Source organism: Dipodomys merriami, unplaced genomic scaffold (assembly GCF_024711535.1).
Source record: "Dipodomys merriami isolate MVZ:Mamm:240054 unplaced genomic scaffold, mDipMer1.0.p SCAF_1029, whole genome shotgun sequence".
In the NCBI taxonomy this organism is placed as follows: domain Eukaryota; kingdom Metazoa; phylum Chordata; class Mammalia; order Rodentia; family Heteromyidae; genus Dipodomys; species Dipodomys merriami.
Window position 1 is genome coordinate 73,376 of NW_027202304.1, and position 144,179 is coordinate 217,554.

At 37.5% G+C, this 144,179-nt stretch overlaps 1 long non-coding RNA gene and 2 pseudogenes across 1 annotated transcript; 2 read left to right on the top strand and 1 right to left on the bottom strand.

The window, feature by feature from the left end:
• Positions 1-26,405: 26,405 nt before the first annotated feature.
• On the bottom strand, positions 26,406-26,501 carry LOC138809367 (U6 spliceosomal RNA; annotated as a pseudogene).
• Positions 26,502-60,332: 33,831 nt separating this feature from the next.
• LOC138809347 (uncharacterized) lies at positions 60,333-109,017 on the top strand. The gene is made up of 2 exons (XR_011366816.1): positions 60,333-60,618; positions 108,875-109,017. It is a non-coding gene; the product is annotated as an uncharacterized lncRNA (long non-coding RNA).
• LOC138809374 (U6 spliceosomal RNA) lies at positions 77,972-78,071 on the top strand (annotated as a pseudogene).
• Positions 109,018-144,179: the final 35,162 nt, after the last annotated feature.

Sequence of the window (144,179 nt, forward strand, 5' to 3'; positions counted from 1 at the left end):
AGCCATCAAAGAAATTCAAATCAAAACAACCCTGATACATCACCTCACCCCAGTTAGAATGGCTATAATCAAGAGCTCTAATAACAACAGATGCTGGAGTGGATGTGGACCGAAGGGAACCTTACTGCACTGTTGGTGGGAGTGTAAACTTGTTCAACCACGTTGGAAAGTAATATGAAGGTTCCTCAAAAGACTCCACATAGAGCTCCCCTATGACCCAACAATCCCACTTTTGGGCATTTATCCAAATGTTTACAAACAAGACCACACTAAAGCTACCAGCACAGCTATGTTTATTGCAGTATTATTTACTATAGTTAAGATATGGAACCAACCCAGATGCCCCTTAGAAGATGAATGGATCCAGAGAATGTGGTATATATACACAATGGAATTCTATGCCTCCATCAGAAAGAATGACATTGCCCCATTTTTTAGGAAATATAAAGACTTCGAAAAAATTATATTAAGTGAAGTAAGCCAAGCCAAAGAAACATAGGTCCCATGGTTTCCCTTATTTGCAATATCTAGTATATATATGAGCCAAGCAGAAAAGGTCAGATAAGGTGATGTTAGGAAAATGAGCCCTAAGTTTTGTATTCAAATGTTTTTTTTTTCCTTTCATGCATTCGTTTGTAACACATTTATAAGATTATTTCTTTGTTGCTTTGTATGTCCCTCCCCCACAGTATAACCCCTACTTTCACTGTATTTGATGTCAGTATAATTTGTGGAGGGGAAGGGGAAAACCTAGTCGTTTAAATAAGAAAATATATTCCCTATTCTAAAACATATATCAATTTAGTAGATGTTAGTGTTATCAGTATAAATTATGCATGTATAATATATGTAATGTATTATATTACATAACATATAAATTATATATTTATAATGTATGTATAATTACTGATATTCTATAAATACTATAAATAATATATGTTTAAAACTGGTTTTAATATTATATTGTGAAGGATACAAAGAATGACAACTTTATTTGAATAAATATATTTGTATGCTTTAGTCACATTATTTTTTTCTGTGTCAGTACTGAGGCTTTAACTATGGTCTGGGTGTTGTCCTTGAGTCATTTAACTCAAACTGGCTTCATATAGCTATATGTAGATTTCAGCCCCTAAGTAGCTGGAATTACAATCATGAGTCATATTATGTTTTTTTAAAAATTCCATCCTTGGCATGTTCTTACATAATTATTTTTGAATGTTCAATTATATTATGATATTTCATTTCTAAACCAATTCAGAATAAATAACTACTTATTGGGTAAAGCTCTTTGTTGCAATAGAAATTGTAAGGACCCTATTTTACTATCAATTTTCAAAGATATTGCTAGTTTAATACATGGACAGACGAGTAGAAAAATTATATTAAGTGTTCATAATAAATGTACTATATTATATTACATAACATGTAAATGATATATTTATAATATATGCATAATTAAGGATATTCTATAATTACTATAAAAAGATATGTATAAAACTGGTTTTAATATTATACTGTAAAGGATACAAGGAAAGAAAACATTCCTATCTTAACTGTCTCATTTTCAATGGTAGACAAACTATGCTATAAAAATATATCTTCAAGAAAGCACACCTATGAAATCATGTGTTCATCTTCATCGCTATGAACATCTAACATTGGCTACACTTATCCACTAGCGTCAGCTTACAATCACAAACACTTTGTGATACTTTCTGGATAAAGTTTCTTGTCCTCATTCTCATGAACCTTTCAGTAACTTCAGTGCAGAACATTTTCTCCTGCTTAGCCTGTAGATGATATCATCCTTTGTTATTTCCCATCAAAAAATTGTGGCTAGCAGGCTTGAGTATTGGTATATTCAGAAGTTCTTTGGTTGTGAATTTTTCCTTTCCTTTCTTGGCAAGTGAGCTGGAATAATGAAAAACATTTAAGGCAATGTGTTTTACTGTAAATAAAAACATACTGATTTGAAAATACTACAAATATTCATTCTTTAAATGTATTTTTAATTCAAATATAATAGGGATGGTTTTAATGTTGCATGCCTTTAAATCTAGCTATTTAGATGGCTGAAAACAGAGGATCATGGTTTCAAGCTAGAATAGGTAAATAGACCATGAGTCACTTATCTTTAACTAAGAATCAAAAAGCTAAAAGTGGAGCTGTGGTTCAAATAGAAGACTGCAAGCCTGAACAAAAAGAAGAGTAAAAGAACCTAGGCCCCAAATTTAAGTCATAGTACAAGCACACATATACCATATAGATATATGGTTCCTAATATATTCGAAACCTGGTCATAGATTAAATATGAAGTGTGAAAAAGTATGTAAGTCTGAAATGACTCCGAGGTATTTTGACAAGACAATTGGAAGAGTTATCACTTAATCAAATAGCAATGAGGGATTGGTTTGTAGATAAAGATCAAAGCTCATTTTGGAAACTGTTGAGTTTGTTAAAATCAGTAGCTAGGAGTTGTCAGTAAACGGGATGCTATTAAGCACTGTAATTAAAGAAAGAACAAAGCTGGAGAAAAAACAGAAATAATTACATGTACTCAGTGGTAACAACCATGAGAAGGAATATTATAGAACTAAGATAGAAGTAAGCCCTGGAATACAAATATGTAAAACATGACAAATGAAGAAAACAGTAATAAGTATGCAATGCAGACTTATATGGATAGGTATTTTTAATGTTTAAGGCCTATGAAGTGATTGTGTGATGACCTAAAATTTAAGAAATTGGTAAGGTCAACTATCCCTTGTGCCAACCATAGCTGATAGTTTAAGTAAAACAGGGCCACAATAGTGTGTCTTGATTTACCAAAGTGAAAACAGGCCAATATTTGGAAAGCCAATTTTTGGACATGTGGTTGGAGTGACAATTACTGCAGTTTGTTCAAGTATCAGTAGAAGGGTACAGTTTTAGCACAATGATAGAAATCTTTCAGGGATCAGGTAGATTTCCCTCGGTCTTCAAATTTCCTTTTTTTTTCTGAGTACCAAAATATCATTACTGGAAGCCAGTCCCAAATTTTGCCTTTGGCAATTTATCAGATATTCAGTCTATCACTTGTCCAAATAATAGAGAATGTGAACAGGTCTACATTGAGCACTCACAGGAGACAGGTCTCTGGAATTTCTCACGAAGAACCTTCTGCAATCGTGGGCTGGATAGAGCTGGATTATATACAAAATAGACATCATAGATTGAAAGTATTCTGCTAAATTGACACTTGAGATATTGGATGTTTTAACTGCATTGTATTGATTTTTATGAATCAATTAATTAGATACTTCATACCACATGATATTTACTACACAATGAAATGCATGCTTATTGCATTTCCTTTGTATAACATATACTATGTTTTGAAATTTGGTAAAAATGATTCGTCTTTTTATTTTTTTTTAATAAGGATTACTCCTAGTTCTCAAGAGTGGGGAAATGCCCTGGAACATTGTAACTTCAAGTCATATGATGCCATGTGTCATATCCTATTTTCCTTGTACAGACTTGGTAATAAATTATATGTCATTTATTTTTTATTTTTATTTATTTTCTATTGCAGCACCTTGATATGTGTAATTAAAACTGTAGTTTTCTTCAAGTATTTCATCTTACACTCAAGTTTTTTTCTTCCAAGCTTTCTAATAAATATGTAATCTATTCAATTTTGAAAAGTACTGCTGTACCTCCCACTTATTTGTGGCATTTCTGAAACCCTGTGTGTCAGGGTAGATACCTTTGCCAGAAACAAGTATTGTTGAATACATAACATTTGGCTACTTAGAGAACAAAGGATGTGAAGCTACACTAGCCAGATAAAGATCTTCCAGGACAATTCAAGGGCAACTCATGTACTCTCTATGTAGGTGAATAGGGAGCATAGAAAAGAAATTCTTACACTTGAAAATGATTGAGTGTGTGTGCACATAGGTGTTCACTTATTTATCTATTGCTAGAGTTTTACACATTCACAGTTTCCAAAATCCAGAGAATCACATCTATGGGCATCGCTTTCCTATGTTGCTCTTTGGGTAATAAGAATGTAACGTGGTATTGTCCTGTAGTAGAGAAATTACTCAGATTCAAGTTTTTTTCTTTCAATATGTTGCTTGTTCCTACCTCTAAAATTAGGAAGTCTGTTAATACATAATATATTTTAAATTATTACATATTTAATACATAACACAATATATAATATATTATATATAATACCTGACAGTATTATATATTCATAAGGTTAAATATGGCAAACCTATCAATGTCCATACTTTCCTAGCCATGATTAGGTTCAGTAGAGTTATGTGCATTACATCTCCACAGGGAAAGTCTACTGAAGTTATGATGACCTTGACCTAGATAAGGAGAATTCCTGTAAAAAGAGCCTCTCCTCAATTATGAGAAAAGATAAGTTTGGAAGTTTTTTAGTTTTTTTTTGTTTGTTTTGATTTTGGCCAGTCAAATGGCCTGAACTTTGGGCCTGGGCACTGCCTTTCACCTCTTCAGCTCAAGGCTAGTGCTCTACCACTCAAGCCATAGTACCACTTCTGGCTTTTTGTACTTATGTGGCACTGAAGAATCGAACCCAGGGCCTCATGCATACAAGGCAAGCACTCTACCACTGAGCCACCTTCCCAGCCCAAGTATGGAAGTTTTTGAGAAGAGGGATTTGACATTTGCTTTGCAGCCTTGATTATTAATGAATAGGTATTATTTTACTCCAAATTTCGTCTCCTTTTATGTTCCATAAACAGTTACACATGATCATCATTCCATCGCATATCTTTTTTTTTTTTTTGTCGGTCGTGGGGCTTGAACTCTGGGCCTGGGTGCTGTCCCTCAGCTCTTCAGCTCAAGGCGAGTGCTGTACCACTTGAGCTACAGCGCCACTTCCATTTTTCTGGTGGTTTAATGGAGATAGGAGTCTCACGGTCTCTCCTGCCCGGGATGGCTTTGAACTGCGATCCTCAGAATTCAGCCTTCTGAGTTGCTAGGATTACAGGCATGAGCCACCAGCTCCCGGCTCCATCGCATATCTTTAAGTGCTTCATTTTTTTCTTTTATCATTATTATTTTGTTGTTGTAGTTTTGCTGATCCTGAAGCTTGAACTCAGGTCCTAGGCAGTGTCCCTGAACTCAAGGCTAGTACTCTGCCACTTGAGCCACAGCACAACTTTTGGGTTTTTCAGCCTTGGCTTGCTTTGAAGCATAATACTCAGATCTCAGCCTCCTGGGTAGCTAGCATTACAGCTGTGAGCCACCAGCGCCCAGCAAGTCCCTCTCTTTTAGATATTATTCTAAAAGCCTCCTGTCCAAGGTCACTCCTAAGATAGTAAATGGACCTATGCCAATAGTTCCTTCAAACTCTTATCTCCTGTTATGTCTATGGTGTGTCTTTTGCATCGTATCCTAGACCTAATTCACTGTTCTCTTTCTAATCCATGATTCTAGATGTGTTACTAATAATTACCTAAATTTTGTGGTTATAAACACTAAATCACTCAACTATTAATTTCATTTAATTTTTTTCAATATGATTGTTCTTCAGTACAAATCTGAGCTTATACTCACCTCTTCCATCTACCTCTTGGCATGAGCAGAGTCTGGGCCTATTCTACCTCAAATGCAAGAGGTTAGCCAAAGAATAGCCTAGAGTAATCCTGCCTAGGAGTCCGGACAATTAGTTGAGTGCCTGAAAGAAGCAATGCATTCCTGGCATGGGAAGGGGTGAGAGAGACAACAGCCTAGAGAGCAAACTGACAGTCACAACATTTAACAACTTCTCTTTTGGAGAAACTGACCTCCTGCAAAGTGGCAGTGAGATAACTCGCATAGCGAATTTTCGTATATGGAGGAACTTGTCATGTTTCACTACACAACTCACTTGTAGTCAAAGAGAGGGTCATTCTTTTGTGTCCTCCATAGGCCCAGTCTCATTTTATCTCCATCTTAGACTTTGCTCATAGTCTGTTCCTTCCAGAAGGTCCTTGATGAAGAAAGTGTGATCTTTTGGCTTCTGACTGGCCCTGTGGGAACTGACGCCACTTTTGGTTTTGAACCTGTTCTTTCTGACATTGGGAAAGCTCATTCTCTGAATTTTGCCTGAGGGAGTGAGTTTCTCCATTTCCAAAGAGGTCAATTAATATCTGATTCTAAGACCCAAGTGGAAGTCCTTCACCAGATCCTACAAGCTGGAGTGGATGTTAGCTCAGACTCCAGGCCATCCTCATATTTCTCCAGCTCTTTGTCATGAACCAAAAGGTTACAGGAGTTCAGTTCAGAAACAAAGATAAATGAAAATAACAGAAGAATCATTGACAGGGGGAGGAATTAGAAACATTGGGGGAAACAAGGGCTCAGAAAATCTAGGATCACTCACATCATTTGGGAATGACATCATAAGATTAGAAATAAAAGTAATATATTACTACCTAAATTAGTAACTCGTCTATTGTACATCACAACTGTTCTGTCAAAAGGTAGCTGTCCTAGTTGTATTTTGATGAGGGAAATGGAGCACATTCTTTCCTCACTGAGTTCTACTGAGTATTTTCATCCATACCCCAGGTTGTTCTCACTCTCTACTTCTCTGTTACTTTCCTTTGCTGGATTCAATCAATGACACTTGAAAGTGTGATAATCTTCAGACATGTAATTACATTTTCTTCTAATCCATTTGTTATCAAATAAAACAAATTATGTGGAAATATATGTCTATGGTAAATTTTCTCCATGGCATATTTATTTGATGATATTAGTATTATTTTTATAGTTTCAACTTTAAAACGTGAGGAAAATGTTTTGTTACTATTAGCACTAACTATTTGCACATTTTTTTGTATTTTTCCATGTCTGTGTATTTGGTATTAACCTTCTAACATTGTCTTTTTCCTCAGCTGTTGCCTTCTTAAAATTTCAAGTTACAAGCTATATATGATGGTCCTGTATGTGTGCAGTGATATATTTAAATTTTGATCTGATAGCCACATATTATAGGATATCATCAACCTATTGTAACTGCCCTGAAAATAAATAGGGAGGTCCTCAACTGCATGGATCAACTAGATTTAACAGACATCTACCAAATATTTCGGCCAGCACCATCAGAATACACGTTTTCCTCAGAAGCACATGGGATATTTTTCAAAATAGATCACATTTTAGGTCACAAAGCAAACTTCTCTAAATTCAGAAACATTGTACTTTTACCTTGTGTTCTCTCAGACAACAAGGGAATAAAATTACAACTCAACACCAAAAGCCACCAAAGAAAGTCCTGTAACACGTGAAGGCTGAACAACACACTGTTGAATTACCAGTGGGTCATGGAAATGATTAGAAAGGAAATTCTAATATTCATGATATTCAACAAAAATTAACACACAATTACCAGCTCCTCTGAGAAACATCAAATACAGTACTCAGAGGCAGTTTAGAGCTCTGAGTTCCTACACCAACAAATTGGAGAGATCTGAAACCAACAATTTAATGACACATCTGAACGTCCTAGAAAAAGAGCAAAAAGATAAATCCCAGTCCAGGAGACAGAAAGAAATAATTAAAATTACATCAGAATTAAACAAATTAGTTTTAAAAATGATAAAAATAATCAACAAAACAAATAGTTGGTTCTTTGAAAAAATTAACAAAACTGACAGACCTTTAGCAAATCTTATCAGAAAAAGGAGAGTACACAGCCAAGTAAATAAACTCAGAAATGAGACTGGAAACTTCACCACGGAAACAACCAAGATTCAGAAAATTATAAGGGAATACTTCTCAAAACTTTACGTTAATAAGTTTGAAAACGTGGCAGAAATGAACCTTTTCCTGGCAGATATCGACATGCCGAAAATCAACCACAATGAGTTAAACCAACTTAACAGGCTCATACCAACCACTGAAATAGAAACAGTAGTAAGAGATCTTCCATCTAAGAAAAGCCCAGGACTAGATGGATTTACAGTGGAATTCTACAAGGCCTTCAAAGCAGAGGCCACACCAATAGTCCCTCCAATTCTTCAATGAAATTGAAAGAGAATGTTACCTACCAAACTCATTCTATGACGCCATGATAACCCTCATCCCAAAACCAGGCAGGGACTCATCAAAGAACAAGAACTATAGGCCCATTTCTTTGATGAACATTGATGCAAAACTTCTCAACAAAATTTTCGCCAATCGATTTCAACAATTCATCCAAAAAATCATAAACTGCGATCAAACAATATTCATTTCAGGGATGGAAAGCTGGTTCAATATAGCAAATCAATTAACATGACTCGTCACATCAACAAACAGCAAGGATTAGAACCATATGATTATCTCAATAGATGCAGAGAAAGCATTTGACAAGATCCAACCAACCCTTTAGGATGAAGTTTCTGGAAAAATTAGGAATTTATGGAACATTCCTCAACACAATAAAGGCTGTATATGACAAACCTACAGCAAGCATTACAATTAATGGTGAAAAACTAAAGCCATTTCCTCTTATCTCAGGAATGAGACAAGGATGTCCACTCTCCACTTCAGTTCAATTTAGCATTAGAATGCCTAGCTACAGCAATACGACAAGATGCAAACATCAAAGGGATCCAAATTGGGAAAGATGAAGTAAAATTCTCCCTCTTTGTAGATGACATGATTTGCTATTTAAAGTATCCCACGGACTCCACTACCAAATTACTGAAGCTGATTCAAAATTTGGCAAAGTAGAAGGGTATAAAATTAACCCTCAATAATCAATGGCTTTTCTGTATGACAACATTGCTAATATCATGGGTGAAATCAGGAAGGCAACTCCATTCATAATAGCCCCACAACAAATAAAAAACCTAGGAATTAACTTAACCAAAAAAGTGAAGGACCTCTATGATGAAAACTTTAAAAACCTTGCAATCCCATTTGTCCAACCTTTCTTTGATTTGTTCTGTTTCCGGGTCTCTATTCAGAAAATTTCGGCCTGAGCCAAGGAGACCTAGGGTTTCTCCTATTCCATCCTGTAATGTTTTCAGAGTGTCTGCTTTGAGTTCAAGGTCTTTGATCCACTTGGAGTTGATTCTGGTGTACAAGTTGTCATGTCCAAAATGAGCTTTACAACGTCGGTGAGGGGGGGGGAAGGGGGGGAAGGAGAAGGATTGGGATTGGGATTGGGGGGAGGGGGGAGGCTGGGAAGGGATGTGAAGGGTAAACAAAGGAGGAGGCTGCAATGCTTGGTAAGAAATGTACGCATTATCCTGCCCATGTAATTGTAACTCCTCTGTACAGTATGTTCATAAATAAAATTAAATTAAATTAAAAAAAAGGAAACTTTAAAAACCTTAAAAAGGAAATCAAAAGAGAAATTTGGAAGCAGAAAAACCTCCCATGCTCCTGGATTGGAAGGATCAACATCGTGAAAATGGCAATACTTCCCAAAGCTATCTACAAATTTAATGTGATACTTATCAGTATTCCAACAATATTCGTCAAGGAAATAGAAGAGGCAATCCAAAAATTCATATAGAACAATAAAAACCCAAATAGGAAAAACAATCCTTCACAGTGCTGGAGGAATATCAATACCAAATTTCAAACTCCACTACAAAGCCATAGTAATCAAAACAGCCTGCTACTGGCACAAGAACAGACCTCAGGACCAATGGAATAGAATTGAAAACCCAGATATGAACCCACACCTAATCTTCGATAAGGGAGCTAAAAAATAGAATGGAAGAAAGACAGCCTCTTCTGTAAAGGGTGATGGCTAAATTGGTTGATCACTTGTAGAAAACTAAAGCTAGAGCCTTATATAGCATCCTGAACAAGAATCAACACCAAATGTATGAAAGAACTCAGAGTCAAAGCAGACAGCCTGAAAACAGTACAGAATGGAATACAAGATACCATAGATCTCCTTGGCACAGGCAGAAATTTTCTTAATAGAAACCCAGAAACACAACAAATCAAAGAAAGCTTGGACAAACGGGATTGCATGAAATCACAGAGCTTCTGCTGGCACAGAACATAGCTAGCCAGATCAATAGAAATCCCAAGGATTTGGAGAAGATCTTCACTAGCCATACAATGGACAAGTGTCTCACATCTAAAATATACCTGAAACGCAAATAATTAAAATGCCCAACAACAAACCCTCAAAGAAACAATTGCCCAATGAATAAGTGAGCTAAAGACTTAAAGAGAAACTTCTCTGAAGAGGAAAGAAGGGTGGCCAATAGACACATGAAGAAATGCAAAACCTCCATAGCCATAAAAGTAATGCAAATCAAAACACCATTGAGATACCACTCTCATTCCATTTAGAATGTATATATTCAAGAATTGTAATAAAAACAGATGCTGGAGGAGATGTGGACCAAAGGGAACCTTTCTGCATTGTTGGTGGGAGTGTAAACTTGTTCAACCACTTTGGAAGGTAGTATAGAGATTCCTCAAAAGACTCCACTTAAAGCTCCCCTATGACCCAGCAATCCCACTTTTGGGCATTTACCCAAATGATCACAAACAAAGCTATCAGCACAACTATGTTTATTGCAGCATTATTTGCTACAGCTAAGATGTGGAACCAACCCAGATACCCCTCAGCAAATGAATGGATCAATAAAATGTGGTATATATACACTATGGAATTCTATGCCTCCATCAGAAAAGATGGCATTGCCCCATTTGTTATGAAATGGAACGACTTGGAAAAAATTATATTAAGTGATGTAAACCAGGCCCAAAGAAACATAGGTCCCATGGTTTCCCTTATTTGCAATAACTAATATATGTCTGAGACAAGCAGAAACTGTCAGAGAAGTTGATGTTAGGAGAAATTAACTCCAAGATAAGGATTCAAATGTATTTTTTTTCTTGTGATTGTTTCTAACATACGTATAAGGTGATTTCTTTGTTTCTTTGTATGTCCTTCCCCTACGGTAAGGCCTTGATTTCACTGTATTTGATGTTTGTATAATTTCTGGAGGGGAGGGAAAAAACATATTGTTTAAATGGGGATACAGGTGGACCCATTCCAGCAATGAGATGTACAAGACTTTATGTCGAAAAACAAAATGTACAACTTTGGCTGGGAGGTGAGGTGGGGGAAGATGGGAAGGGATGGAAACGGGAAACAAACGAGGACGCAACAACGCTTGGTAAGAAATGAACTCATTACATTGCCCATGTAATTGTAGCCCCTCTGAAAGGTAAGTTCACAATTTTTAAAAAAGATGCAAAAAATCACCTCTATGGTTTCTTGTGAAAAGACAGAAGAATACAATCAGTTTCTCAAGGAAACTGACCCATAACTATAGTATTGTCAATTCCATAAATGATGTAAGAAGACAAGAACAAATTTCAACTCAAAGTGTATGATATAAAATTTACTTTGTCTCCTGTAAACAACCTTTCAATTCTATCTATGTCTTCTTCCCAAAGTGATTGGTATTTTATTCTAATCATATTTTTAAATTAACTTTAAGTAGCTGTATAGAAATTGCTGTTTGACAAAGCAGTTTATGTATAGTATTTAGTGTGTTTTTTTTCTTTTCTTTTTTCTTTCCTGAGGTTTGAAATCTGGGTCTGGGCGCTGTCCCTGAGCTCCTTTGAATGAACGCTAGAACTCTTTCACTTGAAGCACAGCAGTACTTTCAGATTTTTCTGAGATTTAATTGGAGATAAGAATCTCATGGATTTTCCTGCCAGGGCTGGCTTCAAAACTCAATCCTCAGCCTCCTGAGCATCTAGGACAACAGGCGTGAGCCTCTAGTGCCAGGCTTAATAAAATGCATCATGTTTATTTTTGCCTAGTCCTGGGGGTTGAACTCAGGGTCTTGGCAATGTTCTTGAGCTTCTTTTCCTCATGCTAGCACTCTATGACTTGTCATAGTGCCAATTACAGATTGTTTTGTTTATGTAGTACTGAGGAATCAAACCCATGCTTCACACATGCAAGGCAAACATTGCATGATCTAGAAGTCAGAGAAAAAAAAATGTGTTACCAGGATGAAACAGGTTTGGGATGGGAAAAAGAGAAGTAGTGTGTTTAATTATAAAAAGGAAGCATGAGACAGACTCATTTTTGGTAAAGAAACGTGTCTGTAAATATGGTATATTCATATAGAGTTGATAGAAATATGTTGGGCTTAATATGTGTGCAAAATAATTAAAACTACTGAAGTCTGCATAAAGTATTTGTGAAATATTAATGTCCTACTTGTGATGTCATGCTATAAATATTTAAAGAAACCAGGAAAATTATTCCAGGGATATTTCTGTGTTCTTCTGATAACTTCATAAAGATCCATACTAACCTCAATAGAATTTAATGATAACTAGAAAACAGAAGTCAATATGGAATGTTTACATTGAAAAATAGTCTGGGTCTAAGCTTGAGCTGAAATATATCCTGCTAATTAGAAGGCAGAGATTTAGAAGACATATCAGGGCCAGTTTTGACAAAAAAAAATAGTGAGAAATTACAAAACCAAAGTAAGTTAGACATAGTGTAATTTCCCTGTTATCTCACGTTTGTGGAAGTCATAGGGAATAGATCATTGCTCACGAGAGGCTTGGCCAGAAAAATAATCTAAAGTGGTTAGAGTCTTAGCAACTTCAAGCACCAGTAGTGCCAAAGGAAAAAAAAGAAAAAGAAGAAAACAGAAAAGGAAAGGAAAGGACAGAAAAGGAAACTATTTCCATTTCATTCTTAGTTTTATGTCAGTGGGTACAAGAATTGAAAATATTTTGTTTAGTTTTTGAGGATTCAGGCCTCTCTAATATGAAAGTATTTATTTCAAGTAACTATTGTATTACTACTATGTATGAAATTATTATTAGGCCTTCTTGGAGATTTAACCCATGGCTTTGTATATATTAGTCTGTTTCTACAACTGAACTGTACCCCAGCTCTCTTGTAAAGTTTAGAAACTGTTAATGAATTCTTGAATAGTTAGCTATTCTACTTTTCATCTTATCTTTTCTCTCCCACCTTTTCCACTGTGTATTTTAATTTGTGTTGAAAACTTTCCTCAATTTTATCTTCTAAACTTAGAATGTTGCTGTTGAGTTTATAGAGAAGTCGGTCTAGTTCAAAGCCTTGGCTTGGTGCCAGCTAAGTAAGGTATAGCTGCACAAAGGAAGAGGGATAAAATAGGAGTGGTTATAAACAAAAGCACTGGTCTGAAGCCTCAAAATAAGGACCCCAGTCTGTGTGGACCAGTCACTAACGAGGTTTTTAAAAAAATAACCATCACTATTTTAGATTTTTGCAGAGTGGGATAGTGCATAGTCACAGGCAATGTCTGCACTGTCAGGTAGTCCAGTCTGCTCTTTCACATGTTACCCAATAGCCAAGTTTCAACACAAATGACTATAATGAGAATGTACAAATCATACTGTGACTTTTCCCTCTCATGAATCAAAATTCTGTCAAATGATTTCTGTCTGCAAGATGTTTACACATTTCTCATTATCTTTCCTATTTTGTCTTCAATAATATTGATGCTCATACTACTTTTTTGTTGTTGTCTTGTGTGTACGTGCCATTTTAGGGCTTGAACTCAATGTTTAATGGTCTCCTTCATATTTATTGCTCATGGATGATGACACTCTATTCCTTGAGCCACATTCTCACCTTCTGCTTCTTGCTGGATAATTGGAGATAATTTTTCACATTTTTGTCTGTTTGCACTGACATTGAACTAAAATATTCAGGTCTTAGCCTCCTGAGTTTCTAGGATTCTACACATGAACAGCTAACACCAAGCTTTGCTATACTGTTATTTTAATTATGTGTTAGAAGAAAGTGGAAGTATATTTGTTTTAAGTGTGCAATTTTCAAATACAAGTTTGAATCAACTTGATATAATGTAACATCAATTTTAACAGTGAAATATATGAATGTTACACATTCTCAAAGAAATATAATTGAAAACAAAAGGCATAATTGTTTTCTTAGAACAAGTAATGGAACCATGAATTTCATTCATATTATAATTCATGTTTTATATAACTTTAATTAGCACCCTTCCATGACTAGGTTCAATTCCTCTGTACCACAGAAAAAGAAAAAGCCAAAAGTGACACTATGACTTAAGTGATAGAGTGCTAGCCTTGAGCAAAAGAAGCTCAGGAACATGCCCAGAACTTGAGTTCAAGCCCCAAGATTGGCAAAAAAAAAAAAAAATGAGCCTGATGAGACGTATTCTTCTGGGAATCAGAGGAGGGCTGAGTTTATAGGTAAGAGGTAGGGTAGAGGGTAGGTGATGGTGGTTAACCTCTGTAAGCTACTCAGGAGGCTGAGATCTGAGGATCCCAATTGCAAGCAGGAAAGTCTATATGAGACACTTTTCTCTAATTAAACACACAAAAAGCCAGAAGTAGAGCTGTGGTTTAAGTACTAGAGTGCTAGCCTTGAGCACAAAAGCTCAGGGATCAGGGACTGGGAAGGTGGCTCAGTGGTAGAGCGCTTGCCTTGCATGCCTGAGGCCCTGGGTTCGATTCCTCAGCACCACATAAGAAAAAAGAAAAAAGCCAGAATGGCGCTGTGATTCATATGGTAGGGTGCTAGCCATGAGCTGAAGAGCTGAGGGACAGCACCCAGGCCTAGAGTTCAGGCCCCACAACTGGACCCAAAAAAAAAAAAAAAGCTCAGGGATCAGATACCATCCAGGCCATGAAATCAAACCCCACAAGCACGCACATGCACACACACACACACACACACACACACACACACACACACACACACACACACACACACACACAAACCCAAGATAGAGCAGTTGCCAGTCAGCCTGCACAAGTTCCATCTCTAGCAACTCAATATTTTTAAAAAAAGAGGAAGAAGGGAAGGAAAGACTTGCTCCAGGAGGTGATATAAGCAGTGTCAAAATTCCACAGGAGTTCTAAGATGTGGATTCAGGGCACAGGGCCTCAGGAAGAAGGTACAGCATGGGCAAATGTCCTGAGGTGTGGTGTAGAACTGATGGTATGGGTGGAATGAAGGTTCTGTGGCTTCAGGCAAGTATGGCAGGACATTCAAGGCTGAGTCACAGGTAGGGCAGAGGGTCGGGTCCCAGAATGGGGCCCAGGGTGAAGATTAGGTCAGATTTTACCAGGGACCCCATCCATTTCCTGTGGCTGGGAGCTTATTTTTAACAGCTCCTGACCCTCAGACCTCCTTTGCATGTCGGATTCAGGGCAAATGCAGGGAATAATGCTTGCTTAAGAAAAGCTTCTAGCCCAATGCCACCAGTGGCTCAACCCCTGTAAATCTTAGCTACTCAGGAGACTGAAATAGATATCTTGTGTCAAGCCAGCTCAGGGGAGGAAAGTTAGTGAGACTCTTTTTGCCGATGACCTACCAAAAGCCAGAAATGGAGCTGTGGCTCAAGTGGTAAAGTGCTAACCTTGAGTGAAAAAGTTAAGAGACCAGAGCCCAGACCCTATGTTCAAGCCCCAGTACTGGCACAGAAAAATAAAGAAAAGCTTTCAGGAGCTCCTAGCTCACTGTGGTGAAAGGCCATATCAGCTGGGCACTGGTGGCTCACACCTGTCCTCCTAGTCCTCAGAAGACTGAGATGTGAGGATCACGGTTCAAAGCCAGCACAAGCAGGAAAATCAGGGAGACTCTGATCTCCAAGGACCCTCCATAAAACCGGATGTGGCTCTGTAGCTCAAGTGGTAAGCTAAAGAGTTTGGGGACAGCGCCCAGGCCCAGAGTTCAAGCCCCATGACCAACCCCTGGCCTACTTGTATCTCACTCTGTGGCTCTAGGCCCACTTTCCAGTGGGCCCATAAGGGTCTCCCAATTCTAGGTGTCCTACAAGTCTTGAGAGCAGCCTGTTTGGAGGCCATTCCCTACAGAGCAAGACACAGTACCAGAGAAGGGTGGAGCCTTGGGGCATGGAGATAACCAGAATGGCATCTGTCATGGATGTAATGTGGATCTGAACAGTAAATTGAAGTCTCAGACCACAGTTCTGAGCCAGGAGGGGAAGAAGCTGCAAGATGTCACACCAGGTAATGCCCACTCATGCGGGTATCACAAGAGTGTGAATTTGTCAGGCACACCTTGGGCAGGTGTTGAGTTGGGCTCATGAAAGACTTGTAGTCTGAGGAATCCACAGCCAGCTGGCTGTCCCTGTAGTCCCAGGGCTCAGAGGCCTCCTTTCCTCACTAGTGCTCAGGGGCACATGAAGGTCTGCAATCGTGGGCCGACTACAAATGAGCATCCATTTGGTCCTGTGGCCCAGTGCACAGATGGAGGGACAGGTTCCATGGAACTTACTGCCATGGCCCAGACCCCTTAGCCCAAGAAGGATTTAGGTAGAAACCACTTGATATGCCTGTAGAGTTTACTGTGACAATACCTCAGGACTGCCCCCAGTTCTAGCTCAGCTCATCATTACCACCTTCCTGTGTATGTGTTGTGTGTGTGTGTGTGTGTGTGTGTGTGTGTGTGTGTGTGTGTGTGTGTGTGTGTGTGTGTGTGTCTGCATGTCTGTGTGTCTGTGTGTGTCTGTGTGTGCATGCAGGGCCTGGGCTCTGGGCCTCACTTTTTTCATTCAGGGCTAGCACTCTACCACTTAAGCCACAGCTTTTCTTCCAGGTTTTGGGTGGTTATTTGCAGAAGAGAGTCTCACAGACTTTTCTATCTAGGCTGCCTCTGAATGGCACTCCTCAGATCTCAGACTCCTGAAGAGCTAGGAGTATGAGAGCATGAGCTATTAGCATCTGGCCACACTTCCTTTCTTGGCTAAAACATACTACCTCTACATAGCACCCATCTACAGCTACCCCTCCTACCCCAGGCTTCAGATGAAACATAACCTCCTCCCCTAAGGAAAAAGAATGGGATCAGGTTTGAGTTATACGTTCTTCACACAGTCAGGGGCTGGTGGAAGCTGATGTGGAGGTCAGAGATCTAGGCCAGGGCAAGTAGACAGCTGTTAGAACAGAAGAGATTCGGAAAAGACATCCATGCAGCTGGATGCCAGTGGCTCATGCCTATAATCCTAGCTACTCAAGGCTGAGACCTATGGATCAATCAAGATTCAAAGCTAGCCTGGGCAAACTCTTATCTCCAAAGAATCATGAAAATGATGGGAAGCGGAGCTACTGTAGTTCAAGTAGTACAGCACCAACCTTGTTCAAACAAGTTAAAGATACCTAGGATACCACCTAAGCTCTGAGTTTAAGCCCTGGTAAACACACACACACACACACACACACACACACACACACACACACACACACACACACACACACACATCCTTAGCAGTTGCCAGAGGCTCATACCAGAAATCCTAACTACTCAATTGGTTGAGCTCTTAGGGCAGCAACTTAAACCAGTCAAGGCAGGAAAGTATGTGAGACTCGTCTGTCTATTCAGCTACTAAAAAAGATGAAAGGTGAGCTGTGGTTCAAGTGTTAGAATGTTAGCTTCGAACAAAGGAAGCTCAGGGACAGTGCCAAGCTCTGAGTTCCAGCTCTAAGATTTTTTTAAAGACACCCTATACCCCATTCAGGCCATAAATCTTGATTTTGGTCATCCTAGATCTCACCTCTACTCCTACCACTTCCACAGCACAAGTGTCCGGTGTGTGGCTAGCACTGGGTTAAGAACTTACACAAGGGGGACATAGCCAGTTCAAGGATAATGCCCCAGAACATTGAGGCACTGGCCATACCAGTCTCTCATCCCCTAGTTCTCTGGCCCTGGAGCTCAAAGTCTTTGCCTCTGTATTCTGACATCTGGAATTGTCTAGAGGCCCTGCTAGGGTTGGAAGATAGACTTACCTGTGAAAACATATATTGACATTTCCTAGACATCGACCAATGCTTCCAAGCCAACTTGGACTCACCTCCCATGTAAACCCTGATCATCCTTGCTGCGTTAGCCTTCAGTCAGCTATCAAGCTCGAGTTGGTCAGAGCCACTGGCAACCACCCTTCCCCCACTCCACTGCCAGACTGCTGAGAGTGGGACGTACAGCCAGAGGCCCAGCTGAGGAAAATTACAGGACATCGCATGACTGACCCTGCCCCCCTAGAGGCAGGGGAGAACATATGCCAGCTGGCCCTGCTGACCCAGAATCCTCTGGAGGTGTACAAAGATATGGACAGCCGAATTTGGGCTCCAAAGAAAAAGTGGAATATTCAGGTCTCTGACAATTTAAGACTCATTACAGATCCTGATCGAGGCTAAAGGCAAGTATGCAATGGAGAAGGGGCACTATCCGAGATTAGGAATAGGCAGACAGGCACTCACAAAGTGGACAGGGGAAAATGAGGGAACCACACACACACACACACACACACACACACAAACACACACACACACACACACACACACACACACACTAACGGGTAGCTCAAGGCCTCAGGGAGTCCTTGAGCACATGAATATTCCAACCACCGAGAAGATGGCACTATTGTTATCAGAACAACTGTAGACAAAACTGAGAGCCTCTACACATCTGGAATGGCTCCTAACACAGCAGGTCATTTCCTACTGTACACATAGCTTTTTCCAGAATTTATTTTTTATTTCAGTTTTCTCAAGGCTAGCATTTTATTGCTTGTACCACAGCTCCATTTCTAGTGTTTGTTGGTTATTTTCAAATCAGAATCTAATGGACAGTTTTTTCTTGGTCTGCTTTCAAACACAATACTCACATTTCATCTTTCTGATTAACTATTATTAATGACATGAGCCACTAGTGTGGCTTCTACTTTTTTCTCTATAACTATCTAATGCACATACTTAGATAGTAATGTAAAACTGAGAGTATAGAAGCAAGATGTACAGTGATGATACTGTCCTGTCAGAAATTCAAGTTAGTTATGTAAATTTCTTAAGACCATAAACAAAAAATACCATGATACAGTGTAAGAGAACTCACTATTGAACATATGAGCTTTAAGAGCCTTCTAATAGATCCATTATTTATTGTTACCCAACATTATAAAAAATGTATGAGGCATTGGTAAAATAGAAGTCCTATGCATGACTACATAAATTCTTTGTTTTTTAAGACACTTGTTTTCATCTAAAAAAGTAGGCCTGTCTATTTTCTTCATGTGATTTTGATGATTGAAGGTGCTTAGTGAGAAGGTCAAAATGTATTAGTAGTCCTAAACTATCAATTCTCATTTTTTCTTCTTGGAGAATATAATGATCAAAGCAATAGTTCAGAATCAGCAAGCAATAGTTCAGAATCATGCTTCTAGTGCAAGTGGATCACCAGTGAGAAATCCTCAATACCATTTTCCACAAAGTTTTGTCACAGATAAAATCTTCCTGCCTTCTCTAGCTGCTTTAACTAACTTGGACCTATTTCTTCATTGTACAGGAAAAGTGTGATTCAACTGATTTCAGTGAAATTTTACTAGAATTACCAAGGATTTACTAGAATTACCAAGGATTTAGATTCTTGTCTGTAATTTGTTCAAAGCTATGTCTCTTTATGTAGGCTACTAAAATGTATTTACTAATTCCAAGTAAATATATAAATTCTATTTCCATCTTTTTTAAAAAATAAAATTTTGTTTGCTCTATCAGTTGATCAGAGGCATGAATTTTGTGGCTAGCTAGGTCATTGCATATCTGTATCTCTCTTCCTTTCTCTATTTCATGGTTCTCATAGATAATATGATTGTTCCATAATTATCCTAATTTATTTTGCTTTTATATTTTTGGTTGCATCATTTCACTTTTTGCTCTGCCATTTCCCAAATCATTTATGTAGAGGGCATTATTTCGTCTTTTCTCATTCCTAGAATAAACTGCACATGAAGACATCACTGGTCCTTATTTTCAGTCTGTACTTTTGAATACGGAGGAACATCTTTCCTCTGTTCTCCATCAATTCCCTACTCTCCAGTTAGAATAATTTTGAATAGTAAAATTGGAAAAAGGATATAAATCAGATATGCAGAAAATTCACTAGATTTTTCTGACCAGTTCAACCTATGTGAACTATTAGGGAAATACATGGAAACTTCATTCCCATTGGCACTCAAAGTCTCTGGTGAGGCAATTCTTAGGAAGCTGAGGAACAAGATGAAAAAATAAGGAATGTTATCAATTGCAAGACAAAAATTGGACAAGGATCCAAGTAAATTTCTTCATTGGGCTGCTGAAAATATTCAGCTTACTACAATGTGGAGACTACTTTCCAAAAAGGCCACTCATGTGAATACTAGGGATGATGATGAGTATACCCCTCTTCATCAGGAAGCCTACAGTGGACACTTAGACATTGTCCGTGAGTTGGTGGCTCAAGTGGCAAATGCAATAACTGTAGATGGCTGGACAACCCTGCACAGTGTATATATGCAGAATAATACCAGAGTGGCTTCTTTCTTACGTCATCATGATACAGATACCAATGCCCAAACTAAAGTCCTCTTGCTGCTGAGAATTGAGATAGCAAAGATACAATGGACCTCTGCCACTGACTGGCTCTGTTGGGACGATGGAGGACACCTAGTGGAGGAACTGGAACAGGTGGGGAGATGGCAAACAGACAACTCACACAGAAGAGGAGTGAATGCTGAGTGTGATTTATTGCAGAGGATAACATGCTTTTATAGCTAAAGTCTCCATGAGAAAGGGCAAAAAGTTACACAATCTTGCTGCAAGGCTTCATTTTTAGGTGTTCACCAGCTGGTCTCCTGATCTTGTTTTTTGGATTACGAGCTATGACAATAGGCACTTGTTTTCGGCTTTACCTCTATTTTTTAAGAAATACAATTGGTTTTGATGTTTATCACCTATTAACCATTAACCAGAGCACACGGGCAAGGTGCTGGACAGAAAGGCATGAACTCTAGTACTTTATAGTTACTTTTGTTTAGTTTTGTACTTTATATGTTTCAAATCTTTTTTAAGCAATTGTGCTTCTTTGACATTCTTTAGAGGGTCCCCAATTTGTGGCCAAAATGATGATATTTAGTATACTTAGTTAAATCTGGCCATATATCAAATTTAAGCTCATAGTGTCTTTTCTGTAACCCTTTCACATAATCATTTACTCTTCTCCATAGAGGCCTTAACTGTCTCATAAGATCTTTCTTGTTCCTTCTTTGATAGTAAGTACCAAGGAGACCTAGATCTAGCAAGTCTCTCAGTAAATGAAAGAGAGTAATAGGAAGTTTTTTCTTCTAAGTAGTTTTCCCAATGGTTGCCGTACTTATCATACACAACTGTAAAAGGCTATGGATTTGGTGGAAGTCTTTGGGGTCCTCTAGATAATGGAGGATCCCACCATTTTCCTCTGATAAGCCATTTCCACCTTCCATCTACCAACTTTTTAAGAATCTTATTTAGCTTTTGGTCTAAATATCCCTCTACATCTTTCTTATCTACAGGATATCTATATGAGTCTATTGTATATGCTTTAGGATTAAAGGGAAGTCTCCAGTAGCCATACACTCTTTTTGATCTAGCCGTGCCTACAGCTTCCTGTAAATCTCTTACAAACAATTGCTTCTGCTGAAGTGATGTCATGAAACCCCCAATACTTTTATATTTACTTATGACTTGTCTAATAGCTTCCACAAGAGGGGCTTTTATGGTAGCACTTAACTCTGGTGAGTTAGTCATATTCTCAGGACACTCATCGGATGTTGGAGTCATCAACACTTTTAAGAAAGAGCCTTGAATAAGGGAACATTGAGCATGAGTAAGTAGAACAAGCAGCAGGAACAGTAAAAGATTAATAGGCACTCCTATACAGCAAAGAAAAGCAAAACAGGAACAGAAACACATCTTTCCCAGGGGCTTGCCAGCCTTTCCAGGAGGTAGGCCTCTTTGAAGCCCCATTCTCTGAGGTAGACTTCAGTGAAGTCCCATTCTCAGAGATAGGCCTCTTTGAAGCCCCATTCTCTGAGGTAGACTTCGGTGAAGTCCCATTCTCAGAGATAGGCCTCTTTGAAGCCCCATTCTCTTAGGTAGACTTTGGTGAAGTCCCATTCTCAGAGATAGGCTTCTTTGAAGCCCCATTCTCAGGTCTGAATGCAGGTGTTCCATGCTAAGCAGACTCCACTGGAGTAGGCATGGCATTTGCCCCTTTTTTATATATTAGATGTGCCAGAGAAATTTCTTCTCATATAGAGAAGATGGAGCAGAAGACTAGTTTGAAGAGGACTGGAAAGACAACAAGAATACATATAACAATAAGTATTATGACTTCAAATGTAATCAAGTAGTGCCACCAATCTAAAGGATTAAGACTTTTTAATCCTCTCTGTAAGTCTGCTGCCAAAGAATTTATCCCCACGGTTTCCAAATGAGCTTGACTAAGGGCTGAGATATCTTCCTGTAGCTGTCCTATCTCATGAATTAAGCTATTGTCCTTCCAGAATTTTTGTAAATGCACTTTGGTAACTTCCCAATCTAAGCTCTCATTATAAGGTAATGGGGTAACACAAGTATATTTAAATGACTGATGACAGCTAGTTGTCAGCTGGGTTTTTAGATTATTGACTTCAGTCCTTAACTTTAAGACTACTTTTTCCAAAGCCTCTATTTTGTTTTTTTTTTTTTTTTTTAATTTTGGATCAATAATTTTTTGCTCTGTTAATGTTAGAGAAACATCCTTATTTAACTCATTAACAAAATGTGCCGGGCCTTTTCAACCAGCTTCTTGATCTTTCCCCATATAGGTGGTGTTGCGGTTTTTGTTAAATTAGCCTGTGGTGGTGATAGAGAGAGAGTCTTTATCTTCTGCTCCAGTTTTCTCTGCTGATGTATTTTCATTTTCTTCCTGTCTCTTTTTTGGGCCCAAGAAAGGCCTGATGAGTCTGTTTGGGACCCAAATGGGGGATTCTGCATTCTGTGGGAAAACATAAGCATAGCCTCTCCCGGATGTTAACAGGATGTCTGGCCCACGCCAGGTTCCAGTAAGTAGATCCTTCCATTTTAGTAAAGGAAAAGTTGTAGTTTTTCCCATGCCCCAATGTCTCATCATTGGGGTTATTCCTTGCTCATCAGCATTGAAATAATTAAGAACCAGTAAAGCATGGTTAAGAGTGTAATGGGGGAAGTATTGCTTCTCTCCTCCCTGTCTAATTCTTGTCAATTGACTTTTTAAGGTCTGATGAGCTCGTTTTATGATTGCTTGGCCTTGTGGATTATACAGAATCCCTGTTTTGTGCACGATTTTCCATTGTGCACAAAATTTAGCAAAAGCATTGGAGGTGTATGCTGGTCCATTGTGAGTTTTTATTTCCTTAGGAATTCCTAGGTCTACAAAGGCTTTAACCAAATGTTGAATAACATCTTTCACAGCCTCTCCAGAATGGGCTGTAGCAACCATAGCATGAGAATAAGTCTTTATAGTAACATGGACAAAGGAGAGTTTCCCAAATTTTGTTACATGGGTAAAATCCATTTGCCACAGAACTCTAGGCTTTAAGCCTCTAGGATTAACTCCCATTTTTTGTGGATGAAAAACTTCCAGGCATGCCTCACATTCCCTTACAATTTGTCTTGCCTGTTCTCAGGACACTTGAAACATCTTTCTTAAGGCATTAGCATTCAGATGGTGTAGTCTATGACTTTCCTGAGCTTCTTCTAAAGCTGACATTACGTGACTTTCCTTAGTTAATAAGTCTGCTAACTTGTTCCCTTGAGACAAAGGTACAGGGAGATTACTATGCCCCCTGATGTGTCCCACAAATGCCTTTGTCGTTCTTTGTTGTAATAGCTGTTGTAATTTTATTAATTAGTCTTTTACTTTAGAATGACCAGTAACTAGGGCTGTTTCAATGGCAGGAAACAAGGAAACCACATAGCGCGAATCTGTGTAAAGGTTAAACTCCTCTGAATAATTTTGAAAGGCTAGCAGAACTGCAATAATCTGTTGTGCAGGTACAGTTGGGTCAGAAGATATTAATGGTGGTTTTGTACTGCAATAAACCACAGACTTTCCGCTAGAAGATCCATCTGTAAAAATACTTAATGCCCCTCCCAAAGGTTCTGTAACCAAAACCTTTGGAAATATCACAGGGGTTTCAGTATAAAAGGATGTTGGGACATATGAAAGCTTATTTTACCTGTGTAAGTTAATACAGCAATTTTCCAATCATCATCAAATCGTATCAAATGATCTAATTGTTTCTTATAAGGGATAATAATGTTAGGTAATTCTTGGCCAAATAATTCTCTAGCTCTTAATCTAGCCTTTAAAATCAAATTAGCACAAAAAAAGGGATATGAAGCAACTATTTTTCCAGGGTTATGGGAATAATGGATCCATTCTAGTATCCCATCCTGCCAAAAATATCCTGTGGGAGTAAAGCTTGTAGCCAGAATTTTAAAGGACCATGTTTGTACAATATTAATTTTCTGTATTTTAGCTGTATTCAATGCTTTTTCTACCAATTTTATACAGGATAAGGCGGCAGGAGTTATTTTCCTGGTAGATTTAGGATTAGGGTCTCTGTCCAACATTTTCATCAAAGGATCTAATTGTCCTGTAGCTATTTTTAAACTAGGCCGAATCCAATTAATATTCCCTAATAATTTTTGGAAATCATTTAATGTTTTTCGTTTATCTGTTCTAATTTGTGTCTTTTGAGACATAATATAATCATGTCCAATCACTTTTCCCAGATAATTTAAAGGTCATTCATGTTGAACTTTATCAGGAGTTATTATTATCAAACCGAATTTTGTTAATTGTTCTACCATATCCTGTAATATTTTTTCTGTCTTTTCTCTAGTTTCATCGGCCATAAGTATATCATCCATATAATGAATAATATATGCCCCTGGATATTTTTCTCTAATTTGTTCTATAGCCCTTTTCACATATTGTTGACATAAGGTAGGGCTGTTTTTCATGCCCTGAGGTAGCACTTTCCATTGGTACCTATTATAAGTTTTTTTAAAATTAGCCGAAGGGACACTGAAAGCAAATCTCTTGGAATCTTCTGATTGTAATTTTATTGTAAAAAAGCAATCCTGTAAGTTTATTATTATTATGTATCTACCCTGTGGGACTGCAACAGGAGAGGGTAGACCTGGTTGAAGGGCTCCCATGTTATGCATGGTCTCATTAATTGCCCTCAGATCTTGTAATAATCTCCATTTTCCTGACTTCTTTTTTAATGACAAAAAATGGAGTATTCCATGAACTGGTAGTCTTTTCTATTCTTCCTTTGACTCAATTGTTCTTGAACTAAGTCCTGTGTGGCTTCAATCTTTTCTTGAGTTAGGGGCCACTGATTAATCCATACAGGATCAACACGTTTCCATATTATTTTGTCAGCATAAAGCTGTTCGTCAGTGGCCCCTATGAAAAATTTTGCTCCTTCGATGAGGAGTCTATTTGTCCTATTTTATTTTCATGTCTTGCATGATGTCACTGCCCCATAAAGAAAAGGGCAAGGTGGGAACAACGTAAGGTTTGAAGTGGCCTTACTGCCCTTCACATACCCATTTGAGTCTCTGAGCTGACTAAGCTACATTAGAAGCCATCCCTAATCCAATTAAGGAAGAAGAAGTCTCTTGCACTGGCCAGGCCATAGGACAATCTTTTCCAGCTATACAGGATCTGTCAGCTCCTGTGTCTAAGAGTCCTGTTATTTGTTTTCCATTGACTTTAATGGCCTTGTAAGGCCTTTTATCTGTAATTTCCTGAATCCAGGCTACAGTATCTGTGGTGCCAAACCCTCCTTTTCTGTTTTGAGTCAGTGTGGGATTAGGCAAGTTTAAATATGAGAGTAAAATATTTGGGCAATCCTCTGCCCTTTATTAACTTGAATAGTCTCTTTTAGAGACCTTATCATGACCTTTATAGTGGTAGGCCTGTCTGAGTCTATTACACCTGGTAATACCTCAAAATTCTTTTTATAGTTTGAGCCACCAGTGTCCGGCAACACCAATACTTACTGTAAAAAATTCATGAATTCCGTGGAATTCTTCCAAGTGAATTGCCTGCATTGGATGTCAAAATGTATTCAAGAGTTTTTGTATACATGTATAATGATTTCTGCAGAGTTTGTGAAATTTTAATCAGAAATAATTTTAACTTATCTATTTAAATGAATAGTACAGAAACTAAAGTATTTCTGGTGCTTGTCTGAAAAAGAATATTTTAAAATATTCTATGTTTGTATAATGTGTCCTTTCAGATTGTATTCCATATAGATAGTTTTAGATTCCTTTTTTTCCTAGGTCCTAATATTATTTTTCTTTGGGATAAAATGACAATGTTGTCTAATTTCAAAAGTTTTGTAAAGTTTATGGTATGTAAACGCCTTTCTGAGGTGAAGATTTAATACACTGATGTCAAACTAAATTTAATTATATGAATTACGTATGTTGTTACACTTGTTATTTTGTAATCAACTTTTTAATAAATGTTTTTCATTTCTTGCATCTGAAGAAAGAAAAATACGGAATACTTCACAAATTTTCATATCATCCTTGTGCAATTGCCATGTTAATCTCTGTATTGTAATTGGGAATACGTGCTGCTGAAGCATGTAGTATCTTCCAAATTTAAGCAGTTAATGATGCAATCTTTATACAGACTTATATCCACCGTTGCCTACTTGTAATAAGGAAACTATATTGTTCCTGACAATGCTACTGATCTTATTTCCCTAAAATTCTGTGAATAGTGGAAAAAAAATATATATTGTTCATCTTAATGCTCACATTTGCAATTTTTTTTTGTCAATGACAATTTTAAGTCTTTTTCATTTGGAATTTGATCATACTTTCAATAATTTATTGCTAGGTCCAAAGGTGATGGCTTTTTCATGTACTAATTGATCCAACTGAATTAGCTTTGTGGAGCTAATGGATTCAAAGTAAGCCTTGCTTAAGAGCTACTTCTAACCTTCTGCATTTGACATTTTCCCAAGTGAGGTCTTACTGGCACAAATGTCTACCTGACCCTTTATTCTTCTTCCATGTAGGAACAGACCAATCAGAATATCTTACCCTGACACCATAGATTGTTTTACTTGAACAACACTAATCTTACTTACAAGGGATCATAGAGAGATGAACAATTCAGTCATAACTGTTCAGACTAGAAGGTATTTTATCAAAATATAATTGTTTATTATATCTAACATTTCAAAAGTAACTAAAGCCAAGAAGGGGAAAAAATCGATCATATTCATGATTACTTAATATCCTGGCCTGTCTACCATCCTACCAGGTAGGAAGTTACACTACTGCATTACTATCACCAAATATTTTCATAGTTGCAGGAGAAGTCCAGATGTTTCTTCTCATTATTAGGCCTTAAATTGGTAATGTTTTCATCACAGTGTTTTCTCTTGCCTACAGGCTGTAAATCTACAAATAGTAAATCTTTAGGTGCAACTCTATCAAACACTGAGGTAGAGATAATGTAATAATACTTTAAAACAGAGTTGCCTTTGATACTGTAACCACAACAGAACAATGCAAAACATATGTCTTTTTTCTTATATTATATATAGTTATATATTTTATATTTATATGTGCTGATTTTATATTTCACACAATGAAACTTACTAGAATTAGTTGATAATTTCACAAATAAATTAAAATTTATTTATTGCAATAAATAGAATTGGAATACAAATAATTAGGTTTAAAATGTATATTAGAATATAAAAAGTATTAACGCAGTGTCTTTGGTATAAACTTGTGATACATTCAAACTGTTCTTGGTTTTCTGAATTCACATGGTAAAAAACCAATTTTGTTTTCCTCTAATCTATAAGGGATTTTACTCTGCTTCTCTGTTTATTGTTTTAATTCACTGATTCCAAACTGTTTTTCTCCATATTTCTGAAGCATTCCTACTGATTATGCTCAAATTTTTCTGATAAGATGTCAAACAAATATTATTCTTCTGCACGACCCAATGATTCCTATGATCCCAGGTACCAGTTACCTGCATCATCAGATAACAAGGGCAAGACTTCTCACATAGGCCCATGCAACATGCAACAAAGTAATTGAAGACCCATTTCAATTTCTCATTTCCTATATTTCAGGGCCCCAATTCCTTGAGATGCAGGATTTAGCAGTAAGCAATTGTGAAATGCAAGGCAACTTAAAATGAAAGATGAGATCACAAAATTTGAGAGTATGTACTATGATTCAAACATTCAACTTACAGATGGCCAGCCCATATCAGTGAGCAAGTTCAAAAAGTGTCATAAGATTATTTTTAATACCCCTCCGCTATGATTAATGAAAGATTTTAGTCCAGCATAAGTGGGCCAAAAAATAGTTCCTGGAAGGATAGATCCATAATTGGTCTACCAAGATCCAGAAAAATTTACTTAGAGTTCAAATGTAATTCAGAAAAACATTGAGAAGATCCTTAGTGCTGCAAAACACTGGGACTTCAGTACAACATGGTTCAGTGGTATAAAATGTCACTCTCAAACCAATGATAATCTACATTTAATCGACTGAAAGTTATTCCTTTACAAATTAACTTTTTAAAATCACATTCGCCAAAATAACATTTGACAAGTAGATGATACTTAGTGACATTACAAGTTTTTCATGTGTAGGGAGCAAGTTACAATAGAGTTGAAATATTTACCCAGCACTAATGCCAAACACGTTCAACCATTCATTGAAGTCTAGAAATAACCAACCACAATTTGTGTTTTTCAATAGGAGCCTTCCAGAAATGTGTTAAATAGATCAGCCTGCCAAATTTCAAACCAAAATGTTTGCTAATAAAGTAAATGTCATCATTTAATAAGGCACATTTTAAAATGTCACAAATAGTTGTCTTATCATATGTAATATTATGTTTTCCCTATCTGTGTAACATAGGGAGAAATATGACTTTAGGTCTTGATATGGGTACTCATCAGAGATATGACAAATATAAAATCTGTCTTCTATTTCTATCACATTCCTATATAGGAATAAATTTTAGTTTTCTTCTTTTTCCAAAACTTATAGGTAGTAAAAAATATTATACCATGTAAAATAAAACAATCACACCACTGTACAAAGCTATTTATAAAAATTGGTAGCTAGGAGTACATTCTATGCATTTTTTAACTTTCTTTTTGACTGAAGATTAATCTTCCAAATGGATGAGAATAAAATCATGTTTAAGTGCTTCACGTCTCCAGTCTTGCAAATTGTTACTGCAGATGAATGAATTATGGAAATATAAGCTGACATCAGTTCAAGCATATGCAGAATGGAAACTCCATGAAATGTATATAAACCTTTCAAAGTATTAATAGACAGTTTAACAGGATGACTATCAGGAAGTTGAAAACAGAAAGAAATTATAGTAAAGACATAGAATGAATGAAAAATGAACAAGGGGCAAGTACAGCTAGAATACTCAATGTACACATATGATAAAGGAAGTGGTAAATCTGAAATAAATATTGGAGAAGCATTTGGTTGAGAATGATGGAAGGAGTGACTCTGATCCAAGAGCAATGGACAATTAGATGGATATATTTAATTGTAACACACTTGCACAACATTTTGAAATTCAGTTTAAAAACACAACAAAAAACAAAAACACACAAAAATCACAACCAACCAGAAATATCTAGAGAGTATGAATATTTCTTCCCAAAATTTTAAGCAGTTAATGAAGGGTAGTCTTGGGAAAAGCAAACAACGCTGTCCAAAGAGAGAAGTTTGGGATAGGAAAGAATTTTGAACAGATTTAAATAGATTGTCTAAGGTTATAAATCACAATCACCTACATCTCCTGCAAATAGTATCTTTCTTCTAGGAGTTCTCTGTCTGAACTGGATAATCCAGTCGTGAGACACACTTGATAGCTTGTGAAGATAGAATGGAAGAAACAAGATCAAGAACGCATTACTCCACTGGAGAGAAAACAATCCTCCATATTTTCTCTAATCTTTCTTCACTACTCTTTCTTCATACTTTTAAGTCAATTGATTTTGAATTATATTTTTCCTTCTTTCCTCTGGCAAAGTAATTGGTCAAAGTAATTCATTAAATATTATTTGCCATTTTCTTCTTTCATGCTGATTAATTGGCCAAGCGAGTCTATGAAACTTCCCTCTTGCACTTGGTTGCCATGAAACAACATCTATGTCAATGAGAAGAAGTGTAATGTAAAACTTTGTCTCCAGAAAACAGTCCAAGAAGTTGTGATCACAAATATTTGGCTGTATTTTTTCTCTTACCTTGAAAGTCTTCTTGTGTCTAAAGTGCCCACAAACATAAGTACTCCATCACTTTTTGGTTCAATCAATTCTAACCTAAAAGATATATTTTGCTAAGAAGATGCTTAGAGGAAACTGAAAAATACTGCAGTTTTATCTTATATTGTAAGACTCTCCTTAGATACCATATCAGGAACAATGAAGTTATTCTATGCAAAATTATTTCAATAGATTATTTTTCTCTTTGTCTTGAATTTGTTCACCAAGATGTATGGAGGAGAGTAGAGTTAAATCACCTATACCTAGAAAGACAGTGTCTGTTACAAAAGGTCAATTCTTCTATGTCCTGCTTCTATGTCCTCCTCTTAGCTCTTGCCTGATTTCCAATTAATCACAGCATCTTGGCTTCAAGTCTAGTGAAGCTGAAGGACTATATGGGCTCCACCACTGTTAAATCTTCATGATTTGTCTTTGAAAACTCTTTAAGTTGCCTCATTTGGATGTGGAATGTATTTCCATGTCTCCATTCAATCTGTTCGGCATTGTAGTGAGCCAAATAGGCTCCGTAAAATCATTTTAGTTAGTAAAAATATTAACACAATTTAGGGCTGGGAAGTTGGCTCTTTGGTAGAATGCTTGCCTTGAATGCCTGAGACCCTGGGTTTGATTCCTCAGCACCACATAAGCAAAAAGAAAAAAAGCCGAAAGTGGTGCTGTGGCTCAAGTGGTAGAGCACTAGCCTTGACCTGAAGACCTGAGGGACCCAGGCCCAGAGTTCAGGCCCCACGACCGGAAGCTCCAAAAAATATTAATACAATTTATATAAAATTTTTGGACTCCCTTCACTGCTAAAGCCAATACGTTTAGCTAGGGCTTCTAAGAACTACGTTTTCTTACCTTTTCCATTTGCTCAATTCTTTTCTGAACCCAAAACATTTTGGCTTATGGAATAAGAGAAGTCTTCACTATCTCATGTTATTAAAGATATTATTTTTTGTGAGCCACTTAGAAATGTGAAATCATTGGTTTGAATTATATCATTATATAATTATATAATTACATAATTATATAATCAGATTTTTTTCTGTTTCACTGCTTCAAGTGCAAAGACATTGTGGAAAGTGTTACAAACAGAAATGTGTAAACCCAACACCTTCTTGCATTTTGGAGGGCACTTTCTCCCTAAATATTTTGACTCAAATTATCTTTTTCAGAGAATTACTGTTTGGTAATTAAAGGTAAATTCACAAATTTTGATGTCTTATTTTTTAAGAACTTGAATTTAAATTCCAATACAACCTTGTTTCACACAGTGAGAATATATTTCCTGGGTAAGGATGATTCCAAGGGAACCAACCGTATTTACAGCAATGTTTCTGAGGTTTGTTTAGTGTGAAATAGAGCCATCTTCACCCACATTGCTTCCTCTCTACTAAGTCTCCATGGATTTCTTTGCATGAAAGCCTATTCTCCCAGGAAATTTTAAATTTTCTTAATAGGCTAAGTTGTTAAAAATTTTGAACAATTCAAATTTACCTGTCATACTTTAAAACTCTTGAAATTTCTTTATCAGAACCGCGAATTCACCAATCCTAATTCCACCTTTAACATCCAAAAGTTAACATGCTCTTTTCATGATATAGTGTCCATGCAACTATTATTTTCCAGTAGCTTTGTACTGCGTATATATAGCCATATAAGCTGATGCTAAGCAAAATGAATTCCAAGATATGGAACCAGATTTTTTTATTTGTGGTTGTTGTTTTTGTTGAACTATGTGACTTGTTTTCTTTGGGTTTTTCCCCTATAGTTCATTCCTGCTGTATTTGATTTTGTATTGTGTATGCATTTACCTTAAATAGGGAAGGGAAGAGGAAAAGCAAAATGGTGAGACAAAAGACAAAGGGAAAACCCAATGCAATAGCAACACTCACAAGACAATATGTTGGAAATGTACCTTATAAACTTGTGAGGGGTGAAGGGGTGAAGGAAAACTGTGAGAAAAATGAAGGAGGGGTAACAAGTTTGAAATGTTTTTTATTCACTACCTTACAATTACTGTAACCTCACTGTACATCAATTTGATAATAAAATTGAAAAAATAAGCTGCGTACAATGTAATTTCACTGTATTGGCACAGTAAATATTATTCTTTAGGTAGCAATATTTTAAAAATCAATTCTATTTGACATCTAATTCAAATTGATTACCTCTTTTTTACCAGAGGGTCATCAACGTGATTGTTATCCAACTAGAAAATATTTTCATAATATACTTGCCGAATTTTTCAAAAAAGAATAAATTTATTACTTTCTTATTCTAAAACAGAAAAACACTTTAATGCTATGGAAACCCATAACTTTTAAAATTAAATAATTTGTTAAGAGGACAGATTATATATTTGCTTCAAAATTCATATGACAAATAACTACTCATAATTACTCCTTTTTAAATTCTCAACATTCCATATGTTAGAGATTCAAAACAGTACTTTTTTGCATGTTATAAAATTCTGCAATAGATGCAGTTTCCAATGGAGTGTACAGATAGAGAAGTCAATAGAAAAATAGCCACATTCTGGTAGAGGATAAAACTATGAAGCATCTGTAATAATTCATCAAGAGTAAGCATTTTTTTATCAGAGTAAGCTCTTATTTCTATGACTATCAATCCCAAGATTTATGCCATGAAGTCATCCTAGCCCAACAGTTTCCAACTTGTAAGGGGCACCCTAAAATTCCTTAATTCATATCATGAATAGCTTATCTCTATTGTGAAAAATACTACACCTCTGCTAATGTGATGCCCTCCGTGTTCTGGAAAGAATACCACAATAACCTGAGATGCATAATTTTTCCTCCACTGGTATTCTTGAGATCAGATCACTTGCAAATATTATTTATATTTATACTTTTTTAATTATCATAGATATTCAGGAAGCTAAGATTGGAAAATTATGGTTCAAAACCCACCCTGGCAGGAAGGTTTCTTAGAATCTTATCTCCAATATACTTCTCCACAAAAGCCAGACACAAGTGGCACTGAACTTGAAGTGGTAGGGCATGAGCCTTGAGCATAAACAGACTCAGAGGCACTGTCCAGGCCAAGAGTTCAAGCTCTAGGCAAACCAATAAAACAAAAACAATGTTGAGTACAAACCCCAAACCTAGCATTTTTCTCAATGTATACAGAGGCACGTAAATAAGGAAATGGCTTCCTGTGTTACTTAGAGGTTGAAAAAAGAAGATGTCACACAACTACTCTCTTCATACCATTTTAAACCAAACCCTCAAAAATTGCTGTTTTTCTTTTTTTTTTCAGGTAAGGGGTAGGTTTATTCAGTAGGCCTGCTGGGACCAGGCAAGGTTGGCACTCCACGTGGCTGGGAATTAGAAAGAGCTGGAAAAGAGAGGAAAGAGCTAGAGCAGAGAGAACTAGAAAAGAACAGAGAGAGAGAGGTAAGAACAGAGAGAGAGAGAGCTAGAATAGAACAGAGAGAGAGAGAGATCTAGAAATGAACAGAGAGAGCAGAGAGCTAGAAAGGAACAGAGAGAGCGCCTGGGCCTGTGGTAGGCCTTATCTAGGGTATGGGCGGGGAAAGGCGTGGCCACATCAAATTCAGATGTGACCTCTTCTAGGCATCCCAGTTGCCTAGGTAACGCAGGTACTGGGTGGAGACTTTGCTGTGAGGAGGGTGGAGTCTGCTAGCCATCTAGGGGTGGACCTTACATTCCAGCCTTTTAATAATCTTGAAATAGGGCAAGGATTCTCTCTGGCTACTTCCTGCTGACAAGGGGCATGGACAATAGGGGCAAAAGGCTGGAATTTAGTCCCCTCCCAGAAGGCAGTGAGCAGTAGCTGTCCCTTGGTGGATTGAGTCCTTGGGTGAAGTCTGGAGAAGTCTCATGAGCATTGAGCGGCTGGAAAAAAAATACTAAACGGCAAATAAATGGCAAGAGGAAGGACTTGGGGCTGAAAATGTTGGTAGAAATGTCCCTACCTACTTCTGACATCTGGCGACTAAGTAGAGAAGTCAGGTGACAAAGGCAAGAATATAAATTCCTGTTCAGTTAATATGTAGACAGGTATAACCATTGGCTGGATAGGCTTCTTACTTCCACTGACCTCCCGGCTCTGGTTAATTTTGAAAGTGCAGGCACAAAGTAGCTGATGTGATATTATCTTCTCTTAGTCCTCTCCATGTTTCCTTGTTCCCCAGACTGGCTGAGTCTAGGTGCTGGTTGCTCAGATGGCTTCTCCCAGTTGGTATTCAAGATTTGAACTCCATGTGTGGGCAGAGTCCCTGAGCACTTCTGCTCAAGGCTAGTGCTCTACCACGTTGAGTTACAATAACACTTCCAGTGTTCAAGGAGGTTTGAACTCAAGGCCTGGGCACTGTCCCTGAGCACTTCTGCTCAAGGCTAGCACTGAACCACTTTGAGTTATAGTATCACTTGCAGAGTTTAGCTGGAAGATGGAGTCTTAGGGATTTTTCAGCCCGAGCTGGCTTTGAACTGAAATCTTTGCCACAAAAGCCCTTTGTTATTTCCAATTAAAGCAACAAGGAGATCAAGTAGAATAAGTAGAGCTTACCTGCTCCTATCAAGAACTGACCAACAAATATTCTGCAATGACAAAACTCATTAGACGTGATGAGAATTTTAGCATAGATATGCCCAGTATTTTAGAACCATGTAGTCAGTAGTAGAATACACAACACAAAACAAAAAAAGGCAAATCTCAAAACCTAAAATTTTGACAACATTTAGACATCTTTGCTAACAAAGCACATCAGATGGTTGGGCCTCAGTTACCAGGGCCAGAGTAGAGAAGTGGTGTGGACATGGATGTGAAGGCCAGCAATGGTATTGATGCGCTGTTTCCGCCACAGACAGACTGGTTCGCAAAAGGCCGTCAGAACTGTGGGTATTCCTCAGAGCAAAAAAGGAAAAAGCAAACAAAAAAAGAAAAGAGAGGGAAAAAAAACAGAGAGAAATCCCAGCTATCCTGACTTTAAGCTCTTTATCCGAGTCACGGCACCATTTATGTTAGGTTTTTTAAAAAGAGGTAGCCGAGTAAGGACAGCACCAGCATGCACGTGGTATTCAGGTAAGGGGTAGGTTTATACAGTAGGCCTGCTGGGACCAGGCAAGGTTCGCACTCCACGTGGCTGGGAATGAGAGAGAGCTTGAAAAGATAGGAAAGAGCTAGAGCAGAGAGAGCTAGAAAAGAACAGAGAGAGAGAGAGGTAAGAACAGAGAGAGAGAGCTAGAATCGAACAGAGAGAGAGAGAGAGAGCTAGAAATGAACAGAGAGAGCAGAGAGCTAGAAACAAACAGAGAGGAAATTGCTGTTTTCCTAAATTTATAAATTGATATCATCCATTTGTTAGCAACTCTGTCTAGATTATTCACATTAACATGGTATACATGAACTATGGGAATTATCTATTAACTATGTTCTAATTATAACTCTCTTGAAAGAATATTCTAGGAAAATAGAATGCAAGAATCATTTGTGAATTTGTCCATTAATCCCTCTACTTAAAAATAATTTTTTAGTATCCTATAGAATATAAAATTACAAACAAAACAAAAATACATATTTTAAATCTAAATTCTAATTTAACAAAGTCTACAAAGTACTACATTAGATGAACTTTGCTATTTCTCCAGGCTTAAACTTTTGTAATCCTTCAACATTTCTTTGGAATCCAACAGAATGGTGCTTACTTAGTTTTGCAAATTTTTGGATGGAAATAATGAGCCATTCTGCATCTAGAATGTTCTGTAATAAGAGAGCATTTAAAACACAAATGAGGATATATATAAGGTGCATTTCAATAGGAAACTTGACTTCTCAAAACATAATGAGAAAATTAGCCCAAAATTCCAACTGTGTATTCCTTTTTTTTTTTTTTTGTTTGGTTTGTTTTATTGAGACAAAGTTTTTCTACCTGGTCCAGGGAAGGTATTGCAATGTAATTCCATTCTCTAATCTCCTGACGAAGTGCTAGAATTCCAGGCTTGTATCACATTGCCCTGCCATAGTTTGTTTATTTACTCTAGAAACAGACTCGCAATTTTGAACTTCTCCTAAGATCTTATCCACTAAACTGACTGCTCAGACTCTTTATGTACTATTTTCAAAGATGTTCTAACAATTCACACAAGATATGAACATTTTTATATGCACCTACAGGGTTCCCTGATTCATTCCTCCATGAATCCTATCCCGTTAATAATGTTGCTTGACTCTCTTACTATCACTGATTCCTAGCTATGTAATATTCTCAACTTTTTTGGGGAAAGTTCACTGGAGGGCTTTCTAATATTAAAAATTATCACTTGATTCTAGTCTTACTCAGGACATATTTTCTATTGTTTTCTAACTTTTCTACATATTCTGAGAGTTGTTTCATTTGTGTATTTTTGTGTGCACATATAAGTCCCTTTGTGTGTATGTGTATGTTAGTGTGTATGTATGCAAAAACCTCATGCTCTTATTCAGCAATCTTGCTCATGACTAGTATTCCAGCTTTTGGCTGTTTAATTTCAGGTAGTGTCTCAAAGCCTGTTCTGCCCAGGCTGGATACAAATTGAACTTCTCAGACTCCTTTACATTTTTAGGTTTTATTTTTCCAGGAGTATCAACTTTTAAACTACAAACACTTTTGTGAGTGTTAAGTATAACCTGTAGCCCAGATTTTTAACTCAAGAATTAATATAAAGATAAATGAACATATACATTACATATCTTGAGTATACAATGTTAGAAATGTGGTCCTTAGCTGGGTGTGGTGAGATCTGAGGACTGGGGTTTAAAGCCAGCCCAGGTAGGAAAGTCCTGGAGACTCTTTTCTCCAATAACTACCAGAAAATTGGGAGTGGCACTGTGGCTCAAGTGGAAGAGCACTAGCCTTGAGCAGAAGGACAGTGCCCAGTCCCATATTGTACCAAGACCAACAACTACAAAAAAGAATATAAGAAAAGGAAAAAAAAAAGAAATGTGATCTTAGCCACCAGATTCATTGCTAGTATAATTCCTATTTTTTCCAGTTAAGTCCATTCTATCATACGTGACTTGCATTGGAAACAATCATTCTTCCATTCTCCTTTTTACAAAATTACGTGTTTATAAAGCGTGATTTAGAAAGGATTTGGCTTCATCTTCCACATAGAAGTAATGCTTTCTCTATATCACTCCCATAAATCTACATACTGGACTTGGCTTTATTGTTTCAATGTTGTCCTATTTGTAGAGTGTTCTATATTTTACTGAAGCCTTTTAAATAAACACAGAACTTCTCTTTCGTATTATTGTTATTGTTTCTCTTACTGTTCACTCGTGTACACTTGGGAAATTAATGCACAGCGCATACACTCACAAAAAATGATTTGAGAACCTTCTCCCATTTAAAATTCACCATAATTTACAGAGCACTTAAGAACTTTGAACAAAATGTACTCATGAAAAAAGTATTCATAAACAATTTAAATTTCATATTTTCTCCTTACTAAGTTGTCTCTGAAACACGTGTTACCTTATGTCCAAAAGTGTCCTTGTGCTATTTCAATGAAGCCAGAAAACATTCATTTTTTTTTCTGGAGCAGCACCATAGATTGTTACTGGAAGTAAGCGGAAGTAACTGTTACTAGATGTGGAAATCGATCTCAGGAGACAAATTGAGCATAGAGGAATGACAAAGTTCAAGTTAACTTTTGATTTCCTTTTTACTGTACAAGAAAAGAATTCAAGGCTTGAAGGAAACTTTCTTCCTGACAATTTTGAGTGTGTTCTTTATTCATATAAAACTTGTCTGTAAACTTGTAGTTGAGAGTATTACAAAAGGAAACAATATGCCATTTGAAGGCCAGCATAACAAAAGGAAATAACTTTGTTTTAAAAGTGTTCTACTGCAAATAAACAAAGATATGGAGGTGCTGAAGTGTCTTATGGATGGATGTTTCACTCCTGAGATGATTCTCTTGTTGCAGGAGTCAGTTATCAATTCCTTTAGTCTGGTCCTGAGTTTTCCATAGCAATAAAGATTTCAACAAAGCAGGATCCAGAGAGTATGATCAGCAAAACCAGCCTCTTATCGGACCACTACTCCTTTAAGGAGAGTCCCAAAGAAATACCCAGGAATTGTGTTGTTTGCTTGTTTGTTTACTTTGTGCTATTTCTGGGGCTTGAACTCAGAGGCTGGAACCTGTCCCTGAACAGTTGTCTTTCTTTCCGACCTGCCCCCAAAGGTAGTACACAACTGCTTGAGCCAAAACTCCATTTCTGTTTTTTTGGTGTTTAATTTCAGATAAGAGTTTGACAGACTCTCCTGCCTGGTTGGCTTTGAACTAAGACAGTAAGAAAGCTAAGTGACAACAACTGTTTGGACTTCTCTTTTGAACCAAGAAATATTAGATGAAGTTTACGATAAAGCTAATCTTTGACCATTTTTAAAGAAGAGAATATGTTCATCAAAGAAACCATAACTTAAATAACTCAGCAAAAGTAGGTGCACTGAATCCTTTGGGAAGATTACTGTTGACTTAATCATTCCTTTGGGGGAAACTTAAAGCCATATTTGCACTTATTTTTGATTGTGTGGATTGAACACTGATCCTGGGCACTGTCTCTCAGCTCTTCAGCTCAACTTGAATGCTGTACCACTTTAGCTACAGCACCACTTCTGGGTTTCTGGTGGCTAATTGAAGATAAGTGTTTCATGGACTTTCCTGACCAGGCTGGATTTGAATCACAATCCTCTGCTTTTAGCTAGGATTACAGGCAAGAGCCACCAGTACCTGGCTCATATTTGCATTTATGTGCACTTAATGACACTATGTAGACAAAGAATGGAAATTTGAACCAAATGATGACATTGCAGCTTTCCAGAAAAATTGAGGTAGCAATAAATATCTCCTCCTTTTCCATTTTGTTACATTAATGACTCATGAGCTATGGGACCCTTACATTAGCATCCTGTGACATCTGTGTAGGTGTATTTAGTATTAGGAAATGTTCCTAGAGAAATATAGAAAGACAGATTTTCAAAAAGCAAAGGATATCAGATATGAAAGAACAGCATAGAAGGAGACAGATTTATCTAGCCTAAGAGATTTAGAATGCTAAAACAATGAGGAATAAGCCTAGTTGATAACTAGTTCTTCAATAACCAAAAATGGTTCCCTAGAACTGTTTCTGCTATACCTTAGCTACTATCATTTTTTCCTTCCATCTGTAGTTATTCCTTCTCTTCTGTCACGACTGTTAATTAGCCTCTGCATTTTTGGTGCTATGATTGGCCAAAATGATTTCCAAATCTCACTTAGACTACCCTTTTCATTTTGATTAGCAGTGACCCCTCTCAAAATCCTGGAATATGTGAATTTCCAGAATTAATCTACACCTGACATCTAAGCACATTCCTGGCATTAATTGCCCTGACCTAATGAGCAAAACTTTTTTTAACACAGTATCCTAATATAGGTAAAGTACATGAATTAGGGACTATTGTCAAGTATCAGTATGGAAGGAACAATTATATATTCCAAGTTTGGGTTCTTTATTTTGCATTTACTAACTATGTTCATTGTTGTTGTTGTTGCTCTTGTTGTTTTGGCAGTCCTGAGGCTGAAACTCAGCACTTGGGAATTATTCCTCAGCTTTTTTTCTTTTTTCTCAATTCTAACCCTCTACCACTTGAGGTACAGGACCACTTCCAGTGTTTCTTTTTCTGTTTATGTGTTACTGAGGAATTGAACCCACGGTTTCATGAATGCTAGGCAATCACTTTACCATGAAGCCACATTCCCAGAACACTAAATAACTCTCTTAAGATGGCATTAAATTTTCATTACATAACTATGTATCATAATTTTAGCCAGAAATTTTTGCTAGAAAAGGGCATTGATCACAGTACTGAATCCAGTATGGCTAGATAGACAATGAATAACTGTCACGGTCTAGCCAGGGCACAGAGGGACTTACCTCATGGAGCTGGTACAACAGACTGAGCGAGACAGCTCCTGACCCACAGCCCACCTCCAGAATGAGAGGGCCACCTTGGTTCCAACCACATTAGGGACGCTGGGCCAACTCCTCCAGCACCCATTCAATCAGTTCCTGAGAGAGAGAGAGAGAGAGAGAGAGAGAGAGAGAGAGAGAGAGAGAGAGAGAGAGAGAGAGAGAGAGAGAGAGAGAGAGAGAGAGACAGAGAGACAGAGAGACAGAGAGACAGAGAGACAGAGAGACAGAGAGACAGAGAGACAGAGAGAGACAGAGAGAGACAGAGAGAGACAGAGAGAGACAGAAAGAGAATGAGAGACAGAGACAGAGACAGAGACAGAGAGACAGAGAGAGAGAGAGAGAGAGAGAGAGAGAGAGAGAGAGAGAGAGAGAGAGAGAGAGAGAGAGAGAGAGAGAGAGAGAGAACGAAAGAAGGTCAGAATTACACTTAAGCCAGGTACCTGTTGCTCAGGCCTGTAATCCTAAGTACAGTGGAGGCAAAGATATGAGGATTGTGGTTTATAGCCAGCCCTGGCAGGAACACATGTGAGATTCTTATTTCCAAAGAACCACTAGAATACTGGAAGTGGTCCTGTGACTCAAGTGGTAGAGTGCTAGTTTTGAGCTGAGGAGCTCAGGGAGCTGCCCCAGGCCCAGAGTTCAAGCCCCATGACTGAAAAGAAGTGGACTTCCCACCACAAAAAGTAGACTGAATAACACCCATTGTCCTAGGGAACATGGCAGCGAAGTCAGGCCAAGCTTCCTGTCAGCTGGGAGTCATAAGTAGGTCACCCAACTTCTCTGTGCCTCAGTTTCCCCAGCTTCAAAACTGAACAAAGTGAAGGATCCCGTTCCTCATGGGGATTGGGTATTAAAGAAAGAGAATCCTGTTTTGATTTATAATCCCATACCTGTCACAACATTAATAACACAAAACCATCTGAGATCTTTCCGGGTATTTTCTGTCATATACTCACAGAACTGCCAAGAACCGTATCTGACGGCCCCCCCCTCTGTGTCTGGCCCTGCTCTAGAGATCACTCTGTATTAATCCCTTGTTTTCTCAAAACTGTCCCATGAGGAGATTGAAGTCCAATGGTTGAGGCCCAACCCAGAGCTTCACCTGTGGTCAAAAATGGGCTGGTGTGGACTGAGTTTGTGACAATCCATCTAATCCAATGACTGAGCGTGGCACTACATGTCTACCATCCCAACTAGAGGACCGACCCTGGTGGCTCATGCCTGTCACATACAGGAGGAATGTGATCCACCCCAGCCTGAGCATATATTAAGTCTCCATCTCAGAAATGCCCAAGACAGAAAACCTGGTAGATGACCTGACTGGCAAGCCTAAAGCCTTGAGGTCAAACCCTAATATACCAAAAAGAACCAGAGTCACAGTGCCAGAGGCTCATGCCAATAATCCTAGGTACTCAGGATGTTGAGATCTGAAGATCACAGCTCAAGATTTAAAATAGGGCTCGCCTCGCCCATCAGAGGTCATGATGAGAAGACCCAGAGTCTGACATATGCTGTTGCACTCCATACTAGCAGGACTCATATCTTTACTAAGTGTTGGACATGCTCTCTGTCCTCCGGGGAAGCCATCCCCTGCAGCTGCAATCCTAGGTCCTCCGAAGCTCCCAATCCCACCAACCAGGCCCAAGGTAGTACACAGTTCCAGGGCACACAGATCCCTTGTTCTTGTAATTCAACAGTGCTGTGTCCCGTTCAAGCATCTCACCCTTCCAGACTCCCAGACCTCAGCTATGAAGCCCATGCATGCCCGAAAGATAGCAGGTAGAAGTTACCAAAGCATTCAGTCTCCTTGTTACCACTCACTTCTACACACACACACACACACACACACACACACACACACACACACACACAAACACACACACACACACACACACACTCACACACACACACATCCAGACTGGTGACAGAAGACTCATCCATGCAGCACCTGCAATTTGCCAACTGATCACTCACCTGAGCACAGTCAGGCGGTACAAGGAGAAAGATGATCTCTCTCTCTGTCTCTCTCTGTCTCTCCGTCTTCAGGTGAAAGGATGATCAAGCACAGAAGACAAGGGTTCACACAGAAAGGGGGGTCTATCTTCTGCATCCAAAGCCTCCCATCCCCAGAAAAAGGGAAAAGACCCCAGAAGGCAGGTGTGGACATGCTGCTCCCCACCAGGTTCCCACCAGGGAAAGGAAGGGTGCAGATGTGTGGCTGTGTGTCTCCCACTGCTCCAGGTCAGGGGCTCTGTGGCGTCCACTCCTCACCCAACCCTGCATCTCCCCATTTCCTGGGACACTAGACACTAGATATGGGGATGGGATCCTCGGGTCAACACCCACCCCCACTCCTGGGGTACATTTATGTCAGGGCGTGGGCCAGACTGTGGGGCCCAGAGGAGGTGCAGGTCCTGGTCAGGAGGGGGGGTGATATGGGGTCGCAGGGAGTGGGCCTGTGTGGCCACCACTCACATGTGCTGCTGGCAAAATCTGTTGGCAGCTGCTCCAGGTGGGGCGAACAGCAATGGCAGTGATATGGTCGACATCAGGCCCAGGAGCAGAGGACAAGGTTGCCAGGACCAGGTCAGGGCAACAAGCTGGCTAGAGGTGCACCATTGCACCATTGTCTGAGGAATCCAAGAGGCAACATGGGTTTTAGCCAGCAGCACCAGGTTTGAAATGCTGTGCCACAGGGAAGGGGAGGAGGGGGTTGGAGCACATGCGGGCACATGTTGGGCCTCAGCAAGGCATCTCCTCCTAGGCCTCGAGTCTCTTGCTCATCACTCAGCTACCTCTACCTCAACTGCTGGTAGTGGTGTCAACCAACAGACAGAATCCCAGCGCTAGTGGGTAGTATGGAATATGGGCATGGCCACCATTCTTGTATCCCATTGGTCAGAAAGAACCATGAAAGAATGAGGGTGTGGCTGGAATCCTGTGATGCAGGCAGAATGGGTGGAGTCAAGATGATGGCAGCCCCTTTCCCAGGTTCAATCCACTTGGGGACAAGAAGGTTACCTGCTTTAGCCAGATGGCTGGACAAATTGTTGTGTATGTCTGTTTGTTCCCAGTCCCAGACCTTGAACTCAGGATCTGGACACAGTCTGTGAGCTGCTTTTGATCCAGGCTAGCCCTCTACCAATGGAGCTACATGGCTTTACTTCTGGTTTTGTTGGCACAATTTGGACAGGAGTCTCAAGGACTTTCCTGCCTAGGGTGACTTTGACCATGATCCTCCTATCACAGCCTTGGAACTATCAAAGAGGACTGCTGAGAGCATTTTTATATCATTAACATTTTGACAACTGAAACCTGTTAGGAACTTTAGCACTTTTGAAAAAAAATAGCCTTTGTGTCATCACAGTTCATTTGCATATGTCATTGTGATTTAATTCTCATATCCACACTATAAACTCATGGCAATTAAGATCTGACTTGCCACTGTGACATCACAAACCCTTTGTGACATCATCACCAATGTGACATCAGACTGTGGTTATGACACCTTCAGCTCATGGTGATATCACCAAGCTACACTGACATCATGGCATTATGACATTGCATTGCCATTTTGCTGTCATAGCCACATTGAGAATGTATATCCTATGATTTCATTCTATTTTAAATGTGGCATATCAGTTGATATCAGAAACATATTGTGACCTCATAACCATTGTAACATTATAAACCATGTGTGGTGTCATAACCAGTATGATATCACATTGTTGTTATGATATCTTTAGCTTATGGTGACATCACAAAATGACAATGACATTATAGCATTTGCCATTATGTCATTGTGACATCATAGTCACATTATGAATGCCTAATCTGTGATTTCATTGTATTTGAAATGTGGCATGTGGGTGGATATCAGAAACTCATTGTGATGTCATAACCTTTGTGACATTAATATCCCTTTGTGACATCAATTTGGCAATGTGACATCACAATGGCAATGTGATGCTACTAAGGCACCATGATATCACAATGGTGATGAACTCACAATGGGTTTCTGATATCAACCAACATGCCACATTAGATATAGAATCAAATAACATAAAGGGCAAACACAACGTGTCTATGATATCAGAATGACAATATAATGTTACAGTGCTATGATGTCATTGTAGTTTTACATGTCAAAATGAGCTGATGTTGTCATTATGGCAACATGATGTCACAATTATGATGATGTCAGAAAGAATTTTTTGGTATTTTAATGGTATGTCTGATGTCAGTTGTCATTAGTTCCCCATGAGGATATGGATACAAAAAATGTTCTGTGATGTCATAGAAGCCATGTGTGTTTTCAAAGGTGGTAAGAGGTCATAATAGCTTTGGATGGCACACTGTGATTCATAATATCACAATGGAAATGAGATGTCCCATTGGGTTTTTGATGAAGTCACAATGGTTTTGTGATGTCACAGTTTATAATATCAGAATGATATATCCAATTTCAATTACTCTTAATTCAATATGAGGATACCAGGTGATAAAAGAAGCTTCATAGTATGAGGTCATACTATTTGAAAACCCAATGGGACACTGATTTCACAATGACAATGTGATATCTCAACATCATGTTATAATAATGTTTTGATGTCACAATTGGTGACACCATACTGATGAAGAGGTCTCAATAGATTTGAGATGTCCCAAGGAGTTGGTGATGTCACAATGGCATGTGGGACCTCAGTTGTCCTACACCATGAGTATATGGGTTTGGGAAGGGATTCTGATGTCCCCAAAGTATATGTAGTCAAAAAGGTGAAGAACTAACAGTTCTGAGATGTCACAAAGTGACACAATTGTTATGATGTCCAGTGGTGTAATATCATGATGTTACACTGGATTTTAGATATCTCATGTCATATCTGAAATATGAAGTCAAACACAGATTTTCAACTCACAAAGGGCCTAAAATATCACAATGACAGGTCACAAATGTTGTGAGGACAGGAGAAGTATTTGATTTCACACTGGGTTAGTGATATAACAAAGGTAATGTGGTATGACAAAGAGATTTTGATGTCACAAAGGTAATGAGTTCACAATAGTTTCCTGATATCAACCCACATGGCACATTTGAAATAGATTGAAATCAAAGAATGGCATTCACAATGGGTCTATGACATCAAAGTGACAATGTAATGACAAGGCAGCAATGTTTGATAAGATATGTACTCATTACCTTACTCATGTAACTCTAATCCCTCTGTACAATATATTTACAATAAAAACATACAGAAGAAAAGAAAAGAAACAAATGGTATAGTGTCATTGGGGTTTGGTGTTATCACAATGAGATGATGGTGTCATGATGACAATGTGATTTCACAGCTGTAATTATTGCACAAAGTATTTGTGATGATACAATGCTATGTGTGATAAAAATTTTCACTATGAGAATATGGGTACACAAAGGGTCTGTGAGGCCACAGAGGTCATGTGTTTTTTTAAATGTGCTAAGACTTCACAATTGCTTTGTGATGTCACAATGTGATTGTGAAGGCACAACAATAATGTGATGTCACAATGTGTTCGTGATGTAACAGTGGTGATGAGATCACAATGAGTTTGTGATGTCACTATGAGTTTGTATTATTACAAAGACATGTCCAATTTCAATTTCTACTAGTTCACAATGAGGATACAATTTCAAAGTAAGAATCTTAAGATCCAAAGACCATGAGTTTTTAGTCATAACTTGTGTGATATGCTGCCCTTAGGATATTTTAGGCCATTAGTAAGCTTATATTCTGTTTTCAAACTCATAATAATTCAGGTATGATATATGATATCAGAAATTGACTCTGAAATTATGAATATTGTGACATCCCATTGATAGACATCCAGACCATGGTGTCACATTGTGAACTCACAAATCTGTTAGGATTTCATCACATTTGTGCCAACACATGACTTTGGTGACTACACAGTCCCTTTGTGAAATCATATCCTCATTGTGAATTAATGATATTTGAGAATCGACATGCCATTGTGACATTTCCAACCAATTGTGACAGAACAAACCTATTAGAGTAGAAACACATTGTGATCTATTAGCCATTGTGGTAGCACAATCTCTTTGTGACCCTACATTTCCATAGTAATATCACTAATCCACTGTGAAATTCCAATTCTCTCATACTCAATCCAGGTATGAAATGTGATACCCGAATCCAGTGTGACATTTAGATCATGGTGACATCACACTGATAGATGATATGAGTATTTGTCACATTCTGATAACACGCACATTAGGACTTCATCACTTTTGAGACAACGCATGCCTTTGGAGACATCACAGTCCCTTTGTGAGCACATATACTCATTGTGAGTTGACAATTGAGATCACATATTTGTCATTTTGATGTCACCAACCCATTGTGACATCACCTCTTATAAACTCATTACTAGTGTGGCATCACCAATTGTGGTATCAAAATATTTTTAAGTCATCATATTGCAACATCACATTGCCATAGTGATATCACTGTTTCATTGTGTTTTCAATAACCTAGTATGTCTTCATAGCATTTTAGAAAATTCAGGGCCTTTTATATTTGTCTTCTTCTGTGAACTCTTATCCTCATTGTGAAATAGTAGCAACTGAAATTGGGCATGTGATTGTGAGATGTGACTTCACAAAACTTTGATTTCATCACCAGTGTGACATCACAAACCCATTGTGAGCTTTCATAGATATTTGACATCACTATCACATTGTAGAATCCCAAACTTATTAGGACCTCTTAGCACCTTTGAAAAACAAATGGCCTTTTTGACATCACAGTCCCTTTGTGTAACTATACCCTCATTATGAACTGACAATTGATATCAGACATGCCATTTTAACATCATGAACACTTTGTGACAGCACCAGTGTGACATAACATTCTCATTATAACAACATCAACTACTTTTGACATCAGAAAACTATGACAAGATAGTATTATGAGATCACATTGTCATTGTGATGTTATAAACAGATTGTGAATGCCTGTTTTTATTCTTTTTTGTTGTTGTAGTTGGTCATGGGACTTGAACTCTGGGCTTGGGTGCTGTCCCTACTCTACAGCTCTAGGCGAGCACACTATCACTCAAGCAACAGCACCACTTCTCATTTTCTAGTGGTTTTTATTGGAGATAAGAGGCTCATGGACTTTCCAGCCTGAGGTGACTTTGAACTGCAATCCTCAGATCTCAGCCTCCTGAGTAGCTGGGATTACAGGCATGAGCCACCCGTGCCAGGCTTTGCATTCTATTTAAAATTTGACATGTGTGTTGATAGCAGAAACATAATGTGACCTCATAACCGTTGTAGCATCATAAATCAGCAGTGACATCAAATTGTCATTATGACACCATCAGCTCATTGTGACATCACCAAATGACAATGGCATCATAGCATGATAAATCACAGTGACATCGTTATGTCATAGACATAACAGTGTGAAGGCTTATTCTGTGAATTCATTCTATTTCAGAAACCCATTTGACGATATAACCATTGTGATATCACAATCCTTTGTGACATCACATTGCCATTGTGACATCATTAACCTGCTGTGCCATCACAAACCAGTCCTGTCCTTATAAGTTTTGTGACATTGTCATATGTTAGACCCTTTGTGAGCTCATAACCTGTTTTCAATCTCATATTTCTTATAGGACATGTGATATCAGAAATCCCCTGTGACATCATACTGCCAGATATCATGGCCATTGTGTCACATTGTGACATCACAAACCTGTGAGAACGGCATCACATTTGTGACAACACATGCCTTTGGAGACATTACAGTCCCTTTTTGAACTCATATATTCATTTCCAAATAATGACCATTGAGATCTGCCATCTGACATCATGAACCCAATGTGGCATCACAAACTTATTGTGACCTCATCACGAGAATGGCATCAAGAAATAATTCTAGTATCAAAGCATTATTTTGACATTGTATTGTCGTTGTGATATCACTGTCCCATTGTGTTTTTACAAACCTATATGGCCACATCACATCTTAGAATATTCATGGCCTTTGAGACTTCAAGCTCTTTCTGTGAACTTGTGTACTTATGACCTCTAAGACAAGGAGAAAAACCATGTAGTCACATTTAATATAATAAAACAATTTACAATAGCAAGAGGACTGTGATTACCTTATGCCGGCCTGGATAGCCAGGTCCAAAAGCAGCCTTGACCACCAAACCTGAGACCTCCAATGGGCAGCCCCACCCTTTCTTAATTGGTCTGCAAACCACCGGCCAAAAAATTATGATCTCCGAATCTCCAAACCTCAATGGGCAAGGCTTTTTACTTTTTCATTCCTTCCTCCTTCACTACAGACCTGTCCTTCCTTCCTGGTCGTTCCCTTTTTCCCTTCCACCATTTCCTTATTCTCTTTAGGTCTCTCCAGTCTCCACAGGCCTGCTCTACTCTGACCCAGTGACCACTTGCCAAACTTCTGCTCTCCTTCATCTTCCTCTCTTCTCAGGTTTTTTCCTTCCTGTTGTCTCATCACTTTCTTCCATCCAGGTAGCTCCTATTTTATCCCCACTTCCAATGCTCTGAAAATGCAACCTATATATAGCTTGTACCCCTCCTCACTCTAACGGGTCTCCTGCCTAACAATTTTTAATCGTCTCTTCCCAATCTGCCCAATGCTCAATCACTTCTTGACAGCTCACCATGTGAGGCCTGACACCTCCACCTTTGGCGGCATTCACCACATTCTCCTGTGGGCCAGGCCAAGAATTTACAATGATTATAGGCTCCCACAGATAATTCTGGCAACACTGGTTATTACAGTATCCTAATAATGAATTAGAAGAAATTGAAGTTGTATATGTCATTGTTATATTAAAACTTGATGAGATATCATTAATGCATTGTGACCTCATCACAGCGGTGACATCACAAACTCATTGTGATATCACATTGCCATTGTGCCACCATGATCATATTGTGACATCCCAAACCTATTATGACCTCAGAATCTTTGAAAACATGGCCTTTGTGTCATCACAGGCCCTTTGTGTACCCATATCCTCATTTTGAGCTGAGATCAGACATGCCATTTTAACATCGCAAAACTTTTGTGACATCATCACCAGTGTAACATTACATTGTCATTATGACACCATCAGACCATTGTGACATCATAAAACAACAATGACTTCATAGCATTATGACATCACATACTCATTGTGATGTCACAGATACATTGGAATGCCTATTCTGTGATTTCATTCTATTGCAAATGTGGCAGGTGGGTTGATATCAGAAATAGATTGTGACAACCTAACCATTATGACATCACAATACCTTGATGACACCACATTGCCATTATGATATCACTAACCCACTGTGACATCACAAAACTGTCCTATCCTCATAAATGTTTTGACATGCTGCCAGTGTGATCTCTGGCCTCCCTGAGCTAATAATTGTTTAATTCATAATATATCAGGTATGACATGTGATATCAGAAATCCAGTGTGACATCACAACTACTGTGACAACACATTGCCAGATGTCATGAACATTGAGTCACATTGTGACATCATAAACCTGTTAAGACTCATTACACTTGTGCCAACATATGCCTTCGAATACATCATTATCCCTTGTGAACTTATATATTCATTGTCAATTAGAGACCTAGCATGAGATTATGACATCACCATCCCATTGTGAAATCACAAATCTATATGACCTCATCACCTATATGGCATTACCAACTATTTGTGACTTCAAAACAATACTATCTCATGTAATGGTAACTTTATATTGCCAATGGGATATCTCTGTCCCAACGCATTTCCACCAATCTATTATGTACTCATAATATTTTACAAAATTCATGGCCTTTCTGACTTCTAGCTCCTTATGTGAACAACTATCTTCATTGTGACATCACTATCGAAGTGTGACCTTATCCCCACTGTGACATCACAAACCCATTGTGGCATCATAGTTCCACAGTGATATCACGATCACCTTGTGATATACCAAACCTGTTGTGACCTATTAGCACCTTTGAAAAAGCAAATACTGTCTGTGACATCACAGTCCCTTTGGGTAATTATATCCTCATTGCGAGCAAAGGACAACTGATATCAGACAGGCCGTTTTACCATTACAAATGCTTTGTGACATCATCTCCAGAGTGAGATCACATTGTTGTTAGGATAACATCAGCCCATTGTGATATCCCAAAATGACAATGACATCATAACATTATGACATCACATTTTCATTGTGAGGTCATAGAGACAATGTGCTTGCCTGTTCTGTGATTTCATTCTATCTCAAATGTGGCATATATTTTGATTTCAGAAACCCATTGCGACCACATCACCATTGTGACAATACAATCCCTTTGAGACCTCATATTGACATTGTGATATCATTAATGCAATGTAACATCACAAACCTGCCTTGTCCTCATAAATTTTGTAACAAGCGACTACCTTGACCTGGGCTGGATGCACAGAGCTAAATTCAGCCTCAACCATAAAACCTCAGAACTCCAAACAGAAGCCCCGCCATTTGTTAACTGGTCTGCAAACAACCATCCCCCAAAATAATGATCTCCAAAACTCCACACTTCAAAGGACAAGGCTTTTTCTGTGCTCTTCATCCTCCTTCTCTCCAGACTTGTCCTACATTTCAGGTCTTTTCATTTTCTCCTTCCACCATTCCCTTCTTCTCTTCAGGCTGCTCTACTCTTGACAGTCCTGCCCTGCCATATCCAGGTGGCCAGCTGCCATCCTTCACCTCCTGCTCTCCCTCAAATTCCTCTACTCCCAGGTCTTTACCTTCCTACTGGCTCATCACTTCTTTCCTTCCAGTCCTTTCCCCTTTTTCTCTCCCCTTCTGTTGCTCTGAACCTGCAGCCTATATATAGGCTGGGCCCTTCCCCCACTGTGATGTTTTCTGCATAACAGTTTTCAATCATCACTTCCCAAATGTTGATGCCCAATGACTTCTTGGTAGCTCACCATGTGGGGCTTGACATCCTATCTCCTTTAGCAGCATGTCCTGCCCCCTCCAGTGGCATGAAGCCACCCTCTCTGGTGGTCGAGACCAAGAGGCCATGATGAATATCTGTTCCCGTGGATTATAAGGACACTGCTGGTTTTTACCGTGTCCTCATGGTGGTCTAGTAGCAATTGAAATTGGACAAATAATTGTGATATTAAAAGTCGTGGCATAAGTAATCCATTATGATCTCATCACCAGTGTGACATCACAAACCCATTGTGTCATCACATTGCTGCTTTGACACCAGGATCACATTGTGTCATCTCAAATCTATTATGACCTCCTTTATCCTTTGATAAAATACATAGCTTTGTGACATCACATTCCCTTTGTGTACTCAAATCCCCACTGTGAAATATTGACAATTGAGAATCAGACAAGACATTTTAACATCAAAAACAGTTTGTGAGTTCATCACAATTGTGACATCACTTTGTCATTTTGACAACATCTGCTCATTGGGGAATCACAAAACTAAAATGATATGATAGATTTAGAACTTCACATCGTCCCTGTGACATCATAGACACATTATGAATGCCTTTTCTGTGATTTCATACTATTTAAAATGCGGCCTGTAGGTTGATATCATAAAGAAATAGTAAACTCATAACCATTGTGACATTACAATCCCTTTTTACATCACGTTGCCACTGTAATATCACAATAACCACATATCACAATATCACATAACACCCCGTGATATCACAAACCTATCCTGTCATCATAACTTTGTGTTATGCTGCAATTGTAATTCTAAGGCCGTTTTGTCCCCATAATCTTTTGTTGACCTCATTAAATTTCACATATGACATTTTTAAAAATTAATTTTAATATTTATTTTTTGTGAACATATTGTACAGAGGGGTTACAAATACATGGGCAAGATAATGAGTACATTTCGTATCAAGCATTGCAGCCTCCTCCTTTGTTTACCCGTCACATCCCTTCCCAACCTCTCCTCACACCCCACCCAATCCGCCCCCCCCCCAAAAAAAAATTGTAAAGTTCGTTTTTGGCATGACAACTTGTACTTATACCTGCATCGGGTTCACCTGTATCCTTAAACGACTTGTTTTTCCCCATCTCCTCCACAAATTATACCGACATCAAAAATAGTGAAAGCAGGGGTTGTACTGTGGGGTGGGACATACAAAGCTACCAGGAAATAATCTTATAAATGAGTTAGAAACAAATGCATGAAAAAAAACATTTAAATACTTATATAAGAGTTCATTTTCCAAACATCACATTATCTGACCTTTTCTGCTTGACTGATACATATACTAGATATTGCAAATAAGGGAAACCATGGAGCTTTGTTTCTTTAGGCTTGGCTTACTTCATTTAATATAACTTTTTCCAAGCCTTTCCATTTCCTAACAAGTGGGGAAATGTCATTCTTACTGATGGAGGCATAGAATTCCATTGTGTATATATACCACATTTTCTTTATCCATTCATATACTGAGGGGCATCAGGGTTGGTTCCAGATCTTAGCTATGGTAAATAATGCTGCAATAAACATAGTTGTGCTGGTAGCTTTAGTGTGGTCTTGTTTGAAAACATTTGGGTAAATGCCCAAAAGTGGGATTGCAGGGTCATTAGGACAGCTCGATGTGAAGTCTTTTCAGGAAACTCCATACTGCTTTACAAAGTGGTTGAACAAGTTTACACTCCCACCAACAATGAAGTAAGGTTCTCTTCTGTCCACATCACCTCCAGCATCTGTTGTTGTTAGAGTTCTTGATTATAGACATTCTAGCTAGCGTGAGGTGGTACCTCAAGGTTGTTTTGATTTGCATTTCTTTTATGGCTAGCGAGGTCGAGCAATTCTTCATGTGTCTGTTGGATATCCTTCTTTCTTCTTCAAAGAAGTTTCTCTTCAAGTCTTTAGCCCACTTATTTATTGGGCAGTTGTTTCTTTGAGGATTTGTTGTTGGGGGATTTAGTTTTTTGAGCTCCAAGTATATTTTAGATATGAGACCCTTGTTCGTTGTATGGCTAGTGAAGATCTTTTCCCATTCTGTGAGCTTTCTATTGATATTGCTAGCTATGTCCTTTGTCATGCAGAAGTTCTGCAATATCATGCAATTCCATTTGTCAAACCTTTCTTTGATTTCTTGTGTTTCTGGGTCTCTATTAAGAAATTTTCATCCTCAGCCAACGAGGCCTGGGGTTTCTCCTATTCCATCCTGTAAAGTTTTCAGACTGTCTGCTTTGACTCCGAGGTCTTTGATCCTTTTGGAGTTAATTTCGGTGTGGGGTGATATATAAGGATCTAGTTTTAGTTTTCTATAAGTAGATAACCAATTTTCCAGCACCATTTACTGAAGAGGCTGTCTTCCTTCCATTCTATTATTTTAGCTCCCTTATCGAAGATTAGTTGGCTAGAGGTCTGTAGGTTCATTTCTGGGTTTTCAATTCTATTCCATTGGTCCTGAGGTCTGTTCTTATGCCAGTACCAAGCTGTTTTGATTACTATGGCTTTATAGTAAAGTTTGAAATTTGGTATTGATATTCCTCCAGCACAGTTTTTTCTGTTGAGCATCGTTTTGCTATTCGGGGTCTTTTATTGTTCCATATGAATTCTTGGATTGCCTCTTCTATTTCCTTGAAGAATGAGGGTGGAATTTTGATAGGTCTCACGTTGAATTTGTAGATAGCCTTGGGAAGTATTGCCATTTTCACGATGTTTATCTTTCCAATCCAGGAGCATGAAAGGTTTTGCCATTTTCTAAGTTCTGTTTTGATTTCCTTTTTCAAGATTTTAACGTTTTCATCATAGAGGTCCTTCACTTCTTTGGTTAAGTTAATTCCGAGGTATTTTATTTTTTGAGGGGCTATTACAAATGGAGTTACTTTCCTAATTTCAGCCACACTTTTTTCATTGTTGGCATACAGAAAAGCCATGGATTTTTGAGGGTTTATTTTATACCCTGCTACTTTGCCAAAGTTTTGAATCAGCTTGAGTAATTTGGGAGTGGAGTCTATTGGATTCTTTAAATACAAGATCATGACATCTGCAAAGAGGGAGAGTTTTATTTCTTCTTTCCCTATTTGGATCCCCTTTATGTTTGCATCTTGTCTTATTGCTGTAGCAAGGCTTTCTAATACTAGATTGAAGAGAAGTGGAGAGAGTGGACATCCTTGTCTTGTTCTTGAGTTAAGATGAAATGGCTTTAGTTTTTCACCATTAATATAATGCTGGCTGTAGGTTTGTCATATAAGGCCTTTATTGTATTGAGAAATGTTCCATGGATTCCTAATTTTTCCAAAACCTTCATCATAAAGGGGTGTTGGATCTTGTCGAATGCTTTTTCTGCATCTATTGAGATAACCATGTGCTTCTTATTCTTGCTGCCCTTGATGTGATGAATTATATTAATTGATTTGCATATATTGGACCAGCTTTGCATCCCTGAAATGAATCCTGTTTGATCGTGGTGTATGATTTTTTGGATGAATTGTTGAAGTCAATTGGCCAATATTTTGTTGAGAAGTTTTGCATCAGTGTTCATCAAAGAAATGGGTTTATAGTTCTCTTTCTTGGATGAGTCCCTGCCTGGTTTTGGGATGAGGGTTATGATGGCTTCACAGAATGTGTTCGGTAGTGAAATTTCTCTTTCAATTTCATTGAACAGTTGGAGGAATATTGGTGTGTGCTCTGCTTTGTAGGCCTTGTATTATTCCGCTGTAAAACCATCTGGTCCTGGACTTTTCTTAGCTGGGAGGCCTCTTATTGCTTTTTGTATTTCAATGCTTGATATGGGCTTGTTAAGATAGTTTAACGCATCTTGGTTTAGTTTTGGCATATCAATATTTGCTAGGAAAAGGTCCATTTCTGTCAAGTTCTCAAACTAATGAGCATAAAGTTTTGAGAAGTATTCCCTTATAATGTTCTGAATCTTGGTTGTTTCCGTGGTGATGTTTCCATTCTCATCTCTGAGTTTATTAATTTGGGTGTGTTCTCTTCTTTTTCTGATAAGATTTGGTAGGGGTCTGTCAATTTTGTTAATTTTCTCGATGAACCAACTCTTTGTTTTGTTGATTCTTTTTATAGTTTTTTTTGGATTCTAATTCATTTAATTCTGATTTAATTTTAATCATTTCTTTCTGTCTACTGGATTGGGGTTTATCTAACTGCTCTTTCCAAGGAGGTTTAGATGTGTCATTAAATTGTTGGTTTCAGATCTCTCCAATTTGTTGATGTAGGAGCTCAGAGGTATAAACTTGACTCTGAGTACTACCTTTGCTATGTCTCAGTGGAGCTGGTAATTTGTGTGTTCATTTTTGTTGAATAGTATGAGCATTTGAATTTCCTTTCTAATCTCTTCCATGACCCACCCGTGATTCAGCAGTGTATTGTTAATGCATTCCATGAATGCCTTTAGTGATCTTTTTGTATTCTTTTTCTGCTCTCTCAATTCCTGTATTACTCTTTGATTAGCTTCCTCCCATTCGTGGGATTCCTGTAGTTCTCTTTGAGTGTTCTCAGCCTGCTCACGCCATTCCTCCCTTTCTCTTTGAGTATTCTCAAGCTGCTCAGACAAATCCTGTATCAGTTTTTGAGTAGCTTCCTCACACTTATGATATTCCTGTATAAACTTTTGGATTGCCTCCTCTCTCTCCTTATCATGCTCATACAGAGTCCTTTGTAAGTTTTCAATCTTTTCATTTATCATGTTTGCCAACAGTGTTTGTAGAGCTATTTGGGAACTCTCCTCTTGATTATTCATTACCTGTTCTATCCCCTCATTATCAAGATTGGGAATTGAGATACTCGGACTTGCCATTTTTCTTGTGTTTTTCTGGCTTACTCTGCCCATTTGAGATGAAAATAGCACCAGTTTTGTGCTAGAACACTCTCTTAAGGCAAGCATCAACCAAATTCTGAATTTGCACAGTCAATAGTCTACAGATACAATAGTTCAACAGATACAATCTAGTTCAACAGATAAATCTATTCAATATCAAACAACTATATGTTAATGGGCTATGAACCGCAAAGAAGAATTTGGAAAACCAGAAATTATTAGGGTTAGGGAGCGATGTGGGTAAAAAATAGGAATAGATTGATGTCGGAAATCACAGGGAGTGTTAACTAAGTCCTAATCTCAAAGCAGGAAATAGGTTGGGTAGGATGAAAGTGGAGAGAGAGCAAAAATGAAGAAAGGGAAATGGAAAAGAAAAGAAACCAGAAAAAATAGAAAAATAAAACTTAATAATATTATGCAGGAATTCGACAAGAATCTATTTAAAGAAGACTGTGAATATAATGAGAGAAGGGGAGGGATATAAAGGAGATGTGAAAACTTAAAAATAAAATGCTTAAAATATTATATAGGTATAAAGAAGTATTACTGCTATTAAGGAATTTATGTCTCATAGGTATTGAATTGAGTAATAAATTTGTGGATTAAATGTGTACACAATGGAGGATAGGGTCTAATATTCAACTCCAGGTTTATCTGAGGATGTGCAGGACAAGAGGTACATTCCATAAAGAAGAACGAAAGAGAGGAAAAGATGAAAAGGATAAGAAAGGAAGAAAAAAAGATCCGAAGTTCAGTAGAGCTAAACAAAAAACAAAAAGATAAGTAAAAAAGAGAAAGACATCAAAAAAGAAGGAAAAATGCACACATGTATCCCTAAAATAAAAATTGTAAGAGGGAAAAAAAAGTTACTGGAAAACATTTTTTTTTCAATCAAGACAAAAATTAATGATTAAAAACAGTTTTAGAAATGAAAATTTTTTTAATATAAGGTACCAAAAAAAAAAAAAAAAAAAAAAAAGGAAGAAGAAGAAGAAAAAAAAATCTTTGATTTTTTGCAGAGGGGTGGGAAAAAATCCTGGATCTCCCTTGTGTCCCTAACCAGCCTCTTGTTGGAGTCTCTTGTCTGCTTTTGGTCCTTTGGCTTGGTTGGTTTCTTAAGTCAGTTTATTCTAACAGGCAGAAAAATGCTCTGCTTTACCCAGGATTTTGTGATTCTCCTCCCAGGCTAGTTCAATGGGAGTCAGATCTGCTTTGAGTATCACAAAAGTGGGAGATGCAGTGATGAGGCTAGGTTCTGGGTAGAGTTGAGGCCTTTCAACAAGCAGTAGCTTTTTCCTGGTGGCTAGTTTGTGAAAGACTCACAAAGCCCAGCCTGGAGCCATTCTCGGGTTTCTGTTTACTGAATTTCAATTGATTGTCGAGGCTTCTGTAGGGAGGGCCAGCCTCTGGCTCTGATTACCCAGTGAAGAATGCCACTACTAGGGCTGGCACCCAAGCTGGGTGACTTTTCCCTGGGTGGAGCTGAGTCTGGCAGGTCACAATGCCGTTAAGTTCTTGTGACCTGCTAAATGATTCATTTTATTCCAAGGCTTGAGTTGGAGCTCTTTGTCAGTATCCAAGATGGAGATCTCCAGTAGGGGGGAAGGGGTGGCATTCCCTCCTCTTCTCCCTGAGAAGGAGTGAGGACATCAGGCTTCTACTCACGCTGAGTCTTGGTTCCTGGGTCGTCTCTGGTCTGTGAACTGCAGGATGAAGATATCTGCTCCTTGTCGGTTCTTGCTGGTTTTGAGTAGAATCCGCTCACCTGCTGCATCTGGCTCCTTTGTCCCGGACTTTGTGTGGCTCAGGTATGGCGCCTGCAGTTGCAGCTGCCACTGCTGCCGCCACTGTGGCAGCTGCTCACAAGAGCTCAGATCTGTCTCCTTGCCTGGATTTTCCCTCTCTAGCCTGACTCTCTGTCCTGTGATGGCACAATTGGTGTGATTCTCTGGCTTAGGACTGTTCACTGGAACTCTAAAAGTGCTTTCTTTGTGAGAGCTCGTTTAGACTCCAGCTTCTCCACCATCTTCCCAGGTCTGACTTTCTTATATTCAATACAGTGATCTTCTCCTTCATCCACATTGCTGCAGATTTACCCAGATCCTGAGTTCAAATTTAAAGCTTGGAAGATTAAACATCACGAATTGCAAGCCAGTGAGTTAATTTTTTATTTTACTTTTCTCAGTATGGGCTTGAAGTCAGTTTGTGGCAACTCTGCCTCAACTTGGATCACCCTAGGCTGGGGTGCAGCGACTAGACCTACAGCTGCTTCTGGGATCCTAGACCCTCAGGTCTTGCAGGGAAAGCAATGCACAGAAAAATGTGGCCTTTTTATATTTCCTTCCTTTGCAAGGTGACCCTCATGGGTCTGAATGACACTGTTGCAAAGGGTACTTTACCTTGCATTGCTGAAGGCTGCCAGACTATCTGGGAACCCATAGGCCCACTTGGCAACATAGGCCCTGATTTCGAATCCCCCTCCTAACACCAACCAATGGCAGGATATACTAAGAAAATTGTTCCCAACCATAGGAAGAACAATGGAATGTTATCAATGTCAATGTTCAATGAGTTGATCATGAATGATGCTACTATAAATTTAGGCAGCATCATTTCAGGAGGCTAATTGATTTTTATTTAGTATTTATGAAGCATAAAAAGAATATTATTACTTACAGGAATGCAATAATTTCAGGACACTGATTGATTTCATTAATAGTATAAGGATGAAAACAATAACATTAATGACATGGACGCATTATTAATACCCAGGAATTGGTAGGAATGTATTATATATAACTGAGTAATATATAGACATCTTTAACACTCTATATAAATACATAGAAATATATATATAAATACATATAAATACTTCCATCTGCAGGTCAATCTGTTCTTATTTTGCTAACACCTGGGGCTTGATCTCAGGTCCTGGTTATAGCCTTTCAGCTCAATTTGCCCCAGGATGGCGTGCTGACACTCACCCATTCATGAATTGGGCCTAATAGGCTTGTGGCTGTGAGATCAGTTGCCAGCATTCCCTAAAAATGAATTGTGGAGTAAGAAGTTGATGGCGACGCATGTTTTCCTTTTCTGTGAAAGTCCTGAGTGTCGGGTATGAAGTGGAATACATATGCTGACCTATATCTTATGTAATCAATGTTTTATGTGCCATAATAATCAAAATAAATTGTCAATACATGAATAAAACAAATAAAATAATTGCACTGAATGCAATATGGAGTCAACATATGTATGTAAATATGAATCATATATGTAAATTGTACATGAATAGGATGTTTTCTAGTGGTGGGGATCTATTTCAGGCCTAAAGAACCGACATGTATTTCTTGACTTCAAGGAGGCCAGCTTCCCCTTCCCACACAGTGCAACAGAGTTACCAAGACCATAGGTTCCAATCCCAGTCCTGGCAGAAAAATGTCACCTTTATATTATGTAATAGTATAGTAATTCTTAGGTATTTCATTATGCCTCCATTTTATGAATGTGATTGTTTAAATGCTTCATAAAGCATTAACTAACATCGATCAGTGTCCTATAAAATAATTCTATATAAATTTATCCTAGAATCATTCAAGGACTGCTCTTTCAATCATGACATACATCATATTCTATTGGTAATCATATGGACAAGAATAAGTTTCTTAGGATCTCCTTCCATTTTGAGGTGGCTGGACCAGGATTCCAACTGTGGGCTATAGCTCCTGCCACTTAAACAGGAGGATAGGGAACTTATCAGTCTGTCCAAGAACATCAGTAAGATCAATGATTAGGCAGGCACCAGTGGCCCTCAACAGTCTTCCTTGATACTTACAAGGCTGTGATGGGTGGATCATGGTCGAAGTCACACTAGGCAGGAAAGTCCAACTTCAGTGCCAATAAAGCCAGAATCCCTTCCCTGTGGCTCTAGTGTGGATGGCCAGCCTTGAGCAAAAGCAGCTCACAGACTGTGCCCATATCCTCAGTTCATGGTCTGGGACTGGGAACAAACAGCCATACACAATGATCTGTGCAGCCATGCCGCTAAAGCAGGTCACCCTATTGTCTCCAACTGAATTGGACATTGTTCCCTGGGAAAAGGGCTGGGGGAGCTGCTATCTTCTTGACTCCGCCCATGCTGTTTGCATCACAGGATTCTGGCCACACCCCCATTCTTTCATTGTTCTTTCTGACCAATGAGATACAAGAATGGCGGCCACGCCCACATTCCATGCTGCCTGGTAGCACCAGGATTCCCTCTGTTAGTTTACAACACTACCAGCAGTTGAGGAAGGTATAGATGGTTGAGTGGTGAGAAGAGCCTCAAGGCGACTGGAATAGAGAAGGAAATTGAGATGCCTGCCTAGTCCCCAGCCCCCCGCCCCCCGCCTTCCCAAGGTTCAGAATTTCAAACCAGGCAATGGTACCCTGCCAGGCTGTGTAAAGCCCCAACTTGGTCAAAGGCCTTGGTTCTCTGAGGACATGTGTCTGCAATGCCACTGCCATTCCCATTCGCCCCACCTGGAGCAGCCTCAAGCAACTTCCCCCAGGAGCACATGTGAGTGGCTGCCCCAAAACCACCCCTACACTGGGTCAGACACCCCTCTGAGGGCACCAAGACCCGCTACTTGTTTCCTCTCCCTGGCTCTGAGGAGCCACCTTTCTGTTTTGGGCATTTCTAAAACAGAGCCTCTATATGCTCTGGCTGGGCTGGATTGATGTCCTCCTATCTGTGACAGGTATGCTCCACCGGGCCTGGTCATCTGTAGTTGGGGTGGTAGACATGTAGCAACATGCACAGTCATCAATTTAGATGGATTATCTCAAACATTTACTCCACAGCAGCCGAGTTTTTTTTTTTAATTGTGAAAATACTGTCCAGAGGGGTTAAAATTACATGGGCAAGTTATGAGGACATATCTTATCAAGCATTGTAGCCTCCTCCTTTGTTTCCCCTTCCCATCCCATGCTTCCCCCACCCCCTATCCGATCCTCCCCCTCCCCCTACCAGAGTTGTCAAGTTCATTTTCTACATACCACTTCTACGTCTCATTGTTGCAATGGGTCCAACTTTAATCCCTATTTCAAAGATTTGTTTTTTCCCTTCCCCTCCATAAATTATAACAACATCAAATACAGTGAAAGCAGGGATTATACCGTGGGGGAGGGATATAAAAAGCAACAAATAAATAAATCTTATGAATGTACTAGAAACAATCGTATGAAAGAAAAAAAATTGAATAGATATCTTAGGGTTCTTTTCACTAATATGTATTTATCTGAACTTTTATGCTTGACTCAGATATATACTAGTTATTGCAAATAAGGGAAACCATGGGACCTATCTTTCTGTGGTTCTGGCTTACTTCACTTAATATAATATTTTCCAAGTCTTTCCATGTCCTAACAAATAGAGCAATGTCATTCATTCTGATGGAAGCTTAGAATTCCATTGTGTATATATAACCCAATTTTTTGATCCATTCATCTACCGAAGGGCATCTGGGTTGCTTCCATATCTTAGCTATGGTAAAAAAGGCTGCAATAAACATAGTTGTGCTGGTAGCTTTAGTGTGGTCTTCTTTGTAAATATTTGGGTAAGTGCCCAAAAGTGGGATTGCTGGATCATAGGGGAGCTCTATGTTGAGTGCTTTGAGGAACCTCCATAGAGCTTTCAAAAGAGGTTGAACAAATTTACACTCTCACCAACAATGAAGTAAGCTTCCCTTCTTTCCACATCCCCTCCAGAATCTGTTATCAGAGTTCTTCATTATAGCCATTCTAACTGGGGTGAGGTGGTATCTCGATGTTGTTTTCATTTGCATTTCTTTTATGGCTAGAGAGGTTGAGCATTTCTTCATTTGTCTATTGTCCATCCTTCTTTCCTCTTCAGAGAAGTTTCTCTTTAAGGCTTTAGCCTTATTTATTGGGCAGTTGTTTCTTTGAGGATTTGTTGTTGGGGGATTTAATTTTTTGAGTTCCAAGTATATTTTAGATATGAGACCCTTGTCTCTAGTATGGCTAGTGAAGATTTTCTCCCAATCCGTGGGCTTTCTATTGATCTTGCTAACTATGTCCTTTGCCATGCAGAAGCTCTGCAACTTTGTGCAATCCCATTTGTCCAACCTTTCTTTGATTTCTTGTGTTTCTGGGTCTCTATTAAAAAAATTCAACCTGTGCCAAGGAGACCTAGGATTTCTCCTATTCCATCCTGCAATGTTTTCAGAGTGTCTGATTTGTCTCCGAGGTTTTTGATCTATTTGGAGTTGATTCTGGTGCAGGGTGATATATTCGGATCTAACTTTAGTTTTCTATAAGTAGTTAACCAAATTTTCCAGCACCCTGTACTGAAGAGGCTGTCTTTCTTCCATTCTATTATTTTAGCTCCCTTATTGAAGGGTAGTTGGCTATATGTCTGTAGGTTCATTTCGGGGTTTTCAATTGTATTCCATTGGTCCTGAGGTCTGTTCTTAAGTCAGTACCAAGCTGTTTTGATTACAATTGCTTTGTAGTAGAGTTTGAAATTTGGTATGATATTCCTCAAGCACAGTTTTTTCTGTTGAGGATCGTTTTGCTATTCGGGGTCTTTTATTATCCTCTATGAATTATTAGATTGCCTCTTTTCTTTCTTTGAAGAATGAGGTTGGAATATTGATAGGTATCGCACTGAATTTGTAGAGAGCCTTAGGAAGGATTGCAGTTTTCACGATGTTTATCTTTCCAATCCATGAGCATGGGAGTTTTTGCCACTTTTTAAGATCTCTTTTGATTTCCTTTTTCAGGTTTTTAAAATTTTCATCATTGAGTTCCTTCACTTCTTTGGTTAAGTTAATTCCCAGGTATTTTATTTTTTGTGGGGATATTACGAATGTAGATGCTTTCCTAATTTCAGCCACACTTTTCTCATTGTTGGTATACAGAAAAGCCATTGATTTTGAGGGGTTAATTTTATACCCTGATACTTTGCCAAAGTTTTGAATCAGCTTGAGTAATTTGGGAGTGGAGTATATTGGATTCTTTAAATACAAGATCATGACATCTGCAAAGAGGGAGAGTTTCACTTCTTCTTTCCCTATTTGGATCCCTTTATGTTTGCATCTCGTCTTATTCCTGTAGCTAGGCATTCTAATATTAGATTGAAGAGAAGTGGTGAGAGTGGACCTTCTTGTCTCGTTCCTGAGTTAAGAGGAAATGGCTTTAGTTTTTCACCATTAAGTATAATGCTGGCTGTAGGTTTGTCATATATAGTCTTTATTGCATTGAGGAAAGTTCCATGGATTCCTAATTTTTCCATAACCATCATCATAAAGGGGCGTTGGATCTTGTCAAATGCTTTTCCTGCATCTATTGAGATAACCAGGTGGTTGTTATCTTTGCTCCTGTTGATGTGATGAATTATATTAATTGATTTGCGTATATTGACCCAGCTTTGCATCCCTGAAATGAATCCTGTTTGATCAAGGTGTAGAATTTTTTGGATGAATTGTTGAATTTGATTGGCCAACATTTTGTTGAGAAGTTTTGTATCAATGTTCATCAAATAAATGGGTCAATAGTTATCTTTCTGTGATGTGTCCCTGCCTGGTTTGGGCATGAGGGTTATTATGGCTTCATAGAATGAGTTCAGTAGTGAACTTTCTCTTTCAATTTCATTGAAGATTTGGAGGAGTATTGGTATGAGCTGTGTTTTCAAGGGCTTATAGAATTATGCTGTAAAGCCACCTGGTCCTGGGCTTTTTTTAGATGGAAGGTGTGTTATTGATGTTTCTATTTCAATGCTTGATATGGGCCTGTTAGGATGGTATAACTCATCTTGGTTTAGTTTTGGCATGTCAATATTTGCTAGGAAAAGGTCCATTTCTGCCAAGTTCTCAAACTTATTAGCATAAAGTTTTGAGAAGTATTCCCTTATAATATTCAGAATCTTGGTTGTTTCTGTGGTAATGTTTCCATTCTCATCTCTGAGTTTATTTATTTGGGTGTGTTCTCTTCTTTTTCTTATAAGATTTTCTAAGAGTCTTTCAATTTTGTTAATTTTTTGGAAGTAACAAATCTTTGTTTTGTTGATTCTTTCTATGATTTTTTTTGGATTCTAATTCATTTAATTATGATTTAATTTTAATTATTTCTTACCATCTACTGGATTGGGGATCATCTTGCTGCTCTTTTTCAAGGAGACTCAGATGTCATATTAAATGGTTGGTTTCAGATCTCTCCAATTCGTTGATGTATGAACTCACAGCTATAAAGTTGCCTGTGAGTACTGCCTTTGCTGTGTCCCAAAGGAGCTGGTAATTTGTGTTTTCATCAACATTTGAATTTCTTTTCTAATCTCTTCAATGACCCACTCGTGATTCAGCAGTGTGTTGTTCCAGTGTGTTACAGGATTTTCTCTGGTGGCTTTTCCTTTTGAGTTTTAATTTTTTTCCCTTGTGGCCTGAGAGAATGCAAGGTATTACTTCAATGTTTCTGAAAAGTGATAAAATTATGAGAGGAAGAAAAAAATTAATAGAAAAAAATTAAAGTAAAAAATTAAAAATTAAAAAAAAAACTTTTAGAAAAAAATTGTAAAAGGTACAAAAAAAGAGTTCTTTGATTTTTTTGTGGGGGATGGGAAGATCCTGTATCTCCCTTGTGTTCTTAACCTGTCTCTTGTTGGAGACTCTGGTCTACTTGTGTTTGATTTTCCTGTGGTTTAATGATTTCTTAAGTCAGTTTGAGCAAGCAGAAAAATCACAGCAGACGATTCTTGAACCACTGGTGAAGGTCTGGGTCGGTTCGTAACAATCAGACCTCATTCTCCTCACAGGACAGTTGTGAGGAAACAAGGGATTTATACAGAGGGATCTCTGGAGCATGGCTAGGAACAGAGGGAGTAGTCTTCAGATAAGGTTCTCGGCAATTCTGTGAGGAAATGACAGGAAGATAGCCAGAAAGGGCTCAGGCAGGGCCTGTTATTAATTGTGCAACAGATGTGGGATTATGAAACAAAACATGGCTCTCTCTCATCATTACCCTATCCCCATGAGGAAGAGGATCCTTCACTGTGTTGAGTTTTGCAGCTGGAGATACCAAGGCAGAGAGAAGCCAGGTGACCTACTTATGACTTCAACTTCAGAGGAAGCTCTGCCTGACTTTGCTAAAATGCTCCCTAGGACAATGGGTGCTATTCAGTCCGCTTCTTGTGGTAGGAAGTCCACTTCTTGTCAGTCGTGGGGCTAGAACTCTAGGCATGGGCCATGTTCCCAAAAGCCTCAGCAAAAGGCTAGTGTTCTACCACTTGTGCCCACAACACTACTTTTGATTTTCTGGTGGTTCTTTGGAGATAAGTGTCTCACAGACGTTCCTGCCTGGGCTGGTTATGAACCATGATCCTCATATCTCAGCGTCCTGTGTAGTTAGGATTAGAATTCTGAGCCACTGGCACCAGACTTAATTGTAATTCTGACTTTTTTTCTCTCTCTCTTTCACAAGAACTGGTCAAATGGGTGCTGGAGGAGGGGTCCCAGCATCCCCATGTGGCTGGAACCCAAGGTTGGCCCTCTCATTCTGGAGGTTGGCTGTGGGTCAGGAGCTGTCTCCTCAGCTTGTTGAAACAGCTCCATGAGATAAGCCCTTCTGTTACCTGGATAGACGGTAACAGTTATTCATTGTCCATCCAGCCTTACTAGACTTATTGTATTGCATTGCTTTCTACATCATTTTCTAGCACCTGGCCAAAATTATGATATGTATTTACAGAATGAAAATGTAATGCCATCTTAAGAAAGTTATTTAGGGCTCCGGGAATGTGGCTTCATGGTACGGTGTTTGCCTAGCATCCATGAAACCCTGGGTTCAATTCCTTAGTAACACATACACACACACAAAACCACTGGAAGTGGTGCTGTGCCTCAAATGATAGAGAGCTAGCATTGAGCAAGAGAAAAAAAGCTCAGGAAAATTCCCTACCCCTGAGTTTATGCCCCTCTACTGGCAAAAAGAACAAAAACAAATCAAATCAAAAGAACACAAAAACATTCAGTTAGTAAATGCAAAATAAATAACCCACACTTGGAATATATAATTGCTCCTTCCATACTGACCCCTGACAACAGTCCCTAATTCATGTACTTTACTTATATGAGGATACTGTGTTGAAAAAATCTTGTTCATTAAGTCACAGCAATTAATGCCAGGGATGTGCTTAGATGTCAGGTAACGTTTAATTCTGGAAATTTAACCATTCCAGGATTTGTGTCGTCACTGTTAATCACAAAGGGAATGGTAGGCTATGTGTGACTTTGAAATCTTTTTGGACAGTTATGGCACCAAAAATGCAGAGGTTAATTAATAGTTGTGAAAGAAAATAAGGAATAACTCCAGATAGAAGGAATAAATGATAGTAATTAAGGTATACCAGAAACTGTTCTTGAGAACCATTTTTGGTTATTGTAGAACTAATTGTTAGCTAGGCTGTTCCTCATTGCCTTTAGCATTCTAAATCTCTTAGGCTAGCTCTTAATCTCTGTGTGATAAATGTATCTCCTTCTAAGCTATTCTTTCATACCTTATCTCCTTTGCTTTCTAAAAATCTTATTCTTTCTATATTTCTCTATGAACATTTCCTGATACTAAATACACCTATACAGATGGCACAGGATGCTAATGTAAGGGTCCCATAGCTCATCAGTCATTAATGTAACAAAATGGAAAGGAGGACATATTTTTTGCTACTTCAATTTTTCTGAATTGCTGCAATATCATTTGGTTAAAATTTCCATTCTTTTTCTACACAGTGTCATTCAGTGCACATAAATGCAACTATCAGCCAGGTGCTGGTGGTTTACTCCTGTAATCCTAGCTACTCAGGAGGTTGAGTCCAGAGGATTGTGGTTCAAAGCCAGCCTGGTCAGGAAAGTCCACGAGACCCTAACCTTCACTTAACCACCAGAAACACGGAGGTCATGTTCTAGCTTAGCACCCAGGATCAGAGTTCAAGCCCCACAACCAACAAAAAGGTGAAATATGACTTTAAGTTTCCCCAAAAGGAATGACAAGTTCAATAATCTTCCCAAACAAAAAAATTCCAAAATGATTCAGTGCACCTACTTTTGCTGAGTTATGTTATGGATTCTTTTCTGGACATATGCTCTAAAAACAAATCATTTAACTAGGGATACAGGTGGACCCATTTCAACAATGAGATTTACAAGTCATTATGTCGAAAAACGAACTTTACAACATTGGTGGGGGGGAGGATCGGGTTTGGGGAGGGGGGAATATGGGAAGGGATGGGAAGAGGAAACAAAGAGGAGGCAACAATGATTGATAAGAAATGTACTCGTTATCTTGCCCATGTAATTGTAACTCCTCTATACGTTATGCTCACAATAATAAAGAAAGAAAAAAACTTGTAAAATATTAGCTTTACAATAAACTTCATCTAATATTTCTCGTTTAAAAAGAGAAGTCTATACAGTTGATGTCACTTGGCTTTCTTACTATCTTAGTTTAAAGCCAAACCAGGCAGGAGAGGCTGTCAAACTCTTATTTGTAATTACACAGCAAAAAAGCCAGAAGTGGAGTTTTGGTTCAAGCAGTAGAGTACTAGCTTTGGGGGTAGGTGAGCAGGAAAGAAAACTGTTCAGGGACAGGGTTCAGCCTCTGGGTTCAAGCCCCAGAACCAACACAAGCTAAACACAAAAGCAAACAAAAAAACAGATATTTCATTGGACCCTCCTTAAAGGAGTATTGGTCTGAGAAATGGCTCCTTTTGCTGATCATACGCACTGGATGCTTTTTTGGAATCCTTATTGCTCTGGAGAACTCAGGACCAAACTAAAGTAATTGATAACTGACTTCTGCAACAAAAGAATCATCTCGGGGTGAAATATCCATCCAAAAAACACTATAAAACATCCATGTCTTTGTTTCATTGCAGTAGAATTTTTTTGGGGGGGATCCAGTCTTGGGCCTGAACTCTGGGCCTGGGCGCTTTACCTCAGCTCTTCAACTCAAGGCTAGCGCTCTACTACTTGAGCCACAGCACCACTTCTGGCTTATTTTTGCTTATGTGGTGCTGAGGAAGTTTACCCAGGGCCTCAGGCATGCAAGGCAAGTGCACTACCACAGAGCCAACTTCCCAGCCCCTGAAGAAGAACATATTTAAAACAACGTTCTTTCTTTTTGTTCTATGCTGGCCATCAAATGGCACATTATATCTTTTTGTAATACTCTCAACTAGAAGTTTACAGAAAAATTATATATAAGTAAAAACACACTAGAAAAATTCAGGGACAAAGTTTCCTTCAAGCCTTCAGATTCTCTTCGTTTACAGTATAAAGGAAAGCACATGTTAACTTGAACTTTGTCAATACTCTATGTTCCATTCCTCTACTGGGATCAGTTTCCATATCCAGTAACAGTTACTTCCAGGAACAACCTATGGTGCTGCTTGAGGTATAATGAATGATTTCTGGCTTCACCGAAATAACACAAGAACACATTTGGACCTGATGTAACACGTATTTCAGAGACAACTTAGTAAAGAGAAAATATGAAATTTATATTTCTTATAAATACATTATTCATGAGTATATTGAATTCAAAATTTGTAAATTCTCTGTAAATTAAGGCGAATTTTAAAGAGGAAGAAGGTTCCTAGATCATTTTTTTTGTGAGTATATGTGCTGCACATTATTTCCCAAGTGTACATGAATTTGTTAACTCGTGTTAACTATAGCAATAATAAGAGAAAGAGAAATTCTGTGTTTAAGTATAAAGGTTCAATACACTATAGAAGACTCTACAAATAAGACCACATTGAAACAATAAAGCCAAGTCCAATATGTAGATTTATGAGAGTGATATAGAGAAAGCATTACTCCTACGTGGAACCCGAAGTATGAGGCCACTCCCTTCCTAATCACGCTTGCTAATGACACAACTTTGTAGAAATTAGAATGGAAGAATAATTCTGTTTCCAATGCAAGTCAGATATGGATTTAATAAGGAAAAAATTCCATCTTGAGAGAGCAGGGATTATACTAGCCATCAACTGGTGGATAAGATCACATTTTTTTCTTTCCTTTACTTATATATTTTTTGTTGGTGGTGGTCTTGGCACTTGAATTCTGGGCCTGGGCACTGTCCCTCTGCTATTCCGCTCAAGGCTAATGCTCTACCACTTTATCCACAGTGCGGCTTCCAGTTTTCTTGCAGTAAATTGGAGAAAAGAGTCTCCTGGACTTTCCTACCTGGGCTGGCTTTGAACCCCAATCCTCAGATCTCACCACCACCCAGCTTAAGATCACATTTCTAACCGTGTACATTCAACATATGTAATGTGTATGTTCATCTATCTTTATATGAATTCTTGAGTTAAAAATCTGGGTTACAGCTTAGACTTTACACTCACAAAAATGTTTGTAGTTTAAAAGTTGTTTCTACTGGATAAATGAAACCTAAGTATGTAAAGGAGTCTGGGAAGTTCAGATTGCATCCAGCCTGGGCAGAACAGTGTTTGAGACACTATCTGTAATTAACCAGCCAAAAGCTAGATTGGAAGAATGGCTCAGGTGATGGAATAACAGTCATGAGCAAGAATGATGAATAAGAGCTTGAGGCTTTTGCATACATACATATAAACATACACATACACACAGAGGCACTTATATGTGCACACACATATACACAAATGAAGCAACTCTCAGAATATGTAGAAAAGTTAGAAAATAATAGAAAGTATGTCCTGAGTGAGACTAGAATCAAGTGGTAATTTTTAAAATTAGAAATTAATTTTTAAAATTAAAATACTAAAGTGAACTTTCTTCAAAAAAGTTTGAGAATGTTACATAAGTAGGGACCAGAGATAGTAAGAGAGTCAAGTAATCAATATTAAAGGGATAGGATCCATGGAGGAATGAATCAGAGACCCGGCAGGTGCATTTGAAAATGTTCATACCCTGTGTCAAATGTTAGAACATCTTTGAAAATAGTGCATGAACAGTCTGAGAAGTCTAGTGGATAATATCACTGGAAAAGTTCAGAATTGATAGTCTGTATCTAGATTAAATAAACCAAGAAGGGGCTGGGAAGGTGGCTCAGTGGTAGAGTGCTTGCCTTGCATGCATGAAGCCCTGGGTTTGATTGCTCAGCACCACATAAGCAAAAAGAAAAAAGCCAGAAGTGGCTCTGTGGCTCAAGTAGTAGAGCACTAGCCTTGAGCTGAAGAGCTGAGGGACAGCATTCAGGCCCAAATTTCAGGCCCCATTACTGGACCCCAAAATAAATAAACAAACAAACAAACAGATAAAGAAATAAACCAAGAAACTATGGTGGGGCAATGTGATGTAAGCCTTGAATTCTAGCACCCAAACTGACAGGAGATTAGAGACTGGAATTACTACTGAGAACTTCGCTGGACCAGGTAGTATAATTTTGTCTTAATGAAACAAACAAAACAAGAAAGGAATACACAGTTGGAAATTTGGGCTAATTTTTTCATTATGTTTTGAGAAGCCAAGTTTTCTATTGAAATACAACTAATCCTCAGTTTTGTTTTATTTTATTTTTTATTTTTTTACTCTTTTTTTTTTTTTGGTTCCGGTTGTGGGGCCTGAACTCTGGGCCTGGGCACTGTCCCTCATCTCTAGAGCTCAAGGCTAGCACTCTACCACTTGAGCCACAGCGCCACTTCCAGCTTTTTTTTCTTTTTCCTTATGTTGTGCTGAGGAATTGAACCCAGGGCTTCATGCATTCGAGGCAAGTGCTCTACCACTAAGCCACCTTCCCAGCCCCTCCTCAGTTGTGTTTTAAATGCGCTCTTCATTACAGAACATTCCTAGATGCAAAGTGGTTCATGATTCCCATCCAAAATTTGAAAAAGTAAGTAATCATCATTCTGTTAGATTCCAAGGAAAGGATGAAGGATTACAAAAGCTTAAGCCTGGAGGAATAGCAAAGATTACCTAATGTAGGTCTTTATAGATCTTGCTAAATTGGAGTTTAGACTTCAAAAAATATTTTGGTTTCATTTGTAATTTCATATTCTATAGGATACTACAAAATTCTTTTTAGGTAGAGGGTTTAATTGACAAATTTACAGATGTTTCTTGCATTCTATTTACCTAGCATATTGTTTCAAGCGAGTTATAATTAGAACCCAGTTAATAGATAATTCTAACTTCATGTAGAAAATGATAATGTGAATAATTTAGACAGAGTTGCCAAGAAATTGATGTTATTAATTTATAAATTTAGAAAAAGCAATTTTTGAGGCTTTAATATAACATGGTATGAAGAGAATAATTGTGTGACATCTTCTTTCTTCTACCTGTATGTAACCCAGGAAGCAATTTCCTTAATTACGTGCCTCTGTATACAGTGAGAAAAATGCTAGGATTTGGGTTTGTTTTTATTTTTGTTTTTGTTTTATTGCTTTGTCACAGGGCTTGAACTCTGGACCTGGACACTGTGTCTGAGCCTGTTAAGCTCAAGGCTTGTGCCCTACCACTTCAACCTCAGTACCACTTGTGTCTGGCTTTTGCTGAGAAGTTTATTGGAGATAAGAATCTAGGGAACCTTCCTGCCTGGGTGGGCTTTGAACTGTAATCTTCCAATCTTTAGCATCCTGAATATCTATGATAGTAAAAAAGTATAAATATAAATAATATTTGCAAGAATATCAGTGGAGGAAAAATGATGCAACCTAGTATGTTGTGGTGTTCTTTCTGGAACACGGAGGGCACCACATTAGCAAGGTGTAATATTTTTCCCAATACAGATAATCTATTTGTGATGTGAATTAAGGGAATTTTGAGGTGCACCCTACAAGTTGGAAACTGTTGGTCTAGGATGACTTTATGGCATAAATTTTGGGATTGATGTTCATAGAAATAATAGCTTAATCTGATAAAAAAATTGCTTACTCTTGAAGAATTAATTATAACCGGTGCTTTATAGTTTTATCCTATACCAGAATGTGGCTATTTTTCTGTTCACTTCTCAATCTGTAACACCCCATTGGAAAATGCATCTATTGCAGAATTACATAACACGGAAACAGAAACTATTTTGAATCTCTCAGGTATGGAATGTTGAGAATTTGAAAGTGAGTAGTTATTAGTCATAGGAATTTTGAAGAACACACATATTCTGTCCTCTTAACAACTTATTTACTTTTAAAAGTTATGGGTTTCCATAGAATTAAATGTTTTCCGGTTTTAGTATGAGAAAGTACTAATTTATTCTTTTTTGAAAATATTGGCAAGTATATTGTGAAAAAATTTTCTAGTTGGATAACATTCAAGTTGATGGCCTCTGATAAAGAAGGGGTAATTAATTCAAATTATATGCCAAATAGCACTGAATTTTTAAAAAGTTACTACATAAAGAATAATATTTACTATACCAATACAGTGAAATTTTATTTCATGCAGCTTATTTTTTAAATTTAATTTTAATGTGAAAGTGATGTGGGTTAGCAATTGTAAGGCAGTGAATACATAACTTTTCAAACTTGTTATGCCCTCTCTCATTTTTTCTCACGTTTTTCCTTCACACCCAAACCCCTCACACGTTGTAATGTACATTTCCAACATATTGTCTTTTGAGTATTGCTATTGCATTGGTTTGCTTTTTGTCCTTTATCTCGCCATTTTGTTGTTTCTCTTCCCTTCCCTAATTAAGGTAAATGTATACACAATACACAGGGTACCAAAATCAAACACAGTAGGAGTTATACCATAGGGGAAAAACCCAAGGAAAATAGAAATCACATAGTACATTAAAAACAACAACTGCAAATAAATATCTCTTTCCATATCTTGGAGTTCATTTTGCTCCGCATCAGCTTATACCTTCATATATATGCATAACAAAGCCACTGGAAAATAATAGTTTCATGGATACTATATCATGAAAACAACATGTTAACTGTTTTTGATGATAAACGTGGAATTAGGATTGGTAAATTTGAGATTCTGATAAAGGAATTTCAAAAGTGTTTTAAAATTATGACAGGTAAATTTTAATTGTTCTAACTTTTAACTTAGCCTATTCAGAAAATTTAAAATTTCCTGGGAAAATAGGCTTTCATGCAAAGAAATCCATGGAGACTTAGCTGAGAGGGAGCAATGTGGGTAAGGTGGCTCATTTTCACAGTAAACAAAGAAACCTCTCAAACCTTGCTGTAAATCCTGTATAGGTTCCCATGAGAATTGTCCTTACCCAGGAAATATACTCTTACTGTGTGAAACAAGGTTGTAGTGGAATTTAAATTCAAAGTTTTTTTTAAAATAAGACATCAAAATTTGTGAATTGACCTTTAATTACTAAACAGTAATTCTCTTAAAAAGCTTATTTGGGTCAAAATATTTAGGGAGAAAGTGTCCTGCACAATGAAAGAACGTATTGAGTTTACACTTCTCTGTTTTAATACTTTCCACAATGTCTTTGCACGTGAAGCACTGAAACACAGAAAAAATTCTGATTGGATACTTCAATGATTTCACATTTCTAAGTAGCTCAAAAATATAATATCCTTATTAACATGAGATAGTGAAAACTTCTCCTATTTCATAAGCCCAAAAGATCGGGGATCAGAAAAGATTCGAGCAAATAGAAAAGGTAAGAAAACACGATATTAGAAGACCTAGCTAAGCGTTTTGGTTTCAGCAATGGAGGGGGCCAAAACTATTCTATATAGTGATATAGATTGTGTTAATCTTTTTGCTACCTAAAGTAATTTTACAGAGCTTATTTGGTTCAGTATAATGCAGAATAAATTGAATGAAGACATGAAAATAAATTCCACCTCCAAATAAAAGAGTTTTCAAAGAGAAACCATGAAGATGTAGCAGTGGGGGAAGCCTTATGGTGCTTCAGCTTCTCTAGAATTGAAGCCAAGAACCTGTGATTAATTGGAAATCAGGCAAGAGCTAAGAAGAGGACATAGAAGTAGGACATAGAAGTATTGTCCTTTGTAACAGACAATATCATCCAAGGAATTGGTGATTTAACTCTATTCTTCTCATACATCTTGTTGAGCAAATACAAGACCAAGAGGAAAATAACCTATTGAAATAATTTTGCAAAGAATAATTTCACTGTTCCTGATATGGTACCTAAGGAGATTCTTACGAGAGAAGATAAAAGTTTTAAGAGAGAAGATAAAAGTGGAGTATTCTTAGGATTCCTCTAAGCATCTTGTTAGCAAAATATCTTTGAGGTTAGAAGTGATTGAACCAAAAAGTGGTGGAATACTTATTTTTGTGGGCACTTTAGACACAAGAAGATTTCAAGGTAAAAAAAAAAGAAAAATTATAGCTAAATATTTGTGATTATAGGTTCTTGGACTGGATTTTTGGAGACAAAGTTTTGCATTAGCGTTGGTCCGCATTAACATAGTTGTTGGATTTTCGTGGCAACCAAATGAAAAGGGGAAGTTTAATGGACTCGCTTGAACAAGTAAACAGCATGATAGAAAATAATGGCAAATAATATTTAATGAATTATTTTGAACAATTACTTTGTGAGAACAAAGAAGGAAAGATATAATTCAAAATTACTTGACGTTGTTAAAAGTATGAAAATGGAGTAGTGAGGAGATTGAGAGAAAACAGAGAGGACTGTTTTCTCTCCAGTGGAGAAATAGGTTCTTGATCTTGTTTCTTCCATTCTGTCTTCACAAGCTATCAAGTGTGACTCAGGACTGGAGTATCCAGTTCAGACAAAGAGCACTCGCAGAAGAAAATATTTGCAGAAGATATAGGTGATTTATAACCTTAGACAATCTTTCTAAATCTGGTCAAAATTCTCCCCTACCCCAAACTGCCCTCTTTGAACAGATTGTTTGCTTTTCCAAAGACTGCCCTTCATTAACTGCTTAAAATTTTGAGAGGTCATATTCATACTCTCTAGAGATTGCTGTTTGGTTGTCATTTTTGTGTGTTGTTTTTTTTAACTGAATTTCAAAAGGTTGTACAAGTGTTTTACAATTAAATATGTCCATCTGATTGTCTAATGCTCCTGGATCAGAGTCACTCCTTCTATCAATGTCAACCAACTCTTTCTCCAAGATTGAATTCAGATTTAGCACTTCCTTCATTACATATGTACATTGAGTATTCTAGCTGTACTTGCCCCGTGTTCCATTTTTCATTCATTCTATTTCTTTATTATTGTTCCTCTCTGGTTTCAATTTCCTGATAGTCATTCTGTTAAACTGCCTGTTAATACTTTGAAACGTTTATATACATTCCATGGAGTTTCACTCCCACATATACTTGAACTGATGTCAGCTTATATTTCCATAATTCATTCATCTGCAATAACAACTAGCAAGACTGGAGATGTGAAGCACTTAGACATGATTTTATATCTTTAGTCAACAAGAAAATTTAAAAATGGCTTAGAATTTATTTCTAACTACCAGTTTTTATAAATTGCTTTGTAAAATGGTGTATGATTATTTTATTTTACATAGGATAATTTTTTCTACTACCTATAAGTTTTGGAAAAAGAAGAAAACTAAAATTTACTACTTAGAGGAATATGATACAAATAAAAGACAGATTTTATTTTTGTCACATTTCTCATTAGTACCCATATTCAAAACTTAAAGTCATATTTCTTACTATGTTAGACAGATAGGGAAAATATAAAACAACACATGATAAGGCAACTATTAGTGACTTTTTAAAATGTACCTTCTTATGTGATAAAATTTACTTTATTAGCTAATATTTGGGTTTGAAATATGGGAGGCTGATCTATTTAACACATTTCTGGAAGGCACCTACTGAACAACACAAATGGTGGGGAGTACTATTTCTACACTTCGATGAATGGTTGAACTTGTTTGCTATTGGTGCTGGGTATGTAAATCAACTCTATTGTAACTAGCTCCCTACACTTGAAATCCTGGTAATGTCACTATCATCTACTTGTCAAGTGCTATTTTGGCAAATGTGATTTTAAATAGTTTATTTGAAAATGAATATACTTTCAGGAGATTAAATATAGGTTATCTTTGGTTTGAGAATGACAACATTTTTTTATACTACAGAACCTCATTTTACTGAAGTACCAGTGTTTTGAAGCACTAAGGATCTTCTCAATTAATGTTTTTCTAAATTATATTTGACCTCTAAATCAAGTATTCCTAGCCTTGTTAGGCCACTTATGGATCTATCATTACAGAATCTATTTTTTGGCTGCACTAAAATCTTTCATTAATCATTAGGAGAGGGGTATTAAAAATAATCTTGTTCATTTGTAATTTTGTTGACTCATATGGGCTGATCATCTGTAAATTGAAAGTTTGAATTATAGTACTTTCTCTCAGATTTTGTGATCTCATATTTCATTTTAACTTGCCTTGCATTTCACAATTGAATTCTGCTAATTCTTGTAAGGAAGTGGGGTCCTGAAATATTATAGGAAATGAGAAATTGAGATGTCTTCAATTATTTTCTGTTGGCATGTTGCATGGGCCTATGTGAGAAGTCTTGCCCTTGTTATCTGATGATACAGATAACTAGGAACTGGTATCCTCGGATCCGTGGGTCCTTCAGAAAAATAATAGATTTTAGACATCATATCAGCAAAATTTGGGTATAATCTGTAAGAATGCTTCAGAAATATGGAGAAAAACACTTTGGGACCAGCGAGTTAAAACAATAAACAGAGCATCAGAGTAAAATCCGTTATAGATTAGCAGAAAACAATATTGTTATTTTACCATGTGATTTCAGAAGATCACGAACACATAGAACGTATCACAAGTTTATACCGAAGATATTGCATTGATACTTTTTATATTCTAATATATATCCTAAATCTAATTATTTATATTCCATTCTATTTATCAGAATAAGTGTCAATATATTTGTCAAATTATCAATTCTAGTAATATTCATTGTGTGAAATTTAAAATCAGCACATACTTTATATTTATAAATATAAAATATATAAGTATATATAATATAAAAATTGTTTTGCATTGTTGTGTTGTGGTTAGGGAATCAAAGGCAACTCTATTTTAAAGTTTTCTTCCATTATCTCCACCTCAGTGTTTGGTAGAGTTAGACTTAAAGCTTTACCATTTGTAGATTTACAGCCTAGAGGCAAGAGGAAACACTGTGATTAAAACATTACCAATTTAAGGGCTAATTTCAAGGAGAAACATATGGACTTTTCCAGGAGCTATGGAAATATTTGGTGATAGAGAGTCAGTAGTGTAAGTTCCTGCCTGGTTGGATGATAGACAGGCCAGGACACTAGGTAATCATGCATATGAAAATTTTTTCACCTTCTTGGCTTTAGCTACTTTTGAAATGATAAGTATAATAAACAATTATATTTTGATAAAATACCTTCTATTCTGAACAATTCTGTCTGAACTGTTCATCTCTCTATGATCCCTTGTAACTAAGATTAATTTTGTTCCAGTAAGACAATCTATGCTGTCAGGGTGAGATATTCTGGTTGGTCTGTTCCTACAAGGAAGAAGGGTAAAGGTTCAGGTAGACATTTGTCCCAGCAAGACCTAATTTGGGAAATTTTAAGCTGCAAAAGTTTAGAAGTAGCTCTCAAGCAAGGCTTACTTTGAATCAATTAGCTCTACAAAGCTAACTCAGTTGATAAATAAGTACTTGAAAAGCCATCACCTTTGGACTTAGCTTTAAAGGCTTCAAAGTATGATCAAATTTAAAATGAAAACGACAAAATAGTCATTGACAAAAAAATTGTAAATATGAGCAATCGACCAAATGATATAAGCTTTTCCACTATACACAGAATTTTAGAGAAATAAGATCAATCGCAATTTAAGGAACAATAAGTGTTCCTTGTTACAAATAGGCAACCATGGATATATGCCTGTATAAAGATTGCATCATTAAGTATTTAAATTTAGAGGGTACTTCATGCTTCAGCAGCAGGTCTACCCAAATTACAATAACACAGAGATGAACATGGCACTTGCACAAGGATTATATGAAAATTTGTGAAGTATTCTATAGTTGTCATTCTTCTGATGCAAGAAATATAAAAACAGTTATTAAAAAGTTGATTACAAAAATACAAGTGTAACAATACATGTAATTCATAGAATTAAAGGTTAGTTTGACATCAGTATATTAAATCTTCACCTTAGAAAGGCCTTTACATTGCAAAACCATTACAAAACTGAAATTAGACAACATTGTCATGTTATCCCAAAGAAATAAAATAATATAAGGACCTAGGATAAAAAGGAATTTTAAACTTCTTCTATATGGAATGCAATCTGAAAGGACACATTTATTAATGAAACTATACATTATATAAAAATGTGGAATTCAAAGTATTATATCTAGGAGCGAATGAAATAGATTATGGATATTGTACAAACATAGATATACTTGTTTCCCAAAAGCACCATTTCAACAGATAAGTTAAAATTATTTCTGATAAAAAAATCACAATCTCTGCAGAAATCATTATAGATGTATACAAAAAACTCTTGAATGCATTTTGACATCAGAGTCAGGCAATTCACTTGGAAGAATACCATGGAATCCATGAATTTTAAAAGTAAGATATTGCTGTTGCTTTTTATTGTGAAAAAATGTGTAGGGCCACAGAGGATGGACTGGCATTTTTGAAATTTAATAAACTTAACCAAACCATTACGACTTATGAGAACAATTTGTACAGCCTTCCACAACTTCAAAGAGGTAGTGATACATACTTTTCCTTTTGGCAATATTAAATGCAGTTTCTTCCAAGCTATTCTTCAAACCTGGTTTGATATAATGGTTCAACAGAGTATCATTTCGATTTATATTCCCAGCAGCAACATGCAAGGAGGACCAGAGGCCTTTAATTTGGGGATTGGTATCTGCCACTCTGGTATTATTCCACATATAAGCACTGTGCAGGGGTGTCAGCCATTCAGAGTTATTGCATGAATATCTGCCTTGAGCTACCAACTCATGGACAATGTCTAAATGTCCACTCTAGGCTTCCATATGAAGAGGGCTATGCTCATCCTCATCCCTAGTATTCATCTGGGTGGCCTTTTTGGAAAGTAGTCTTCACACCATAGTAAGAAATTTGCTTGGATCCTACTCCATTTTTTTTCTTGAAATTGATACCATTCCTCACTTTTTCATCTTGTTCCTTGTCTGAACATGAGGACCCTTGGTGTCTTCATGTGCAGCTTATTCTAGGAATGAGAAAATAGGAAACAATGCCTTCTTTGTAAATGATTTGGGAAATATCATGTTATAGTGTAAGAGAACTCACTATTCAACATATGGGCTTTAAGAGCTTTCTAGTGGCTTTCTAATGTTGGTATCCAACATTAGAAAAAATGTATAATGCAGTAGTAAAATAGAAGTCCTTGGTATGACTACCTAAATTCTTGTTTTTTTATGTTTTTTTATTTTTATTTTTTTAATTTAATTTTATTTTATTTGAGAACATACTGTACAGAGGGGCTACAATTACATGGGCAGGATAATGCATACATTTCTTACCAAGCATTGCAGCCTCCTGCTTTGTTTACCCTTCACCTCCCTTCCCAGCCTCCCCCCTCCCCCCACCCAATTATACCCCCCTCCCCCCCCACACCGACATTGTAAAGTTGGTTTTGACATGACATTTTGTACTTCTCATTGTTGCAACAGGTCCACCTGAATCCTTAAACGACTTGTTTGTCCCCATCTCCTCCACATGTTATACTGACATCAAATATAGTGAAAGCGGGGGTTACACTGTGGGGGAGGGACATACAAAGCAACAAAGAAATAATCTTATAAAAGACAGTTGTTTTCATCTAAAAATAGGCCTGTCTATTGCATTCAAGTTATTTTGATTATTGAAGATGCTTAATGAGAAGTCAAAATGTATTAATAGTCCTTTACTATCAATTAAATTTCACTTTTTCTTCTTGGAAAATATAATGATCAAAGCAATAGTTCAGAATCAGCAAGCAATAGTTCTGATTCATGCTTCAAGTGCAAGTGAATCACCAGTAAGTAGTCCTCGATTCCATTTTCCACAAAGTTTTGTCACAGATACATTCTGCCTGCCTTCTGTAGCTGCTTTCCTAGCCTGGACCTATTCCTTCATTGTACAGGAAAAATGTGATTCAACTGATTTCAGTCAGATCTGTTAGTAGAATTATCAAGTATTTAGATTCTTTTTTTAAATTAGTTGTGGGGCCTGAGCTCGGCCTTGGCACTCTCCTTTAGCTCTTCAAATCAAGGCAAGCGCTCTACAACTTGAGCCACAGAACCACTTCTGGATTTTTCTGTTTATGTGGTGCTGTTCTGGGAAATGGCAGAGCAGAAAGTGAAATGATGAAACTAAAAATATAAAAGCAAAATAAATTAGGATAATTATGGAGCAACCATATTGTCTATGAGAACCATGAAAGAGAAAGAGGAAAAGAGATACATATGTGAAATGACATAGCTAGCCACAAAATCCATGCATCTAATCAATTTACAGAGCAAACAATTTTTTTTTATTTTTTAAAAGAGATGGAAATAGAATTTATGTATTTACTTGAAATTAGTAAATACATTTTTAGTCGCCTATGTAAAGAGACATAGCTTTGACCAAATTACAGGCAAGAACCTTAATCCTTGGGCTGGGAAGGTGGCTCAGTGGTAGAGTGCTTATCTTACAGCTTACTACAGTGTGGAGAGTACTTTCCAAAAGGGCCACTTATATGAATACTAGGGATGAGGATGAGTATACCCCTCTTCATCATGAAGCCTAGAGTGGACACCTAGACATTGCCCATGAGTTGGTATCTCAAGGCAGATATTCATGTAATAACTGTGAATGGCTGGACACCACTGCACAGTGCTTATATGTGGAACATATTGCAACAGCACACACACACACACACACAAACACACACACACACACACACACACACATGCACATATACACACACAACATCAGGTTTCTTCTTAAGTATTTTTTGTGTATGGTCTTAAGAAGAAATTTACATTACTAACTTGAATTTCTGACAGGACAATATCATCACTGTACATCTTGCTTCTATGCTCTCAGTTTTAAATTACTATCTAAGTATGTGCATTACATATGTACAGGAAAAATTAAGATCCACACGGGTGGTTCAGGTCTTTAATCCTACCTAATCAGAAAGACGAAATCTGATGACTGTGCTTTGAAACCAGACAAAAAAGTTCATTAGATTCTGGTTTGAAAGTAACCAGCAAAAGCTAGAAATGGACCTGTAGTATAAGCAGTAAAATGCTAGCATTGAGAAAACTAAAACAAAAACATAACAAATTCTGGGACAGAGCCAAGCCTTGAGTTCAAGCTCCAGTATTGGCACCAAACTAGTGAATGATGAATAAATGAATGATCTAAAAATAAATTAAGTGGTCACATGTGGAGAGACAGGTAAAATGTAACAACCGTGGTGATTAGATTATGTATTATTTTGTAATAAGTCAAATTATCATTTTTCTAATCACTAATATTTTAATTGAACTTTTATGTACAATAAACCCTGAATTTGGCATTCATGTATATGTGTGTGTACATGTGCACACATGTGTGTGTGTGTGTGTGTGTGTGTGTGTGTGTGTGTGTGTGTGCGGTTGCAATGTTGCTTGCCAATGTGGACAGTGAGGCTGAAAAGAGCTATGTTGCAATATTGTTATTTATCAGTGTTCCATCCTGTCATTTCAGTGGAACCACCTTCTGTACATTTTATTTGTAAAATAATAACATCATCATAATCAAAGCATTTACACCATTAAGTTAGATAAAAGAGATCACTTTAAGCTCTTAGTATATGCTAGGAAAGAAAATACACATATAATTATGTAGTAAGTCATTGCTGTAATATGACTCTCAGTACAAAATATGTATTTGACCTCTTAAATTGGATATACTTTTAAGATATACTCATAGCGTAATTTTGACCAACTTGACCAAACAGTTATTACTCTCCAGTTATTCCTGTGAAACTCAAGGTGGATAAACTCTTTCCGGATTTCTGTTGAAAATAACTTTCTTTGTAAGTTTGAATCTATTCACACTAAGATAATAAACCCCGTATTTTTTAGGTTTGAATATCCCATCATATTTACTGAAAATCAGTATTGTGGATATGTTTGTTAGATATACATTGCAAAAACAAACAAAAAGCATGTGTCACCTCCAGATTGTGGATGCATTTGAAGTTGTATTATACATACAAAGGTTTCTTCATTAATAGTACTTTTGTGGGAGTAACTATCACAACTTTAACAAATAAGGCTTTTTGAATATCCTTTCCAATATAAATAACATCACAGAGCGAGTCTTGCAATTTCTGAAAACCCTTTGAATATTTTAGTGTTATTTCAGTTCATTGACTATACAGCTAAAGACATTTCTGAAATAAACATTGTTAAAATCTGAAAATGTAAGTGGGTATATAGGCTTTTTATGCATCATTTTATGAAAAGCCAGTTTTTATGAAAATAAAAGATATAGAATAAAAGAATGGAAGTGAATTGGCTGAGATAATTATTAGTATAAATTTATTTTCTATTAGCAAAGTCCTTTGAATGTATATGATGAAGTTAAATTATGTCTTTCGTTACACTATGCTTCAGTTATTTTTAGAATCTTTGTAGTTACGAGAGTGAATTTGTAGTATAAATAAATGTCTTTGAATATGATTAGGATTAACCTTGTGTTTTGTTTCCTACTCCCAAGAAAATGAATTATTTTCAAGTGTTAACAGTTTACAATTGAATCTTCAGTATCATAAGAAATTTTGAACAAATATAGTAGTATTGATATCTTTTTTTCGGGGGTGGGGGAGTCTGGTAGTGGGGCCTGAACTCTGGGCCTGGGCGCTGTTCCTCAGCTCTTCAGTTCAAGGCTAGCGGTCTTCCACTTGAGCCACAGCACCACTTGCGTTTTTTTTCTTTTTGCTTATGTGGTGCTGCGGAATCGAACCCAGGGCTTCATGCATGCAAGGCAAGCACTCTACCACTGAGCCACCTTCCCAGCCCTTAATGTCTTTTTAAACCAATTGTATTCACAAGTTGGAGAGGCTTTAATTCATGCTTAGGCCTTCTTGTCTATGATTTTTTATCCCCTCATTCCTAACATTAATAATAGGTCAGACTGCATTTTTGGGTACATGAAAGGCAAATTATTTATCTGGGGTCAAAGGTGATTTTTATATCAGTGTTGCTTTAATAGCATTTTAAAGTAGTACCTTTGTCTCAAAATGTTGGGTATAAAAAACTATCAAAATACTTCTAATGGTAAACAACTTACTTGAGCTACAATGTGGAAATGATTGGTCCAGAAGACCTGCAGTCTGTTTCCATCAGGAATTGGGGAGGTCATTCTTTCAGTAAGACAGTGTTAAACAGAGTTAGGCTCCCCAGGCAGTGCAGTGTTGAGTGAAGGGATAGAATATGATTTCTGCTATTTTGACCTAGAAATCAAGAATGTTATATTTTAGCAGTTCCTTTCACCAGGGAGGTATACATTGATTCTGAACTTCAAGTTTTCATATTACAGTTCCCTATTTTCTAACAAAGATAAAATGTAATATTATGAGTGTACACAAAAATTCTAGGAATTTTTCCTAGAATTTTAGTCATAAAATAGAATGAGGTTAATTGATACAGTCGGGGATGGACCTCAGGCTAACACTTACATGTGTGCAATGTTGTACTAGTAATTACAACTCTGAAGACTTCAATATCATCATCAGAGAATTAAAAATGTAAGTAGTTCCACTTTATGGAATTATTCTGAGGATTAAATTAGATACCATAGGTAAAGTACTTGGAAAAATAATCAATTAGCATTTGGCACATTCTACCTGTTATTTTATCATGTGGTGAATTCTAACATTTTTACTGTGATTTTTATTGTGTCTCTTTCTGATGTGCAATGTGATGTATTGATATTCATTGCATTGATCATTTTTCTGTCACTATGAGGAAAATACCTGCAAAGAAAATTTCTGAGGAGGAAACTATTATATTGACTCATGGTTTAAGAGAACACAGTTTAAGATCAGATGTCTCCATTCTTTTTAATTATATTTTCATTATGTTAACTAGTTGTACAAGGGAATTTCCATTAAATAAATCATGATTTAAGTGTAATGGATCTTTATATAACCTTTCCCTATACTTTTTTCTTTTTTATTTCTTTTTTATTTTATTTTATTTTTTTGTGAACATACTGTACAGAGGAGTTACAATTACATGGGCAAGATAAGGAGTACATTTCTTATCAAGCATTGCAGCCTCCTCCTTTGTTTACCTTTCACATCCGTTCCCAGCCACCCCCCGCCCCCTCATCCAATACTCCCCCCCACCAAAGTTGATTGAAATTAATAGCAATTATCCATTTTGTTAAAGTAGAGATGGTTTTCCCAAACTGATTCTCACAATTCATCTTCCATTCAACAAGTAGTAACGTGTAAAAATTCCCTTTGTTTTGCTCCTTATTAAATTTGTTTCCATTTTATTTTATAATGAAGGATGATTTCATAAATCTACTGTAGATGCAAAAATATGTCAATGTATTTCTAACTGTATGCATTGATCTATATATACACATATATTACACAGGTTACAATGATAATTTATAACTTCTGTAACTATACAATTTACTGAATTATTAAAAACGTCAACGGCTCATGCCTGGAATCCTGGTTACTCAGGAGGCTAAGATCATGGTTTGAAGCCATCCTGGGCAGGAAAGTCCATGAGCCTCTTATCTCAAAACAACCAACAGAAAATCAGAATTGGAACTGTGGCTCAAAGTATTAGAGAAGTATCCTTGAGAGAAAAAGCTCAAGGACATCACCCAGGCTCTTAGTTCAAGAACTACAATCTACCCAAAAATTCTAATTTACACCTCTGTAAGTAGAGTATTTCCATCACCCAAATGTACATCCATGCTCATTTGCAAGGTAACTCTGTTTTGTCTCAAGTACCACAAAATATTATCACTAAAGTAGATTGGAACATGGGTTCATTCTATCTCTCTAATGGATTTTTCTCCACTCAAATACTCAAGTATTACAATTGTTCTAATTATTTAAATCATAGCTTTTTTTACCCCTAATACTAGAGTTTGATTGAGTGTTTTGTGCCCCTTAAATGGATGTTCTTACCATTTTGTCATGCCCCCAGCCCTAAGTTATCCTGATTATTTTTCAGCTAGAAACTTGCTTCCTACTTGTGTATGAACTTGGTCTCAGTGCACTTCATGTTATTCTTCCTGGAATTTAGAATAACAGGTGCATGGCATTGTGTACAGAACTTTCTGTTCAGTCTGGGCTTTAGCCACTATCCTCCCAACTGCACTCCCATGTAGTCACGAATTTCATAAGCTTGTCATAGCTGATTTTTTTAAATCTTTCATTTCCTGCAGGTTCTTGAGTACTGAATTAATTTTTGTTTTCTTGGGTTGTTTTGTTTCATTTGAATCTATGTGTTGAGTTGTTCCTCACTTTTCCTTTTGTTTCTTTCCCTCAAGTTCTTACTTAAAGTGCTAAGAAACCAATGCTTCTTTTTCAAGATAGTCAGGGTGAACATTATTTATTCCAAAGCAATTTCAGTATCTATGAATGGTATACACATGCTAAGCGCAGACTTTGGCATACACAGAGAGATCATGAAATATATGAAGAAAATAAAACTACAGATGAATGCCAGGAGGAGAATAAGCTATTATTAATTGTTTGACAGAGGTTTCTGTTCTAGTAAAAGAAATATATTGCTTGATGCAGAATTTCAAAAAACCATATTGCTAGGAGGAACCTAAACAATCATCTAATACTATAGACTTGAGAGTGATGAATTGACTTCCTGAATAATTTACTTTTGGGACAAATAAAAGCAGGCTTCCAAAAAGAGAGTAGATTTTAGAGAAACATGATGAATTTTATGTAAATAGGTCCTTAGCTGATTTTGTTAATTTGTGAACTAATACAGGGAAATAAAGTACAGCAAGGTAAAAAAATAAATAACTTCACATTGAAATATTCATTTGTGTTTGTATATGTGTGCATGCATGTACAAGTACACACACGAACATGTGCATATGCTCATGCTTGCATTCATCATTCTTGAGGCTTGATAGTCCCTGGGAACTATTCCTCACATTTTGTGCCCAAGGATAGTGGTCTACTACTTCAGCCACTGCTACAATTCTGTTGTGTGTTTTTTTTTTTTAGATAATCGCTTGTATTTTCATGATTGAACAGTGGTCTTCAGATCTCAGACTCCCGAGTAGGTAGCTAAGCTTATTCAGCCTCTGAGTAGCTAGTTAAAATTCTACCTATCCTCTGTGCTTCACTGCTCTTTTATTCTTTTCCTGAGGTATTCACAAGCCTAAGTTATATATATATATATATGTCTACTTGCTTTAAAAATATTCTTACTGCTTGGCACCAGGGTATCACATGTGTACTCTTAACTACTTAGGTGGCTTGAGGACAGAACCCAGGCCAAAATTTAGTGGACTTATTTCTCAATCTATAGCTGGGTGAATTGGATCATTTCCATCATCCTGCGCTATCTAGAAACTAAGATTGGAAGGACTGAGGATCCAGGCCAGGCAAAGTAGCAAGCTAGAAAAGTTGGTGTGCAACTCTGATGCCATTGATGATGGGAAGGCTAAAAGGACAGATCAGGTGCATGTTCTTGTGGAAAGGGAACTACTATCCTAAAATTAACCACAGATATGATGCCGGCCTGCAAGAACAATATACCCCAAGTTGAAATCCCCACATTTTCCACAACCAAAATAAGTATATACATTAACATCCAAAATCTTAATAAATCTGTTCTTTGTTCTAATATCAGCTTTGATTATCATATGATGTGACAGAATAATTTCTTCATTAAACTTATGATAATTTTAAAAGACCTAGAAAATTCTTTTCACTTATTAAGTGCAAATGAATGGCAAATTGCCTCATTTCTTACATACTTGACTACCACTATAAATTCATCATATGATTATTATTAATGGTAATATATTCTGATTTATTACTTTACTTTGTAACAGTTTTTAAACTTTTTGCTTTTCTGCTGAAGTTGAAGCGTTTAAATAGTATCATCAAAGTATATTTCTTGGATATTTAGGGAATTTTTTACAATGTTTTTCACCAATGGCTTCTAAGAATTCTTAATTGGTATATTATTTGGTTTATTTTTAATTTCAAATTAATTTTATTGTAATGGTAATGTACTCAGTGGTTACAGTTACATAAATGAGGTAATGAGTACATTTCTTCGGGAAGGAACATTGTTATATATTCCAACAATATTTTTTTACACTCAAAACAAGAACTATTGATGCTTTTGCTGTTGCCATTGATCAATGGGTACTTTTGCTGTTTTTGTTCATTTTTATTATAAAATTGATATACAGAGAATTTACACTTAATTAATTCAACTAAAGAGTATACTTCATTTTCTTTACTTTTTTTGGGGGGGGCGGGGTCCGGTTGTGGGGCCTGAAGTCTGGGCCTGGGCCCTGTCCCTCAGCTCTTCAGCTCAAGGCTAGCGCTTGAGCCACTTGAGCCACATCACCACTTCCGGCTTTTTTCTTTTTTCTTTTGTGGTGCTGAGGAATCGAACCCAGGGCCTCATGCTTGCAAGGCAAGGGCTCTACAACTGAGCTACCTTCCCAGCCCCTACTTCATTTTATTTTCTAAATTTCAAATTTTGAGCTTAAATATTTCTTTTTCTTTCTTTAGAGTAATTCTTTTTTCAAAGTTTAGGATCAGTTAATTTAATTTTGCATGATTTTTACCCATGTAAATTATTCAGACACATATATTTTGCTTTTATAATATTTAACATGTGGCTATTTAAAAATTAATTTCTTAATTTTACATGGTTAGTGAATCTAAATACATTTATTTTCTTATAGTATAAAAATATTTGTGCAGGTAACAAATACTTACAGTATTTTCAAGAAGCACATACTTTACTAAGAAAGGCTTCATTACTTGGTCACTTTTTGGAAGTACGTTTACTTTGAATTAAAAAAAAAAAGCTTTGAGCTCGGCATGGTGATTTGTGACATCCATTTTCCAGCTATGGTGGGATGTGTAAATAGAGTTTGTAATTCGGGAGAGACTGGTAAACTATGAGGCCTTAGAATAAAAATATTCAGAGTGAAATAATTATGGATATAACCATCCCTAGCGTTATATACAGCACCTCGCTATCATATTCTAAATCTTGAGTTAAAACACCAGTAATATCAATCATTTGTTAAAATAAAAGGACACATGTTTCAAATGTTTATTGTTTAAAACTTATTTGCAAAAGTTCTCATGTCTTCTATTAATTCTCAATTTACTTAATCTATTAAAATCCAAGTATATTGTGACTATTTTCTTTCTACCAAACTTTTAAATACTACGAGCAATATTATTATTTCATATATTAACATACTTTTACTGTTTGTGATAATTTCCTCCGTTTAATATGATAATATCAATATTGCAAATATGTGTAGGTGGTGTGTGTGTGTGTGTGTTTATGTGGTTTTTGTGTGTTTGTGTGTGTGCTTTCTGTGTACTTTGTAATGCTTGGGAGTTCACACGGTTGCTTCACATATGCAAAGCCAATGGTTTACCACTGAGCTATACTGTCTAGTTATAATCCAAATAGTGTTTTAAACCATGACTTTCATTCCTAGTATGCTTTTTCAAAATTATATATAATAACATGTCATCCATATTCTATCCACGCTAGCAATTTTTATTGTAATTTAGAATATTTCCACTTCCAAACTGTTGTGTGTGTTATTGATAAAGGTTTAACTTTGCTTCTTTTCTCTCTTCATTCCTTCTCCCTTTAGAGTTTAACTATTCTCTCTCTTATTTCTTTGAAAATTATCATATTCCTATTACAACATGTATATACAATGCTTTAATTTCTATTTTAATTTTTCCCATTTCCACTGATTTTAGTACAAGCTATTAGATGGATTGAAAAGAAACTTGTCTCAGGACACTTTATTTTTCTCCTTCTCTACTCTGAAGTCTTTCTAGTTTTTGAAACACAATAGCAATCACATATAGCTCCTACGTGGTCCATCATTTTTTCCCCTCTCACTTTCCTCTGTTGTACAGCTCAAGTTGTTATCATTCAGCTTTGTTATGCTACAGTTTTATCTAAATCTTAACTAATTCCTGAGTTAATTTTAGTTGTTTCAAGTATACTCTGAAGACATTTTTCTATATATAATATCTGGGATCTTGTGTTTTTTGAAGGTACAAAATATGAGTGACTATCAAACATCTAGATATCTCTGTAGAATATTGGTCCACCTGCTCAATAAACTCCTATGTAAATTCAAGGAATACAGGTCAGTCAGAACAATCTTGTAAAATGGTGTAGCTTCACCCTGCATACTAGCTTTGAATCTTTTTATCATGTTTAGTAGTGGAGGCAACATAGTTCTACTACAACAGCAGACACATAGAAGAATGTAACAGATATGTTAAAAATAAATTCTCAGTTGTATGGTCAATAGATTTTGAAAACTATCCTATGACTTTATGAAATAAAAATAGAATCTTAAATGGGTATATTGGCACTATTGTCTTTCGGGATTTACAGAATGATCTTAGACTACTACCTCAATCCTTTTTTTTTTTTGTTTCTTTTTTTTTTTTTTTGTCACTCATGGGGCTGGAACTCTGGGATCAGGAGCTGTCTTTGTGCTCTTCAGCTCAATGTGAGCACCCTACTACTTGAGCCACTGCACCACTTCTGGATTTCTATTGGTTTATTACAGATAAGAGTCTCATGGACTTTCCTGCCCAGGCTGGCTTTAAACCGTGGTCCTTAGATCTCAGACTCCTGCCTAGCTAGGATTACAGGAGTAACCTACAGGTGGCTGGCCTACCTCAATCCTTATACAAAAATTTATAATAAAAAAAGATTATCAAACTAAATGTGAGATGTAAAAACCTATAAGAGATAAACGTAAAAATTCATGACATTGTATCAATAAAGGTATCTAATGGAAATCATTAGTGGCTAAAGAAAGGCAAGAATATACTGGATTATATCAAGTGATAGTATTTCATAATTCAAAGGACACTGTACTCATAATTCAAAGGACACTATAACCGAAGTGAAACATATCCAACAGATAGAGGGAACATATTTGTTAATGCTACAATGTGAATGCTACAATGATTCCGAATCTTAAGTATTATTCTTCCATTCTTGTTTTTACAAATTTGCATGATTAGCTACCATGATTTAGAGCTAGTAGAAGAAAGGGAGTGGCCTCATCCTTCATGTTCCATTTAGGAGTAATGCTTTCTCTATGTCACTCCCATAGGTCTAAATACTGGCCTTGGCTTTATTGTTTCAAAGTTGTCTTATTTGCAGAGTCTTCTACAGTGTATTGAACCATTATACTTAAACATAGAACTTCTCTTTCTCCTATTCCTATTGTTTATCCTTCTGTTAATTTATGTACACTTGGGTAATAATGCACAACACAAACACTGACAAAAAAATGTTTCTGAGAACCTACTTCCCACTTAAAATTGGTCTTAATTTACAGAGCATTTAGGAAATTTGAACTTAATGTACTCCAGGATAATTTTTTTTCATGTTTTTTTTAATTGTGAAAATGGTAGACAGAGGGATTAGAGTTACATAAGTAAGTTAGTGAGTACATTATCTAACGAACATTGTTACCTCCTCTTTTGTTTTTCCCTGCCATCCCTTTTCTCCCCACCGCCCCAACTCTCACCTTTCATTCCCAACTAGTAAAGTTCATTTTCAACATAGTGTCTTGTTCATCTCATTGTAACAATGGGTCATACTGTGTACTTCTTTCAGCATTTTATTTCCCTTCCCCTCCCCACATTAGAAATTTGTATATGCAAGTTGGAGCTCACAGACCTCAAATACAGTGGAAACGGGTTATACCATGGAGGAAGAAAATAGAAGAGAAACAAAAAATCACATAATATATGGTAGATTGGCAGTTAGGGTGGCTTTGCTAGGGCATGTTAGCTTGGTGAGGAGAGGAAGAAGTCTCGAGTCCCACCCAAACAGAAAATGAAAAATGAGACAACCAATGGCTGAAGAATTTCAAGAACAAAGGCAGGGACTTATAGGTAACCTCTAGGGGCAGTGAGGGCAGCAAGGCTGGGCCTGTGGTTGTCATGCCTCTCTCGATGCCTTTGGAAGTGAGGGCCAGCTCTGCTGTGGGCTAGGCCTGGCTCTTGCCTTGAAGCAGGCACCAGGCAGGAATTGTCAGCACAGCTTCAGCCTGCCCCAAGGAGGTGGCCTGTTGTGGGTGCTGTAGCCTGGGCAGCTGCTAGGATGCTATACTCAGCAGGGCAGAGGAAGCATGGCTGGTAGGCTCTGCTCCAGCCCAGCCAAGCTCAGGGCCACTTTGGAAGTTCCAGCTCTGGATCAGGACCAGGAACTGCTCCCCAGACAAGTAGGGCCTCTGGGGACCTGTGCAGTGGCCACTACGTGTGGGTTGTGAACCTCCTTAGAATGACCGAGGAGTTTCAATGGAGAGGTGCATTTGCTTCTGTGCCTCTCACATCTTCTGGATTCCTGCTCTCCTCCTGCCTCCTGCCATGTGCAACTAAAGGAGTCAATTTCTCCAAGCCACTGAGAGGCCATCCCGGAGATGTTCACAGGGCTTTCCAGGCTGCTTCACCATGCATGCAGGGCTCACAGGGTGCCACCCTCCAGGCAAAGTTTACCACCATTTCAGCTTGGCTACCCCTGCCTAGAGGATCACAAACTGCTTTCTTACACATAAATCCAGGGGTACACAAGGCTGTCCTGCAGTCTAAGGCATCCTTTCCTTCCTCCTGCTCAGGTGTGGAGCAACTGTGGAGCCAACTGCAACATCATGATTGATTATCTAAAAAGAAGAGGAAAAAAGCTTCATTTTTCCAGATACAGCTGCCCCTGGGGTTCTCTGTGTACACTAGCCTTGTGCTTAGATAAGGATCCCCAAAGACCACCATGGAGCCAGTTCTCATGTGACCACATTAGAGTCATTTATTGCAAGGTCGAGCCTGGACTCACAACTGTCACCATTGCAGTGGGTCAGAGTTGAGATCCCCGACCCTTCTGTTAACTGGGTAATCATATAAAAATCTTATGGGCTAGCGAGTGCAGGCTAAGCAAAAAGAAATAATTTGTGGAGGAGAAGGGGAAAAAAAACAAATCGTTTAAATAAGGATACAGGTGGACCCATTGCAACAATGAGATGTACAAGTTCTTATGGAGAAAAACGAACTTTACAACTTTGGTGAGGGGAAGTGGGGAGCAGGATTTGATGGGGGGGCGGGGGGGACAATGGGAAGGGATGGGAGGGGGAAACAAAGGAGGAGGTTACAATGCTTGATAAGAAATGTACTCATTATCTTGCCCATGTAACTGTAGCTCCTCTGTACAGTATTTTCACAATAAAAAAGTAAAAAAAAAAAAAACATTAAAAATTAAAAATAATCTGTAGCTTTAGGTACTTCCTGTCATCCGCTGATGGCTGTTGCTAGGGGAGTTATAGGCAGAACTTTATTGTGACATTTCACGGTTTTTCCAGGAACCTGAGTTCTAACTTTCAGTAAATGTCTACTTACAATGGGTACTTTCAGTAAAGGCCCTCACAGTGGATAGTTTCGGCGTATTCGGTGTCTAAGTCCAGAATGCCTGTCCTTTGGCAAAGATTTCTCACTAGGTGTGTGTGTGTGTGTGTGTGTGTGTGTGTGTGTGTTTGTGTGTGTGTGTGCCTGTGTGTCTGTGTGTGTCTGTGTGTGTGTCTGTGTGTGTTGTGTGAGAGAGTCAGACACAGCTGAGGTTTGCGGTAAAATTCTCCTTCCCTTCAGCATTGAGCTTTGGTATCTATTGTTTGTCCCACCTCCCCAATTTTGAGTTCTAATGTTGTCCTTCTAAATACTTTTATCCTTTGATCTTCTTGATATTCAGTTTCCTAAGGTATGCTTGTGAACTTCAACATTTGCTTCATGAAGGGGATGCCTTTCTTCGATCTTTTATGAAGCTCTTTGCTCTCTTTAAATGCAGTTTATACTTTGTTAGTGGTTTTACTTAGGCCAGACTGTGGTGGCCCAGGCTCTGACTGTTAATTCTGAGATTAGTTTAGGCCAATATGAGATACTATACTTTCAGTATATCAATGAAAGAAGTTCAGCATCTTTATTGAAACAATTTCCTGGCTGTAAATACAAACAAAACATCCAGTGATATAAATGTACAATCTGTTGTTTTTAGTTAATTGTGCACCACTGTAATGAAAAAAAAATCATTTTACTAACTGAAATGAGTATTTGTAATGGGAAAAAATCAAATGTTATAAATCTTAAAAATTGATCAAATACCAAAGAAAAAGAAAGACACTAATCAGGAATGAAGTATAAATGTAAGTATTTAATAAATAAATGAAATTTTTGAGATTCATATCCACATAGCAAATACGAAGGAAAATAAAGAGGAAAGTCACTGAGATCCTATCTTACACACCAGAATAGCTACCACCACTCAAATAAATAAACTGCTGGAGAGGTAAATAAATCAGGAACTATATTTGGTTTTGTGGCATTGTAAACTAGTGCAACCCATAGGGATATCTTAATGGAAGTTTACACAATACCAAAAAGACAGATATGTTGATGACCTTTACTGCAATTCGATACATATTGAAGGAATATAAATCAACATGAACATACATGTTCATGGCATCAATATTCTATAGCAACCAAGCTGTGTAATCAACCTAGATGCACCAGAAAGAGGGAATGAAGAAAATGTGCTATTCATAGCTATAAACATGTTCTGGTATATGAGAAGTGAATGTTTCTACTGTATCATTGCTAAATATTTTGAATATATACCTAATCCTACTTTCACTAAATTTTGTGGCATTGTGTTTTTGCTTTAATGAGGAACATCCATATTGATTTTCAGACCAATTACAATAGGTTGAGATTTCCTATAATATGTAGATATTAGATCAAAATTTAAATATATCAATGAACACATAGAGGACCATCATATATAGTTTATAATTTGAAGCAATTTTAAGAAGGCAACTGTTGGGGGAAAAGACGATGTTAGAAGCTTAAAAAATACACAGACATGGAAAAATACCAAAAAAATGTGCAACTAATTACTGGTAATAGTAAAATATTTTTCTCAAGTATTAACAATGAAACTATTAAAATAATACTTAATAACATCAAATAAATATGCCATAGAAGAAAATGTACCATAGATATACGTTTCCCCATAATTTGTTTTCCTTTATAGCAAATGGATTAGAAGATGATAACACATTCAAGTGTCATTGATTGCATGCAGCAAAGGAAAGTAACAGAGAAGTAGAGAGTAAGAACAACCTGGGGTATGGATAAAGATACTCAGTAGAACTTTGTTAGGAAAGAATGTGCTCTGTTTTCCTGATCAAAATAGAGCTAGGACAGCTAACTTTTGACAGAACACTTGTAATGTAGAGTAGTGGAATTAGTAATTTCGGTAGTAATTTATTACATTTATTCCCTAATCTTATGATGTGATTCCCTAATGATGTGAGTGATCTTAGATTTTCTTTTTTGGGGGGAGGGGTGTCCGGTCCTGGGGCCTGAACTCTGGCCTGGGCACTGTCCCTCAGCTTTTCAGCTCAAAGCTAGCGCTCTACCACTTGAGCCACAGCGCCACTTCCAGCTTTTTTCTTTTTGCTTATGTGGTGCTGAGGAATCGAACCCAGGGCCTCAGGCATGCAAGGCAAGCTCTCTACCACTGAGCAACCTTCCCAGCCCCTTGATTCTAGATTTTCTGAGCCCTATTTTTCACCCAAAATCTCTAAATTCCTCACCCTGCCAATGGTTCTTCTGCTTCTCTCATTTCTCCTTGTTTCTGAACTAAACTCCTGTAACCTTTTGGTTCATGAGAAAGAGCTAGAGAAATATGAGGATGGCTTGGAGTCTGAGCTAACATCCACTCCAGCTTGGAGGATCTGGTAAAGGACTTTCACCTGGGTCTCAGAATCAGATATTAATTGACCTCTTTGGAAATGGAGAAACTCACTCACTCAGACAGAATCTGTCATTCCTTGACATTCTTTGAAGAGATTCGATACTAGGGCACAATGAAGAGAATGAGCTTTCCCATTGTCAGAAGGAACAGGTTGAAAACTAAAAGTGGCCTCAGGTCCCAAAGGGCCAGTCAGAAGCCAAGAGATCACACTTTCCTCCTCATCAGGGACCTTCTAGTAGGAATAGAGTCTGAGCAAAGTCTGACATAAACTGAGACTGGGCCTAAGGTGGAAACAAAAGGATGACCCTCTCTTTGATTACAAGGGAGTTATGTAGTGAGACATGACAACTTCCTTCATATAAGAAAATTAATGTTATCTCATTGCCATTTTGCAGGAAGTCAGTTTCCCCAAAGGAGAAGTTGTTAAATGTTGTGACTGCCAGTTTGCTCTGTAGGCTGTTGTCTCTCTCACCCCTTCTCATGTCAGGAATGCATTGCTTCTTTCAGGCACTCAACTACCTGTACTGACTCCTAGGCAGGAATACTGTAGGCTGTTCTTTGGCTAACCTCTTGCATTTAAAGTAGATTAGGCCCAGGCTCTGCTCATGCCAAGAGGTAGATGCAAGAGGTTAATATAATCTCAGATTTGTACAGAACCACGATCATACTGAAAAAAATTAAATGAAATTAATAGTTGAGTAATTTAGGGTTTATAGCCACAAAATTTAGGTAATTATTAGTAATACATCTAGAATCATGGATTAGGAAGAGAACTGTGAAGTAGGTTCAGAATACAATGAAAAGACACACAATAGCCATAACAGGAGATAAGAGTATGAAGGAACTATTGGCATATGTCCATTTATTATCTTAGGAGTGACCTTGGATAGGAGGCTTTTAGAATAATATCTAAAAGAGAGGGACTTGCTGGGCGCTGGTGGCTCACAACTGTAATCCTAGCTACCCGGGAGGCTGAGATCTGAGTATTATGATTCAAAGCAATCCCAGGCAGAAAAAGCCAGAAGTGGTGCTGTGGTTTAAGTGGTAGAGCACGAGCCTTGAGCTCAGGGACAATGCCTAGGGTTCGATTCTTCAGTGCCACATAAGCCAAAAAAAGCCAGAAGTGCTGTTATGGCTTGAGTGGTAGGGAACTAGCCTTGAATTGAAGAGGTGACAGAGAGTACTCAGGCCCAGAGTTCAGGCTCCTTGTCTGGTCTAAATAAAAACAAAAAAATAAAACAAAAAAACTTCCAAACTTATCTTTTCTCATGATTGAAGAGAGGCTGTTTTTACAGAAATTCTCCTTATCTAGCTCAAGGTCATCAAAACTTCAATAGAACTTTCCTGTTGAGATGTAATGCACCTAACTCTACTGAACTTAATCATGGCTGGGAAAGTGTGGACATAGATACTTTTGTTGTATTTTTCCTTATTAATATATAATACTCAGTTATTATATATAATATATATTATAATATAGAATATATTATACATTGTATAAATATATTAAATAGATTATAACATGTATTATGTATTAACAGACTTCCTCATTTTAGATGTAGGAACAGGCAACATATTAAAAGAAAAATGTTCTAATCTCCGAGTTATTTCTCTACCAGAGAACAATACCAGGTTTCATTCTTTTTTTTTTTAATTTAATTTTATTTTATTTGTGAACATACGGTACAGAGGGGTTACAATTGCATGGGCAGGATAATGCGTACATTTCTTACCAAGCACTGCAGCCTCCTCCTTTGTTTACCCTTCACATCACTTCCCAGCCTCCCCCCTCCCCGCCAATTCCCAGCCTTCTGCTTCCCCCCCTCCTCCCCTCCTGCACCAACCTTGTAAAGCTCATTTTGGACATGACAACTTGTAATTCTCATTGTTGCAACAGGTCCACCTGCATGCTTAAACAACTGGTTTTTCCCCATCTCCTCCACAAGTTATACTGACATCAAATATAGCAAAGAGATAATCTTATAAATGCATTAGAAACACATGCATAAAAGAAAAAAACATTAAAATACACATCTAAGTGTTCATTTTCCTGACATCACATTATCTGACCTTTTCCGCTTGACTCATACATATACTAGATATTACAAATAAGGGAAACCATGGGACCAATGTTTCTTTGGGCCTGGCTTACTTCACTTAATATATTTTTTTCCAATTTTTTCCATTTCCTAACAAATGGTGCAATGTCATTCTTTCTGACGGAGGCATAGAATTCCATTGTGTATATATACCACATTTTCTTGATCCATTCATCTACTGAGGGGCATCTGGGTTGGTTCCATATCTTAGCTATGGTAAATAATGCTGCAATAAACATAGTTGTGCTGGTAGCTTTAGTGTGGTCTTGTTTGTAAACATTTCGGTAAATGCCCAAAAGTGGGATTGCTGGGTCATAGGGGAATTCTATGTGAAGTCGTTTGAGGAACCTCTATACTGCTTTCCAAAGTGTTGAACAAGTTTACATTCCCACCAACAATGAAGTAAAGTTCCTATCTGTCCACATCCCCTCAAGCATCTGTTGTTGTTAGACTTTTTGATTCTTGTCATTCTAACTAGAGTGAGGTGATATCTCAATGTTGTTTTGATTTGCATTTCTTTTTTTTTTAATTTTATTTTATTTTATTTGTGAACATACTGTACAGAGGGGTTAGAATTGCATGGGCAGCATAATGCGTACATTTCTTACCAAGCACTGCAGCCTCATCTTTGTTTACCCTTCACATCACTTCCCAGCCTCCACCCTCCCCTCACAATACCCAGCCTTATCCTTCCCCCACCCCCACCACACCAACATTGTAAAGCTCATTTTGGACATGACAACTTGTAATTCTCATTGTTGCAACAGGTCCACCTGCATGCTTAAACAACTGGTTTTTCCCCATCTCCTCCACAAGTTATACTGACATCAAATATAGCAAAGAGATAATCTTATAAATGCATTAGAAACACATGCATGAAAGAAAAAAACATTAAAATATACATCTAAGTGTTCATTTTCCTGACATCACATTATCCGACCTTTTCCGCTTGACTCATACGTATACTAGATATTACAAATAAGGAAAACCATGGGACGTATGTTACTTTGGGCCTGGCTTACTCACTTAATATAATTTTTTCCAAGTTTTTCCATTTCCTAAAAAATGGGGCAATGTCATTCTTTCTGATGGAGGCATAGAATTCCATTGTGTATATATACCACATTTTCTTGATCCATTCATCTACTGAGGGGCATCTGGGTTGGTTCCATATCATAGCTATGTTAAATAAAGCTGCAATAAACATATTTGTGCTGGTAGCTTTAGTGTGGTCTTCTTTGTAAACATTTCGGTAAATGCCCAAAAGTGGGATTGCTGGGTCATAGGGGAGTTCTACGTGAAGTCTTTTGAGGAACCTCCATCCTGCTTTCCAAAGTGGTTGAACAAGTTTACATTCCCACCAACAATGAAGTAAAGTTCCTTTCTGTCCACATACCATCCAGCATCTGTTGTTGTTAGAGTTCTTGATTTTTGCCATTCTAACTGGAGTGTGGTGATATCTCAATGTTGTTTTGATTTGCATTTCTTTTATGGCTAGCAATGTTGAACATTTCTTCATGTGTCTATTGCCCATCCTTCTTTCTTCTTCAGAGAAGTTTCTCTTCAAGTCTTTCTCCCACTTATTTATTGGGCAGTTGTTTCTTTGAGGATTTGTTGTTGGGGGGTTTAATATTTTGAATTCCAAGTATATTTTAGATATGATACCCTTGTCCGTTGTATGGCTAGTAAAGATCTTCTCCCAATCCGTGGGTTTTCTATTGATCTTTCTAGCTATGACATTTGCCCTGCAGAAGCTCTGCAACTTTATGCAATCCCATTTGTCCAACCTTTCTTTGATTTGTTGTGTTTCCGGGTCTCTATTCAGAAAATTTCGGCCTGAGCCAAGGAGACCTAGGGTTTCTCCTATTCCATCCTGTAATGTTTTCAGAGTGTCTGCTTTGACTTCAAGGTCTTTGATCCATTTGGAGTTGATTCTGGTGCAGGGTGATATATAAGGATCTAGCTTAAGTTTTCTACATGTAGTTAACCAATTTTGCCAGCACCATTTACTGAAGAGGTTGTCTTTCTTCCATTCTATTGTTTTAGCTCCCTTATCGAAGATTAGATTGCTGTAGGTCTGTAGGTTCATTTCTGGGTTTTCAATTCTATTCCACTGGTCCTGAGGTCTGTTCTTATGCCAATACCAAGCTGTTTTGATTACTATGGCTTTATAGTAGAGTTTGAAATTTGGTATTGATAGTCCTCCAGCAGTGTTTTTCCGTTGAGGAGCGTTTTTGCTATTCGGGGTCTTTTATTTTTCCATATGAATTTTTGGATAGCCTCTTCTATTTCCTTGAAGAATGAGGGTGGAATTTTGATAGGTCTCAGGTTGAATTTGTAGATACCCTTGGGAAGAATTGCCATTTTCACAATGTTAATCTTTCCAATCCAGGAGCATGGGAGATTTTGCCATTTTTTAAGTTCTGTGTTGATTTCCTTTTTTAAGATTTTAAATTTTTCATCATAGAGGTCCTTCACTTCTTTAGTTAAGTTAATTGCTAGATATTTTATTTTTTGTGGGGCTATTACGAATGTGGATGTTTTCCTAATTTCAGCCACACTTTTCTCATTGTTGGCATACAGAAAAGCCATTGATTTTGGGGGGTTAATTTTATAACCTGCTACTTTGCCAAGGTTTTGAATCAGCTTGAAAAATTTGGGAGTGGAGTCTATGGGATTCTTAAATACAATATAATGTCATCTGCAAAGAGTGAGAGTTTTATTTCTTCTTTCCCTATTTGGATCCCCTTTATGTCTGCATCTTGTCTTATTGCTGTAGCTAGATATTCTAATATTAGATTGAAGAGAAGTGGAGAGAGTGGGCATCCTTGTCTTGTTCCTGAGTTAAGAAGAAATGGCTTTAATTTTTCAACATTGAGTATAATGCTAGCTGTAGGTTTGTCATATAGAGCCTTTATTGTGTTGAGGAATGTTCCAGGGATTCCTAATTTTTCCAAAACCTTCATCATAAAGGTGTGTTGGATCTTGTCGAATGCTTTTTCTGCATCTATTGAAATAACCATGTGGTTCTTATTCTTGCTCCTGTTGATGTGATGAATAATATTAATTGATTTGCGTATATTGAACCTGATTTGTATCCCTGAAATGAATCCTGTTTGATCATGGTGTATGATTTTTTGGATGAATTGTTGAAGTCGATTGGACAAAATTTTGCTGAGAAGTTTTGCATCAATGTTCATCAATGAAATGGGTCTATAGTTCTCTTTTTTTGATGATTCCCTGCCTGGTTTTAGGATGAGTGTTATGATGGCTTCATAGAATGTGTTCGGTATTGAGCTTTCTCTTTGAATTTCATTGAAGAGTTGGAGGAGTATTGGTGTGAGCTCTGCTTTGAAGGCCTTGTAAAATTCCACTATAAAAACATCTGGTCCTGGATTTTTCTTAGCTGGGAGGTCTCTTATTGCTGTTTCTATTTCAATGCTTGATATGGGCCTGTTGAGCTGGTATAACTCATCTTGGTTTAGTTTTGGCATGTCAGTATTTGCTAGGAAAAGTTCCATTTCTGTAAAGTTCCCATACTTATTAACATAAAGTTTTGAGAAGTATTCCCTTATAATGTTCTAAATCTTGGTTGTTTCCGTGGTGATGTTTCCATTCTCATCTCTGAGTTTAATAATTTGAGTGTGTTCTCTCCTTTTTCTGATAAGATTTGCTAAGGATCTGTCAATTTTGTTAATTTTTTCGAAGAACGAACTCTTTGTTTTGTTGATTGTTTCTATAGTTTTTTTGGATTCTAATTCATTTAATTCTGATTTAATTTTGATTATTTCTTTCTGTCTACTGGATTGAGGTTTATCTTGCTGCTCTTTTTCAAGGAGGTTTAGTTGTGTCATTAAATTGCTAGTTTCAGATCTATCCAATTTGTTGATGTAGGAGCTCAGAGCTATAAACTTACCTCTGAGTACTGCCTTTGCTATGTCCCAGAGGAGCTGGTAATTTGTGTGTTCATTTTTGTTGAAAAGCATGAACATTTGAATTTCCTTTTTAATCTCTTCCAAGACCCACTCTTGATTCAGCAGTGTGTTGTTCAGCCTCTATGATATACCGGACTTTCTTTGGTGGCTTTTGGTGTTGAGTTCTAATTTTATTCCCTTGTGGTCAGAGAGAATGCAAGGTATAACTTCAATGTTTCTGAATTTAGACAAGATTGGTTTGTGGCCTAAATTGTGGTGCATTTTGGAAAACGTTCCATGTACTGCTGAGAAAAACGTGTATTCTGATGCTGCTGGGTGAAATGTTCGGTAGATGTCTGTTAAGTCTAGTTGATCTATGCAGCTGTTTAGATCTGCGGTTTCTCTGTTGAGTTTTTGCCGAGTTGATCTATCTAGTGGGGAGAATGGTGTGTTAAAATCCCCAACAATTAATGTCTTTCGATCTATATGGGATTTGAGGGAAACTAGTGTTTCTTTGATAAATTTGGGTGCTCCATTGTTTGGCGAATAGATATTTAGAATTGTAATATCCTCCTGAAGGAGAGATCCTTTAATTAGTATGTAGTGACCTTCTTTATCTCTTCTCACGAATTTTAATTTGAAGTCTATTTTATCTGATATTAGGATTGGAACTCCCGCCTGTTAATGGGGGCCGTTTGCTTGGTAGATTTTGTTTCAGCCTTTAACTTTGAAAATGTGTTTGTTTTTACGGGCAAGATGTGACTCCTGCAGGCAGCAGATAGAAGGGTCTTGTTTTTTAATCCAACTAGACAGTCTATGTCGCTTAATTGGAGAGTTCAGTCCGTTAACGTTAAGAGATAGGACTGAGAGCTATTTGGGAGTGTCTGCCATGTTATCCACCTTCTTGGGGGCTGCGAAAACTGGGTTCTTCCTATGGCTCTTGGATTCTCAGTTTGGGTGCAGTTTCTTGGCCTTTGTTGCGGTCTTGTTGGTTTTCTATGTGTAGGACATCTTTAAGAATCTTTTGTAGGGCTGGTTTGGTGGAGATGTATTGTTTCAATATTTCTTTGCTATGGAAGGCTCTTATTTGGCCTTCAGTTATGAAGGAGAGTTTAGCTGGGTACAGTATTCTTGGTTTATAGTTGTTTGTTTTTAGGGCATGGCATATGTCATTCCAGGCTCTTCTTGCTTTGATTGTCTCTGCTGAGAAATCTGAGGTGATTCTAATTGGTTTCCCTTTATAGGTGATTACCCTTTTCTCCTTGACAGTTTTAAGGATCTTTTCCTTGGTCTGAGTTGATCCTGTGTGGATTATAATGTGACTGTGTGATGTCCTATTCTGGTCTGGTCTATTTGGGGTTCTAAAAGCTTCTTGTATCTGAATAGGCATATATTTTTGTATGTTTGGGAAGTTCTCTGCTAGGATCCTGTTAAATAAATTTCCTAGACAATTAACTTCTGTTTCTAGGTGCTCCTCTACACACATTATCCTTAGATTAGGCCTTCTGATGGTGTCTTCCAGGTGTTGGATAGATCTATATTTCTTGGACTTGTCTTGGATGGTTGTATGTTCTTTCTCTATAATATCTAGGCTGTCTTCAATCCCTGAGATTCGATCTTCTGCATGGTCTAACCTGCTGTCAAGACTCTCTACTTTGTTTTTTATCTCTTTTCCTTCTAATTGGTCAGCTTTGATGGCTTCAAGTTCTTTGTTGAAGCTCTGTTTTAGGTCTTGTAGGAATTTCATTACTTCCTTAATTTGGTGTTCAGTGTTTGTTCTCAAATCACTTAGTTGATTGGTTATGGTTTCTTTGGACTCCCATTCCTTCTCTTGGGTTCCATTCAGCATTCCCTTTGTGGTCTCCCTGACTTCCTTCAGCTCTTTGTTAATGGATTCCATGAATGCCTTTAGTGATATTTGTGTATTCTCTACCTGGTCTCTCAATTCCTGAATTACTCTTTGATTAGCTTCCTCCCGTCTGTGGGATTCCTGCAGTTCCCTTTCTTTCCATTCGGGGGATTCCTGCAGTTCTCTTTGAGTGTTCTCAGCCTGCTCATGCCATTCCTCCCTTTCTCTTTGAGTATTCTCAAGTTGTTTACGCAAATCCTGTATCAGTTTTTGAGTAGCTTCCTCACGCTTATGATATTCCTGTATAAATTTTTCGGATGCCTCCTCTCTCTCCCTTTTCACGCTCATACAAGGTCCTTTGCAAGTTGTCAAAATTCTCATTTATCATGTTTGCCACCAGTGTTTGTGGCGCTATTTGGGAACTCTCTTCTGGGTTGTTCATTATCTGTTCTGACCCCTGATTATCAAGATTGGGAATTGAGATACCCGGATTTGCCATTTTTCTTGTTTTTCTGGCTTACTCTGCCCATTTGAGATGAAAATAGCACCAGTTTTGTTCTAGAACACTATCTTAAGGCAACCATCAACCAACATTTGCATTTATACAGTCAATAGTCTACAGATACATTCTAGTTCAACAGATACATCTATTCAACATCAAACAACTATATGTTAATGGGTTTCAAACTGCAGAAAAGAATTTCGAAAACCAAAAATTTTTAGGTTTAGGGAGAGATGTGGGTAAAAAATAGGAATAGATTGGTGTGGGGAGGCACAGGGAGAGTTAACTATGTCCTAATCTCAATGCAGGAAATAGGTTGGGTAGGATGGAAGTAGAGAGAGAGAGAAAAGGAAGAAAGTGAAAGGGAAATGAAAAGAGACCAGAAAAAAATAGAAACGTAAAAATTAATATTATTATGGAGATTAAAAGACCATCTATTTAGAGAGGAATGTGAGTATATTAATAGAAGGGTAGGGACATAGAGGAGAAGTGAAAAACTTAAGAAAATGCTTAAAATATTATATAGGTATAAAGAGGTAGAACTGCAATTAAGGAATTTAAGTCTCAGAGGTTTTGAATTGAGTAATAAATTTGTGGATTAAGTGTGTACACAATGGGGGATAGGGTGTAATAGTCAACTATGGGTTTATCTGAGGATGTGCAGGACAATAGTTAAGTCACATACAGAAGATCAAAAGAGAGGAAAAGGTGAAAAGGATTAGAAAGGGAGAGAAAAAGATCAGAAGTTCAGTAGAGCTAGACAAAAAAAACAAAAAGATAGTTAAGAAAGAAAGAAAAAGAGAAAGAAGACAAGAAAAGAAAGGAAAACGCACATTCATGTATTCCTAAAATAAAAATTATAAGAGGAAAAAAAAGTTACCGGAAAATAATTATTTTTTCAAAAAAAGGCAAAAATTAAAGATTAATAAAATTTTTAGAAAAGGAAAAAAAAATTATATATATAAAAGGTACCAAAAAAAAGAAAAAAAAGAGAAAAAAAAGAAAAGAAAAGAAGAGGAAGAGAAGAAAAAAAAAGTTCTTTGATTTTTTTTTTGATTTTTTCGGAGGGGTGGGAAGAATCCTGTATCTCCCCTTTGTCTGTAAACAGCCTCTTGTTTGAGTCTCTGGTCAGCTTGAAGTCATGTGGCTTGACTGGTTTCTTAAGTCAGTTTGTTCGAACAGGCAGAAAAATGCTCTGCTTTACCCAAGATTTTGAGATCCCCCTCCCCGATTAGTTTAATGGAAGGGTGATCTGCTTTGAGAATCACAAAAGAGGGGGATGCAGTGGTAAGGCTAGGTTCTGGGTAGAGTTGAGGTCTTTCAACAATCAGTAGCTTTTTCCTGGGGATATTTTGTGAAAAAAAAAAAAAAAAAAAAAAAAAACTAACAGAGCCCAGCCTGGAGCCGTTCTCAGGGTTTCTGTTTTTCAATTGATTGTTGAGGCTGCTAGAGGGAGAGGCAGCCTCTGGCTCTGGTTAGCCAGTGAGGAATGCCACTCCAATGGCTGGTGCCTGAGCTGGGTGACTTTTCCCTGGATGGAGCCGAGTCTGGCAGGTCACTTCGCCGCCGTTAAGTTCTTGTGACCTGCTAAATGACTCGTTTTATTCCAAGGCCTGGGTTGGAGCTGGCAGCTCCTCCAAGCTTTGTCGGTATCCAAGATGGAGATCTCCGGTGCTGGGGGGGGAGGGGTGGCCTTCCCTCCTCCGCTCCCTGAGAAGGAGTGAGGATGTCGGGCTTCTACTCACGTGGAGTCTTGGATCCTGGGTCGTCTCTGGTCTGGGAACTGCAGGATGAAGTTGTCTGCTCCTTGTCATTTCTTGCTGGTGTTGAGTAGAATCCGCTCGCCTGCTGTGTCTGGCTCCTTAGTCCCCGACTCTCTGTGTGAGCGCTCAGTTATGGCCCCAGCTGTGCCGCGACCCTGCCGCCGCCGCCGCCGCCGCGGTGGCTGGCAGGCGCTCAGATGTGTCTTTTTGCCTTGGCTTCCCCCCTCTTGTCTAACTCTCTGTCCTGTGATGGCACACTTGGTGTGATTCTCTGGCTTAGGACTGTTCACTGGAACTCTAAAACTGCTTTCTATGCTAGAGCTTCTTCAGATTCCAGCTTCTCCTCCGCCATCTTCCCCCCAGGTTTCATTCTTATTACCCAAAGAGCAACATAGGAAAGCGATGCCCATGGATGTGGTTCTCTGGATTTTGGAAATTGTGATCATATATATATATATATATATATATATATATATATATATATATATATATATATATATATATATATATATATAAATATATATATATATATAATGAATAATATTGAATATATAAAACTATAACAACAGATAAATAAGTGAATAACTATGTGCACACACTCCCAGTCACTTTCATGTATAAGACTTTTTTTCTTTGCTCTTATTCACCTACATAGAGAGTACATGAGTTGCCCTTGAACTGTCCTGGAAGTTCTTTATTGGGATACTGTAACTTCACATCTTCTGTTCCCTAAGTAGTCAGATGCTATGTATTCAATAACAAAACTGTTACAAGCAAAAGTATCCACCCTGACACACAGAGGAACTTGGATTTCAGAAATGCCACAAATAAGCGGGAGGTACAGCAGTACTTTTCAAAATTGAATAGACTACATATTTATTAGAAAGCTTGTAAGAAAAAAACTTCAGCATAGGATGATACACTTGAAGAAAACTACAGTTTAAATTACATATAGCCGGGGGCTACAATAGACAATAAATAAGAATTAAAAAAAATAAATTACATATGACATCAATTTACAAAGTTCCAGGACATTTCCCTACTCTTGAAAACTAGAGTAATACATATTAAAAATAAATAAATGAAAAGACAAATGTTTTATACCAAATTTCAAAACATACTATATGTTATACAAAGGAAATGCAATAAGCATGCATTTTACAGTCTAGTAAAATCATATGGCATGAAGAATCTGATTAACTGATTCATAAAAGTCAATACAATGCAGTTAAACCTTCCGTTATCTCACGTGGTAACTTAGCAGAATACTTTCAATCTATGGTGTCTATTTTGCATGTTATCCAGCCCTATCCATCCCACAATGGCAGAAGGCTTTTCCTGAGAAAGTCCAGAGACCCGTCTACTGTGAGTGCTCAATGTAAACCTGTTCCAATTCTCTTTTATTTGGGCATGTGATAGACTGACTATCTGTTAACTTGCCAAAGGCACAATTTGGACAGGTTTCCAGTAGTGATATTTTAGCTCTCAGAAAAAAAGGGAAATTGAAGTCAGAGGGAAAATCTACCAGATCTCTGAAAGATTTCTATCATTGTGCTAAACCTGTAGCTTTCTACTGACAGTTGAACAAACTGCAGTAATTGCCACTCCAACGACATGTCCAAAAATTGGCTTTCCAAATATTGACCTATTTTCACTTTGGTAAATCAAGACACACTATTGTGGCTCCGTTTTACTTAAACTATCAGCTATGGTTGGCCCAAAGGATAGTTGAACTTACGAATTTCTTAAATTTTAGGTCATCACACAATCACTTCATAGCCCTTAAACATTAAAAATACCTACCCATATAAGTCTGCATTACATACTTATTACTGTTTTTCTTCATTTGTCATGTTTTACATATTTGGGTATCCCTGGGCTTAGCTCTGTAATATTCCTTCTCATGTTTTTTTTTTTTTTACCACTGAGTACAGTAATTATTTCTGTAGTTTTTCTCCATCTCTGTTTACTTTAATTCAAGTCCTTAATAGCATCCTGTCTACTGACAACTCCTAACAACTGATTTTAACAAACTCAAAATATCCCAAAGTGAGCTTTGATCTCTATCTACAAACCAATCCCTCATTACTATTTGATTAAGTGATAACTCTCCCAGCTGTCTTCTCAAAATACCTTGGAGTCATTTCAGACTTACATACTTTTTCACACCTCATGTTTAATCTATGACCAGGTTCGACAAATTAACTCACTGTATATTTTAGGAAGCATATATATGTGTATACACACACACACACACACACACACACACACACAAACACACACACACACACACACACATATATATATATATATGTTATATGAGTGCTAGTACTATGACTAAAATTTGCGGCCTAGGTTCTTTTATTTTTATTTTGTTTGGGGGGGGTCCGGTCGTGGGGCCTGAACTCTGGGCATGGGTGCTGTCCCTCAGCTCTTCAACTCCAGGATAGTGCTCTACCACTTGAGCCACAGCACCACTTTCAACTTTGTTCTTTTTGCTTATGTGGTGCTGAGGAATTGATCCCAGGACCTCATGCATTCAAGGCAAGCGCTCTATCACTGAGCCACCTTCCCAGCCCCTTACTTTTCTTTTTGGTTCAGTCTTTATTTGGTATAAAGATCACCTACAATGTCATTACCCACACCCTTTTAATTTAAAAATGTGTATATTCTGTAGCAATGTTATTGCCATTATAACCATAATTAGGAAGATATTGTGGGTTCATCTGCTCCATACATCTTGAAAGGTAATGAATGTGAAACCTACAGAATATCCTCAGATATGCCTGGTGGAAACCTGGATTTGAATTATTGTTCTGCAGCTGATCCGTATTTGGTACTTGGGAAATTTGTTTGGCCTTGTTGCCTACTTCTGTTTTTAATAAAATAGTTAATTCATTTCCTAACTGGAAGAACTATCTTGAGCACGAAAATTACCCTAATGCAGGTACAGTGCTTGGAATGGTGACTGCACACTGTGTAGTAGGTCCCAAAGAAGTCAGCTTCCATCAACATTGTCAGAGAATCCTTCCTGAAGGCCTTAAGAAATATATACCCAACTGCTGTTAATATCTGTGAAAACTTATCTTTACAAAAAAAGGTCTTGTCTTCATATGAAACAAAGTAATGTTGGGGCTGTCCTGTGGCTTTTAGTCTGAAGGAGTTTTGCCTAAATTTTATTCTTACACGATTAGTAGTAGCAGTAGCATTCTTTAGTGCTACCCTTCATTTTTCTAGTTCTGTGTTGCATTTGGAATACTATTGTAACAATTTATAATCTTTGTTATTAGAATAAATAAACTAAAACTGCTGAAGTTTTAAATAAAGAGACAATTTTAGGTGTGCATTACATTTTATGTGCTTAATACTTTCCTGAAATTATTCCTTTTAGGTTATATATCCCTAACAAACTATTTTTTAACATTTCTTATATGATTTATAGATTTATTTTATGATTCTTATATGATTTCTTAGAGATCCATAAATAAAACATCTCAGAACAGGAAAAAAGTAGGTAAGAAGTTATAAAAATACTATTATGGTGTCTTAATGGCTAAGTGTAAAGAACATGTAACAAAACAGTTGGAAGATTCATTTGCTCTTTTTTCTATTCTCTCACCCTTCATTGTAGAAACTTTCTCACTATGAAGTGCCAAGTCGTCTGGACATTTCAAGACTCATCTCAGTGACAGAAGTGATGGGATTAGGACATGTGCTCCTATGACTGGCTTTTAGGAAGTTCACAATAAAGCAATACCAGTACATATAAAGAAACTTTTGTGAGTGATGTGCATTGACTTCCTCAATTGCCAAAATTAAATTCATATGTCAAAACATCAAATTACTTACATTATAATATATGCAGTTCAACTGGCATTACTAACACTTCCATAAATCAAATGCAAACTAAAAGCTCTATATCAAAAACCAACATCTAAGGCAGTGTTGGAAATACAAGAAGAAACACAATAAATCTTATAGAGTGAGATCTTTAACACTGGCAATGAGCAATGATATCTGAATTTTTCACCAAGCTTGGAAAGTTCAGGTGTCCACTAATGATGTGATTAGAGTTTCGGAGTTGACCTTGGTATTAAGATTAGAGGTAAAATTCAAAGACAGCTAAGGTTGCTGCAGTATTGTAGCTCTATACAATGTGACCCTCCCTGATAATGGTAAAGCACAGAGTAGAAGCTAAGTCAGTAAAATGTATAGGAAGGATTTTCCACTGAGAATAATTGCAGGGGGTGATCATCACTCTTCCATTGAAAATGTACAGCCCATCATTCTACTTTAAACTCTAGAATATTTCTGATCTGAAGACAATTATAACACACCGATGTGCTGTGAGTGCTGACCAGTTTAGGTGTGTATTACTATAATATATGTAAAATCTTTAGAGGTATGGAGTGACCTGTGTTGTTAAGTTTCATGGAAAAATGTTCACAATTATGCAATTCACACTCATCTAAGTCTGAATCAGGCAATTGAGATAAGACATTTGGGTCATCACTCCAGTGACCAGGTTTGTGACCTATGAAATAAATAACATTATTTCACAATGTATATGTGTTTCTGAAAATTTATGCAATACCAAATACCAAATGTACAAAAGGGACAATTGTCCATCTCTTATATATATCCGAAGTAAAGGTACACCAGAATTATACTTTCTTGTTAGAGGATCACAGAATGACTGCTGATTTTAGGTTTCTTTCCAGGTGCTCCTATACATTTGTGAATCTTCTCTGAGGAAGTGTTTTCCATAGTTTGTTTTGAGGTGTTCCGAATATCAGTACTGTCACTAACCACAGCCATGAAACAGCAAAGATGATGGGATACCTGGCCAAAGAACTGAGAAATCACAGGAAGTGATAGGAAAGAAGATACCAGAGGACCCAAAGCCTCATTGCCAGCTTCTGGATCCCCAAATCCTGTTTTAAATGCTTTATATTCATTCTACTACAGGGGTGGGGTAATGAGTGGCTACAGGTATGTCCGCAAACTGAGGCATCAATCTAGTTGGTGGTTACAATTATTAACTGAGGTATTGTTTGTATACATAGTGATAATTGAATCCCTTATTATTAAGGAGCAGAAGGGAGCAATAATCATTACAACCATAGCACAGACATCCATCTTGTTTCCAAAGTCTTAAACTTTTAGTGTCCAACAGCTCTAACTTAAATACTTTTGAGGTAATAACCCATACCCCTGTCTTCCCTTAACTGTTTGACCTTTCCAGAGCACAGCTCTCAGCCTTTTGATTACTGTTTGAGATGGCTTCCCAATATATCCCTTTCCAGGTATAACAATTTGACTCTAGAATCCCTCACAAGTACTATTACAGATGGGTTATTTTGAAAGGGATATTTTTTTCTAGGGTAGGTTCACTTTTTTAAATTTTATTTTATTTAAAGGTACTGTACAGAGTGGTTACAGTTACATGAGTAAGGTACATTCCTTGATGTATATTGTTACCCACTCCATTGTTGTTCTCCTATCCTTTCCCACCTCAACCATACCCCCCACCCCAAAGTTGTAAAGTTCATTGCCGGTATATTGTCTTGTGAATATCATTGTTGCAATGGGTCACTTCTTTCATCATTATGTTATTTCCCTTTCCTTCTCCAAATCAGATAATGTATATACAAGATGGAAGGTACCAGAATCAAGACAGAGATGTCCAGAGATAAATCAAAGACAAATGAAATAAAATAACATCTAGTTACACTTCTTTACCGACATCAAGGTTGATATCTGAAAAAAAAAAGTAATTGTTGTTTCCATGTCTTGGAGTCCATTTCAATTAGCATCATTTTGTATGGTCAAATGTACATAGCTCTAGAGCCAGCATTCCCATTCATGGGCATTTGTCGAAATTATCTCTAGATAGCTAATGGATGAAAAATAGAATTGAAAATAGCAAAGGAAAACAAATCACCATTCAGGTATTATGATTTTATAATTCTAATATGAAAGAACTGAAGCTTTTGTTTAATGAAGAAGACAGTTTAGCCTGTAATTTCAATGCAAAGCATCAGTTGAAATGAGTCTAAACTCTTTTCCTCAAAGATATCCAAGAGTAATATACTCATCCTCTAAAGAGTAAAAAAGTAATTATTTTAAATAGCTTTGCTTAATATTAATTTACGTGTAGAAAATAAGTTAAAATATCTTCTCTCAGGCAGGGAAGGTGGCTCAGTGGTAGTGTTGGCATGCAAGAGTCCCTGGTTCAATTCTTCAGTACCACATAAGCAAAAAGAAAAAACCCGGAAGTGGCGCTGTGGCTCAAGTGGTAGAATGCTAAACTTGAGCTGAAGAGCTGAAGGACAGCGTCCATGTCCATAGTTCAAGACCCACGACCGGACTCCAAAAAATAAAACACTAAAACTACCAGCACAAGTATGTTTTTGGCAGCATTATTACCATATCTAAGATATGGAACCAGTCCAGATGCCCCTCAGTAGATGAATGGATCAGGAAAATGTGGTATATATAAACAATGGAATTTCATGCTTGTATGAGAAAGAATGACATAGCTCCTTTCTTAAGAAAATGGAAAGACTTGGAAAAAAATCATTATGTGAAGGAAGCCAGACTCAAAGAAACATAGGCTCTATGGTTTCCCTCATTTTTATTAATTAATATATACTTAGGATAGTCCTGTAAGATAGGTTCATTTTTTACACTCTTAATATTCGCTGTGTGTGTTTGTGTGTGTGTGTGTGTGTGCACGTGTGTGTGTGCACGTGTGTGCACGTGTGTGCAGCAATGAAACTGACTCAGAGCCTCAAAATCTTGCTTGTTTTTTTTCACTCATGTCTGACTGAATCTGTACTATTTTAACCAAGGTTTCACTATGTGTTTGATTGAACAATTGAACATAAATGTCTCGTGGATTGCTACCCCAGCCATCTGTGAACCATGGTCTTACAATCTCAGCCTCATGAGATGAGATACTGGCATCTAGCTCTATTGCCAAGTGTCATTTCTTCGTTTTGTTTTGTTTTGTTTTTGTTGTTTTTGTGCATCTAAAATCTGTATGGAAAACAAATCATTTATAATCAGGACTAGTCACATAAAATTGTGTGTTGTTTAAAGATTACCTTAATAATGTAATCCTTTTGCATACACATTATGTGATTTGATTTTTTGAACTCTTCTTGTCTTGGTTTTATAGGGTGTTAGGTGTTTAAAAACAGAATTTATCAAGGTTTAACTCTAAACTACTGAAACAGGACCTTTATTATTACTCAATGTCCTGTAAATCATAAGTTTATCACTACTTGATGCACCATATGAGCACAAATAGTTTCCTATAATACCTACACATATTTTAGACCTCAATGCCATACAATGCACACTTCTGTCAAATATGCAAGGGCATTCTTTGTGATTCTCCATGGATTTTCACTGTTCTTTTCTCTATTCTCCAGTGCTAAGTCTTGTGATGGTCATGTTGATTTTCTCCCCTATTATATTCATCATTGCATCTTGGGAACTACTGGTATGCATTACTATACTTCTGTCCATTCTCCTTGTGCTTCGGCTTGTACCCCTCTGACCTCGAAGGGCTAAGAATTGGGGATGTTTGCTTTACTCTTTATCTCAGACATCTATCTTTACTTTCTAGAAATACATTCATTGAATTCCTTCTGTAAAGTCTAATGTCTTAAAATTATTACTGCATTTTCATGGCTTTGTTACTTGGCATTAGGGAAGAACATAGATCAGTACTGTAACTTAGGTAAAAGATTATTGCAATCATGCTTCACTAGATATTCTTCATTGGATAATGTGTATTTCAAGGTCTGCCTGCCTGCTTCCTTTTCACTGTTTTGTTTATTTTTCAATGTAGTCTTTTCTTCTGGAAAATATTTATGTGCCTAGTGAAGATCAATTCTTACTGTAACTATTCATTAATTTTATTCCAACCTCATTTCACAGATCCCTCTGAGTTTCTTCAGGGTCTGTATAGTGCTTCACATTTTAAAATATGTTTTAACATCGATGCATCCAATGATGAAGACACATTCCTTAAGTCACCATTTTGATGACTGAAAAGAAACCATGCTGCAATCTCACTATATGGCAATTTTCTGGTTTTAAATTCTTTTAGATTAAAATTGATGCTGGACAACAAATATTCTGTGTACAATTTTATATTTTCCTAATTATTTTAATATACTTCCCATATTATATAAATTTAAAACATTATCACTTACTTAGTTTTAGGATTTCTAAAACGGTCAGAGTAAAAGTTCTATTCATTCACAATTTTTTTTTTTTTTGGGTCCGGTCGTGGGGCCTGAACTCTGGGCCTGGGCGTTGTCCCTCAGCTCTTCAGCTCAAGGCTAGCGCTCTATCACTTGAGCCACAGCAACACTTCCGGCTTTTTTTTTCTTTTTGCTTATGTGGTGCTGAGGAATTGAACCCAGGGCCTCGAGCATGCAAAGCAAGCGCTCTACCACTGAGCCACCTTCTCAGCCCTTCATTCACAATTTTAAGATAATAGAATATCCATTATGACCAAGTGAGATATTTTAAATTTTTTTTGTAGTCCTTAAAGGTTGTGCTGGGGAATACAGCCCAGTGCTTCATATTTCTTGGTCTACTGTGGGCCTCTGAGCCTGATGTGACCTGTGGTTTTATTTTCACTCAACAGGAATTTAAAAAAAAATTCAATAGGAAAGAATTATTACTTGCTTACTTTCTCCAATATCTCTCGCATACATAAAAGTAATATAATTCTACACTGACTGAAAATGGTGTTCCTATTAGAGTAATTGTTTATTTTTTGTAGCCCCACTCTTCACTAAGTCTTGTCCCTTTCCTATCTCCCCTTCCCATAAAACTTGACTGGAACCACTGGAAACCCACTTCCAGTCAGCCTGGTACTTAAAAAGCCAAACCTTAACTAACCTACCCCCTGGTAGTCCTGCTATAAATTTTCAAAGGCCTGACTGCAACCAGAATCCTTCCTGAAAGTCCTCCTCTGCTACAGGGAAATCCTTCTTCCACTCCACCCCTTCCTGGAATCCCTGCTCTGCACCACCAGAAACCAAGCCACATCCATATCTCCTCCTAAGATCCACCTTGCTGCACCAAGAACCCCGCCTACATTGGGCTCCTCCCTCTACTCCTAACTTCATCCACCAGATACCCTGTCCCTAACTACTCTATTCCCTCAGAGTCCCATTACTCCCATATTCTATTACTTCCAAGCTCCTCCCGTCCCTTTCATACCCCACTCCCAACCAAACTTCTCCCTCGACCCCTCCTGGTTTCATCAGAAACTCGATCCATAACTAGTCTAAGTAGCCGAACTTTTCAAGCACAGCCCTGAACCTACCTCTTCCCACAATTCCCTTCATACTACACCAAAATCCCTCCACCTCTCTATAACTGCCCTTGTAGCCCCCCCTTAGTTGACCAGAAGCTTCTCACACAGCCCATCTCCTGCTTGGAAAGCCAGCCCTGCTCCACCATGGGCCTCTCTACCTCCCATATCTACTCTCTCAATGGCTTCATTGTTCCCGTGATGAATCCTCCCCTTATTGGCTCCTCCCACAGATCCACACCCTACTCAACCCTGCCCATAATTACTCTACACCTTTGTAGACCTTCCACTCCTTCTCAAAGTCCCTCTTCCAATTAACCCCATGGCTCCAAGCCCTGACCTGCTCTAGAAAACCCCCACCACACTATCCCATCTCTCGACACCCACATTGCTCCACTGCAAACTACTGCATCTGTTGGCCTCCCTCTGGAAGCCTCACCAGGCTCAACTGTAAATCCCTGTCCCTTCATAATCCCTTTTTGAAGTTTACCTTGCCCCACTGGAAACCCTGTCCAAGTCTAATGTCCTGCCTTGCAACACTGAAATCCCCACCCAAACTCACTGCTCTTTTCGAAGTGGTAACTGGCTACACCAGAAACCCTGTCCTAACTAATCTAGTCCACTGGATCCTATCTCTGCTCTCACAAAGCTCTGGTCCTGAAAAATTCCTCCATACATTGTTACTACATCCTGCTCTGCCAGAAACCCCACCTCCACCCTAACACACTTCCCAAAGGCCCGCCCCCTACTAGCCCACTTCTTTCTAGCACCACTCTGCCCTCTCACAGACCTTGAAAAGCCTCTCTCTCATAGCTCTGCATTCCTGCACCAGAATCCCCACCTTTTGTCAGCCTCTTGCCTTCATTATCTTCCCTGTCTTATGGGAAACCTCACCCTACATATCCCACCAGGGCTCACAGTGCTACACCACAACCCCTCCTCTAAGTAACCTCTTCCTCTGTAGCCTTGTTCTTCCTTTTCAAAGCTCTGCCTCAAACAGCCTCTTCCCCAGTGACCATGCCTTCTTCCACTGAAAACCCATCCACCTGCCAGTCTCCATCCTAAAGTCCCACCTACTCCACAAGAGACCCTGCTCCTAACAAGTCTAGTCTTTCCTGTCCCCTCCCTGCTGTCTCAAAGCCTTACACAGACTGGCTTTCACCCTCAAAGCCCCGCCCTGCTTTACCACAGAGGCTGTGCCAATACCAACTCCTCCCTTGAACCAGACACGGCTCCACCAGAAACCCCACACCACCTCATCCTTGAAGTTCCCACCTAGGAACTTTTATTACAAATGTGATTTTATAATGGTCACAGAATTCATACTAATCAATATGATAAGAAAGCAGTATTGACAAAAGACAACAAAAATTAGATAGCTATTAGATGCCTTAGTCTAGTTTGGGGTTCTGTTAACAGTGTAGGGCAGACCTGTATTTAACCCAAGTTTTGTATGCGGTATGCTATGGTTTTTTTCAGGCTTGATACAAAATGTCACTGCCCAGAATTAAATGAAGGCATTTAAAGCTAAAATGATTTAGGGTCATTGTTAACATCTAACACATGTTGAGTTTTTTCTTTATACCTCTCCTTTTCCCTTTCTTTCTTCCTCCCTTTCTTTCTTCCTCCCTTTCTTTCTTTTCTTTTCTTACTTTTCTTTTCTTTTCATTTCTTTTCTTTCTTTCTTTCTTTCTTTCTTTCTTTCTTTCTTTCTTTCTTTCTTTCTTTCTTTCTTTCTTTCTTTCTTTCTTTCTTTTCTTCCCTTTCCTTTCCTCTTTTAGGAAATGAGTATGAATTTATATATTTTGTTTGCTGAACAAGTATTCTACCATTAGAATAATCCTTTTTCGATTCATTTACTTTGTTCATAGGTTATCCATTTTGCTGAGGGCTGAACACAGGCTAAGTTCCTCACCTCTGTCTGCCAAGTAGCGGGGATCACAAATGCATTCCAACATGAGAACCTTTAGGATGATATGAGACTCTTATTACTTTCCTTGCACACTGGTTCTGATCTGTGATCCTCTCAAATTCTACCTCTTCCATTAGTGATGTGAGTTCCAATAGCCTGCCCTCAGTTTAGATCGTCTAAATGAATTATTGAAGGCAATTTCACTTTAATCTCTTTTTTTTGCCAGTCCAGGTGCTGTTATAGTTTTATTTCTAGACAAATTCTGTGTATATATGCACATTAGCGTTAAAATATTACTTTCCCCCCCTTTTTTCCTTTTTAATTTTCTTGGTCAAGGGGCTTGAATTCTGGGTCTGGGCGCTGTCCCTGGCTCTTCAGATCAAGGCTAGCATGTTACCACTTGAGCCACAGTGCTACTTCTGGTTTTCTGGTGGTTAATTTGAAGTAAGAGTGTCATGGATTTCCTGCCAGGGCTAGCTTTGAATTACTATCCTCAGATCTCAGCTCCTGAGTAGCTAGGATTTCAGGCATGAGCCACTGCCACCCACCTAAAAATGTTACTTATTTTAAGTTTTGTTTTTTAGTTGAGGGAGTAACATAAGCGTGTAGAAATTTAACTTTCAAGTTACCTCTCTAAGTAATTTCAGAGTTTCATTTTCATATTTATTGCAGTTATTAATAACAGAAACTCTCAAAGTAACAGAATAATCCTTCATTTTCTCCTTCCCATAGGTACTATTGGAAGAGAATGAGTGAGATCTTAGACAATATGTACTTGAAATTATAAAAAAAGTTATATTGATGATACATAAAGAGCCAGATAACACAACGTGCTTTGCATTTTCTAAAGAAAGGAATGTCATGAAAGTATATTTATTGGCAGGCTTTTCACCTGTAAAACAAAGAAAAAACAATTTCACAAAAAAGCTGAAGGGGATCAGCTGCCATGAAAGTGTGATTTAGCATTGGAGACTTTACGAAATGAACTGGTTCAGGTAAAGTAATACTTTGGAAAAGTTATCTGTTCACTAAATGTATTCATTATATTTTTTTTATTTTTATTTACCTGTCACTTAAAATATAAATGCATACATGTGTGTGGAATATATATATATATCAGCAGTATCTGTCCAGTGAACTGTATGTGGTTATGTATGTTTAGGTAATTTCATCATGTCAAGTCCATCAAAAAGATGGGCTTAGATAAACCTTAACCACCCTGCAACACCACTGCACATGCAAACTTAAGTGTTCACCATTGTAAGCTAAACCTGTGTTCTACCAAAGCTTTATATATATGGTGTTAATTTTTCATTTAGTCTTGACACAAAATGTGTGTGCTCCTAGAAATAAATGATGGCATTTATAACTACAATAATTTAGTGTAAATCTTTACAATGAACACATGCTCAGTATGAGTTGTTCTTTCTTTCCTCGTCTTATTTTATCTTTAGGAAGTTGATTTGAGTTTTGATGTTGTTTTCTAGATAAGTATTCCACCACTGGAGTCACTCCACCACTCCTTTCTAGTTTAAGTTACTTTACGCATAGAGTAGCAATTTTTGCACCCAGCCCAAAAAGCAGGGATCATGATTGCATTCCAATATCCCTACCTAGTAGGTTGATATGGCTGATACTTTTTTTCCTAGACCTATTCAGATATGTGATCCTCTCAAATTCTACCACTTTAGTTAATTGTGTGAGCTCCTGTTCTCCCTACTGCTAGAAAATAGGACAGACATAAATGATTACAGGTAATTTGAGTGAATCATTGGCTAAATATAAGTGATTTGATATTAAAGTGTAGGGTAAGTTTGAAAGTATAATCACAGTAGTCAGATATTTTGCTAAGTAATTTTGTTTCACATTAACAACACATCTTAACCAGAATTAAGGACTTACTTTTGCTGTCTGTCTAGTTGTATGTCATTTGGTAAAATAAATTTCTTGTCTTCCATGTGGGATAAAGAACTTTGAATGGTCTGATGTGCTGGTTCACATCTATAATCATGGTTAGCAATCAGGAATAAATAGATCAAAATTTGAACATAGCCTAACCAAAAACTTTAAGAAGTCCCAATCTCAATAAACTAGTGGATCATGTTGAATCATGCTGCCATTAATCTCAGCACCACAAGAAGCTAAGTCTCTGCCTTGTATCTGTTTCACTTGAGTAACTGGGACTCTTGGAGGTAGTCACCTCTATAGATGCAGAATCTGGGCTGAGATTTAGCAAGAGAAGGGAGGAGTCTGCTCCACCTTCCCAGGGTGAACCTCACAGAATGAAGTGAGCATGCTTGCTTTCCTCCTCCAAAGGGCTTGAGATGCCATGCTGCTGAGTGTTCATTATGTGATTCCAGTGACCTGTGGTAGAAGTAGAAAGAAACATTAAATAAATTTCACATATGCCAATTGAGCTGCTCTCCCAGCCTGTGAGTTCAACTCAGCAAGTGTTCATTATTTGAGAGTTGAGAATGCTGAGGTAGGGGAGATAGGGAGGGTGAGTGAAAGAGAGGAGAGATAGAGAGAGAAAGAGCTGGGCGCTGGTGGATCACACCTGTAATCCTAGCTACTCAGTACGCTGAGATCTGAAGATTGCAGTTCAAAGCCAGCCTGGGCAGGAAAGTCCGTGAAACCCTTATCTCCAATAAACCACTCAGAAACCAGAAGTGGCGCTGTGGCTCAAGCGGTAGAGTGCTCGACGTGAGCTCAAGAGCTGAGGGACATTGCCCAAGACCAGAGTTCAAACCCTACGACCAACCAATTAAACAAAATAGAGAGAGGGGAGGGAGAAAAGAATGGAAGGAAGGAAGGAAGGAAGGAAGGAAGAAAGAAAGAAAGAAAGAAAGAAAGAAAGAAAGAAAGAAAGAAAGAAAGAAAGAAAGAAGGAAGGACGGAAGGAAGGAAGGAAAGAAAGAAAGAAAGAAAGAAAGAAAGAAAGAAAGAAAGAAAGAAAGAAAGAAAGAAAGAAAGAAAGAACATGACTGAGAATGAATTGTTTGGAGTCAGGAGTCATATGTCAGAAGTACTACCTGTATTTGTTGTTAGGTCTGCCCCAGGTCATGCAGACCCTATGCAGCCACTTCTTGGCTAAGTTTCCCTTTATGTGTTGCCTAGTATCTGGCACACCTGGAGGCAGCCACCTCCCCATCCTGTTAAGTCACAACCTGGTCAGCCTCTGGTCCCACTTTCCTTCTGACCAGAGGTGAGTCCCAGAACTTGAAGTCACATCCAGATCCAGTGTGGCCAGAGTTTCCCACAAACAGCCACACCTCATCTGGTCCTTCACATAGATTCATCCTTGCCAGAGGTTGGATCGCCCCATTTTTTTTTTACATGTATTTCCACCATGTATGGCATGGGCAGCAGTTCAGTAAATAAACTTCTTTACCTGACTGAAAACCCTGTGGTGTTCTCTTCATTGGCTACCTAATGAAACTCACCTACTTAATATACTTTACACTTCAGAGTTTCTAGTTATGAATCCATGGATATTTTTGTGACACATGTGTGATCAGTATCTACAAAACATATTTACTAACATCATTTAACAGTATAATTGTGCCTAGAATCTTTAATGGCAGCTTAATTAACGATAATGTCTATTTTTTTTGCTTTGCTTTGCTTTGTTTTTGCTTAAAGTAATAGAAGAGTTGGTGAGACAATCTCTGTGAAGACTCAGGGTCTGTGATGGAAGGGCAGAATGATGCTGGCTCCGGCCTCAGGATTATCTGAGGACTGTGTTTGTGTATGTGGAAAGCTCTTGGCATGCCGGCCTAGAGAGGGAACATGTTCTCTCTCCCTATCTCAAAGCTATCATGTCTCAAAGCTGAGGAAGTAGCTCTTCTGCTTACTTATGCATAGACGAACAGCTAGCCAAGCATTTTCCAGAGTAGGGGGAAATGGTTTGAGCTTGCTCTAAAATAGTTTAGATAAAAATATACAAAGACTTATCTCATAGTTTAAGCAAAATTGTATCTGTTGAAATTCTTTTTGTGAATGTCTCCTGAATAAATCTTGGCAAAGATAATACTTGCTTGTCTTTAAATACCCACTAACAATAAAGCACAGCATGCAGTGGCAAATGCTGTTTGCACTCTGCAACCCCTGTGTCCTGGTGATTTTGCGACCCTTACCCAGGGACCCCAATGCCTGAGACATTGACAACTGGCACACAAACTTGGACCCTGCAGTGTTGATTACAGGAAGGGATATTCAGGTAAGTACTTTTAATTACAGGGTGATGGAACAAGTTAAGTTTACTCCGTACTTACATATGCTAAAATATTTACTTGCTGCTTATGGTGTAACTATTTCTTCTTTTGACATAGAAATGTGTATTGATGTAGTTAGGGAATGGAATCCTTGGTTCCCCGTTGATGGGGCATTAGATGTTGATAATTGGAAATGAGTAAAATATTGTAGAAAGAGATGTTCGAGAAGGGGAAAGGATTCCTGTTACATTTTGGTCCATTTGGGCTATTTTACATACCCTTTTTAAAGCTTTAAATGAGAAAAGATTAATAGCGGACTTAAAGAAAGAGGCAGCGCCTTCTATTGTAGGTTTACTATTGGACTCGGAGGTTAAGGACGCAATAGATAAGGCTGCATCACAATTAGGAGAAAAAACAAGAGGTAAAGAAAGGTGAAAATGAACAAACTGAAAGCGTAAATAGAATGTCTGAGCAAATGGAATTGATTTTATCAAGATTACTACATATGGAGTTAGAAATTAGCAGAGTGAAAGGATAATCTGAGAAGGTGAAAGTAAAACAGCCTTCCTCTCCTCAGCTTGCGGAAGCAATTTTTACTGCATCACTCCTTCACAAAACAGAAGGCTCAGTGAGTTTGATGAAGAAATGCATATTTTTTCTTAACCTGCAATTTGACCACCTCCTATGAATGGTATAGCTCAACCAACCAGATATGAGGGTGTTGCTGTCGATGATATTGGTAAACTTAACAATCAGTGACTTATGGTCCTCAGTATCATTATGTTAAGGAATTACTTAATGGGCTTGCCCGATAATTTTGCTTCCGAGGATTGGAAGACGCTTTATAGAGCCTTGCTTAAGGAACCTGAATACCTACAATGGCAAATATAGTTTACTGACTTATATACAGAAAGGACTAGACAAAATGCACAGAGCAATAATCCACGCCTGCAGATCATAACCTGTCCTATGTTGAGTGGAACAGAACCATATGCAGATGCTCATATGCAAGTGAACTCTCCTGAAGAGATCAATGAGCAGTTATGAGACATAGGTATTGAGGTATGGGGGAGGATTCAGCTGGTAGGAGAGCATTATGGCTCCTGGACTAAAGTAATTCAAAAACCTAATAAACCCTATGTTGAATTTTTATCACGATTGACACTGACCTTGGAACATACTGTTGTGGGAGAGGCTGCACTGTAACAACTACTAGGCATGTTGGCTTATGAGAATGCTAATGAGGACTGTAAACGAGCCCTATTGCCTATTAAAGAATCTGGGGATGTAAATACATATTTAAGGGCATGTAAAGACATTACATCCGAATCCCGGCGTTTGCAGTTGTTTGCTGAAACTATGCCCACTACCTGGAATGCTTTACAAACCATCTAATCTAAAATGTTTTGGATGTGGTCAAATGGGACATATAAAGAAGAACTGTAAAAAGGCTACTGATGTTAACAAGAGAGGACCAGGAATTTGCCCTAAATATAAAAAGGAAAGCACTGGGCAAGAGTGTGTAGATAAAAAATAGACAATAAAGGAATTCCTATAAAAATGCTTACCCTATGCAGGGAAACTCTCCATCTGGCCAGCCCTGGGACCCAGGATTAATAACCGAGGGTAGCCAACCTTTTTCTTCCTCGTCCCTGCCACAGCCCACAGCACCGCAATGGACATGCCAATTCATTCATCTATTGAGAGGCATATTGGTTTAAAACATGCTTGCATGTAAGTATCAATTACGGTCATTCAAAAATGACAGATGTCACCTCCCCAGACATACTAAAATCATGATTTCTAAGTAGGATAGGATTTTATGGTGGTACAAGTGTTGAGATATATGGATGAGTCTAATGTGTATCTTGCACTGAATTAGGCAGGTAGATATCCAATATCATATGGGATAAAAAAAATGGTACTAAGAAGATATTCCCTTGAGAAAGATATAGGAGGCTGAGAGAAGTATGGAGAAATTGAGATAATTTTGAAGGATTTAGAAATGCATGCTCAAGTATGTCTCTTTAAGTGGAAGGACAAAAGAAGGGGAAGAGAAGAAAATAACTGAAAGCAGATCATTGTCCCAACGTAGAGTATATAAAAAAATCATAGCCTATAACTTCCAAGTTAGAGACCAATATAATTCGTTCCACTTAATTTAGATACATGCAAAATATTTACTTTGCTTTTTCCCACTTTAATGCTACAAAATAATTGAAAACAAATGAAACGTTATGTGATTGTCGTTACTTCAACCTGAACACTAATTGTGATGAGCCCTCTTTTTCTCAGTATGCTCTTGGAAAATACTCCCTAAATTGATGATGTTGTGACTGATTAGAGAGTCAGTGTAACAGGTTTCTACTTGTATGATAATCCCAGAATAGTTTAATGCAGTTTTTTCTCAAGGTATACAAGTATATTGTCGGACGTTGTACTTTGAACACACCCTCACACCTGAGCACATTATTTGAAATTGTACATCAGCATTTACTTGGCACATTCTATTTTGTGCCTTTGTTTTTTTTGCATGTTCCTTTTGATTGCTCTCTTTCCATTTCATCTGTACAAACTGCTAAGAACATTGTTCAGCTACCACTTCTTGTTTGCAAACACCCAGTCTATTTATGAAGGTACTTTGTCCATGTTAACCAATAGGGTAGTACTCACTCTCTGAGGATAAAAGTTCCACAGTGTAACTCTATGCCAACATTAGAAGATGTAGAATTTAAGGCATTTTGAGACAAACAGTGATATTTGAATTGAAAGGCTTCTTAGAGACATTTTCTTGGAGCTCATTATTATTCTAAGGTCAGAATAAAAGCATTTGTTCCCAACATTTAAAATAAAAAGGATCTATTGAATTAATGGATCTGAATTTTATGGCTTCACATTCATATGTCAAAATTTTATCAATATGAATCACATCCCTACCAGTTCACCAAAACACTGTCCTTATTGAACTTGTCTATGTCCTTTAAGTTTTCAGATCCAAATAGCATATTTCCTTCAATGTCTCTGTAACAGTTTTGACCTTTTCTTCCTGCAAATTCTTTCTTTTCTTTTCTTCTGTAAATCTGTTTCTATAACTTTTTTGTTTCCTTATCTCTTTCTTCCAATCTTGTCCACACTGGTGCTCACATTGCTACACTTATATCATAACTTTTCTTTTCTTCTTCCCTTTAATAATGCCCCCAATTTTATCATTCTTTTTCATATTCATGGTCATGGATATTTTGATGATATCTAAACAGATCGATCTTTGTATCTGTTTAATATAAACGTTAGAACTATCAGAGAGTTTTTTCCCCTAAATCGATCATTTTCACCTGTAATCCTTATCACCAAGAACATGACTAACACATTTGCCTGGCCATAGATGTAGAAACCTTTAGATTTCTTGTTACCCTTCTTCTCCCACCCATTATATAAGATGAACGATCAAGGTTTTCTCAGTTTCTGTTACTAATTTGATTTATTTTTTTGTTTTTGTTTTTGTTGGTCATGGGGCTGGAACTCTGGGCCTGTGTGCTGTCCCTGTGCTCTTCAGCTCAACGCAAGCACTCTACCTCTTGAGCTACAGCACCACTTTCGGGTTTTCTAGTGGTTTTCTTTTTACTTTCCTAGCGAGTCCATTAAACTTCCCTCTTGAATTTGGTTGTCATGAATACCCAACTTCTATGTTAATGAGGACAAACTCTAATGTAAAACTTTGTCTACAAAAACCAATCCAAGAAGCTGTGATCACAAATATTTCACTATACTTTTTTCTTTTCTTCTTTTTAACCTTGAAAGTCTTCTTGTGTCTCAATTGCCAACAAAAATAAGTGTTCCACCACTTTTGGGTTCAATCGTTTCTAACCTCAAAGATATATTTTGGTAACAAGATGCTTAGAGGAAACCAAAGTATACTCCACTTTTTATCTTTTCTCTTAAGTCTCTCCTTAGATATAATATCAGGAAAAGTGCAGTTATTCTTTGCAAAATTATTTCAATTGATTATTTTTCTCTTGCTCTTGCATTTGTTCAACAAGATGTATCAAGGAAAATAGAGTTAAATCATCCATAACTTGGATGACAGTGTCTGTTACAAAGGACAATGCTTCTATGTCCTTCTTCTATGTCCTCCTCTTAGCTCTTTCCTGATTTCCAATGAATCACAGCTTCTTGGCTTCAAGTTTAGTGAAGCTGAAGGACTACACAGCCTCCCCCATTGCTCCATCTTCATTGTTTCTCATTTAGAACTCTTTTAAGTTGCCTCATTAGGATGTGTAATTTATTTTTATGTATTCATTCAATCTGTTCTTCATCGTAGTGAGGCAAATAGGCTCTGTAAAATCACTTTAGGTAGCTAAAATATTAAGAGAATCTATATCAAAAAGTTTTGGCCTCTCTCCACTGTTGAAGCCAATATGCTTAGCTAGGGTCCTAAAAAGAGTTTTCTTACATTTTTCATTTCCTCAATTCTTTTCTGATCCCAAAATTTTTTGGCTTATGTAATAAGAGAAGTGTTCACGATCTCATCTTAATAAGGATATTATTTTTTGTGAGCCACATAGAAATGTGAAATCATTGGTTTGAATTATCCTATCAGATTTTTTTTCTGTGTTTCAGTGCTTCATGTGCAAAGACATTGTGGAAAGAATTACAAACAGAAAAATGTAAACCCAATACATTCTTTCATTGTTCAGGACACTTTCTCTCTAAATATTTTGACTCAAAATATATTTTTCAGAGAATTACAGTTTGGTAAAGGTCAATTCACAAATTTTGATGTCTTTTTTTTAAAGAACTTTGAATTTAAATTCCACTACAATCTTGTTTCACGAACTGAAAATATATTTCCTGGGTAAGGGCATTTTCAAGGGAACCTACAGGATTTCCAGCAAGTTTTCTGAGGTTTATTGGTTTGTTTGTTTGTTTGTTTAATGAGCCATCTTCACCCACATTGATCTCTCTCCACTAAGTCTCCATGGATTTCTTTGCATGAAAGCCTCTTTTCCCAGGCAATTTTAAATTTTCTTAATAAGCTAAGTTGTTAAAAATGTTGAAGAATTGAAATTTACCTGTCATAATTGTAAAACTCTTGAAATTCCTTTATCAGAATCGTGAATTCACCAATCCTAATTCCACCTTTAACATCAGAAACAGTTAATGTTGTTTTCATGATATAGTGTCCATGCAACAATTCTTTTCCAGTAGCTTTGTTATGCATATATATTACAATATAAGCTGAAGCAGAGCAAAATGAACTCCAAGATATGAAAACAGAGGCTTTTTTTCTTTTTGCGGTTGCTGTTTTTAAGGTAGTATATGATTTCTATTTTGTTTTGGGTTTTCTCTCTATGGTTTATCCCCCTTATTTTGGTACCCTGTATTTTGTGTATACATTTACCTTAATTAGGGAATGGAAGAGAAAAAACAAAATGGTGAGAAAAAAGACAAAGGGCAAACCAATGGAATAGCAATGCTCACAAGACAATATATGGGAAATGTACATATCAACTTGTGAGAAGTATTGAGGAGAAGGAAAACTGTGAGAAAAATGAGGGAGGAGGTAACAAGTATGAAAAGTTATGTATTAAGTACTTTTCAGTTCCTGACGGGATCATTGCAAGATAATGTTAAAGCATGCATAGATGCCTCACCAGCAGTCATTCAAGGAATGGCATATGCTGCAGCAATGAAAGGAGAACCATTCAGTGCTTATGAACAAAAATTACATAAGACACGACCTCAGGCCAGAAATGGGGTCTGTTTCTCATGTGGCCAGTCAGAACACATGAGTAAAGATTTTCAACAAAAGCAAAATAAACCTAGTAACAATAAAAAGGGTAAAGCGCCTGGACCTTGTTCACGATGAAAGAAAGGCAATCATTGGAAAAATGAGTGTATATCAAAATATCATAAGGATAGAATTCTCCTAACAGCAGAAGAAAAGGAGACAAAAAACAAGAAGAGGCGTGCTCCCTCCGCCCCTTAAACGAAAGAGGGGAAACACCTACTGTTAAATAAAAATCCCCTAAGGGATCAGTTCCATTAAATCCCTTGTCTCCTCCATTTACAGTATGGGATTTGCCAAGAGCTACTCCAGGAAATGCAGGGTTTGATCTGGCAGCAAAAAGAGATTACATCATCTCTATCATGCATGCTGTTCAGCTAATAGAAACTCAGGTTTATGGTTCTGTAATTGAAGGAACTGTGGGCTTGATAATTGGTAGAAGCTCAAATTATAACAAAACTTTGAGGTATTACCCGGAGTAGTTGATGCAGATTACCAAGGGAAAATTAACGTAATGGTAAGGTCTTTAAAAAGTATGCAAATACTTATGGATCAAAGATTAGCTCAAATCTTAATTTTAAATTATGTCCATCTTCCAAATCAAATCCTAAAACAAGATCGAGGTACAGGAGGTTTCAGTTCCACAGAAACTGTGGCCTGGGTAAAATCTATTTCTAAGGATTGACCCATGAAAACTATAAAAGTGGATAGAAAGCCTATTAAAGGTCTCTTGGACACAGGGGCAGACCCACCATGTATTTTAGGAAAAGACTGGCCCTCATCCTGGCCAATTATGAAGACAGAATCTACATTAATAGGATTGGCTAACAATGTTGCTCAAGTTCAAAAATTTTAAAGTGGGAGTGTGAAAATAGATTTGGAAACTTTCAACCTTATATTATATCTTCTTTGCATTACATTATGGGGCAGAGACCTTTTGCAAAACATTGAACTAAAATTCGTTACTGCAAATTCCGTTACTGTACAAAATTTTTCCTAGCGGCCGCTGATGAGAAGTTTGCTGATGCAATATCATGGAAAAATGATCAGTCTGTGTGGGTTGATCAGTGGTCCCTAACTCAAGAGAAGATACAGGCTGTAGGACAATTGGTAAATGAGCAAATACAGTAAGAATATTTAGAGGAAACCAATAGCCCTTGGAATACTCCAATTTTTGTAATTAAAAAGAAATCTTGGTAATGGAGGTTGTTACAAGACCTCAGAGCCATTAATAACACCATGTGTGACATGGGGGCTCTTCAGCCAAGACTTCCATTTTCTGTGGTTGTTCCTAAAGGACATTATATAATAATCATTTATATTCAGGATTTTTTAAACAATAAAATTGGATCCTAATGATTTTCAAAGATTTGCATTTCATGTGCCCTCATGTAATTTGAAAAGGCCCTGGCAGAGATATCAGTGGAAGGTCTTGCCACAAGGCATGAAAAATTCTCCTACATTGTGTCAAAATTTTATGGATTAAGCTTTACAAAAAACTAGGGAAGAGTTTTCTAATGCTTATATTATTCATTATATGGATGATATTTTAATAGCTGCTGAAAGTAAACATGTAACAGAACAAATTTTAACAATTAACCATTGAGCAATTGACCAACTTTGGTTTGCTTATTTTCCAGATAAAATTCAACATAATAAACCTTTAAACTATTTAGGAAAAATAATACATCATGTCACAAAAATGAGTATTAGGCTAGATAAATTAAAAACATTGAATGATTTTCAAAAATTACTAGGAAACATAATTTGGGTTAGACCCTACTTGAAAATTACCACAGGAGAATTACACCCATTGTTTGAAGCCTTAAAAGGGGATTCTAATCCTAAATCTAAGAGACAATTCACTCCAATAATGTTAGAAAAATTTCATTGGTGGAAGAAAAGTTACAAGCAAAAGTGGTCCAACTGGACTATAATAAAGACTTGGATATTATAACATTAAAGACATCTTATACAAGATGTTTATGGCAAGGTGGAGTCCTGGAATGGCTTCACTTGCATCACAGTCAGACAAGAATGATAGCTTCTTAGTTATATTTGTGCAGCCAACTCATTGTCAAGGCAAGGAGTAGGTCCTGAGGGTTACTTGAGAAAGAAATGTATAATATAATTATAACTGAAAATAAAAAACAATTAAAATATTATTTCAGAATGATGAGAATTGGAAATTAGCATTATTAAATTATACAGGACAAATAAAATTTCATGTTCCTCAACATCCTTCATTAAAATTTGTGTAAGAGGTAAAAACCATTTTTCCATTAGTGGTAACAACACTTTTTGAAGGAGCTCTAACAGTTTTTACTGGTGGGTTCTCAAATGGGACTTCGGTGGTATACATTCCAGACCACTTCCCTATTATTAAAAGGGATCTGACATTTCAGAGCAACAGGCGGAAATTATTGCTGTAATTTAAGCTTTAACCATATTTCCCCAGCAGCATAACATTTACAGAGACTCTGAGCATGTGGTTAACTTATTTCCTGCCATAGAGACAGCTCTTTTATCAGGACAATCAAAAATTATAGACTTGTTACAACAGTTACAAAAATTAATTCAACTTAGAAAAGAAAAAATTATTGAACACATAAGAGACATACAAATTTACCGGGTCCTCTTTCATTTGGAAATATGATGGCTGACTTATTAACTAGAGAAACCATCATGCTTTATTTGTAATTAATCACCTTAATACTAATCAACAAAATCTTACACTTATGCATAAACATTGGAGTGAAATTGGATTTAAAGTTCAGCCAAAAGTTAAAAGGATAGATTTGCTCAGAGGCACCTGGAAAGGGCCTGATGTATTAATCACCTCGGGAAGAGGGTATACATGTGTGTTTCCACAGGAGCCGAGTCACCCATGTGGAATCGCAACCGACTTGTGTGCCCTACAAAAATAAGAGAAACCCAGGAAAAAAACAAAACAGAAGATGGAAATGAAGAAAGCGATGCCAAAGCTCAAAAGTCTTCACCTTTCTCCTCAACAGGCGAAGACAACAAAAGAAGCCCAACCACCAACCTGGGAATAAATTAAGAGGCTCACCCATTCTGCAGAGGAGATTGTTGTTTCTACAGCAAAGACTATCACTGTTGAAAATACGTTTTTTGCTATGCTTGCCATTATTGCTGTGCAGGCAGTGTCTGTTTCAGGAGAACAATACTGGGCATATGTTCCTAATCCTCCTCTTCTACATCCTGTGGGATGGGGTGGGGGGATGAGGATATAATACAAGTAATGACAAATAATAGTGACCTGCTAGGGGGTTTGGAGGACTATTCTAATTCTCATATGACTTCTCAAACAATTAATTATGAAGGAATGACAGATACCACTCCAATTTGCATAACGCAATCAGGAGAAAATCTCCACGGGTGTTTGCCTATAAACTATAGAACTTTTTTGACTGATACCCTTGATCAATCCAATGATAAAAAGTTCAAAAAAAGATTGATGTGGGAAATTGGCATGATGACATTAGGCTTTCATACTTATAACGAATCCTTTTTCATTCCCAAGAGGAATATACATTTAGGTAACTGCCTACAAAAATGTCATGACAAAGATCAGTTTGGGGATGTATTAATTACCTCACCGAAATGGTGAGAATGTGGATTTCAAAAGGCCTCTGTTTACAACCTTTTGGGTCAACAGATAGTATTTTTGATTTTTCCATTGCTAACCCCGATTATGATTATGCCGCCTACTTAAAACATAATTCAGGAAAGTTTAATGGCTATGCTCCTGATAGGCACGGGGAACCCCTGAAAAGATGGCTCACTCCAGCGTGGGTGGCTTCCGTTTTGGTGAGTCACTCTCCCTTTCACAATAAAATGGGCATTCATCTGTATTTGTTTAGACTTTTTGCAGCAACAAACATGATTTTACTGAAAAAGCCCAAAGAAACTAAGAGTACTGCAATTGGGGTAAGAGCATGTGTAGATTATCCTATGGGAATTTTATCTAGAAAACTAGATAATTTAATCACTATTAATCAAGGAAAATCTTATTATATTAGCTGTAAGGATTATATTTTTACTAATTGTCTTACTTCTTCTCTGGATAAAACATATTCTGTAATTTTTATTTTAAAAAGACCTTCGTATGTAATGCTACATGTAGATCTATAAAATGACCCTTGGTTTAAAAATTCTGCTTTACAAATGCTGAAAATTCTGGATATTGTGTTGCAGCCAAAACACTTTGTTGTGGCCTTGATTTTAGGAATAAGTGCTTTATTAACAATAATTAGCTCTTTAGCTATTTCTACAGCAGCCTTAGTAAATGAAGTAAACACTGCTCATTTTGTTACTGATTTAAACAAATACGTTTCATTAGCCCTAGCAGAACAAGAAATTATAGATAAAAAGTTAGAAATGAAAATAAATGCTCTGGAGGAAGTGGTTCTGGCTATAGGTCAGGAAGTTAAAAATTTAAAAACACAACTCTCAGTTAAATGTCATGCTAGTTTGAAATATATCTGTGTTACTGTTCTAAAATATAACTTTTCTTTTAATTCGAATGCCACCAAAAATCATTTGTTAGGAGTCTGGAGAGATAAAGATATCTCTCATGTTATGGAGGCTTTACAGGATAAAATTACAGCAGTTAGTAAAGCTCATTTAGATGTAAAATACTTACAATCTTTGGCAGCATTTTTTAAGCATAACGTGGAGGCCCTCAATCCTCTGGATTGGATTAATGTAATAATTATAATTACCATTGTCAGATCAATTCTCCCAATTCTTATTCTTATATTTCCAGTCATTTTCCGGATGATCTTTAGATTTATCTCTTCTGTGCACCAAGACATTCATGAGCTTCAATTAAAAAATAAAAAAGGAAGAAATGCCATGACACCTCCTGCTGAATCTGTGTGAGAGATCACGCCAGACACAGCATAAGCTTCATGGAAGCATGCTTGCAGGAAGGGGGTATTGGTTCAAGGCTTCCTATATACTTGGCTGCACCTTTATTGCCTCTATCTTTATTCTAACTATATTCTTCTTGGCTGTACATTTGCTTCCTTTATTCTCGTTTTGGCTATTTTTCTATTGATCCACGAACAGAGCATGTGAAGCCACATACCCTCGTGCCTATCCTTGCTCTTCTCTGCTCTCTCTCTCTACTTCCACTCCTCTTGCAGGCCGCCTCACATCCTCTGCTCATGTACACCTGCCCCTGGGAGACCCTGGCCACTGCTGACTCCACAGTGAGGCCCCCGGACCCTGCCTCCTCCTCCCCTCTGCCCAGTCCCCTCTTTGCCTTGGCTCCGCCCCCTACCCTTGCCCAAAAGATCAGCCCTGACTGGGCCCTAAGGCTTCCAGGCCATGGGAATTACAGCCTCACCTCAGCTCTGCACTCCCTGCCAACCCTAGCACTTGCTCAGGGGATCGAATCTCCCCTCAGCCCCACCACTAGAGGAGTCTCTCCTCCAAGCCTCTCCACTCCACATATCAAGAACGTGCACAGTGACGCAGTTAGATAGAGAGACAGAGAGAGACTGAGAGACTGAGAGACTGAGAGAGATTGTTGGGGAAAACTACCTCTCAAGGACTCAGAACATAGCACACTTTGGGATGATTCAGCGCACAGCATACTTCAAAAAACAGCACAAAGCACACTAAGTAAAAGACTCAGCACAATGTGTCCTTTGAAGGACTTAGCATATAGTAGCCTTTGGGATGACTCAGCACACAGCACCCTTTGAAGGAGGGAGTCCATAGCACGCTGTGTATAGGACTCAGTGCATGGCATGCTTTGAAAAACTCAGCACGTAGCACTCTTTCCCAGGACTCAGCATATAGCACCCTGTGTTAAGACTTTTTAAATACTTATACTTCAACAGAAAAGCAACATGTTTAACAACTGTTACAAATAAAGTAATAAATCAGAATATATTACTATACTAATCATTGAATGGATTTTTAGTGGCAGTCAGATATGTAAGATGTGAGGTAATATGCCATTCGTTTGCACTTAATAAGTGAGAAAGAATTTTCTAGGTCTTTTAAAATATATCATAAGTTTAATGAAGAAACTATTCTGTCATGTCATATGATAATCAGATAAAGATGATATTAGAGCAAAGTACAGATTGTACTAAGTTTTGGGATGTTAATGTATGTACTTATTTTGGTTTTGGAAAATTGTGAGGATTTCAAATTGGGGTATTGTTCTTGCTAGGCTGGCATTATGTCCGTGGTTAATTTTAGGATAAGGGTTCCCTTTCCACAAGAACATGCACCTGATCTGTCCTTTTAAGTTTCCCATCATCAATTGCATCAGAATTGCACACCAACTTGTCTAGCTTCCTGGATCCTGCAGTCCTTCCAATCTTAGTCTCTAGATAGTGCAGGATGGTGGAAATGATCTAATGCACCCAGCTATAGATTGAGAAGGAACTCCCCTAAAATTTGGCCTGGTTTCTGTTCTCAAGCCTCCTAAGTAGTTAAGAGTACAGATTGGAGCCCCTGGTGCCAAACAGTAAAAGTATTTTTAAAGCAATTAGACATTTATATGACAGGTTTGTGATTAACTCAGGAAAAGAATAAAAGAGCAATGAAGCATAGAGGACAAACAGAATTTTAGCTAGCTACTCAGAGGGTGAATCAGCTTAGCTAGCTACTCTGGAGGCCGAGATCTGAAAACCACTTTTCAAAGCCAGTACAATCATGAAAAAACTTGTGATTATCTCCAAAAACCCAGAAGTGCAGCAGTGTCTCAAGTGGTAGACCACTACCTTGGGCACAGATGCTTAGAGCAGGAATGATGAATGCATGCATGAGCACAAGCACATGCACGTGTGTGTACAGGCACGTGTGTGCACACACACACACACATAAATGAGTATTTCAATGCAGAGTTCTTTATTTTTTTTACCTTGCTGTACTTTATTTCCCTGTATTAGTTCACAAATTAACAAAATCAGCTAAGCACCTATTTACATACAACTCATCATGTTTCTCTAAAGTCTACTCTCTATTTGGCACCCTGCTCTTATTTGACCCAAAAGTAAATTATTTAAGAGATCAATTCATCTCCCTCATCTCTGTAATGTTAGATGATTGTTTAAGTTCTTCCTAGCAATATAATTTTGTGAAATCCTACATCAAGCAGCATATTTCTTTCATGAAATGGGAACCTCTGGAAAAAAATAAACTATAGGTTTTACTCCTCCTGGCAAGCATCTGGAAATTTATGTTCATATAATCCATGATATGTCTGTGTATGCCAAAAACGGCTGTGAAAATAAAAAGATCCTTCTAAGCACATAGAATTCGTATACCATTAATAGGTATGAAGGTTTCTTTTTATTATTCTGAAAATACCATACAGAAGAGTTTCAATTACATGGGCAAGATAATGAGTACATTTCTTATCAAGCATTGTTGCCTCCTCTTTTGTTTCCACTTCCTATCACTTTCCAATTCATCCCTCCTGCCCCTCCCCCCATTATGCCCCGCCTTGAGAAAATTTTAAAGTTCATTTTTCGACAAAACATCTTGTACATCTCATTGGTACAATGGGTCCAACTCTATCCTTTTTTAAAAGATTTGTTTTTTCCCTTCCCCTCCACAAACTATACCAACATAAAATACAATGAAAACAGGAGCTATATTGTGGGTAAGGGACATACAAAACAACAAAAATTCACATTGTAAATATGTTAGAAACAATCGCACGAAAGAAAAAATATTTGAATGCTTATCTTGGGGTACATTTCACCTAACATCAACGAATCTTACCTTTTCTGCTTGTCTCAGACATATCCTATTTATTACCAATAAGGGAAACCATGGGGCCTATGTGTACTTGGGCCTGGCTTACTTCACTTAATATAATTTTTTCCAAGACTTTCATTTTCCTAACAATGGGGCAATGTCATTATTTCTGATGGAGGCAAAAAATTCCATTGTGTATATATACCACAATTTATTGATCCATTCATCTACTGAGGGGCATGTGGGTTGGTTCCAAGCTTAGCTATGGTAAATAATGTTGCCATAAACATAGTTGTGCTGGGAGCTTTAGTGTGGTCTTCTTTGTGATCATTTGTGTAAATGCCCAAAAATGTGATTCCTGGGTCATAGGGGAGCTCCATATGAAGTCTTTTGAGTAACCTCCATACCCCTTTCCAAAGTGGTTGAACAAGTTTACACTACCACCAACAATGCAGTAGGGTTTCCCTATCCACATCTCCTTCTGCATCTGTTGTTGTTAGAGTTCTTGATTCTAGCCATTCTAACTGGGGTGAGGTGGTATCTCAATGTTGTTTTGATTTGCATTTTTTATAGCTAGGGAGGTGGAGCATTTCTTCATGTGTCTATTGGCCATCTTTCCTTCCTCTTCAGAGTAGTTTCTCTTTAAGCCTTTAGCCCACTTATTTATTGGGCTGTTGATTCTTTTAGGATTTGTTTTTGGGGGATTTAAGTTTTTGGAGTTCCAGATATATTTTAGATATGAGACCCTTGTCCATTGTATGGCTAGTGAACATCTTCTCCCAATTTGTGGACTTTCTATGGATCTTGCTAGCTATGTCCTTTGCCATATAGAAGTGCTGCAATTTCATGCAGTTCCATTTGTCAACCTTTCTATGATTTGTTGTGTTTCTGGGAATCTATTAAGCAATTTTCGGCCTGTACCAAGGAGATCTAGGGTGTCTCCTATTCCATCCTGTAATGTTTTCAGAGTGTCCTCATATTGTGAGGTCTTTGATCCATTTGGAGTTGATTCTGCTACAGGGTGATATATAAGGATCTAGATTTATTTTTCTACAAGTAGTTAACCAATTTTGAGAGCACCATTTACTGAAGAGGCTGTCTTTCTTCCATTCTATTTTTTTCAGCTCCCTTATCAAAGATTAGATGGCTGTAGGTCTTTAGGTTCATTTCAATTCTATTCCATTTGTCCTGAGGTCTGTTCTTGTGCCAGTACCAAGCTGTTTTGCTTACTATGGCTTTGTAGAAGAGTTTGAAATTTGGTACTGATTTTCCTCCAACACTGTTTTTTCTGTTAAGGATCGATTTTGCTATTCAGGGTCTTTTATTGTTCCATATGAATTTTTGGATTGCCTTTCCTATGTCCTTGAAGAATGAGGTTGGAATATTGATAGGTATCACATTCAATTTGTAGATAGAATTGTGAAGTATTGCCATTATCACGATTTGATGTTTCCAATCTAGGAACATGGGAGTTTTTCTACTTTCTAAGTTTGTTTTGATTTCCTTTTACAGGTATTTAAAGTTTTCATCATAGAGGTCCTACACTCCTTTGATTAAGTTAATTCGTAGGTATTTTATTTTTTGTGGGGCTATTACGAATAGAGTTGCTTTCCTAATTTCAGCCACAATTTTCTCATTGTTGGCATACAGAAAAGCCATTGATTTTTGAGGGTTAATTTCATACCCTTCTAGTTTGCCCAAGTTTTGAGTAACCTTGAGTAACTTGGGAGCGGGGTCTTTAAATACAAGATCATGTCATCTGCAAAGAGGGAAAGTTATACTTCTTTTTTCCCTATTGGGTTCCTCTTTATGTTTGCATTGTAGAGCAGTAGAGAGTGTGGGCCTCCTTGTCTCGTTCCAGAGTTTAGAGGGAATAGCTTTAGATTTTCACCATTGAGTATAATGCTTTCTGTAGTTTTTGTCATACACAACCTTTATTGTATTGAGGACTGTTCCATAGATTCCTAATTTTTCCAGGACCTTCACCATAAAGGGGTGTTGGATCTTGTCAAAGGCTTTTTCTGCAACTATTGAGATAACCATGTGGTTCTTATCCTTGCTTTTGTTGATGTGATGAATTATGTTAATTGATTTGTGCATATTGAAGCAGCTTTGCATCCCTGAAATGAATCCTGTTTGCTCATGGTGTATGATTTTTTGGATGAATTGTTGAAGTTGATTAGCCAAAATTTTGGTGAGAGGCTTTGCATCAATATTCATCAAAGAAATGGGTTTATAGTGCTCTTTCTTTGATGAGGGTTTGGGGATGAGGGTTATGATGGATTCATAGAAATTGTTCGGTAGTGAACTTTCTCTTTCAATTTCATTGAAGAGTTGGAGGAGTATTGGTGTGAGCTCTGCTTTGAAGGCCTTGTAGAATTCTGCTGTATAACCATCTATTCCTGGGTTTTTCTTAGATGGGAGTTCTCTTATTGCTCTTTCTATTTCAATGCTTGATATGGGCCTGTTAAGATGGTTTAACTCATCTTAGTTTCTGCATGTCAATATTTCCTAGGAAAATGTCCATTTCTGCCAAGTTCTCAAACATATTAGCATAAAGTTTTGAACAGTATTCTTTATAATGTTCTGAATCTTGGTTGTTTTTGTAGTGATGTTTCCATTCTCATCTCTGAGTTTATTAATTTGGGTGTGTTCTCTTCTTTTTCGTTTTTAAGGGTCTGTCAATTTTGTTAATTTTTTTGAAGAACCTTCTCATTTTGTTGATTCTTCATATGGTTTTTTTTTGGATTCTAATTCATTTAATTCTGATTGAATTTTAATTCTTTCTTTCCATCAACTCGATTGGGGTTTATCATGATTCACTTTTTCAAGGAGTGTCAGATCTCATTAAATTGTTGGTTCCAGGTCTCTCCAATTTGTTAATATAGGAACTCAGAGCTATAAACTTGCCTCTGAATCGTGCCTTTTCTGTGTCCCAGAGGAGCAGAAAGTATCTGTGCTAGTTTTTGTTGAATAATATGAACATTTGAACTTCGATTCTAAGCTCTTCCTTGACCCACTGGTGTTTGAACAGTGTGTTTTTCAGCCTCCATCTTTTATTGGACTTTCTTTGTGGCTTTTTGTGTTGAGTTCTAATTTTAATCCCTTTTGGTTTGATAGAATGCAAGATATGAATCCAATGTTTCTGAATTTTGACAAGTTTGATTCGGAAAATGATCCATGTGCTGCTGAGTAAAAAGTGTACTCTGATGCTGCTGGATGAATATTTGCTAGATGTCTGCTAAATCAGTTGATGTATGCACTTGTTTAGATCTGCGGTTTCTCTGCTGAGTTTTTGCCGAGTTGATCTATTTAGAGGGGATAGTGGTTTGTTAAAGTCCCCAAAAATTAACGTCGTTGGATCTATGTGAGATTTAAAGTAGTATTTCTTGGATAAATTTGGGTGCACTACTGTTTGGCAAATATTTAGAATTTAATATCCTCCTGAAAGAGATATCCCTTAATTAGTATGTAGTAACCTTCTTTATCTCTTCTCAATAATGTTAATTTGAAGTCTATTTTATTTGATATTAGGATTGCAACTCCTGCCTGTTTTGGGGGGCCGTTTGCTTGGTAGATTTTTTTCCAGCCTTTCACTTTCAAAATGTGTTTGATTTTTATGGGCAAGTTGTGATTCCTGAAGGTAGAAGATAGAAGAATCTTGTATTTTAAACCAACTAGACAGTCTATATCACTTAATTGGAGAGTTACATCCCCTAATATTGAGAGAGAGGACTGAGAGGTATTTGGGTGCTCCTGCCATTTTATCCACCTTCTTGGGTGCTGCGCCTACTGGATTCTTTCTATGGTTCTTGGATTCTGTTTGTATGTGGTTTCTTGGCCTTTATTGTGGTCTTGTTGGTTTTCTATGTTTAGGACATCTTTAAGTATCTTTTGTAGAGCTGATTTGGTGGAGATATATTGTTTGTTTTTCTTTGCTATGGAACATTTTTATTAGACCTTCAATTACGAAGGAGAGTTAAGCTGGGTACACTACTCTTGGTTGATAGTTGTTTGTCTTTAGAGCATGGCATACACCATTCCAGGCTCTTCTTGCTTTAATTGTCTCTTTTGAGAAATCTGAGGTGATTGTAATTGCTTTTCCTTTATAGGTGACTGATCTTTTCTCCTTGACAGCTTTAAGGATCTTTTCCTTGGTCTGAATTGATCCTGTGTGGCTTAAAATTGTCTGGTCTATTTAGAGTTTTAAAAGCTTCTTGTATCTGAATATGCCTATCTTTTTGCGTGTTGGGAAGTTCTCTGCTGGGCTCCTGTTTAACAAATTTTCTAGACCATTGCCTTCTGTCTCTATGTGCTCCTCTACACTCATTTCCCTCAGATAAGGCCTTCTGATGTTGTCTTCCAAGTGTTGAATAGATCTATCATATTTCTTGAATTTGTCTTGGATAGTTGTATGTTCTTTCTCTATAATACCTAGGCTATCTTCAATGCCGGGCATTCAATCTTCTTCATATTCTAACCTAATGTCAAGACTTTCTACTTTATTTTTCATTTCTTTTCCTTTTAATTGGTCGGCTGTTATGGCTTCAAATTCTTTGTTGGAGCTTTGTTTTAGATCTTGTATGAAATACTTTACTTCCTTAATTTGGTGTTCAGTGTTTGTTCTCAAATCACTTAGTTGATTGGTTATGGTTTCCTTGGACTCCCATTCCTTCTGTTGGGCTCCATTCAACATTCCCTTTGTGGTCTCCCTGACTCCTTTCAGGTGTCTGTTTATGGATTGCTTGAATGGCTCTATTGATCTTTGTCAATGCTCATCCAGCTCTTGCAATTCTTGTATTACTATTTGATTAGATTTCTCATGTTCATGTAACTTCTGTAGTTCTCTTTGATTGATCTCAGCCTGCTCACACAATTCCTTTCTTTCTCTTTGAGTATTCTCAACCTGCTCACGCAATTCCAGTATCAATCTTTGAGTAGCTTTCTCAAGCCCATGAGCTTCCTGTTTTTATCTTTGGTTTGCCTCCTCTCTCTCCCTAACACGTTCACACTGAGTCCTTTGCAGGGTTTCAATCTTTTCATTCACCATGCTTACCAGTAGTGTTTGTAGAGCTTCTTGGGAACTCTTGTCTGGATTATTCATTATCTGTTCTGTCACCTGATTATCTTGAGTGGGAATTGAGATACCCGGACTTGCCATTTAACTTGTGTTTTTCTTGCTTGTTCTGCCCATTTGGGATGAAAGTAATGCCAGTTTTGTGCTAGAAGACCATTTTAAGGCAAGCATCAACCAAAGTCCTATAATTGCATAGTCAAATGTTTGAAGATACAATCTAGTTCAACAGATACAGTCCATTCAACATTAAATAACTATGTTTTAATGGGCTAAGAATACCAAAGAATAATTTGACAAACCAGAAATTATTATGTTTAGGGAGAAAGGTGGGGAAAACAGTGTTAGAGGGATGTCGAATGGTAAAAGGAGAGTGAAATTAACCAAGTCCTAATCTCACAGAGGGAAATGGATTGGAAAGAATGATAGAAAAGAGAGAAGAAAAAATTTTTAAAAAGAGAAAAGAAAAAGTGGAAAGACAAATATTTAAATTTAAAAAGTGAAACTCTTAAAAGTAATGAAAATTTAAAGAAGTAAAATTGAGAGATGAATGGGGATGAGAGGAGGGGAAGGATAGAAAGGAGACCTGAAAAACTAAAAAATAAAAATACTTCAAATAATTTATAGGTATAAATAAATAATACTGCTATTAAGGAATTAATCCTAAGAGGTTTTGAATTGAGTAATACAATTTGGGATTAAGAATGTACACAATTGGGGATAAGGTCTTATAATCAATGACAGGTATATAGGAGGTGAACAGAACAACAAATAATTCATGCAAAAAGAACAAAAGTTGAAAAAGTAAAACGAATGAGAAAGAAAGAACAAAAAAGACCAACAGGTCAGTAAACATTTTTTTTAAAAAAGCACACACACACACACAAACACACACACACAAACACACACACACACACACACACACACACACACACACACACACACCTAAAATTAAAGTTATAAGAGGAAGAAAAAAAGATTAATGAAAACAATTTTTATAATTAAAAAGTAAAAATTTTAAAAGATACAAAGAAAGACTTCTTTGATTTTGTTTTTGGGGGATTGATGGGAAGATCCTGTATCTCCCTTATGTCAGTAACCAGTCTCTTGGTGGAGTCTCTGGTTTGCTTGTGGTATTTGGTTTTCTGTGGCTTGATTGGTTTCTTAAGTCAGTTTGTTTGGGCAGACAGAAAAAATTCTGTTGGTTTACCCAGAAGTTTGTGATGGCCTCCCAGGCTAGTTCAGTGGGAGGCAGATCTGCTTTGAGTATCACAAAAGAGGGAGGTGGCTGTTTCCTCTAGTTTGGAGTTACTGTAATAAGGCTGGGTTCTGGGGAAAGTCGAGGCCTTTCAGCAAACAGTAGCTTTTCCCTGAGGGGCTAGCTTCTGAGACATTAACAGAGCCCAACCTAGAGCCATTCTCAGGGTTTATGTTTACTGAGTTTCAATTGATTGTCAGGGCTGTTGTAGGGAGGGGCAGCCTCTGGCTCTGTTTACCCAGTGAAGAAAGCCACTCCTTCATAGGTGTAGCTTTCTCTGCCTTGTTGTGGTGACTTTCCCATGGATGGAGTTGAAAATGGCAGGTCAGGGTAGGTACTTGTGACTCGCTAAATGACTCTTTTGTTTTCATCAAAGAACTGAGTTGCATCTAGCTACTTAGCCAGGCTTTTGTCTACATCAAAGGTGGATATCTCCGGTGTTGGAGGGAGGGGTGTCCTTCCCTCCTCTGCTCCCTTTGAGAAGGAGTGAGAATGTTAGTTTTGTACTCATGCTGGAGTGTGGGTTCCTGGGTAGCCTCTGGTCTGCTATCTGCAGGATGAATATATCTGCTACTTGTCAGTTCTTGCTCGTGTTGAGTAAAATCTGCTTGCCCGCTGCATCTGGCACATTTGTCCCAGACTCTCTGGGTTGTAGTTATGGCGGCTATGGATGGAACCACAGCCGCCACAGCAACCTCAGCCATGGCTGCTGGAAAATGCTCAGATCTGTCTCCTTACCTGGATTTTCCCTCTCTGCCCAAACTCTCTGTAATGAGATGGCACACTTGGTGTGCCTAGGACTGTTCATTGGAACACTAGAACTGCTTTCTATGCAAGAGCTTGTTTAGCCACCAGATTCTCCTCCGCCATCTTCTCGAAATTTCTGAAGGTGTTTAAATATTACTGGAATTGTTTTGGAATAAATAATGTTCACCTTGACTATCTTGAGAAAGAAGAATTGGTTTCTCAGCACTATAGGTAAGAACTTGAGTGAAAGAAAAAAAAGGAAAAATGAGGAACAACTCAACACATACATTCAAAAGAAACAAAATAACCCAAGAAAACACCAATGAACTCAGTACTCAAGAACCTGCAGGAAATGCAAAGATTTTTTTAAAAAAATAGCTATGATAAGCTTATGAAAATCCTTACTACGAAGGAGTCTACAATTGTGAGGATAGTGGTTAAAGCTCAGACTGGACAGAAAGATCTGCACACAATGCCAGGCACTTTATATTCTAAATTCCAGGAAGAATAACATAAAGTAGACTGAGCCCACGATCATACACAAGTAGGAAGCGAGATTCTATCTGAAAATTAATCAGGATAATTTAGGGCTGGGGGCATGCCAAAGTGGTAAGAACATCCATTTAGGAGACACAAGACACTCAATTCAAATTCCAATCTTATGTGTATTAAAGAAAAAAAGCTGTGACTTTAAATAATGGGAATAATTGCAAGATTTGAATATTTGAGTGGAGAAAAATCCATGAGAGAGGTAGAATTTACCCATGTTGTAATACTTTCTACTTAAGTGATAATATTATGTGGTACTCCAGACCTAACAGTGTTACCTTGCAAATGAGCATGGATGTGCATTTGGGTGAAGGAAATACTCTATTTACACAGGTGTAAATTAAATACTTTTGGGGGGGTAGATTTTAGTTCTTGTACTAAGAGCCTGGGTGATATCTCTGAGTCTTTTCTCTCAAGGCTATCACTCTACTACTTTGAGCCACAGTCCCAACTCTGATTTTCTGTTGGTTGTTTGGAGATAAGAGGCTCATGGACTTTTCTGCCCAGGATGGCTTCAAACCAAGATCTTCAGATATCAGCCTCCTGAGTAACCAGGATTCCAGGCCTGAGCCGTCCATGTTTTTAAGAATTTAGTAAATTGTACAGTTACAGAAGTTAAAATTTATCATTATAACTTTTATAATATATGTGTGCATATTTATATCAATGCATACAAATAGAAATATTTTAATGTATTTTTGTATCTACAGTAGATTTGTGAAATCATCCTTCATTACAAAATAACATGGAAATAAGTTTAATGAGGAGCAAAGCATAGGGAATAGTCATGTTTCTTGTTGAATGAAATATGAATTGTGAGAATCAGTTTGAGAAAACCATTTAACAAAATGGATAATGGCTATTAATTCCAATCCCTTTATTTGCCCATATTTTGCATCCTCACACATGAGTTTCAAAGTCAAACCACACATTTTTGCCTTTGTATTTAAATCACATGTTATAATTTAGGGGATAGGTGAAATAATCAAATATAGATTAAAACAATACTAAGTGAGGCTATGAGTTAGAGCTGAAAATTATTTTAAATATGATAATAGCTAATTTAATTCCATATCTCTTACATTTGCTCTATTGTCATATACCTCATTCCCACATTAGGAAAGTACATAGAGGGTTCTCACTAAATTATGTGTAAAATTATGAAAAATGTATTAAAAGAATATAGGCACATCGGGGCTGCGAAAGTGGCTCAGTGGTAGAGCTCTTGCCTTGCATGACTGAGGCCCTGGGTTTGATTTCTCAGCACCACATAAGCAAAAAGAAGAAAGCCAGAAGTGACGCTGTGGTAGATTGCTAGCCTTGAGCAAAAAAGCTGAGGGACAGCACCAGAGGGGCCCAGAGTTCAGGCCCCTCGACCGGAAAGAAAACAATAACAACAACAAAAGAATAAGGGCACAGTGTGGTTTTAGCTGATTGGTACCTGTAGGGGGTAGTGTGTTTTTGAGGACCTGAAAAACGTTGTGATGTAGATGAAGGAAGGGATGTGCTAATTCTGGAAAATTGGCTAGAGGATTGCTCCCAGAAAAACAGTGATGAATTTTTCCAAAAGGTTAGAGTAAAATCACTCTCAAAATCATGTTCACTACTGTACTATTCACCGTAGAGAATTTATGGAAACAGCCCAGATGCACTTTAGCAGAGGGATGGTTGGAGAAAGTGTTGCACATATACACAATTGGATTGCACCCATCCATTATAAAGACTGTTACAGCATTTGCAAAGAAATGGATAGAACTAAAATTAGGTTAAGTAAACGAAGTCACAGCCAGACACAAAAAGAACGCGTATTTAGAAGCCAGAATTTTATACAAGTTAAACAACAGTATTAATCAAAGCATGCTATTTGCAGAGGAGTATTTAACAGGTGTAATTTCTTATAAAATTGAACTTTTAATCCAACAAAATGAATACCAGGAGGCTACCACTTGGAAAATGTGAGGGGAAATCAAAGGTAGGAAATAAATTGACTTATGGAAGTAGAGAGTGAAGCCATAATATTCAATGCAGATAGTATGAAACTAATAAAAACGAAAGTGGGTTGAGGTTTGGAAGGTTGTGAGAAAGTTATGTAACGATCCATTGTACTTATAAACTGATTCTTTGAATGGAAAACATTTCGTACACCTATTTAATAAAAATATAATTTAAAACAATGGAGACATCTGATCTTAAACCATGAGTCAATATGATACTTGCCTTCTCCGAAATTTTCTTTGCAGGTATTTTCCTCATAATGACAGAAAAGTGAACAACGCAATGTATATCAATACATCACTTTGCATAT